General features: G+C 32.8%; 3 protein-coding genes and 1 long non-coding RNA gene across 4 annotated transcripts; 1 reads left to right on the forward strand and 3 right to left on the reverse strand.

Moving 5' to 3' along the window:
• The first annotated feature begins 28,379 nt into the window (after positions 1-28,379).
• On the forward strand, positions 28,380-41,923 carry LOC127722248 (endoglucanase F-like). Its single transcript, XM_052229144.1, has 10 exons — positions 28,380-28,419; positions 29,309-29,479; positions 31,332-31,516; positions 33,470-33,629; positions 34,599-34,710; positions 35,441-35,591; positions 36,600-36,756; positions 37,490-37,655; positions 39,352-39,542; positions 41,886-41,923. The coding sequence occupies exons 1-10, from the start codon at positions 28,380-28,382 to the stop codon at positions 41,921-41,923; spliced, it is 1,371 nt and encodes a 456-aa protein (XP_052085104.1).
• Positions 41,924-43,288: 1,365 nt separating this feature from the next.
• Positions 43,289-48,243, reverse strand: LOC127722356 (uncharacterized). The gene is made up of 3 exons (XR_007991708.1): positions 48,072-48,243; positions 46,225-46,297; positions 43,289-43,455 (listed from the first exon to the last, which is right to left on the reverse strand). It is a non-coding gene; the product is annotated as an uncharacterized LOC127722356 (long non-coding RNA).
• Positions 48,244-72,377: 24,134 nt separating this feature from the next.
• LOC127722249 (WAP four-disulfide core domain protein 3-like) lies at positions 72,378-106,398 on the reverse strand. Its single transcript, XM_052229145.1, has 6 exons — positions 106,245-106,398; positions 77,506-77,652; positions 76,933-77,073; positions 76,498-76,638; positions 73,883-74,052; positions 72,378-72,491 (listed from the first exon to the last, which is right to left on the reverse strand). The coding sequence occupies exons 1-6, from the start codon at positions 106,396-106,398 to the stop codon at positions 72,378-72,380; spliced, it is 867 nt and encodes a 288-aa protein (XP_052085105.1).
• A 27,313-nt stretch (positions 106,399-133,711) lies between these two features.
• On the reverse strand, positions 133,712-137,713 carry LOC127721238 (toll-like receptor 4). The gene is made up of 2 exons (XM_052227917.1): positions 137,651-137,713; positions 133,712-136,094 (listed from the first exon to the last, which is right to left on the reverse strand). The coding sequence occupies exon 2, from the start codon at positions 136,077-136,079 to the stop codon at positions 133,923-133,925; it is 2,157 nt and encodes a 718-aa protein (XP_052083877.1). The 5' UTR covers positions 136,080-136,094; positions 137,651-137,713; the 3' UTR covers positions 133,712-133,922.
• Between the last annotated feature and the right edge of the window lie 6,466 nt (positions 137,714-144,179).

The raw sequence follows: 144,179 nt of genomic DNA on the forward strand, positions 1-144,179 counted from the left end.
ATTCAATCCTAATGAAACTTTTAAGGAAAAAAGTTATTATTTCAAATGCTTGCAGATGGTTCGGACAAAATGATGAGTTGACTAGAATTCATTTTTTTATTTTTTGAAGACGGAATTAGCACGGTCTTTTTATATTAATTTCATCGGTGGCAATACCTACAGGTATTAGCAGTGCATAGTTCGAAACGATAAATATGTTTTTATGAATATCTATTTCTAACTTAACTTAATAATTGTAAAGCATCACTTATAACAAGTTACTTTTTATTTGAGTAGAAATTATGATGAAAGTCATTGATGTTTACACAAATAACACCAATATATACTGTACAATAAGGAGAAGATCATATCATTTAAAAGATGACATTATAAAAAAAGGAAATGTGGTATGGTTGCCAATGAGACAACTATTAGCAAATGTAGTGGATGTAAGCAATTATAAGGAACCGTACGGCCTTGTATGTTTTACTGTTTATATTATAGGGTAGGAAACCATTTCAAGCAGCTCCGAATGAAAGAAGAAAAGGTGTTAACTTGCAAGTAAGACAAACAAGGACAACAGATTTTCATTTTTAATTTGCAATGGTTCGGGCGCTGAAATCCGAAAACTTTTTTTTGTACTTTTTTAAAATTGTAACTAAATTGATTTGGACATCTAGTATATGAGAACTCAAAAGGACTGACAGATACTTATTGTACCTTTTTGCGTTATGATAAACATAGCCACAACTCTACATTTGTAAAGATGATTAAGAAATTTATTATTTTTCTTAATGTAAGAAATGTTATCATGACACTGATGTGCGAAAATAACGAATTCAGATCGATCATTTCAAGTAATATACATATCATATCTATTTACTAACATATAGAATGATCCTTTAGAATGATACACTATCCTGCTTACATGCATATTTCAACCTAAATGTACAGTGTTATTTTAAACAATTCAAAAGTGTGTAATTAGAAGTTTCAGTAAAGGTTAAACTAATAATCCGAGAGAAGATCGTACTTCAAATGGTTTACAATGATTATTTAACATTTTTACGTTGTTTCCTTTGCAGAATATTTTTGATGAGGAGAAAAGGAAATGTATTGTCATAGAGGTGAGGCAATGAATGACAATAATGTTATCCTTGTGTCAGACATATTATTACTTGATGTTAAATTAAGGCAAAATTTAAACAATTGCTCATGCAATGTTAGAGTTACGATAGAAGTTGGTTTACTTTCCAAAACATGGTGATTTGGAGAATGAAATATATGCAGATGTGTCCGTCAATTGTTACAAAATAGTAAATGACTGATCGGAGATAAACTAAGATGTTTGAATAGTCAAATTTTAAAAATTTCAATATATACATATAACTTTACTTAAGCAACAGTTGTGTTATGTCGTTGGCGAACGTATCCGTTTTAACACGAGTTTAAACAAAAACTTTGCTAATATATTTAACAGAGTGTACATCTGTATACCAAAGTTAATCGTACATTTGAACGTAAATGAATAAAAGATTGTAGAATGGCAAAACTGACGAAACACATCGATGAAATTTGTTTGAATCGTTTTTTTGTTTGTTTTTTTTTTGTTTTGTTTTTTTTTTGTTAATGTGTCGATAATGTTTGTATAAGATCAGTCACTTGATGTGGAAGCATTGACATAAATAACACAGCTTCAAGGCAAGGACTACATACCTGATTTCGATAATCAATCCATACTGTTTAATGCATTTCTGTTTAATACACGTCCATTTTATTTTAGCCAGACTTACTGTATTACTGTCTGACTGTCAATTTGTCAAAGGGACATTAATCTTGTGTATTCATGTTTTTGGTCTATATCCAAAATAATGGTAACAATTTATTGACAATGTCCACAATTTTTCCTTCAAATTTTAAATTCTTGAATAAGAAGACATAAACCAATAAAGAAGAAGAGTATAAAGAAGCTTTAGTCTACCAAAACTTTCCACTAAGTTATGCTTTTTTCAGCAATTTTGTTTGCAACGTGTGATAGCACCTAATATCATCAATCCTAAATACTATTTCCCCAACACAAGATATATTTATAGTAACACTTGAAATTTAAGTAGGCTTGACATGGTAGACAGTAATTGGCCATTATACTACCTTTTTTTATTTTAATGTTTAACCATGTGCATAGACAAAAGCAATAATGTAAATGCCAAACAAATGTTCGTTATATTGGTCCAATATTCTAATAGAATAGTTCTGTCAAATCTTAACAGGGCAAAAAAAAAATAAAGACAACAATAGTATATCACTGTTCAAAAGTCAAAAATCGATTACGCAAAAACAAATCTGGGTCACAAACCATTAACCGATGGAAACATATCAAAACAAAACTAGTTTATCAAAAAGGATGGTCACATTTAACCTTTTGATGAGGTAAACTTAACTCTTTCAATAATCATCAAATGAGTCTGTTATATATTAGGGTAACAATAAATAGACCATTTACAGCAGATTTGACATTCTGTTTGTGTAAAAAAGATTCAGATCTATAGTGTGTGATAACAATTCGATGTTTGCTATACCACTATTTATTTCAACGCACTTTATTACAATACCACTATACCAATCAGAATGAAATTGTTTGCACTGTTTTAAGAAATGATTTAACTTTGTAGTCACGTGTTATTTGGGAAACATTTAATGTTTTAAAAGGGCGAAGGTTCTGTATAAAGTCCATAATTATGTAGACTTTTAAAGCCCAAACTTTGTATTGCCTTCAATACGCAAATGGAAGATTCAAAAACTATACCAATACAGAACGACATGTTTATGAAATAAAAGCAAAACTTTTGGCTGACAAATTTTTATTCGTTATTGCAAACAATGACCTTAAAATATCTGCCATTTTCTCCCTACCCAGTTTACCCCTATTACTTATTATGATGTTGACCAGTCACATTGTTATTGAATCTTACGCAATTTGATTGGATTAAGTTATTATTAGTTTACCTTCAAACTGTTTATGCTTTTCATACATGACTATTGATTAAATCAGAATGTGCATGAATGTTTGACCTTCAAACTGAACACTGGACAGGTCCATATTATGTTTTATCAATGAAAATAAAGGTATGAAAGGTAAGAATTGCCAATTCTTCTATTTTTACAAAATTTTCTGAATTCACAGTAAATAAATTATTTTTAATAGCCTATTGCGGAGAAAAAAGAGAATGTTTACAAATAAGACGTTGTATTTCATTTAACAAGTCATTTTTTCGAAGAGAGATGCCGAAATACATTTTACGCACGGCTACGCCAGGTAAAATTATTGTGTGTCTTAACAAAAAGAAATATTTTTCAGTCTCATTGAAATAAATTCATTACAGTTAAGTCCAATCTAAAATAGTCATTAAATAATGTCAAAATATGTCCGATCTGCCTATTTGTTGAGGTCAAAAGTCAATACAATCGTTTTAAGGTCAATTTCGTCTACCTCACAAAATCTTATTAGGCACCATAGACACTTGACTTGAGGTAATTTCAATTCAGTCGAGAATTTGAAAATTTATTATGTTCAATTAAAAAAAGTTGGCTTAACACCATGCTGACATGCATACATGGTTTTCCATGATTGATAATAATGTGCATTCGGCTTTTTGACATGTAATTTCATCAGCAATTTTGGCGCATAATTTTCAAGTTTACTATATTTTGCTAGAACCCTTTTTATCATTTTGACTATAAGATCTGACTTTAAATAACAATAAAAGATACCCATTATCCTTTCAGTGATTACTCATAGAAAATACATGCCATTCGATGTGTTGTGTCCTGTGTTTATGATCATTGTTTGGATCATAATAGTATTTAGCTATGTATTCTTTATCAGAATAAAATGAATACGTCTGTTAAGTCCCGTCTTTTTGTAAGATCGATATAATATGTCCTTCCGTTTTTACATATTGGAGAATATATGTGAAATATTCTGTTCTTTAGCAGTGTTGAACCACATGTTTATGAGATTTCATAGCCTGTTAAAAAAAATGTCAAATAAATTCTAGGATTGACATGAACATTTAGGGTAGATAGGGAAACAGACCTTCAAGATATGACCTGTTCAAAATGACCAACCTTTGAATCGTGAATAGCCTATATCATATTCCATTATCAAACAGTCTACGGAATGTGATTTTTACAAACATACGATGTTATTCGGGGCTTCATTTGAGAAACAATAACACATTTGTTATATAGATAAGACTAGTATTTTCCAATAATTTTGTCTTTGGTGATAAATGTAGCTCGAGTGTTCATAGGAAAAAAATATATATCAAAATACCGAACTCCATGGTAATTGAAAAAGAGGAAGTCCAAAAAATACTGACAAATCAAACGTTATCAGGCAAGGGAATGAATGAAATACAACTGTCATATTCCTGAAGAAAATGTTTTGTTAAACCTAGTTGTATGGCTAACTAAACATCACACTTGTATAACAATTGTTATAATTGTTCCGTTATGTTGACAAAAATGGATTAGCAACCTAAGCAGACATAATTGGTAAATATGACAATATTTGGGATCCAGCCAACAAAACTTAGTAACCATACATCACAGACATATAACAAACCTGATTTGGAAATGGAAAAAAGACATAAACATAAATTTAAAGAAAACGCCAACACAAACGTTGATAATTATCTGCTAAGAGACAAATGACGTTTTATAAAGTCAAAACATTTTTTTTTCCAATATCTAGCAATCTCACCCCTCTGTAAATGATTAAAAAAGCACCTCCACCTTTCTGTAATTTCGATTATATATTCTTTCAAGAAAGGAATGTTTGTAAACAGTACGATTGTAATTGTACCTTATACATGTTATATATGCATCCTTAAATATGAATTATGTCATATATTATGTTAAAAAACTAGTGATATGTTTCTTTTCAAAAAAGACAAAATCATGTTTGTATGATATTCATTATGGATGACGTCATTTTGGAATACGTTAATACAGTACTAGTACGCACTTTCATCGGAAGAGACTAAAGGTTTCAAATTGAACTGTGAAAATGCACTAAGGGAAAAAAATGTGCATGTTTCCGCCGATTACTTTAACAATTGTTTATATGGCTAACAAGGTCGATTTGCGCAGGAATTATAAGAAAGTTCCAAGAACCAACGGTTTCGTTTGGATGTTGGTTTCAAGCTTGTTTATAAACTGTATCAAACTAAATGTATTGTGATAGAAACCATATACCTTTAGGCGCATACACATGTCTTATTAAAAGCGAGCTCCGTCTATCCGGGGTTTTGTGTATATTTTTTTTTTCTTTCTTAAGGGCCGACATTTAACTATTATTTGTAAGTTCAACATGATCAAATAGTCTTATTTTATTTTGATGTATATTCATAGAACTGTTGTTGATAAGTAACAATTTCATATCGCAGTGCTTATCAGAAACACGTTTTGGGTTTTAAATAACAAAACCGGCTGTATGGACAGGAGAACATCTCATATTTAAGTCTTTTCAATGAGTACAATATTGTTTATTTTGTTTCTTTTTACAGAAAGAGATACCCGTTGAAGACGCTCTTGATGGTAACAAAAGTTTCTATAGGAAAAATATTATATATATCAGACAAGTAAGTGAAGAAGGAAAGATGATGTGTTTGTTTACATTTAACAACTCGGAGTAACATCTGTTTTCAACCCTTCCCTATTTGCACTAAACAAAATTAGATAATAACGCTATTTATAGCACAAATATGTCTGCACCATACTTCCCGCTTGATATTGAAACAGTTGAATAACTGCAATCTAAGATATATGTCAGACGTGACGATTTGTCATACATCAAATAAGATGATAGTTTGTGTGTTTTCAAATTATATAAACTTCCATTGCACGGACATACGTGACACAAAACCTGATCTAGCAAAGTTATGTGAAAGAAAGACTGAGATCGACACACGTTTTACATCTCAACTAACAAGTAACATGATTTCTACCTTCATAACATTATGAAATTTTCGCGTTACAGATGATGCAGGGGCGGCTTTGACTATTTACTTAAATTATGATATTACGTTATGATTTTATTATTGAATAAAATTGAGAATGGAAATGGGGAATGTGTCAAAGAGACAACAACCCGACCAAAGAGCAGAAAACAGTTTGCCCAACTTCAAATGGCAATTATTGCATGCAGGTTTCGGACGCGAACGAACCCTTTAGGATTGCAACCAACCACTGGTGAATTACCTTTTGGGCTTTTTGTTTTGTACGCAAGTTGTGTCTAATCACATCGTCGCAGACATATGTAAACAAAATGGCAAGATTTGCTTCTGCTATTGAACCAATGGGTAATGTACGTATTTGTTTGTCCTCCTGGTTAATTGAATTCGAAGTCATGCATTTGAAAGTTCACGGGTGCCATCTTAATGGAATATCTATGTCTCAGACATTAAATCTAGTCCAGAATTACTTACTATTAGTTGCTATGAGCAACCTGACAGGTCCACTGGTCGATATTGGTGTTTGATCTATTCACCCTTCCATATTACCTAAGATACGTACTGATGTTTTGGAAAGGTTCGTTTTTCTCAGTCTAGTTTTTGTGAATGATTTGTTAACTGCTGTTTGTCTTTTTATGTTCATTGTTTTTTTTCTTTTTTGCCAAATTATTATCAGTAATCACTCGACTAATAGTTGTTGCAAAGCAGGCTCAACATAGGCTTACTACGATATGAATGTAGGGAGGACCAGTTTTACAAAAACAAATGCATTTAATGTTTATATTTTGAACTATTTTCAGTCGAACTCAGAACTTAAAGAGCGCAGTAAGTTTATTGTACAAAATACATTGGTACATGCAAATACTGAGAAATTTTGTACCAGAGCAGTTTTATTTGAATCAACAGCTATCCGCATACATTGTATTTCTTTCGAACAAACCTTCATTGATAAATCCTTCAATTTCGATGACGAGCTCCTATACACTAGCAATACATTTACATCAAAAAGTATGATCAAAGTTAACACATGAAAATATCATACAAAATATTATTATATATGTATGTCTATACATAACACTGGTATCATGTTCTTTTGATACTACCAAAATTGGAGAGAAGATCTGTAATTCTTCAATGAAAGTATTTTTTTTTTGGTATTGGGAGCCTAAAACATCACTCATATTAAAAAAGAATAGAATAACAGATGTATACCTTCATCTGCTGTGAAACTATTGGTGCAATTTTATTGCAATTCTTTCAAACGGTTTTCATGGACAGAAGAGGCAAAAAAGATAAACATAAAAATTGATACCTGTACACCAACACTATTTAAATTAAACATTGAAAATCAAGCGAATAATGTCATTGCATATTATAGACTGCGCTGGATTGTTTAAATTCTGTAAAACCCTGTCCAAAGTGAAGAAGTTGTTGAGAAACAATCGATATCAACAGAATCGTGTATGTCCGAGTTAGGTTAGGTAAGCTCCACAAATCTTTAATTCGTAACAAATGAAGATATTAGCAAATACAGAATCGTTATATAATGTTTATGTTTAATACACGTTCTATATTATTTGCATTTTCAATGTCACAGTTTGTGTTTGTTAACGTACCGGCGATTTCCTCAAATCGTTCTAAACAATTGTCCGATGACAATTGCCATCGCAATTAATCTACTTTCTCGCGGTACAGCATTCGTGGTCAAATATAAAAATCTCAAACGTTGAAGATTTAATGTACATATTGCTGTTATTACAATTAAAAGAATAAAATTGTTATTCTGTCGCATTTGCTAACGCTATTACCTCACAATTATCCGTACGATTGTATCCCTTCACAAATTCTTTGTCCTATATTTGACAGCACATAAATTATGTTATGAAAATGAATGTCTCGTCTGGCGTTTTTTTTTAAGAAGTTTGAAAACAAACGCCCTTTTTTATAAGACAAAGAAACGAAGCGCATTCACTTTCTTGTATTTCTGCATTCATTTTAAAATGTCAAATCGCATACGTTTCAAAAGTATTACATTACATTTCAATATATTACAAAAAGCTTAAATCAACTCCCAATTACACATAATAAGGCGACGACGGTATAATATTGAGAAGAAAAGTTTACAACTATAGGTCACCATTGGGTCGTCCACAATTAGAAAAGCTATAAAGGGCCCCGAAATAATAAATGCAAAACAATCTAAACGATGGAATTCCACAAAATATCATCCAAATGATAAAACTGCTATACGACCAATTTTCCTGTCAAGTTATACACGGAGGAACTATGACTGAACCATCCCCGTAACAACTGGGGTACGTCAAGGTTGTCTTTTCTCTCCGCTCCTTTTCCTAATGGTAGTTGACTGGGTTGGTAAATCAGCATACAAAGATCCCAAAAGCATTGGATAGACTTTCACAACACGTCTTGAAGACTTAAAATTTGCTGATGACATTTGTACACTATCCTATCGCTTCCAAGATGCACAACATCAGATCAAAAGTCTTGAAGCAGTAGCAAAACAAACAGGCCTATACATCAACCCACAGACAACTAAATCAATGAGGCGTAATACAAACCAGCAAGATTGTCTTAAGATCGACGACTCTACTGTTGAAGATGTACAACACTTCACTTACCTTGGAAGTATTGTCAGTACATCAGGAGGCACAGACGAAGACAAATCGGCAAGAAAAAAGAAAGCACAGCAGGTGTTTTCCATGCTTTAACCTGTTTGGAGGAGTAATGCTTTAAGAACTAGCACAAAGTTAAGGATATTTACCACGAATGTTAAATCTGTACTCCTATACGGATCAGAAACCTGGAGAGAAACAGCTGCATCTGTCAAATCAGTCCAAACTTTTGTCAATAAATGTTTGAGAAACATCCTTAACATCAGATGGCCAAACAAAATATTCAACAATGAGTTATGGAGGAGAACCAAACAACAGCCAACAACTCAGATAATAAGAACAAGAAAGTGGAGGTGGATCGGGCATACCCTCAGAAAAAAAGATACAAACATTACCAAGCAAGCCCTAGAATGGAACCCACAAGGACATCGAAAAAGGGGGAGGCCCAAAAACACCTGGCGCAGGGGACTAACAACTGAGCTGAGAAAAATTGGAAGACCTTAAAAAGAAACAAAACGAACAGCCATGGACAGGAAGAAATGGAGAGAACTGTAGTTGCCCTATGCCCCCCTTGGGACGAAGTGGATTAAGTCAAGTAAGTCAATCTAAACGAGAAACCTAACGACCTGTACCAAATGATGAACTAAAACAAATATGATATACAGCAACAAACAACAACCATTGAATTACAGGCACCTGACAGGGAACAGGCACATACAGAATATGGCGGGGTTAAACTAGTTTGAATGCCCACTAACCCTCTCCTCACCTAGGACAGAGATGTTACAGTACAACATAGGAACAAACTATTGATCAGTTGAAATGGGCTTAACTCATCAGAACGATATAAAGCAGAAATACATCTAACAAAAACACAGAATGGATGTGGCAGGTTACTTCCCAACAACAAAAAGACACCACGTACATATCTTAGAGAACTTGTTTTAGTTACTGATAACAAAATCAATATTAATACAAATAAAAGCAATATTCAAAGATCTTATTATAGTGTTGAATTGGTATCCTTTTGTATTAAGTTGATTTAAAGGATCGATAAGTTTACCCAGATCGTATCTAAATTTCTGGGCTCGGTAAACAATATCTCCGTAAAAATTTGGGTTATCTCGTTAAAAACAAGTTTTCTACAGGTAACGACAAACTTTCAAACTAAATATGTATGGAAGATTTTAGGTAATTGGTGGTAACGAAATCCCTGACTTAATCATTCACCAGTAATACATAGATTACGTTCATTGAAATCCACAACGTCATAACAGATACGGGCATTCATGTATCAAACAACTTGTTATATATAAACACCATGAACGATGGTGCCAAACGTAAACTGGATCCCTGTTGTGTTTACTTATCGCTACACTAACAACAGGTACGGCCTAAATCCCGCGGTCAGCTTTCTGTCTACGTGATTGAATAATTTAGACGAGACTTATGCATCATGTCATGTGTTTATTATGTATTATATTGATACGAAATCAAACGAAAATTAACACATTTATATCCCTACTGAGGTCTAAAGGAAATGAAAGATACCGGCTCAGTTTGTCAGGAATATGATTATACGTTCGTGGGGCATTTATCTGCGCTGCCACCATGGGGTTAATTAACAGATACTTATTTATTTTGCGGCATCGCAGTATTAACATTTGAGGTCAAGTTCCTGTTAATATACTAGTAATTGGTCAATTTCGTAGCGAATTGTAAAACTTGTAAGACTCGTCTAATTAATGTCAATGTGACAATGGCTCTAACCCATTCCTTCGGTGCGGAGATTTAGATGGAATGGCGACCAGTTTAGTGCCAAAGGAACATCATTACAAACACAAATGGAAGAATTAACAATCGGGAACGCAAAATCGTCCATGTAGTCGTTAAGTTTAGTGTAAAGTTGTTCGTGTAAAACTGAAATATCTCAATCTAGGAACAGACAGCTATTATCGTTTATATTTAATTAAATTAAAGTTAGTTCCTTTTGTTAAATTTCGCCTGTATATTTAGATAAATCTTGATTATTTAACAAAATCATCATTAAGATAACGATAAGAGTTGTTAAATTTATCAATTAAATGCAATGTAGACGGGTCTTTACTGAGTTTGGTCATTAACTGTGATTCATAACAGTACAAGAACAAATCGGTTATTCAACATTCAAGGGGGCGCAATTGGTGCCAATAAGAATACCTACAACCTGTAGATAAACGTTATTGCTGAAACGTACATGTATTATCATAAAGAATAAAATTAACAGCTTCAATCATCTCATCACATCTCATCACATCTCCAGTAAGTATGTTGAGCATATTTACCTTTCTCATTAGAGAAGAGGGTTTTAAATGAGTTAAAGCAAATACATTTGCATTCAGATTTACCAAACGACCATTTAATAAAATAGGACAACTTTTGTTTGATATGATGGTTTGAACGTGTAGTGTTAATCGTTAATTCTTGTGTAAAGGGTTAATTCAAAACTGTCAACAGAATCAAATGGCGCGTAATTTATCTAAAACTTACACACATGTTTGTATATTCTAAATAGAGTTAATTCCCCTATCTTATTACAAAAGTAAGTGATAAGTTTTCTAATAGTAGTTAAGGAACCCCTTCTGAAATTGAAAAAAAAAACCTATTACGTTCCATAAGGGGTCACCACGTGACAGCGTTAAACCAATCACAACGTGATAATTTACTCGCGGTGCAATAAATAAATACATATAGACAAAGCAAGTGTATCAAATGATTGAAAAAGGAGATCTTTAAATGTGTTTGTAAATAAGGAACGGTTAGATAAGAAACATTGTTGGAAGATGTCATAAATATTAAATTATGATAAAAAATGTGCATTTAAGTATCTGGGAGCTACACATGATCTATAGAATGTGCATTATCAAACAGTATTGTTGCAAATGTGTATTTTCATCAAAAAAAGGTGTTGTCTAAAATTAAATTGCAGCAAGATATCTTGTTTTCAGAGTATCAAGATATAAGGAAGAGTATTGTTGTTTCCGAATCAAATCCATGTGAGTACAAAATTGAATATGAATGTCAGAAAAGTATAAATGCATGTACTAGATTTTGTCACATTGTAGTCGAATTGCATTGGGCAAGTGCCCTTCAACATTTGATTCATTCCAGCAAATATACAAAAAGCTATGATTTTGTCAGTGAGGACACTCTTACTTGCAGCAACATAAACCAGCAGCCTTTTGATTTAATGAAATTCAACTATAAGAAACATTTAAAAATCAGTAGACGATCACTAATAAAAATCAAACCAATAACGAAGTCCTGCAGCATTGAAAATCAAATACAAAACTATTTGATTAAGACTATTACGAACTAATTGATATTGAACATGTAATTGTATCATTACACTACTCTGATATGGGTGTTTGTTTATTCATTTATTGGAAATATCGGTCTTTCTTTATTTAGAGAAAAAAAATGTTTTAAAAAATCATGGTGTCAAAACTGTCAAAAACCATTTTGTTCGTTTTGTAACAAGATATTGTATTATCAATGAGAATATTAATTACGTGCATCCGAACCGCTTTATTGAAATTATCTTTATCGGGAACGTCATACCTAAATATTTCATGTATTCGAATTAATATTGGTACTAACTGTACAGCTCTTACTGTAGCTCTCTATCCTTCCATGAATCATTACAGAAATAGGAACGGACGATAATATTCTTCCCAAGGAATAAACTTTCCTTAGTTTTGTGTTCTCAATGCTCTTTAACATCGTACTTTATTTCATCTCCTATTTTATTTTTTTTTTCATATTTGAGCGTCACTGATACGTCTTTTGTAGACAAGACGCGCGTCTGCCATACACATGTTCTTGAATATATTTAAAGAACAAGGGACCATACATTTGTATAAAGTCCAAGCCGCATATTCAGATAATCTTCACTATAAAACATATACTATTCTGTTTACATCTATTTGCTGGTAAGTAGTATATTTTCATTCAGTTGTGTGTTTATTTCAATTTTCAGCGAATGAGACTTTAGTGAGTAACATGTTATTATCAGGAATAGGATGTCATACATGTGTCAGGTTGAAATTACGTATCATATAAAACTGTGCTCAATCCAATATTAGCATGAAGCAGGATACCATTGAATTGTACAAGTTATTAAAATCTAAACATGCGCTACTCGAACTTTTTACCAGTCCTTAGATATGTAGGTTGTTTAAGTAAATCATCTATAGTAAAATCTGCTCAACTATATAAGAAGTCCATTTTCAGCATTACTAGTCATAACAGTCACGTTGTAGTTGGTCAAAATACAAATACGATCGTACATGAATAGACCAATATAGATGCTACAAGCAAACGTTATTTTTCAAAGCAAAACTTAATTCCAATGACTGTTGTTTGAAATGCAAATACTACTTAATCAGTCAGAATCACACAAAATAAGCAACAAGTCTATTCAACTCCTTGGAATAAGAGCAAAAAATATTGAGATTGTCGTGGATGGCGTTAACTGCCACTGGACAAAACATGAACAGTTTGGCAGGAACACGTAATATATCCTTTTCTAGCCGCGTATTATGTTTCCCTCATGGACACCCTCTTATACACTACGTCTACTTTGTAAGACACAACGACGTCGGAAACATAGCTCTTTTGAAACAAAATTACCAATAGATTGATGAATGTCTGATGTTCAAATTACGGTCGCAAAGATTAATGCACATGTAACAGGTGAACAAGTTTATAAGGGGCTCTTAAACTTTTGGTAATATGGAAAATGAAGTGATTGGTATAAAAGGAAAATTTAGATTTCCGTAGCTGACCTTTTCATTTTCGTAATCTTCAGAGTTTTTTTTACGTACGATGGAGCATGCTTCATACGGGACCACAGACAGGCTTTCCGTTAAAGGATATTACGGTAAATAAAGGCAACAGTAGTATACCGCTGTTCGAAATTCATAAATCGATTGAGAAAAAAACAAATCTGGGTTACAAACTAAAACTAAGGGAAACACAACAAATATAAGAGGAGAACTACGACACAACGGAAACACAACATTAAAATGTAACACACACAGAAACGAACTATAATATAACAATGGCCATTTTCCTGACTTGGTACAGGACATTTTAAGACAAAAATGGTGGGTTGAACCTGGTTTTGTGGCTAGCCAAACCTCCCGTTTTATGGCAATGTTAAATATAACATTAAAATGACAACATTACATGACAGGACTTTAATATAAATAAATGGGAGAACATATAGGACAGAGAAACATACGAATAATAGTTAACAAAAGGTACTAGGTTTTAAATTTAATACGTAAGACGCGCGTTTCGTCCACACAAGACTAACCAGTGACGCTCAGATCAAAAACGTTTGAAAGCCAAAACAAGTACAAAGTTGAAGAGCGAAAAGTTCAAAAAAGTTGTGCCAAACACGCCTAAGTTTATATGTCTGGGATGAGAAAATCCTTAGTATTTAGAATAATTCATACTTTAGCAAACAGTAAATTTATAAAAATGACTATAAAATAGATATACATGATAACACCGAAGTGGTGACTAACTACAGAATAAAAACGGATACATAAAACAACATAAACCAGCACATAAAAATTCACAGCCGAGTTAGCCAAAGATCAACGCAAAAAAAGTGACGTCACATTTGAATTTCTGAAATTTCTGGTAAACGTGGAACTAATGAATAAATTATAATGTAAATACTATAATAGAATTATGACAACATGCCGCAAAGTTAGAGAGGATGATCTCTTATTTAGTATGAAACTGTTGCTAGGGACATACTAAACTATGAAATATTTATGCTTTCGTGGTACTCAGTACCCCTAACGATTCCATATATAATATATTATTGCAATTCAAGCAGTCAGCAAGGTTAGAGGAATAAGATTGAAATAGTGTTAAACCCAATATAGGGATCGTAACGGTGTCACGCTAACATTTTTCTTTATTTTTACAAGAGATTAATCGCCTAAATAACAGTTTATTCATTGAATGTTGGTTGCTTAATTGTTCGATAGCAAAAATGTTATGCATGTTCATGACAAGAAATCAGCAATACTTTGAATAAGTAGGTCCTGTAGTAGAGGCCGTCCACGATGAAGGTCAATAAATTTTCGATTGCCACTGGAAAATGAGGGCCTACTTGATAGGGACAGTAATTTGACCTTACAACAGAATATCTACGACCCTTATGAGTATTGTTTCAACGGATCTCAACGTGCAGAGAGCATGACACTCTCTTTACACAAGGCATCTTATTAAACATCCCCATATTTTGACCGGACATGGCTGCAAACTTATACATCCCGCACAACAAAACGGACTTCCCACTTAGGCAAGGGTTTATTCCCGTTTGGGAGAAGACACACAGGGGCTATACTTCTGTTCCCCAGTCACCTTTTGGGCTTAATCAAAGTGAAGGAATAGATGAAACACTAATAAAGGCTGGTTTCTTACAAATGATATTCACATAATCATAATTTATATTGTACACAGGCTTTATGGATGGTAATTGTGTTTTTTTCATTTTCCAAAAGAAAAGACTTTATTGTATTTCTTCTGAATATTAATTTCTTTACCACCAAACTTTGACAAAATTTCCCTCCGTAACCGTAAGACATGTTCGCTTTCAGGTTCACACTTTGTAACTGTGTCACAAATACCTATCCGGAAATCACCATGCGAAACCTTTTGTTGGTCCGGAGTTATCTGCCCAAAACCTAAACACCTATTATCATTCAAACTCCGTAATCGTAATTGGTAGAAAAAAAACAAAAGGTAAAATTTGTTCAGGACCATACCCTGGTTCTTCGTTACATTTTGATCAAAAAGAATTGAAGACTTTAGTCGGTAGGGTTATGCGCCTATGGAAATTAACTGATGTCAGTTGGCCACTTAACCTCAAAATCCAATATTCTTCACTTATGATCATCAATCTATGTAACATTAAAAATATCCAACAATCTGATTTTTACGTTGACCTTGACTTTGACCTTTTACCTTTTTAATGGGATAATCTCAGTAAACCATGATAATTACAGAATTCATGAATAGTGGAAAATGTTAAAGTCATTAAGGCGCACATTTGTTGCATTTGATTGAAGAGAATTGACCTTTCTGTAAGGGGCATAACCCTCGTTAACGGTTTCTGAAAAGACAAAATTAGCTTTAACTATTTACCTAAATGTCTTAAACCTATTTAGGGGAGGGGGGGTTGTCATTAGCAAAGATATTGGAGACCACTAACCTTGATACCGGTCACAAGGTTAAAGGTCAAGGTCATGTCCCAGTTAAAAAAAAATAGGTGTTTTGATATATTTCAAACTTTTTGAGTGTGTTTTAAAGGTTAATTTACGTGGACCTTGACCTTTGAACTGATTACTTGTTTTGTGATATCTTAGAAACCCTAATACGTACAGGAATCGTCAATAGTGTTATTGTTTGCGTAATCCAGGCGCAGCTTTGGTTAATTTGACCTATGATATTTGACTTATCTGTAAGGAAGGTAACCCTGTTTACGGTATCTGAAAAGACAAGTTTAGCTTTAACTCCTAAATCAAAGTTCATACACCCATAGTGTCTTAAGCGAGGACACCGGGAAACAATGACATTGACAAAGGTCATATGGTCAATGGTCAAGGTCATGACTAAGATCACGAATTGTATGTTTAATACCATATTTAGGAGTGATATGAGTGTTTAATTCTCCTCAATGCATTTTACGTCTATTTAAACATATATTTTACATAGCAAAACGGTAAGACCTTGTTATTGGTCACGAACAAATGCCATTTTAATTATTATTTTTATTGTTATTATACTTTTTTTCCACAAATTTCCCTCTGTATCCGTAAGACGTGTCGATTGCAGGTTCACACTTTATATCTCAAATACCTATTCGGAACTTACCGAGAGTTACCTGCCAAAAACCTAAAAACTTTGATATCACTAAATAGACGCACACGTAATACGGTAGAAAACGCTAAGAACATATATGTGGCAATTTATTTGCTATTGAGAAAGTAAGCAAGAAATAATACAAAAATGAAACCTTATTAAAACCAATAGAAGTATCGTTTATGTGTCACGCTAAATGTTGTTTTCATAGTTTTATTGAATTAAGTCGAGTTGCCTGATATTTCCTTATATTTACAGTCTTGTATGATGACCATTGAAATCGACCATTTTTCTTTTAATATTATAAGAAATGTTAGGTATGCATACTATTATCATTCTTTGCTCTTTTACTTCATCTCCAATTTTGGCCTCCGGCTGTTTCTATATTCGAGTCCCAGATGATAAAAGTATCTAGCGTAACGCATTATAAGCCAGGTATCATTGATCAGATTTTACAGCCACAAAGTTAATATCACTGCTGATGAATGTATCGTCCTTAGGGCTGGGAAGTCAGTACTTCGTGTTGACATTATATTGTAATATCTAGTAAATGTTCTGTTCGTACAAACATGCATTCGAAACAATAAGGTTTTGCGTAACGCATTATAAGCCAGGTATCATTGATCAGATTTTACAGTCACAAAGTTAATATCACTGCTGATGAATGTATCGTCCTTAGGGCTGGGAAGTCAGTACTTCGTGTTGACATTATATTGTAATATCTAGTAAATGTTCTGTTCGTACAAACATGCATTCGAAACAATAAGGTTCCCTTTATGTGTTTCGGTTTTCCTTTTCCAAATTAACAAGACTGATAGTAATTTTTTTGAAAAAAACATTTCATCGCGTTTTTTGGGAGGAAAATCTAGTTTTGTAAATGAGGAAGTACGGCGGAAAGTTGTTTTGATGTTGGTGGCTGCCAGCAGTTTTCGTGCAATTATTTATGAAATCACTCAATCGCTTTTGATGATTTTTAACATTGTCTTTTATGAGTTATGACCTTAAACATATTTTAAATTGAACTGCTTGTCTTTTTCCTTCAATAAATTATAAACCATTGAACCAATGATTTTTTCAAATTTCAATATGTGTTTACTGATGGCTAAACGCATGTCAAAGAATTTGATTTCTACTATTCTCACGTTTACCAATCAGAACATATGATCCTTGCTAGATTATTATAGAAGCACTGATCAGATGGGAGGTCAAATAGACATGAAATCCCCATACATTAGATCACATCAAATTAAGTTGTAATAGCTTTCCTCGGAAGTTAAACAATACTTTAACAATACAGAAAACTTGGTTTACTGTCAATTTTATATTTAATTTATTGCACTAATCTAAAAAGTTAGCGAAACAACTTGTTTCTTATTCAGCAACATATATTTTGAGTAAACGAAACGGTAATGTTACAAGTTGGTATGTATACTTTCACAATTACTTTTATATTGTGTTGTTTGTGTAGGGTTATAATCACATCAAATGCATCTGACGACAGACTATTTTATAACGAATAGATAAAAACTAAGCCTTTAAAAGATTTATTATAGTCCACCTTTCATTTTTTGTAATATTTGGCTATATAATGTAAAAAAGAAGCGGAAGATACCTATGTGAAATTCTATCTCATACGTTAATGATATAATGAAAACGACATGGCAATAAAAAGTCCACAAAACGCTTAGGTACATAAAACACTAAAGATCGAGCAATGCAGAACCTGCGCAACATTAGGCATCCACCACTTGAAGTTTTAAAATTATGCTAGATTTTTTTTACATCTTCCTTAATTAAGGCCTGTATTAAGTTTGTTCCATATGAATAAGGACACAAATATACGAGAGGAGAAACATAATTAGTTCCCACAGGAAGGCCAATTCTTCGTTCCTTAAAGTTAACGCGATAATTAGGTCAACTTTATCAATATAAAAATGAAGCTAGTGTCTTTATTTTCCTTGAGTTTTAGAGAATTGTTTATTGTCTAGAAACAGCAGAATGTGTAGGTATTTTTGCCAAACGGTGCTTTCAATCCTAAACACAGAGCTTATATAAACTTTATGTTACTGTACCTAGATTATTTACGAAGTAAAATTACAAGATGAAATAAATAATATCATCTTAAATTACTAGTTGTTTGCAGATTGAAAACAAAAGAGAAGGACGACTGGTTGTTTTCGAAGATTTGAAGATTGGACTTGAAGTTGCATTTGGAAGATTGAAAATTCCTGGCAGCAATCGCTATATGTACAAGCATCATGGTATTATAATTGATATTCCTGAGCACAGCACGAAATTTGAAATCGTCGAATTAACGGCTACAAATTCATATGGCAATATTTCTGCAGCAGTACTAAGTAAAAATATTAAGCCTAAAATAGAAAAAAAGATGATACAATTTAAAGATAATCTTTTCTATTATGATTACACAGATAAAGCATTTTCGGGTGAAGTTACAAAGGACAGGGCCGAAATACTGTATTATGAGTTTGACAGATCTGACGTTGAGTATAACCTGTCAAAATTTAATTGTGAACATTTCGCATGTTACTGTGCAACAGGACTGGCTTTCAGTGGACAAACATCTTATGTAAACAAAAACGCAACGGATTCACTAGATGAAATGTAAGTTATGAAAAGTTAACAGTTACTTCTTCTTGTAATGACTTATCAGGCAACTATTAGCCATCGATGATATTTTTATATAGTATTTGCACATGTGCGCTTATGTACACGTAGTTGCGGAACCATATCACTTAGGTCGTTGTGCTATTTTTAAAAAATTGCGGACAGTAGATCTTCGGATTATTCTTTTTGTAAAACGTTAAGAAATGCGAGCCAAGTTCAGGTCATACTAGTTTCTAATAAAGCATTGCTTATTGCTAAGCGCAAATCTTGTCAGTGTATATAGTTTGTATCGTTAGATATTCTCCTATATGATGTACCTTTAAGTTTGAATATCCATTTATTTAACACTATTATTTAAATATTCACTTTTGTATATGACTCCGCCTATCTTGTTCAGCGGTAGAGTGGTTTGTGAAACAACTGTATTTACAAAGTGCAACCTATACTGTTAATAGAAAATTATTGATGGCTTTCATTGGTCATGTGATATAATGAACATATGTGTCCAAGATACTATGACAAACTGCATTAATGCGCGCTCAGCACAGGAAGTAAACGTCCATTAACTTTGAAAAAAATTAGGAAACGCGACTTTTTCCCGATATCGTGCAGGTAAATGAGAAAGTGAACTCGCATTTACTTTTTATTTCTACTTGATTATTTTGGTTAACTTTTCCGTCCGTAAACATGTTATATTTGGTCTGCACACAACTGTTCTAAAATGCATTTATTAGTTAATATTAATCATTATGTTATCGATTCCACTTTTTCATTGTAAAGTCAAATACCGTACATTTTGTTAATCGGTATATATATATTTGCAGCATTGTTTTTGGAATCTTAACGATGTCGTTGTAAAATATACCCAAATTAATTTTTCTACAATAAAATGACATATGAAAAAGAAATGTTGACCTAGATTAATTCATAGATGGAAAGCTATTACATTTTTTTCCATACGTTATCCAAATTGCAGATTAAATCATAATATGTAGGTTTGCTTCTAAGTTTCAAAATAACAAGCTTTTTATAACACTAGTTTATATTGATAGGGGATTAATAAAGGAACCAAAAAAGCAAAAAAAAATTTATAGGTCAATGTGCTTGTTTTCGAAATATTAGCCATTGAAATTTTGGCGGGAAAATGTTCTCTCTTGATTTTTCATAGTTTTATCATTGACAAGTTTAAGTTCCTAATAACCATTAAAAATAACAAAGGTTTTATAAGACTTTTACAGATGGCTCATAATTATACATGTAGAAGATTTATAAAAAGAAAAATGGGGGTCAATGGGCAAAAATTATCAAGGCATTCAAATGGATAAAACTAGAGGATTCCGAAAATCTGACAAAAATACAAAAAACATGACAAGCGAACATCCTTAAGTTAGGATGAAAAACTACTCTAAACAAACCAGTCAAAGGTTACAGAGAACTGATTATTTGTTTCGGCTATTTTGAGACTAACACACACACAACATTTCTCCTACTTTAGTATTGTGACCATTTGAAATAAACAAAAACAGTTTTATAGCATTACTGATTCTTACGGATGCTTCTGTTGTTGGAAATTACTGAGTTTGACATAAAAATGTTTAAATAAATACAGAAATCGTATGTTGTTTACTTATGTATCTTTTTAGTTTTGTTTGTACTTGTAGACTTGAATCATATATCACCCATCAATCGTAAGTATGTTATACTGAAATGGATACAATAACCTAACCTTAAATGATTACTGCCAGAGCATAACAAGAGATCAAAAACTGAGTTCCATACACATTTAGAAAGCATCTGCTACATTAACATTTTTTGAAGTTTAATACAGATATTCATTTAACCGTACAGCTAACATCACCAACAAATAAATACATATATAAACATTTAATCTGGAAACATTTCGTAAACAAACATGTTTTATTCAGCGTGTCAATTTTGTTAAGTGGACAATTGATCTGTTGATATCAAATTTGATAATAGGAACATTGATGTATCATTAAATTATCGATATGTTTAAAAATGTTTTGCCAAATTAAGAGTTCAATTTCAGGCCTCAAATGAAATACTCTCTCTCAACTGTCTAGTCAAACAGACATTTATGCAACCAATACTGTTGGACTGAACTGAACTGATTGCATAACCAAAGTTGAATAATAATCTCGTTTTCGATTATTGTATCCTCCTGCTTACTCCCCTAAACGCCTTTTGATTATTTTGTTAAGAATTTTAATGTTTTGGAACAGTATTCACAGATAATGTTAGAATATATCACATCAATTATTTTCCTACAGTCGGAATATAAATATTTTTTTGACGATCATACGATTAGAGTTTTACATATTAAAAACATACAGATAATCTCATTCAAAAGGTTGTTTTTAAAATAAAGCTACATTATAACATCGTTATCACATTTAGATAACAAATAAGCACTGATTTTTCAACACTTAAATGGTCATCTAATGAATGATTTAGAAATGTAAAACAGCTCCTTCCTTACCACCCCTGCCATTCAACGGCCAAAAACATGAGATATTTGTCAGTAGTTTTTACATAAGCAACCAGATGTAAGCAATGGAAGAATAATTCGATCAATTGTATAATTGATGTACAGTAGAGTAATTTTTCATGATTATCTTATATTTGCGAAAAGTTTCAAATCAAAACGTTCAACTCTTTTCAGATAACTAACATCGATGTCTTTTCAATAAATTTTATTTGGGTTACGTCATATTTGAAGAGCTGATGATGAACATACACTTCTGAAATCTTTGATGTAGATTATATATATGTTTTAGCAATGGTGGGCCTTTGGAAAACATACCGGATGAATCGAGAGACAGAAGGTATTGTTCGGTGATGTAGATGACATGTCATTGGTGTGTTTTTGTTGGCAAGTAATGCAACATAACTGTTCATGACTGTGCCTTCGTCAGTTGTTGATATATATTTTGAAGTACTTTAAGACCGTATTAATAAGTTTGAAATTGTTTTAAATTTGCGTTCTAATCTCTTTTATTTATAAACACCAGCTTTTTATGTTTTATCACTCAACTGCCATACTTTTATTAGCCGTCTGGTTACACATTATATGTATGTAGATTTAATATTTGAAACAACAAGTAATTTTACATTTGTGTCTTTCAAAACAATAAGACTTGTAATGTGTTTATTTTAACAGAAAATCAAACTTCTTTTTACCATGTATTCAAGTAGCACAAGCTAGTCCACATTATGATCACCCATTACTTCATACGCACACACAGATGTACGATTATCATCAAAATGCATGTTCAAATTAGCTTCAACATATATCACTTGACCATATCATGATGAATGTCATTGTTTTTAACTTCATTTGTCTTTATGCTATTCATTATAGTAAATATCAGTATATTTTCTTAGATTGTTTTTTAATTGTAGATTATATGCTATCATTTTCCGTGTACTGGTTCAAACACATAAATTGTGGTTGCCCTTGACATTTTATGTACATTGTTCATTTCGAAATAGTTGATACACCCTTTTTTAATTATTATAAATGATTTAAACAAAAATACTGGAAACTGCAATAAGTAACAACAAGATGAACATCGTATGTGCAGCATAAGTAGCGTTACAGAAAATTTCAAAAGATGTTGAAAAAATATGAAGTTAATTTCATTCAATTTTTGTTTTTTGTTTTTGCAATATGCATCTTAAGTCATTACACATTAGCAATATTCTACACTGTAAATTGTCTGTAGATTAAAACGAAGCATGTTATTTTATCTACCATTTGATTTTTTTTGTTTTTGTGTGACTTGAATAAAATAAAACAAAAACAAAACCTATTAAACATCATTGGTACATCAATGCAGCAACACAGTGCAACCAAAATGAAACCTAGAGGTAAATATTCGACATTTTATAAAGAACGTGTGTTCATAGATTCAAGATTACAACGAATGCATTCCAAATAAATCGATAAGTTTACCTTTAAAAATAAGTTAAATTGGCACTTTCAAAAAGGATAGACTGGAGCGTCCCTTTATTTGGTACAATGCTACCCAATCATAGTAGGTCACATCCGGTTGCATAATAAAAAGGGTACACAAAATATACTCCTTGAATTTGACAGTTGTAGGAAATTAATTCTACATTTCATTGCAGTAAAATATTTCTGAGTCATATACATATATCTTGGGTGTTTCATAGCAAAATTCTTTTTTGGTTATAGCACCATTCGTTTTTTGTTTGGTGTTTCTATAGAATATTTTGGAAACTTGAAGTTACATGGTTACTAAAGCTTGTACACAGGAAAAAAAGAGTGAAAATTTGATTGGTTAATTTCCAGTGATGGCTTTAATTCTTAAATGCAAAGAAATGTTAAGAGAAATTAAGATCTTATAAAAACAACTTGGTCTTACTGGATCTTTCACAAAATCGGAATATTTACTAATACACAGATCAATTATTATTCTGTTCATACTTTTTGATCTTATACTCAGATTTGGCCGTATAGTGCTACTGATCATGTTGCCTGCTATCCATGTTTTATCCGCTCAGCGAATCCACAATTAGTCAAAATATTACAATGAACAGTAATTAATGGTTTTGACCCATTATTAAGAGACGAGACAATAAAGCCGTTTCATGGTCCGTTTGCCAAATTATTTGTTTGACAATGGTACGTCCCCCACTTAATCTGTTTTGTGTTGAATTAATTATAATTTTGTATACTCATAATTGAATGTTCTGCTTGGAATTTGACGATCGCAAATATTTATTTTAATGTTTTCTTTATCCAAATTCAGGTATTCTGTGTTTTTTTTCTTGATGTAATCTACCCTAATGGTCATGTATTCTTATCATGATTATTGTATGATGTATTAACGCTGTAAGTTTGTTTTTCGTCAATACTTCATAACTACCAGTAACTGCCTCGGTAATCGCGTGCTCGCCTCGAGTACGGGAGGTCGTAGGTTCTACCCCTGCTGGGTCATATCAAGGACTTTAGAATTAATATGTGCTGTTTCTCCGCTAAGCACGCAACAGTTTAGGAGTGAGAGCAAAGACTCGTCGTTCAGGAGTCATAATAATGCGTCCGGTACATGCCTTTCTGTGGACTGTTACTTTATAAACTAGCACGTTACAAACCCGGATCACTGTGTCGGTCTAGAATAAAGCAGGATACATATCCAGATCGCATCACATTTTTTTTGTCCAGAATGTGCATTTAATGATGATATTCTATGGTGAGTTGTTTTGCAGACATGTTAAACATAACCATTCACATCATGCACTATTCACAACAATCTTTATTATAAAACAAAAACACATCACTTCATATTAAATGTGTATTGACCTAAACAAATGCATCTACATATGTTCTTAACCCATCGTAATGTTCTATCATGATTACTTTCGAATTACTGAATTACTTCAATTATTCAGATGAAACAAATGTAAGTAGCATTGGATATCAATGGGACATAGCTGCATATATATACACCCAATAAAACGGAAAACCCCATTTACTTCAAGAGCACAAGAGCGGTTGAGAATCATCAGTAAACCACTTTTGTAAAGTAAATCATTCTTTTTACTTTGACATATATATTTTTAATGCCCCGCCCCCTTTGTGTCTTCGGAAATGATCCATTAATATCTATGATTAAGGACATGTATCCTCGGTTATATTCTTGAGACGGTTAACATTGAACGGAATATTGGTCATGACCTACGTTCAAAATATGGATAATTGATAAGGCATTCGTATGATGTGTTATCTTAGTCAGTGTCTGGAATATCCCATGACAGGTAAGATCTGTGCTAAAAGTTTAGGCGTAGAAGATTTTACTGTTCAACAACTCTAGGGACTTAAAGTATGAAGTGGTTGACAGTACTTAATGGAAAAAAGGAAAAACTATTAATTTCTTTTTCAAAATTAAATTGTGTAAGTGAACATAATATGTCACTAAAAATTATCTCCCTGACTTTGCATAGGTATACTGACTTGCCGGCTTTTTGTTTAGTCATTTAAGGTTTAATCAGCATCATTGTCGGATTTGTCTTTATCAATTATCATTTTAGAATCAATCACCTTTACAACATTTGTATTTCCAACATCTTAGTGTAACTTATTCAATTATAAAGGGAAATGTTTTTTTTCTTTCCAAAGAAAATGACCTTTGCATGAGATTAGAATTAATTTTCAAATATTTATATATATATATAAATTATGTTAATTAAAATTTAATTTTATATTTTAAATAATACTTGAATAATTATCTTGTATGATTTTACCATTCATGTTTAATATTTATTAATGTACAGGCATGTTGGTTTAGTTGTTATCGTCTCTCATAAATCTGTACAGATTGGCTCATGTATACAAAATGTATCGTTTATAAATGTATTGTGTAGTTTGATACATAAGGTGAGACGTAAATGAAACATTGAATTGAATTGAATTGAATTAATCAAAGGTAATGGATAAAATCATCAGTGTGATCCAACACTGAGAAGGATCAGCTATGTGTTATGCACGCTATATTTTAAGTCAGTGATATATATCTTATAAGCAAGGAACAGACGTTTTTCGGAATGTTGGTGACGACTTTACACTAAATCCGTTGGATGCGTTCTGATTGCTATTTTGCCTGAAAATTGATTTATAAGTTGTAATTTACTTTGAACTAGCTTTCAGTATCTGCGAGTACTTCTAATTCGGTGCTTTGTGTATATTGTTTTAATATAAGTTTTTGTTTTGCCTTTTGTTTGAGCGCTCACAGACATGATTAACCCACACACACACATTCTGTATATGCTTGTCCCAAGAAAGACACATGTTGTTGGATCATGTTGGTCATATCTGTTTATCGTACTTTTTTGTAAGAAATTAGGCCATTTACTTTCTCGTTTGCCATGGTTCACATTTGCATGCTGATGCCTTATGTAGCCGACTATACGGTATGGGTTCGTTACATTGTTGTAGCCGTAAAATGGCCTATACTTGCATACATTCATTTTATTCGAACTTTGGTGGAAAGTCGTACCAATGGCAACAATACCACTTCTCCTCATTTTTATAACAATTATTGCAACTTTCAACTAATGCAAAAAGACTGGAATATATGTGTAGTTGTCTTATTGACAATCCCATCAAATCTCCTTATTTGTAACATAGTTAGACTGCATAAAGATACTACAAAAACGATTATGACAAATCAAATCGATGATTTCTGACTAACACTTAAGTTAAATTTCCATACAAGGTATATACAAATAAAAAAAACAATTATTTTATCTGTATATACAAGGTATATACAGATAAAATAACTGTTAGTCATTTGATACTGCCAAAATACTCAAGACTAAAGTTACTACATTCTAATGACGGCTATCAATAAAAATGTTCGTTGATGTAACTTCTGAAGCGAAAATATATAATATACTTAGACAGAGAGTTTGATTTTATACAATGTATCGTCATCACTGATTGTATCTATACTGAAGTAAAAAATGTATACAGACATTAACTTACACTAATCAATCATTAATTCAGATCTATTGACTGAAATAGAAAATGTTCCTCCTGCTGTATGTTTAATGAATTTTCTAATTTTAGATTGTAACAAAGTAATATAAGATGATGATTCGCTGGTTTTGTCTTCTGTCTGTCATAGTTGGTGCACTCGATGCAATTCCTATGGTTCAAGTAACGGATAAAGGTAACGGAGTATTCAAGGGTCACTTCATATTCAACCTGACTGAAGATTTAGTCGGATGGAAAATTCAGATCGACTTTTCCAAAGCAGTCACAGGACTTACGGTATTTTTATATCCATATATCTTGTTGAACTTAAGTTGTTGTATAAAGGAAGGCAAAAGTGGTATATCGCTGTAAAAAAGTCATATATTGATTAAGAGAAAACAAAGTCGGGTTACAAATTAAAACCGAGGAAAACATATCAACTATAAAAGGAAAACAACAGAACAACAGAAACACTAAACAGCAACAAAAAAAAAAAAACGCCAACATACATGGAAACGGACTATTTGATAACAACTGCCATATTCCTGACTTGATACATGACATGTTTAGAAAAAAATGGTGGGTAGATCCTGGTTTTATTGCTAGCAAAACCTCCCGCTTATATGCGATGTCAAAAGATATCGCTAAAGTGACAACATTACGTGACAGGAATACAGTACAAACAAACGCAACAACACTCATCACATAGTATTTTTTTGTCTTTTCACCAGTAAATGGGTTTAATTCTGATACGGTCATTGTGATCTTAACAGGATCTGAAAAGTCTGAATAATAAATTATTCAATTATTTTCAGATTTTCAGTCAGTTTTCAACTTATCCAATGCGGTAAATTCAGTAATGTTCATACAGTTCTCTCACGGTCAATTCAGTACTGTTCAGTAATATTTTATACAATCCAGTATGATGTTCATGTGTACAAGTAAATATCAGCTATTGAACAGTCTGAATACACACTGAACAGATCTTAATTGACTAAAAGCGAAATGTCTGAATTTACCGCAGTGGATAAATCTGAAAATTGAATAAAAAACTGAAGATGACGTAGTAATTTATTGTTCGGTTTTTTAAACGCTGTTCATGTCAAACTGATCGTTTCAGCTCAACAATGGGTTATTAGCGTAAGAGCTAATAAACGTTCTAAATGCTCTCATTATTTTACATGTTCTAAGAGTTACTTGCTAACCAATATACTTAATAGCCTAAAGAACATATAACCCAGATAAGTATAACGTCGAAAAAAACATTCTTTGAAGGTGAATAAACAAGATCATGACAAAACAAAAACCCACTTAACAAAACAAAAATTGATATCAACCCAAAGATGGAAACTATTTTCTTCTCCGTTTACGAACATCCGCTTCCTATAGAACGCACTTACTGGTGTCCGTTCCGAATAGCGTGATGTAAGCATCAGTAACGTCTGTCTGTGCATGTATGCTTTATAATTATACAATGACGTAACAAACTAGCTGTGTTTTACATTTTAGTCGCCAGTCGGCATGGAATATGTTAAAGATTCGAGCAATGAGACAGTTCATTATCTTGTTAACAAAGATCACACTGGCATTCAGACTACTAAACACCAGTTTGATGTTATGATCGAGGGAACAACAAAGGACAGAAGTGTTCCATCTGCGAAGGCGTTTTTGCAAAACATGGGGCACGACAATTATAATGTTCCAACACCACCGAACAGTAAGTTACTTTCCAAGAATGAATATTATCATAATGTGGTTTATATATATAAAGTTTCAAGTGATTCCAAAAAATCTCTTGATTTCGACGCTCATAATGAATGTGTGTGAACCAGTTACACAGCGAATCGATTTAATTTGAACTTATCTTCAAATGTCAATAGATTTACCGGTCTTTCAAGAAGATGGACTTTGGTATGTTAAATCGTTGACACAACAAAAAGTCTGCAATATACATAATATACTATGAGGAACATATCTGAACTATTAGCAAGTCATACCACTTTTATGTTCAGGCATTTTAGATGACGTTATGATCCTAATTGTTTTGAGTGGCCGTTTAAATTGTGTACCCTACATCCCACCCACTTTGCAATTCTTGCTGAATGGATAATATGTCAGATTTTCGAATTCTTTGCCCACTTGCATATCAGACATTGTATTTCAATAAGAGTAAACATTTCTGAACAATTCAAATTCAAATATTTATATTTATATGTTTCATAAACAAAATGTTCGCATATATCTCATTTATAAACCGCACTTACTAGTTGCTAATAGGTTAAAGTCATAACAATGCATGATCTAAATGCAATTGGATGTTAAGAATCGAGCAACCAATTAATTACTCATAATCAATTTAGTGATTCGAATCGAAAAATTACGGATGCCACTTTACAGATGCAGATCATACATCCGGGATATATGAATGTTAAGGAACTCCTGTAACTATTCGATGCAGTTTTTATTTCACCTTGTCCTTAATATGCAGGGGTTCTTCTGTCCGTGGTTTTGTATAATAGATCGTTTTTTCAACGTTTCAGGCAGTAATCCTGCACAAAAAAAGAAAGAAATCTCTATCATTATTTACTTTTAAATCATATTTGCAGACGACGGAACAAAGTATAATTACGACGAAGTCCTAATGAAATCTATAATGTTCTTTCGCGCTCAACGGTCTGGCAAACTTCCTGCTAATAATCAAATACCGTGGAGAGAAGACTCAGCACTGAACGACAGGGGACAAAATGGAGAGGATTTAACAGGTGGATGGTATGATGGTACGTTCAGAAACTTTTAACAATTTGATGAAAATAAATAACAGAGACACAAATCGTGTTAGCACATGGGTTCACTCTTGTCTGATTTACTCCCATGAGTAAGTCATGTTAGTTTGTAATTCGGTACGTGAGACGCGCTGTCGTCTACTTTGTTTAAGAATTTAATCAAACAGTTGAAAAATCAATTCAATGGCTAGGTATATCGGAAGCCATGTTCATTTTTTGTGAACCTCATAGTTATCTGGCAATGCTATTTACAACTACAAATGTCTGTTTTAAAAGGTTTATTTCTAACTTAAAGCAATAACGTGTGTTTTTAAGATTACTTGTAATTTGGTACGCGAGACGCGCTTTCGTTTACTTTGTTTAAGTGTTTAGTCAAACCGTCGAAAAATCAAAATCAATTCAATGGCAAAGTGTATCGGAAGTCATGTTCATTTTTGTGAATCCAATAGTTATCTGGCAATGCTATTAACAACTGCAAATGTCTGTTTTAAAACAGTTAATTTTAGCAAAAAGCAATGATGTTTTTTTTTTAAATGCCATTCATATTTCTTTTATTTTTGTGTTTAGTATTTTCATAACAAATAACCAATTGTAATGATACATACTTCTTTTTGCAGTCATCAATGTTTTGTATATACGTTCCATGATTTTTGAAATTTCTCGTATCAATTGAGTTTATATGTATTTTAAATTTTCGAGTTATGATATTGAGATATATTCTAGCCCAAAAATACTGAAAATGGAACGTCTTTGTTTATATTTCAAAATAGTCTTAACTATTTTGCGTCGGTAGATAAACTCGGTTTTTTACGGTACAACCTACGTTTTTTGTCAGACAAGGCTACAATAAAGTGCAAAATATCCATATTTCCTTGGGTTTATGTTTTACATTTTTTTACTAAGGCTTGAGTAACTTGTAAATTAAATAACATTCTTCAGAAAATAATAAAACCTTTAGGAAACAGATCTCTTGTTTTCAATGAAATTAATTATCATCTAAAGTTTCCAATAATTCTTCACTTTGTTCGTGTTTCTCAGTCAGTAGATTTCTACCTGTTTCATTATTATGCGTTGGATGCCAATTTTCGGGAACCACTAATTCCAAGCTCAAAAGAATTTCACATATTCTATAGTAATTTATGCAGATTTTAGCAACACCACTAAATCAAATATCGACGAAAATGCAAGTTATGCTTTATCCCCGAAAATTGGTACCCACGAAAATAAATGAATCCACAGTAATTGTCTGATAAACGTTTTTCGATTTTTTCATGTCATTGTCATTTTGTTTTCTATCTTTGAGTTTGAATCTCCTTTAAGTATCTGTCGTCTCTATTTGCAGTACTTTTCAACAGTTGAGAGTTGTTCTTATCTCAATACAGTATATTTTATATATCAATCATTAATATTATTTGATAACAGTGATTATTTAAATATGTAAGGTATTATCTAAAAAAACCTTTTATGAAAAAGAGGCGAAATATACCATGGAAATTTCAAACTCATAAGTCGAAAATAAACTGACAACGCAATGGCCAAAAAAGAAAAAAAGACAAACAATAACACACAAAACACAACACAGAAAACTAAAGACTGACAACACGAACCCCATAAAAAACCGAGGGTGAACTCAGGTGCTCTGGAAGGGTACGCATATCCTGCTCAACATGTGGCCACATGCAATCCCGACCATGCAAGGCTTAATAGCCAGTCAAGGTCGTAAAAAAACATAAGACATGCAATCTAATACTTTCACTACAGGATAACAGACACACCTTTCATCAAAGATGTACTATTTTTGTTGAATTGTTATTAATGATTTGATAGATTTTTATTGTATTTGTAGCTGGTGATCATGTTAAATTTGGATTTCCCCAAGCCAGTGCTGTAACTTTACTAACATGGAGTCTCCTTCAATACAAAGACGCCTACCAGGCCAGTGGACAATTGGATGACATGTATGACTGTATTCGTTGGCCACTAGAATGGTTACTCAAATGTCATACAGGACAAAATGAACTTTATTTTCAGGTACAGCTTTTTTTAATTATTTATCTTTAAATAAATGAAGACATTTTAACAAATGATTAATTTTATCTATAAATAAAAGAAGAAATAAAAAGTAATTATTTGTAAAAAGACAAATGATTGTAGTTAGGTATAATGCACTCACCTCTCTCATGAAGGGGAGAAAAGAAAATGTACATAAAGTATACGGAATCGAATCAACCAATGTTGAATATACTGTTTAAACAAGTACCATTTTCAAATCAACATGTTCCAATTTTCATGCAATTTAATGCTAGATAAATAAAAAAAAAGAAATATCTTTGCCTAAATATGTGAAAGTACAGTGTATTTTCCGAAATTATGTTAGTATACCGTGCATACAAGAGTATAAAGGTGTAAACATTAAAACGACCCAATCACAAACTTTTACGTATGAAATATGCAAATGTTTCAAGGTCAATAAATTAAGCCTTTTGGTGTACGACTAAAAGTCTACACAGAACGGAAGTCAATACAACAACATATCAAACATAACATGCATGATTGGATATTCTTAAACTTACCAAACAAAACACATCAACAAGTTAACTAAGGACTTGTGTCATAGTGCAAAGAAGTTATTCGGAAAGCTGTGCGAAATTTCTGCCATGGAAGTGATACGTGCCGTTACTTATTCAACTACATTTATCAAAGCATTCATGCTATCATCGTTGACTTATCATTTCTAGTTCCTCTTAAGGTGATCCTTATTAACGCGGCCGATACATGAAAAAAGCACGCCTATGTAATCAGCAAAGCTATATCTTTCAAACAGTTTGTTGTTTTGTATGATATATATAAGGGGATAACGTTATTGCCTGCATTTAACTTTATCAGATATATCTTTTATATCAACACATGTTTCGTGTTTACAAAGTCAATGTGACATTGCAAGTCACATTTCTGCATTGCAATAACTAGGCTGAAAAAAATGACAGATTTATATGTATTCGTATCTATTCTGTAGTTAGTCACCACTTCGGTGTTATACTTTTATAAATTTACTGTTTGCAAAAGTATGAATTATTCTAAATAATAAGGATGTTCTTATCCCGGGCAGAAAACCTTAACCGTATTAGGCACAAATTTTTGAAATTTTTGGACCTCACTGCTCTTTAATTTTGTACTTGTTTTGGCTTTCAAACTTTTTTGATCTGAGCGCCACTGGTCAGTCTTGTGTGGACGACACGCGCGTCTGGCGTACTAAATTATAAACCTGGTACCTTTTGATAGCTATCATGCGTGTGTTTCTCTGTCCTATATGTTCTCCCATTTATTTGATATAGTCCTGCCATGTAATGTTGTCATTTTAATGTTATATTTAACATTGCCATAAAAGCGGGAGGTTTGGCTAGCCACAAAACCAGGTTCAACCCACCATTTTTTTCTTAAAATGTCCTGTACCAAGTCAGGAAAATGGCCATTGTTATATTATAGTTCTTGTCTGTGTGTGTTACATTTTAGTGTTGTGTTCCTGTTGTGTCGTAGTTCTCCTCTTATATTTGATGTGTTTCCCTCAGTTTTAGTTTGTAACCCGGATTTGTTTTTTTCTCAATCGATTTATGAATTTCGAACAGCGGTAAACTACTGTTGCCTTTATTGAAAACAGAAAATGATATAACATCAGAAATTTTAACGTTTAAGTAGAAATGTTAATAGTTATCTATGTATGTGTGGTTGTTCTCTCCGTGAATATGTTTCACGGCTATTTAAGCATTTTATTTCTGATTTAAGGTCAAAATTAGACTAGAGGCACAAACTTAAGCTATTGACATTTATTGCCGTCACATATTATTTTTGTTATTCACAATTATTTCAAAGGTTCAAGGACGGGTAGCACACCCTTTTCGTTAATGAAAATAGTGTTGAATAACGGACAGAGGGAGCTGACCTTTTTTTACGGTCTTGTAATAATAAAAATCATGTTATATGAAGGTAGGAGATGGCAATCTAGATCACAATTTCTGGGGAAGACCAGAGGACATGAAGATGGCAAGACCATCATTTAAAGTTACATCTGATAAACCAGGAAGTGACATAGCTGGGGAATACGCAGCCGCAATGGCTGTTGCATCAATGGTGTTTAAAGATAAAGGTTGGTAATACTTAAGATCCTAAATGTTAACACTGTTGAAATTGATAGACACATACTAAACAATGTATTACAAAATATAAATACTATAAAAAGTGTTCCCATTTCACCAAAAAAAAACAAAGATAACTTTGATCAATGGGGAACGATCATAAAATTAACACTGGATATTCGAAATCAATGTGTATAAGATAATTAATGTTAGTTGTAACAACATGCAATGCTTACCGTCGTAAATTTTATCAACATGTTTAATACATTGAAGTTTGAACTTGAAGTTTATATAAACAGCAGTTTAACAAAGGAAAAATCGAAAGTAAACAAATGCAGTTTTTTTTCGTATGATACAATTTTGAAAAAATCTAACCCCTCTCCAAAGTATTCATTTTTTTATTCAAGAGTACATTTGATGTACCTGTAAAGATAAGTCGCCATGAAAATAAATACACATAGGCATATGAAAGTATACTGAAACTTGAGAAAGGTACACATAATACAGAAAAAGACATTTAATTTTCATGATTTGTTTATGTTAATGAATATTACTGTCTCATTGATGCATACTCTTTATCGCTGATGGTTAATTTTCATCTGACATTCTCACATTTTGACCAACACGAACTATGACCAATGTATAATATTGTCATCATTGCCCGTACAATTTACCTTAGTTATAATACCATAACATAACAAAATACTTGTTGTCTACCAAATTAAACCGTTTAAAGGAGGGGCAAAAGATACCAGAGGGACAGTCAAACTCATAGATCGAAAATAAACTCACAACGCCAGGACTAAAAAATAAAAAAAAGACAAACGGACAAATAACAGTACAAAAGACACAAGATAGAAAACTAATGACTAAGCAACACGTAATGCAAGTGCAAAAGTAAAAGGTTTCACTTTTTATATATTAGATTGTAATATGGCATACAGATTGGACATGCATGAGTTATATGTTCATGTTTTTAGATCCAGCGTTTTCTGCCAAGCTATTGAATCATTCAAAACAGATCTATACATTTGGAAAGACTTATCCAGGAATATATAGTCAAAGTGTTAAGGAAGCCGGCCCCTTCTACGGGTATGATACTTAAATGAAATTGATATTTTAAGAATATTTATGAAATTGACATAAGTCTTGTAGGTTTATTTGAGTCCCTTCTTACGTGTTTTCAAATTTGTGAGATGTAGAAAATTATTACACATGTCTTAATATGTTTTTATTCAAATGAGTTTGTGTTTTCTACTTATTAAGCTCTACTTATGTTTGCAGCTGGTTTTCTTAAAATATGTACCTCAAATCCTATTTGAAACCTGAAACTGTCACACAAAGTCCAATAACTTCATCCACATATCCTTCTTCAAATTTCTATTATGATTGCTTACTTGTTTGCTTTCTTTTGGTCCTAGCGTCAGCGATGTGTCTTATGCAGTCATAACATTCTATCCATGTTATGCATGTGCTAGTCTGCTATCATTTGTGTCTAAATAGTTCGTTCTTGTATACGCATGTTATAATTGATTTAATTTGTGAAGATTGTTTGGTTTTATGCAACTCGAGTCAAATTGATCAATCACGAATGCTATATTATATCAAACACAATATAAAAAACAGGATGTTCTACTTGCCATTGGATCTGCGTCTGCACTGAAGCTGAAAAATTGGAATGTTAATTGATGGTGTCATTACATTTAAGACAACGAAAACACGTCCCTGTAAGTACATATGCACCAATTCGTGACGGCATTCGAGAAAAAAAACCAAATTATTGGGGTAAAGTAGTGATAATAAAATTTAATGTGGTTTACAGATCAGATGAATATAAAGATGAAATGGCAGTTGCAGCAGCCATGTTATACTTATCAACAAATAACACCCAGTACTTGACCGATGCTGAATCTTTTCATCAACACGGAAATCAGTGGGGACAATCATGGGGAAGCAAATTTACTGCATCAATGGTAGGTTTAGACTCAGAATCAAATTGTAATGGAAAACAAATATGTTTTTGTTTCTACTTGTTTCATTAGGTACAGAACACTTAAGAAAGTTAAATCTTAAAAAAAATTAGCTGCACGTTTTAATCACATACTTACAGGTTGCAATTCTGTAAATATAGACAATGCAATTTCCAATAGGAACTCCCTTTGCAGCTAAAACTGTGACACTTTTACTATGAAGTTTCGTGAAAAATAATATCCCAGAACGGAAAGTTTATATGCACTACTATTTTATTCAAAGGTCAATTTATAGGGCTGTGCGGCATATTTTCAACATTTATATGCCCTGAACTTCTAAGAGTTTAAACTTATACTAAAATTCTATACTACCCTTACCTTCATATTTGGACCTCCTAAGAATTAAAATTTAGGCGCTACCATGTTTTTCTATACTGGTTACATTCCCAAGTGATGTCTCTATGAGATGAAACACAGAGATCATAAATGGGAACCAGTACATTAACAAATTAACATATCTATGAATATTATATATCTCCCCAAAAGAGGCGTGGTTTGAGAAACAGCTGTATTTACAAAGTGCAACCTATAAGTATTGATAAATCAAGCTTGTCGATGATAAAAATTAGTGTCTGTATAACAAGTATATATCCAATGAAATGTATCCAGTTATTGTGCGATTGTCAAGGCGCCCTTGCAAGTAGTGACAATATGTCTAAACTTAATTAATTATTTTTCAGCGGTCACATCTCTACACAACAGAGAAAAAAATAAAATTTCGTTGTTAACGCATTCTAAAATTAGTGATACAATAAGCTTTTCAATGATTCAAATTTGTGTTGTTTAAACTACAATATATCCAATTAATATTTTTTTCTGAAATTTTGTGGTTCAAATTTCTTGAAATTAAAAATATTTTTTTCAACAGTTAAAAGAGATTTCGCAGTCTGTTGACCCGAAACAATTGTCTTGAAGAAGCTAATATACCATTATTCGATTTTCCTTTGTAAGGTTTTGCTATACCAGATAACAAAGAAAGATGTTTATAAGCAAGACATTGAAACTACTTTTACAAATTGGTTACCTGGTGCGACAGGTCCAGATGCAGTTCCCTACACACCAAAAGGCCTGGCATTCCGAACTAAATGGGGTTCTCTCAGACATGCTGGTAATGTTTAATTATACATTTTATTTTCGCTAAAATATATTTAAAAGAGGGGCGAAATATATCAGACGTACAGTCAACCTCATAGATAGAAAATAACCTGACAACGTCATGGCTAAAAAATAAAAAGACAAACAGACACATAATGGTACACAAGACACAACACAGAAAACTAAAGACTAAGCAATGTTTATTCATATGATAATTAAGGCAATAAATTATCTTCACACAGATAACTTAATGTAAAGCGTAATTATACAATCATTGTTTTCAAATACTTTTGACATTGATCATTTCTGATGAAAGTAAACTTTAAAAAAAAGCGGGTTGAACGTAACTGATTTCTTATGTATGTGTTTTAGACCGTTGGTTTTTTCCGTTTGAATGGTTTTACACTAGTCATTTTGGGGACCCTGTATAGCTTGCTGTTCGGTGTGAGCCAAGGCTCATTGTTGAAGACCGTACTTTGACCAATAATGGTTTACTTTTACAATTTATGAATTTGATGGAGAGTTGTCTCATTGGCACTCATGCCACATCTTCTCATATCAATGTTCTCTTATTTTAATGTGCGTAAGTATTAAATCAAACATTTTAATGTAAAGATATGTGTATTCCTGGTGATATTATTATAAAAAATGTATTACCGAATTATAGTACATTTTATTTGGTTTTATTTTAAAAGGGCACATGCTTTTATGTTCAAAAACTAAAATAACTTTTATTTTCTTCGTAGCAAATAATGCTTTTATGGCACTTATTGCGGCTGAAGCTGGAATTAACCCTACACAATATCGAAACTGGGCTAAAGGTCAATTAGGTTATATCTTAGGCGATACTGGAAGGAGTTATGTTGTAGGATTTGGAGTTAACCCTCCATCACATGAACATCATAGAGCAGCGTGAGTTTATATCTGATTCTTCCTGATTCACTGGCTATATTTACCAGTCAGCTCGATCAACGTGTCCTTTAGTTAAAATAGAGGCGAACGATATCAGAAGGACATTCAAACTCATAAGTAAAGAAAAACTGACAACGTCTTGGCCAAAAAAGAAAAAAATACAAACAAACAAACGATAGCGCACATAGAAAACTGAGACTGAGGAACACGAACCTCCACGAAAACTTGAGGTAATTTCAGGTGCTCTGGAAGGGTAAGCAGATTCTACTCCATATGTGGCACCCGATTAAAGCAAGATTAAAAGATTGTAAGATTACGTAATAATTGAAAAGTTTTATGGTGGTACCAAACACCTTGACTAAAATTATTTTATGCTTGTTCAATTTTCATAAAACTTTGACAAAATGTTCACTGTGACCCTTTAACAAAGATAAAAAAGCCAAAAATACTTGAACCAAACACTTGTCATTGGATATACTAGTATAGCAGTATTAGATGATTTTTACAGAGCTATTTTCCTGTTGTGTTATGTACCAACTAAACATCAATCTAACCTTTGAACATTTTCTCTAATAACAATCGCATTGGAAGTAACCCTATATTAAGAAAATCATGTTTAAAAACACGAATCAAGAATATTTTTACGACTAAGAAATTCCTATTTTCTCTGCAGTGATGTATAAATGCTTCCCCATTAGGAAATAAATGACAAATGATTTGAACTCTTCAGTCCTTCTGTTTTTGATCAATCGACCTTCGATTTGAAAGATCACCTCGGTGTTCTCTTGAAAGCATTCACGGCACGAGAGTGGAAGTTTGTGGGGTTCGAGCCCGTCCTTTTAAAACCATAACAATTGTTGCTAAACATGCCGTATTAGGCAGGAGTAGGAGCTGATACTGGTTGGCACAAAGTGGGAACAATTTGTCCGGGTAGTGTGACCAGATTTTCCATACAGTGTGAACCAGCAAGTTCAAAATCCGACTCAAATTGTAGTACAGACAGGGATTATCATTCATATCGTATGAACACGTTATCGTTCTGATTTTTTTTTTATCTAACTCCCACTGTTCCATTAGTGAGCCATACATAACCATCACAATTAATTTCACGTTTTTAATCCTATTATGAAGAAGACATTATCTACCTAAATCTAAATACCACGGACGAAAAAACATCTTATTGAACAAATCAAATATTGAAGTATTTATTCACAATTAAAAGGATAATAGTAGTACATTCATTTGAAGATTTTCGAATATGGTGTAACATGATTAGAATAAAAGTAAAATCACAAAAATACTGAACTCCGGAGAAAAAATTTCCAAACAAAAAGTCTCTAATCATATTGCAAAAACGAAAGCTAAAACATATCATATGAATGAATAACAACTGTTATATTCCTGACTTGGTACAGGCATTGGTTTTATAGCTAGTTAAACCTTTCACTTGTATGACAATCACATCAAATTTCATTATATTGACAACGATATGTGAACAAGTAAACTGGAAGGTACACTTCAGTACCAATTAAAATGCTTACATGTATTATGCAACAACCGCATGTTCAAAATGAATATTTCAGAAAATATTCGTGTAACTAATGAATTAAGCAATTTTCACACTTTTGCATTTCTCGATATATCATTAAGTTTTGATATTGTAACAGCTCATACCGTAATAAAACATTTTTTGTAGCTCATGTCCGCTAATTCCAGCCTCATGTTCACATGATTTTTATGAAATGAAGTATTCGAATCCACACGTCTTGTACGGTGCCATAGTTGGAGGTCCGGGACCAAATGACGAATACGATGACGTACGTTCGGATTATGTCCGAAACGAAGTGGCTGTGGATTATAATGCTGGTTTTCAAGGCGCTGTTTCAGGTAATCACCATAACCCTAAAATAATATCACAGAAAATATTGCCCAGCTTTATCTCTGCAACACTGAGACTGATTTTTTTTTAACAACCTAATTTTATTCTCTGTTTTACAAAGCTATCATTGTTCAAAGTATGCGTAATGTATGTTAGGTTATAGAACATATTACCTGAAAGGTATACAGATTTCTGGAAAATAAGTCTCCTTAATGACCAAAAAAAAAACTGTAATGAAAACAAACCGAGAGCGTACAGAAAAAAAAAGATTACAAATGTGTTTATCTATAGAGTTAGACTGACACATGATATCTAATTATATTAAAGGATTATGTAATAATTATCTTAATATTGAACATGGTATTAATTTTTAGAAAACAGAGATTATGATCACCTCTTCAAAAGGGGAATGAAAATGAATAAAATTTTGCCCATTCAAGAAGAACAGAAAAGGCAAAAAATATTTCAGGAAGAAGAGAGTATAGGTCCATCACTCACCAACATGTCTGATAAGGAGAAATTTACATTATATGTTTACATTCATTGAGTTTTACATAACTGAAACTTTTCTTCAAATTTGCAAACGTTCCACCTCGTCCAAAATATCTAAATATATGATATAGACATTGATTGTCGAAATCCGGATATGATGAAAAAAAAATTTAGCACCTCATGTTGTGGTTTACAATCTTTGCCGCAAGTTTATTGTTGTCTACTTGGTATTAAACAAATATAGAGATCCATTTTGTTACACCTTGTGATCAATCATAGGTTTGAACGTTGTTTTCAATTTAGACTTGTTTATATTTATTTCGTTTGGGCTTGTATTATATTTTCCCTCCGGTTTATATAATTCGTTCATCCTATTTTGACTCTTTAAAATTCAATAGTCTATCCTAAATTGGGGTAAATTAATTGGCCTTCCAAATACTTTTCGATCCCTAACATAACCGAAGAGACATTAATTGTCGAAATCCGGATATGGTGTAAAAAATTTAGCACCTCATGTTGTGGTTTACCATCTTTGCCGCAAGTTTATTGTTTTCTACTTGGTATTAAATTAATATAGAGATCCATTTTGTTACACCTTGTAATCAATTTATTTGGCAATCGTCAATGGCAGTCAGCAGGGTTAAAGAACATCAGTTGTTCGACCTGTTAGTCAAATGCGTTTTGTTAAAATATATTTTTTCACTCTTATGGTCAATTGGAAAATGTTGTTTGTGCCGTATTTAGACCCTTCCACAACGAAATTTGTCACATGCACACGTATAAAAATTGCGGTTTGTATCCAACGCAATCATAGGTTTGAACGTTGTTTTCAATTTAGACTTGTAAATATATGATATATATATATATTATATATTGGTTAATTTGATTATTTTATATTCTAACATGACGTCCTTCAAACGCTTTGATTATTTGATTTGATTGATATCCCGTTCATATCCGTTCCCGCGGTAAATATTGTGCTTGCAATTTCGAATTGTTTGTGTCCCTTTCAATATACATATTGTTGAAAAAATGTGATTATTTTAGGAGATTTAAGTCCATGTGTTAAGGAAAAATCAAAACAGTTGTTTGATAATCTGTCGTTTCAGAATCTAATGAATGATGGGTAATATTTTCAAAATGTGCACAAATGCGTCGTGATTGGTAAAAAACGTCATTAACAATCAACGTTAGTTTTATTGTGGGGTACGAACAATACAATTACCCAAAGTCCATTGGACTGTGCAACGGCCTATTGTGCTCTGTAAACACGGGTTTTTTCTGCTGAATCACAATCAGTTTTTGACCGAACAATTTTCTTCTGCAAACCAAAATTACGTCCACTAGATTGTGATAAAACCAACTTTTAAAAACTTAGACAAAAAACAAGTAGAGTAAAAATAAAGATCAACGAAAGTAGTCAAGACAAAAAAAAAACCCAGCAAAACGAGACATCAACAATTAATCGTTCTTGAAACAATTGTTTTCGTGTGGCAATAGTGAATACACACACCCAGAAATTATCATTTGCCTTAAAAGTATATAAACTATTACAAATATAACCAATTTGAACATCGACTTGACCTTTATTATACATCAACTGACTGTCGTTATGATTTAGCCACCAACATATTTTGGATATGATTTTTAAAGTCGATAAACCGATACTCTGCATTACAACATGCTTTCAGAGATTATGCAATTTGCTATGCTTTATACATTATTAATTATGTTACTTATTTGTTCAAATACTTTAGTTTTCTTTTATAAAAAAGAATATTACTTTTTCATACAAATTTCAATAAATTCAAAATGTATTATCTCAATAGAAAACGATAACGAAACTTATTATTTTACAGGTTTGAAGTCACTACACCTTAGAAACATTCTGGATTGAAAATTGTGTTGTCTTGAAAATAAAGAAAACAAGTTGTCATATACTTGACTTATTTTTAACCTTATCGAATTAAACTTATAGCAAACACACAAGCCTGATCTAAATTGAGTTTAACCTGGTCTCAGAATTTGACAAATTTCTTTAACCTAAATAATAAAAAAGTAAAGGAGTGTCTTCTAATCACACTATATGGAATAAAACATAAGAACTACGAAAATTATACAACCGCTGAACAATTTTGTTTTATTAAAAGCTGGCTCATAAGTTGCTTTTGGAATAAAAAGTAAAATCACAAAAATACTGAACTCCAAGGAAATTTCAAAACGGAAAGACCCTAATCAAATGGCAAAATCAAAAAATAAAACACATCAAACGAATGGACAACACCTGTCATATTCCTGACTTGGTACTTGCATTTTTAAATGTAGAAAATTGTGGATTGAACCAGGTTTTATAGTACTAAACCTCTTACTTGTATGAATTGGAATAAATTATAGTAAAAACGAAGCTGCTGCATACTTCCATCATCATACACAAAAAAACTAAATGAAAACATTTTCCTGAAAACATATATTCCTTGTCAAACGATATACGCAGTTTTTCAACTCGTGCCTGGTTATTATAAACTATTGATTTTAAGACAGAAACTGTAATAGTCAAAACGATCAATAATATACTAGACCAAAATGAATTAGCCATTGCTTGAAACCTTAGATCCTTTATTTAATCTACAAAAATCAGAATTGATGAATTAAACTGAGACCTATAGAAAATTGTATTGGCCATTAATTGTTTCCATGACTAACTAGGAGAGAGCCATTCGTTTTGTCCAGCAGACGGCTGATTTCGAACATGATTAATTACTTTTCAAAATGACAGCCGTTTATACAGTTTCTGAGTGACTTTTATCTTAAGCATGTTTGGATGGCCCGTAAATGGGATCAACAGTTGTTTGATACTTTTTGAATAATAAAAGCTGCACAAATAAGGAAACATACATTGCACAGTGTATTACAGTTGTTTATTTTCAAAAGATTAAATCAATAAAAAGTAAAACCACAAAAATACTGAAATCCGAGAAAAATTCAAAACGGAAAGTGCCTAATCAAATAGCAAAATCAAAAGGTCAAACACATCAAACGAATGGATAACAACTGTCATATTCCTGACTTGGAACAGGCATTTTTATTATGTAGAAAATGGTGGATTGAACCCGGTTTCATAGCTCGCTAGAACTCTCACTTGTATGACAGTCGCATCAAATTTCATTATAAATGGGATCAACTGCTGTTTGTTACTTTTTGAACAATAAAAGCTGCACAAATAATAAAACATACATTTTACAGTGTATTACCGTTGTTTAATTTTAAAAGATATAATCAATGAAAGTTAAACAGCATCTACACATTTGTAGGAGCATCCCTGCTTACAACACTTTGTCCTTTTAGGGCACGATGAATCATCCTTACAGTATCTGTGGTAATGTCCATAACATTTGGCATTAGAACCTGAATCAACTGGACAACGGCTTTCTGAAAAAGAATACATATCAATTCAATGATTCAAAACAATTCACCAAAAAACACGGATTTACACGGTATAAGAAACCTGATAAACTTGTACACGAGGTAGTCCATCAAATAAGCGATCACAGCATATCTGTGCGACACAGAGGAATGACTTTAATTAATAAATAAAATCATAATCAATTTGAAACAGTAGCTGTCATTTAAATTTGATTAGTCAGACTAACTCAGGCTCTGTGAGATACGGAGATACAACCAGTTTCAATATAAGTTGTCGAGTAGAAAATGCAATGCCAAACGACCTCAATTAGATATAATTACAAACCATTGATATCTCCGAACAAAGAAAACGAACTCATTATCCAATTTAAAATCACAATCAGATATTTTAAAACCTAATTCAAAATTGTTAAATTATATACATTCACCATATGTATATACCAGAGTACAATATGTGTACAGGAGACGCGTCAACAATAGACTGCACAGTGATGCCCGAATAACAAATGAAGGTCAGAAATTCCGAAAGTTTTTTTTTTTTTTAAATGCAGTTAAGGTAATATATTCTTGAATTATAAAGTCCTTAGTATTTCAAACAATACTTTTATTTGTGAACAGGCAATGAATAATAAGAACCATAGTATAATTATGTTAAACTGAATGTAGACTTGCATGGTTGGTGATGCATGCTTTATACACATAACTGAATCTTTAAATCAGTGATAAAGTAATAAGGTCTCTGTGCAAGACAATAACATTATATTCGTATATTTGTTTGGATGGCGTTAGAATAGGATTTCAGATTTTGTAAAAAAGAAAACCGGATCGTTACAGAGAAAAAAATGTGTACTTGTTTCCGTCATTATTGATTAAACTTTACGTGTAAGATAAGGAGGCAGGTTGAGTCCTCACACACATGTTTAACCCGCCACATTGTTTCTGTCCCTATCCCAATTACAAGTCCGGAGCCTGTAATTCAGTAGTTCATGTTTGTAATATTTGTTTTTCGTAAATTGTTTTGTTATAAATTAGGCCGTTATTTTTCTGAATTGAATTGTTTCATATTTTTCATATTGGAGCCTTTTATAACCGACCATATGTTATGGGTTTCTCTCACTGTTGACGGCTGTAAGATCGCTTATAATTGCTTACATCCACTTCATTCCAACTAAAGTGGATAGTTGTCTCTTTTGCAATAATACCACATCTCCTTATCTTAATAAATAATAAAGAATTAATCTCGTTTTCCTGAACCTCATTAGTAACATATGTTACATGTTGTTTTAAAGTTTACATATTGGTAACACACTTGGTTATTAATGCTGAAAGCATTGCTATTAGAATAATCCAATAAAGCTTACAGTGATGGGACTATGCCGATACGGGCAAACAAAAACGAAGAACGTATTTAGGTTGATCACATCATTTGGTATAATTTAATATTGATATAACACACTTTGTAGTATGAATGTTTTGGATAATAAACATCGTTTCAACTGATAAAATATTCCACGTTCCGATGGACCGTATTCAACTTATAGAATTCGTAGTTAAAAAAGGGAATACTTTGTTATAAACGGTCCAATGCTATGTTTATCCACATTACAATTTAAAATACACCAAGTGTTTTAAAATACAAAAACTCCCGGACAGAAAGTATTACCAATACATAACGACCATCAAATTCCAAAAACAAACACAAAATCAAGCAACACAATTCTGATATCTGTTTTACGCCAAATGGTCAGGAAGCAGAAGACAGAGACAAAGAAACGAACGGACATCTATTCAACATACTTTGTTTACAATATATCCATTCATATACAGATATAAAAGAGAAACGAAGGATACATATGAATTAATTGAATTTATCAAAAAAAATGCTCGTAAGACACGCTCTATAGAAAAAAAAATAGGTAAAGAGTAAAATAACAAAAATACTGAACTCCGAGAAAAATTCAAAACGGAATGCCCCTAATTTATGAATAAACTTTATTCACAATATAGTAGCACCTTATTTTCTGTAGAATACACACGATAGATTCCCTGATTTTGGTGATATATGTTTTTTCTATTGAAGTGTTATTTAATATCTATTTGTAAATTCGAATGCTATATTATTTCCATTGCATTCAAGGAAAACGTCACCTACTCAGGCAGCATACACCAAATCTATCCATTGGGTCGACGTTACAGAAAGATCCTGATGGACATTTGTCGGAGTTTGGTACAAGTCCACAGTTAAATCCTGGTAATGGATTTCCTACTGGACAATCTGGAACGGAAAATTATATTGATAAATAAAAAAACAATTCTGGTTCATTGAATTAGTTGGAATTTCAGCATTGCAGTGTTGTGTTGAATAACACGATCCTTATTGTTTTAGATTGACATACATATATAATGCTTGTGAACGCTAAACTATTACTTAACCAAACTAACTTAAAGACAAATATAATTCATAAAGGTTGTTTTTACAGACTTAAGTATAAAACCGTTCATTTCAATCTTAAACATTGCCTCAAAAACACGACCTTGTACATACATGTACATAGTATAAGTACAATATATGTTTTTTTTTCTTTCTAAATGGGATTTTTGAATACATTCATACTTAGCTCTTTAGTTGAAAAATAGATATAAGTTATGCTTTCACTAGAAGATGGCTTTCAATATTATCGTTAGCAATATCATTACATTTTTGACACGATTTGACCCTGTATTTGTGTAAATAATACACAGTTTACCGAAGTAAATGCTGCTATATAAACTTACTTCCCGGGGGTGTTCCTGGAGGATTTCGGGGGAAATCTTGTTGAACTGCTGTTCCAGTTGGTTTGCCTGGACACTACAAGATTATTTTGCAATTAAAAGTTACATAGGGTAAATGATTTTTCAGTCTATTTATGACTTCTATATCATAAGTCTTATCCCGGAGTGCTGTATGAAATTTTGATTGAAAGAACATTTGGTTTATTTTTGTTGGTTGATGTATTGTTGTTTGCTTAACACGTTTAGTGACAAGTGTGTATGCATGATCAGGGCGAGAACATATAAACAATATAAACGACACGGGCAGTTGGTGGAAATCTGGAATGACTGTTTTTTTTAATATTGACAAAAACTATACCTTATAATACAAATTTGTTGTAAAGGTTCTTAACGCAATTACACGTGGCATCATTTAAAGTCCCCATTCTAAACAGACTTGACTTTGAGTTTACACACCCAGCAAAGCAAAACAGACGTCCCACTTAAGGAAGATGTTTACTGTCGATAGAAGGAGGACCAATGAATTACCATATTTCTACATGCTAGTGAATCCTTTGGATTATAATTGAAATATTCTGTTAACCTTTTTATGATATGAGAGACTAAAACATTAGTTTTGTATGCATAAAAAATAAAGTAAAAATAAAAAATCTTCAAATAAAATTTGCATCAAATCAATAAAAGATTCCTTAATTGCATGTATAGAGAGGAACTGAGTATAAGGAATTTTGGTCCATTTGGTGTCTTGTGGAGAGTTGCCTCATTGGCAATCATACCACATCTTCTTTCTCATATAATGACACAAATAAAGGCAACAGTAGTATACCGCTGTTCGAAATTCATAAATCGAATGAGAAAAAACAAATTCGGGTTACAAACTAAAACTGAGGGAAACACATCGATACTAGTATAAGAGGAGAACAAAGACACAACAGAAACACTAAAATGCAACACACACACAGAAACGAACTATAAGATAACAACAGCCATTTTCCTGACTTGGTACAGGACATGTTAAGAAAAAAATGGTGGGTTGAACCTGGTTTTGAGGCTAGCCAAACCTCCCACTTTAATGGCAATGTTAAATATAACACTAAAATGACAACATTACACGAAGGACTACAATACACATAAATGGAAGAACATACAGGACAGAATAACACACAAATAAGCAATACAATAGAACATTACGACAAGCTAATACAAAACGTACGTGCTGACGGACAAAACATTTGCAGTATTCCATATGGTCAGTAGTTGGAGATACAATATAACTATACTAGACTAACCATGAAGAACAAAAGACAATCACAACATAACAGCGAAAGATACCGAAGCGATACACACAAAATTCGAAAACTTATTGACACTGAAATGGCAAAAAAAAATATAAGAAGAAAAACGGCGAAAGGACAAGCTAAAGTACACAAAACCGAACATGTTAAACAAACGACTGGGTAACACGACCCCACAGGTGCCCTGGAAGTGTTATTAGCTCCGAATTTTGTTAACTAAAGATTACAAAGTCTCAGATGATGTATTTATCATGCCCTTTTTAGGTCCATTTTAATTTATTTACCATTGCTGTAACATGTATCTATTAAGGGAAAAACAATTTAACTTCAAAATAGGGGGGGGGGGTAATTTTTTCCTTATAAAATATCCTGATCCCCAATTTGATGACAAACAATATTTAGGACAAGCAGATGACAAAAAAAAATATTCTGAATCCAATTTTTTCCCAAGATAGCGTCTAAAAACTAAAACAAAAATTCTGAATCAGACAAAAAAACCATAACCCCCCCCCCCCCTTTTTTTGGAGTTCAATGGTTGCTCTCTAATTTTCATACCCCCGTTGGTGGACACGGATCGCCTGGTCTACCAGGGGGTGGTTGAAGTCCACGAAAACAGTTGACTCTACACGTTATGCCATCTAAAATTCTATTTTGGTATATACACGGTCCAGGACAAAATGGATGCGGTGAATTTGGTGGAGGACAACTAGGCTCAGGAGGACAAGGTATTCCTGAAATGTCAAGAACATAAAGATCTTTTTTAATGTTGTCAATCAGATACATTTGGTCAAACAAAGATATAATTATCTGAAAAGTCATACTTGATAAAGTAGTTCAGTGTAATCGTTTATCAAAAAGAATTAATAACAATATAAAAATTCAGCTAAACTTTTTGCAAATTCCCGCCTTTCATCGCGTTCGTTCTTCTTTATTGTATAAATGTAAATTTGGTCTCGTCTTGAATTTACATTTAATAATTGCAACAATCAATCCATGAATTAATCATTTACTTCGAAGTAAGGCAAATATTGTTGAAACATAACAGAAAACCGACAAAAAGTCTAACTGAGTGCCTATTTTTTTTTTTTTTTTTTTTTTGCCGATAGTGTACGACTTAAATAACTTTTGAGCGGAACCATTGACATTATGATAAAGTTTTAATTGGGCATTTAAATTCTTAACCAAAGCGACGAAGATAAAAGATATCCAACTGAGAGATTACATTAAACATACTTTAATAGGTTACTATGAAATAAATTCTTCCTTGGCTTATATTCCGAAATAATATATAATGGTATTTGATAAAAATGGGTTCGGTACATATGAAAATTGAAGCGAAAAATCTACGAATGGACGAAACTGAATACGATTTTATTAAATTAACAGCAATATTATTTCAAATAAATAAATAAAGTTGACAACTAGACACTATTAACTTGTCACTGCACTAAATGGAAATACTTGTATATTATGTTAATATGTCATGTTAATTACATACCCTTTCTGCAATCACATGTCTGACAGCTATCTTCGCCAAGTTTAAATCCTTTCGGACACGCATATATGCATAGCCTTGCAGGACAAGATACTATAAGAAAAATCAAATCTATCGTTTAAATCATAGCATAAGTATAACATCAGACTAGTAGACTAGTGGCTCAATTCCTACGTCTTGTAAACATCGTTCATTAAAAAAAAGGGTTCATTCCATCTGACAAAAGCTGTCATACTTTGAATTGTTTTCATTACTGAAATAAACGCAATACAAGGGTTATGTTGACTCGAAGTCATTATAATTAAACGTCGGAAAGACCATTTTATTACATTTTATAATGAAACAAAGGTTAAAATTTGGGTGTGTGCAAAAAGATGTTTTGGCTTGCTGTTCGGTGTGAGCCAATGCTCCGTATTGATGGCCGTACCTTGACCTATAATGGTTTACTTTTATAAATTGTAACTTGGATGGAGAGTTGTCTCATTGGCACTCATACCACATTTTCCTATATCTATTTGGGGTTATTTCGATAGAGATATGTAAACCTCTATTTTCTTATTTTTATAAATACTTATTTGTACCTGGTACATGACACACATGCTTTTCCTAAACAAATTTTAATTGATTAACTACACATACTTGTCACGCCAGACAATCAATCAATTAATCAAAATCGATGACCGAAAATTAGGGTGTTTACATATTTTTTTTTGTGTTGTTGAGGACTTAACAAATTTCACGAATTTTTTATTTTTGAAAAATGAGGTGGCAATTACCAGGGAAAATTACTCATCATTCTAGGAAGAACTGATAACGCTATGGCAAAAATGGAAAAACGACGAAAAGAAAAAAGAATAGCGAAGGTCTACTCGGGGGTGGGGGATAAAGTTCCTGCTCTGCATGTGACTTATGTCGAGTTTTTCATGCAAATACTAATTCGGTGACCAGTTTCAATCGGAGTTTTGCCAATCTAGAACAAAAGAGGACGACTGTTATTTCTATTCATCACTTTACGTTAACCCATCAACAAACTTCACGGAGATTTATTACTCCATCGTTACTCGACAAGAAGAATGTGATTAAAAATTTGGAATCGATCAAATAAATTTATGTAAACAGTTCCACAATTTTACAACACCAAATTGTGGTTAGTATGAAATACCATATGTTGAATTTACATTCTGCGCTAAATTTAATGCAATCGAACACCCTTAATAATGAAAGTATTATGACTTCATCTTAACGTTTAAAAAGATATTTTTGTGAAACATCATTCGTTTAAAATCACTTCAACGAAGTTTAAGTAGATTGAATTTGACAAATTCTAAAAGGTCTATGATAAAATATAAGTTTAAGAAACTTTAATATTTGCAGTCCGAAACTAAGATTAATTGTGAAGATTGCCGTCTACTTTCAATTGTTTCAATTTATTAAATGTACAATATAATTCACTCAGTTTATGATTCAAATTTTCATGTTCCTCTTCATTATATGTTTTTGATATATTTAAAGCTATATTGAAGTATTATCTTTTGTTTCCTTTTTTCTTTACAGTAAAAAACATTATTATCGTTTGAATAAAATTAAATGTACGATATAAATCACTCAGTTTATGATTCAAATTTTAATGTTCCGCTTCACTCTATTTTGTTATATTAAAAGCTTTATTGAAGTATTATCTTTTGTTTCCTTTTTTTCTTTACAGTAAAAACATTATTATCGTTTGAATTAAACATTTATACATTATAAAAGAAATCATAAAAAACGAAAAGTATAACAATCAAAAGAAACACCCATCTCTTTCGAAAAAAACGGACATACAAATAAAAACAAACAATACACTACATCACGTATTCCAGTTTGCCACAAAAAATGTTTTCATTCAAGCGCTGCTTATTAGTGATATGTAGACAAAACGCTCATATTACATTCTTAACATTTTTTCGCAAAGCAGATCCAATTCTAAGACACCCTTATTTTATATACCAGAAATGCCTGTACCAAGTCTGGAGTATGGCATTTGTTTTCCTTTCATCTGAAGTGTTAAAGATTTTGATTTTGTCATTTGATAAGAGACATTCAGTTTTCAATTTCCCTTGGAGATTGGTATTTTTGTTATTTTACTTTTGATCATACCTTTATACCTAGTTGTCTCTTTTGAAATTTTCACCTAGATAAAAAACAAAAAAAATAGGCGGAATGTTCCAAAGAGATAAAAGAACTCATCAACTTAAAAGCGACCAAAATTAAACTTCGACAAACAACGAAGACAATTCGCCAATTTGCAATGAAAACATTACAGGAATAATTCAAAAGTGCACTATTTCAAAGATTTTTTTTTTTAATTTTGATTGTTTTATGTCCAACAATTAAAACATATACATGACACACATACAATATAATGTCATTGTTATAAATAGTTGGAAATATTTGACATTTTCTATAGAATAGATCAAAGAAAAAAGTTCAAAAAATGTAAAATAAATAATAAATATATAAATATTAATAATTTTAAACAGATAGGAGTACAGGAATTGTAAATAAAAAAAAGAAAAAAAAAGGAGAAAAATAACAACAAACGAAAGCAAACAAAAAAAAAAAAAAAAAAACGAACAAAAGAATTATCCAGTGACATCCCTATCTACATTTTTTTTAATTTCTTAGTGTAACATATTCATGTTAAAACCTATTTGAAAAATTAACTATACATATTTCTTTTGTAACAGTCAGCAAGTTCCAACACAGATCAAGGCCATAACATGACAATACTATTTTCTTCAATAAAATAAATTATAAGGTAACAGTCATAAGTAATTATAACAGAAATAGGCACTATTTCAAAGATGTCTTAGTCATACATTTAGAGGTGAAAAGAGAATATTCATTGTGTTCCAAAATCAATTTAAAGAAGATCACAAACACAATGCAAATATCAAATCCGGATATTATGCACAACAACTTTGCTAAATATTATTAACAACCTACATTGATGTAAATGCATAGACGAGCGAACAACATTAAATGTTCTACTTAGAATATCTTCGATTGAATAATTTCGAAAGTTTTGAACCGGTAGTTTTATCATTAAACTAATATATTTTGAAAAAAATATCTGAGAAACAATTGTCAATCAATGAATCCCGAGGTACAAAAAAAAGAAGGTGTGGTATGCTGCTATAAAAACGTTTGGTCATAGCATTGAAACACATGGTTGATGAACGAATTATTCCTTAAAATTGTTTGTCACATCACAACAGATTACAAACATCAAAACTAATATAAAAAAGAATATGTGTTATGATTCATATTGCCAATGAGACAACTCTTCATGAGGGCCCAGCTGACACAGAAATTATAAGTAACCGTGCAGCCTTCAACAATGACTAAAGCTGAATTAAATAGATAGGAAACATTGAGAAATAAGTTGTGTAGAAAAAAAAAACAACAATAAACAAAAGTTATACTTACTACTTCTACAATCGCATGTCTGACAACCTATTGAATCATATTTGAAGCCATATTCACATGGTTTTGTACATATTGCTTTTGGACATGCTGAAAAAACAATGAAGACCGATTCACTGGACAAATTTCCATGTATCATATTGCATTTATCAACAAAAAATGTAAAAAAAGTATCACAAAATACCGAACTTTATAGTAAATCATGAAAAGGGAAAGTCCACATAAACTGACAAAATCAAACGTTATATCAAGCAATGAAACGAGTGAAAAACAATTCATAATTCCTACCTTGGAACAGTCATTTTCCGACGAATATGGTACTTTAAACCTGTTAAAAAATATTTAAAAAAACGAAATTGCTCTTCAAAAACATTACATTGTCTAACATTATAAGCATTCGCATGTCAGACAATCATTGTCGTCAAACTTAAATCCATATGTCCATGGCGTAAACCAATATCTAACCTAGTAAACATTCATATGTCTGGCAATCCTTGTCGTTTAACTTAAAGCCATATGGGCATGACGTAAAACAATATCTTACCTTGTAAACATTCACATGTCTGACAATCCTTGTCGTCAAACAAGAAGCCGTACGAGCATGACGTAAAACTATTTCTTACCTAGTAAACATTCACATGTCTGGCAATCCGTGTCGTTTAACTTAGAGCCATATTGGCATGACGTAAAACAATATTTCTCCTGGTAAACGTTCACATGTCTGACAATCATTGTTGTCAGACGTGAAGCCATATGGGCATGGCGTAAAGTAATAACTTACCTGGTAAACATTCACATGTCTGGCAATTCGTGTCGTCAAACTCAGAGTCGTATGGGCATTGCGTAAAACAATATCTAGCCTGGTTAACATTCACATGTCTGAACATCATTGTTTTCAGACGTTAAGCCATATGGGCAAGGCGTAAAGTGATACCTTACTTTGTAAACATTCACATGGCTTGCAATCCTTGTCGTTTAACTTAGAGCCATATGGGCATGGCGTAAAACAATGTCTACCCTGGTAAACATTCACATGTCTGACAATCCTTGTCGTCAAACTTAGAGCCATACGTGCATGACGTAAAAGAATTTCTTAAAACTAAGAGTCGTATGTGCATTGCGTAAAACAATATCTAGCCTGGTTAACATTCACATGTCTGGAAATCATTGTTTTCAGACAATAAGCCATATTAGCAAACTGAAAGCTATATAAGCATGACGTAAAACAATGTCTTACCTGGTAAACATTCACACGTCTGACTTTTATTGTCGTCAAAAGTAAAGCTATATGGGCATGACGTAAAGCTATATCTTTCCTAGTAAATATTCAAATGTCTGGCAAACCTTGTCGTCAAACTTAGAGCCATCTGAGCATGACGTAAAACAATATCTTACCTGGTAAACATTCACATGTCTGGCAATCCTTGTCGTTAAACTTGAAGCTGTACGAGCATGACGTAAAACAATTTCTTACCTAGTAAACATTCACATGTCTGGCAATCCGTGTCGTTTAACTTAGAGCCATATTGGCATGACGTAAAACAATATCTACCCTGGTAAACGTTCACATGTCTGACAATCATTGTTGTCAGACGTGAAGCCATATGGGCATGGCGTAAAGTAATAACTTACCTGGTGAACATTCACATGTCTGGCAATTCGTGTCGTCAAACTCAGAGTCGTATGGGCATTGCGTAAAACAATATCTAGCCTGGTTAACATTCACATGTCTGACAATCATTGTTTTCAGACGTTAAACCATATGGGCAAGGCGTAAAGTGATACCTTACTTGGTAAACTTTCACATGTCTTGCAATCCTTGTCGTTTAACTTAGAGCCATATGGGCATGGCGTAAAACAATGTCTACCCTGGTAAACAGTCACATGTCTGATAATCCTTGTTGTCAAACTTAGAGCCATACGTGCATGACGTAAAAGAATTTCTTAAAACTCAGAGTTGTACGTGCATTGCGTAAAACAATATCTAGACTGGTGAACATTCACATGTCTGGAAATCATTGTTTTCAGACATTAAGCCATATTAGCAAACTAAAAGCTATATAAGCATGACGTAAAACAATGTCTTACCTGGTAAACATTCACATGTCTGACAATCATTGTCGTCAAAAGTAAAGCTATATGGGCATGACGTAAAGCTATATCTTCCTAGTAAATATTCAAATGTCTGGCAATCCTTGTCGTCAAACTTAGAGCCATCTGAGCATGGGGTAAAACAATGTCTTACCTGGTAAACATTCACATGTCTGGCAATCCTTGTCGTTAAACTTAGAGCCATATTAGCATGACGTCAAACAATATCTACCCTGGTAAACGTTCACATGTCTGACAATCATTGTTGTCATACGTTTAGCCATATGGGCATGGCGAATAGTAATAACTTACCTGGTAAACATTCACATGTCTGGCAATCCGTGTCGTCAAACTCAGAGTCGTATGGGCATTGCGTAAAACAATATCTAGCCTGATTAACATTCACGTGTCTGAAAATCATTGTTTTTAGACGTTGAGCCATATTGGCATGGCGTAAAGTAATACCTTACTTGGTAAACATTCACATGTCTTGCAATCCTTGTCGTTTAACTTAGAGCCATATGGGAATGGTGTAAAACAATGTCAACCCTGGTAAACATTCACATGTCTGAAAATCCTTGGCGTCAAACTTAGAGCCATACGTGCATGACGTAAAAGAATGTTTTACCTGATAACATTCACATGTCTTACAATCCTTGTCGTCAAACTTAAAACAATATGGGCATGACGTAAAGCAATATCTACCCTGGTAAAAATTCACATGTCTGACAATCCTTGTCGTCAAACTCAGAGCCATATGGACATGACATAAAACAATATCTTTTCTGGTGAACATTCACATGTCTGACAATCCTTGTCGTCAAACTTAAAATGATTTGGCGATGACGTAAATCGATATCTACCATGCTTAACAATCACATGTCTGACAATCCTTGTCGTCAAACTTAAAGCCATACGGGCATGACGTAAAACAATATCTACCCTGGTAAACATTCACATGTCTGACAATCTGTGTCGTCAAACTAAGAGCCATATTGCCATGACGTAAAACTATTTCTTACCTTGTAAACATTCACATGTCTGAAAATCCTTGTCGTCAAACTAAGAGCCATACGGGCATGACGAAAAAACAATTTCTTACCTTGTAAACATTCACATGTCTGGCAATCCGTGTCGTCGAATTGAAAGCTATATTGGCATGACGCAAAGCAATGTCTTACCTGGTACAGCCCTTGGATGGTGTAAACTTCCCCCAAAAAACGTGTATGGTGTAATGGTGTATGGCATATAGTGCAATGGTAGAAGGGATATGGTGCTATGGTGTTTGGTGTAAGGGGAATGGTGTAATGGTGTATGAGAAATAGTGTGATTGTGTAACGTGCGTCCGGGAATGGTGTGAATGAATGGTGTACGACATTTCATTGGTTGAAACCGAAGTTCGTTTTATTTTAAGTTTTCGGATTGTAAACATAAACAATAATAATAATCCTATTGTTCTTTTTTCCCAGTATAGCAAATTTCTCTACTCGTTAGACTCTATGTTATAGATATTATACACATTAAAAAAAACAAATTTTCATATTCTTATTTACATTAAACAATGGCTATAAAATTACACACTTGTGATCACATGCAACTATTATAAAAGAAAGGATTTTTCGTTTAACTAGAAGGCGGATAGAAAGGTTATCCACGCATCGGAACAATATTTTTATATCATGGGATATCAAAATCATTTTTAACGTTGCTTTGCTTCCCATTTTTGACAGTCTCTTTATAAATTTAACTCCTTGATATTTCATTGTAGTTCACCTTGTTTGCCTTGGATTTACGATTCTGCTTTCGATAAAATGTTCAAAGGAAAATTGTACAGTGTTATTGCACATAAGGTGTTGTATAATTAGGAACGATCTCGTCAATTTCGTCAGATTTGTCTTTACGGATTATAAACGATATCTTGGACGTCCGAAAAAAATATACTCATGTGAACAGGAATGAAATATTTGCCACTTGCTATTTAACTACCAACAAAATCAACCAACCGACATAATATACTAACAGTATACATTTCCTTGAAGAGAACATCTCATACTTTTTATCACAAAGTACAAATGAAATCTGTCATGTCAGTGTTTAATGATGTGGTCGAACAGTTTTATTATACAAACAGAGGCGGATTTAGAGGGGGTCCAGCATGAACGCCTCCCCCTTTTCTGGAAAAAAATTGGTTGATTCTATAGGGAATCACTGAAGCATAACCAAAGTGGGCCTCCTCTTAGGCAGTTAGTGGGCCCCAACTTATGAAAATTTCTGGATCCGCCACTGGAAAACCATCCTGAACTACTGACTTTAGTGACAGTTTAATACTACGAATATAAAGATGAAATGCTGGCACTCTAAATTGAAGCAGACAAAATTTTGTAGTCATTGTTTTCCAATATTTCTGTCATTTGTTTTATACAATCCATCCTGACATTAAAAAAAACACTTCTGATGTATAATGCAGCTACATTTGTATATAGATATACATCTAAAGTACAAATATGGTCAGTTTTGGTAGATGCTGTCAAATGATTTTGTTGTACAAGTCAGCCTGAGGTAATGTAACAAAACTACTGAAATTTTGTTGCTAAATATTTGTTTCAATAAAAAGAGGATATGCTGGCAATCTAATTGATGCGGATAAAATTTTGTAGTGATTTTGTTCCAATATTGCTGTCATTTGTATTATACAAGCCATCCTGACATATAATGTTGCTATATAAATTTACATAATAAAGTGCAAATATGGTTGGTTTTGGTGGACGCAGTCGAATAACTTTTTACATTATTTATATGAGTCAATCTGAGGTATCAAAATTACTGAAATTTTGTTGCGAGACAATATTTTGAATAAAAAGAGGACATGCTGGCTATCTAGAATGATGGGGACACATTTTTGTTGTCATTGTATTGCAATGTTGCTGTCATTTGTATTATACAATCCATTCTGAAATCAAAATATTGCTGATTTACTATGTGGCTATATAGAATTTACATAATAAACTGCAAATATGGTCAGTTTAGGTTGATGCGTCAAATAATTTTGTAATACGGGTCAGCCTGAAGTATCAAAACTACTAAAACTTTGTTGCGAGACAATGTTTTGAATACAAAAAGGACATGCTGGCTATCTAGATTGATGGGGACACATTTTTGTTTTCATTGTATTGCAATGTTGCTGTCATTTGTATTATACAACCAATTCTGACATTCACATGTCTGACAATCATTGTCGTCAATTTTAAAGCTATACAGGCATGACGTAAAATAATACCTTACCTTGTAAACATTCACATGTCTGACAATCCTTGTCTTCAAACTTAGAGCCATATGGGCATGACGTAAAACAATATCTTACCTGGTAAACATTCACATGTCTGACAATCCGTGTCGTCAAACTAAGAACCATATAGGCATGAGGTAAAAGAATGTCTTACCTGGTAAACAATCACATGTCTGACAATCCTTGTCGTCAAACTTAAAATGATATGGCCACGACGTAAATCGATATTTATTATGCTTAGCAATCACATTTCTGACAATCCTTGTCGTTAAACTTAAAATGATATGGCCACGACGTAAATCTATATCTACCATGCTTAGCAATCACATGTCTGACAATCCTTGTCGTCAAACTTAGAGCCATATGCGCATGGATTAAAACAATATTTTACCTGGTGAACATTCACATGTCTTACAATCCTTGTCGTCAAACTCAGAGCCATATAGGCATGACGTAAAACAATGTCTTTCCTGGTGAACATTCACATGTCTGACATTCTTTGTCGTCAAACTTAAAACAATATGGGCATCGCGTAAAACAATATCTACCCTGGTAAACATTCACATGTCTGACAATCCTTGTCGTCAAATTGAAAATGATATGACTATGACGTAAATCGATATCTTCCATGCTTAACAATCACATGTCTGACAATCCTTGTCGTCAAACTAAGAGTCATATGGGCATGATGTAAACAATGTCTTACCTGGTAAACAATCACATGTCTGACAATAATTGTCGTCAAAATTAAAGCTATATGGACATGACGTAAAACTATATCTTTTCTGGTAAACATTCACATGTTTGGCAATCCTTGTCGTTTAACTTAGAGCCATATGGGAATGGTGTAAAACAATGTCAACCCTGGTAAACATTCATATGTCTGAAAATCCTTGGCGTCAAACTTAGAGCCATACGTGCATGACGTAAAAGAATGTCTTACCTGATAACATTCACATGTCTTACAATCCTTGTCGTCAAACTCAGAGCCATATGGGCATGACATAAAACAATATCTTTCCTGGTGAACATTCACATGTCTTACAATCCTATTCGTCAAACTTAAAACAATATGGGCATGACGTAAAGCAATATCTACCCTGGTAAAAATTCACATGTCTGACAATCCTTGTCGTCAAACTCAGAGCCATACGGGCATGACATAAAACAATATCTTTTCTGGTGAACATTCACATGTCTGACAATCCTTGTCGTCAAACTTAAAATGATTTGGCGATGACGTAAATCGATATCTACCATGCTTAACAATCACATGTCTGACAATCCTTGTCGTCAAACTTAAAGCCATACGGGCATGACGTAAAACAATATCTACCCTGGTAAACATTCACATGTCTGACAATCTGTGTCGTCAAACTAAGAGCCATATTGCCATGACGTAAAACTATTTCTTACCTTGTAAACATTCACATGTCTGACAATCCTTGTCGTCAAACTTAGAGCCATTTGGGCATGACGTAAAGCAATTTCTTACCTTGTAAACTTTCACATGTCTGAAAATCCTTGTCGTCAAACTAAGAGCCATACGGGCATGACGTAAAAACAATTTCTTACCTTGTAAACATTCACATGTCTGGCAATACGTGTCGTCAAACTGAAAGCTATATAGGCATGACGCAAAGCAATGTCTTACCTGGTACAGCCCTTGGATGGTGTAAACTTCCCCCAAAAAACGTGTATGGTGTAATGGTGTATGGCATATGGTGCAATGGTAGAAGGGGTATGGTGCTATGGTGTATGGTGTATGGTGTAAGGGGAATGGTGTAATGGTGTATGAGAAATAGTGTGATTGTGTAACGTGCGGCCGGGAATGGTGTGAATGAATGGTGTACGACATTTCATTGGTTGAAACCGAAGTTCGTTTTATTTTAAGTTTTCGGATTGTAAACATAAACAATAATAATAATCCTATTGTTCGTTTTTCCCAGTATAGCAAATTTCTCTACTCGTTAGACTCTATGTTATAGATATTATACACATTAAAAAAACAAATTTTCATATTCTTATTTACATTAAACAATGGCTATAAAATTACACACTTGTGATCACATGCAACTATTATAAAAGAAAGGATTTTTCTTTTAACTAGAAGGCGGATAGAAAGGTTATCCACGCATCGGAACAATATTTTTATATCATGGGATATCAAAATCATTTTTAACGTTGCTTCGCTTCCCATTTTTGACAGTCTCTTTATAAATTTAACTCCTTGATATTTCATTGTAGTTCACCTTGTTTGCCTTGGATTTACGATTCTGCTTTCGACAAAATGTTCAAAGGAAAATTGTACAGTGTTATTGCACATAAGGTGTTGTATAATTAGGAACGATCTCGTCAATTTCGTCAGATTTGTCTTTACGGATTATAAACGATATCTTGGACGTCCGAAAAAAATATACTCATGTGAACAGGAATGAAATATTTGCCACTTGCTATTTAACTACCAACAAAATCAACCAACCGACATAATATACTAACAGTATACATTTCCTTGAAGAGAACATCTCATACTTTTTATCACAAAGTACAAATGAAATCTGTCATGTCAGTGTTTAATGATGTGGTCGAATAGTTTTATTATACAAACAGAGGCGGATTTAGAGGGGGTCCAGCATGACCGCCTCCCCCTTTTCTGGAAAAAAAATGGTTGATTCTATAGGGAATCACTGAAGCATAACCAAAGTGGGCCTCCTCTTAGGCAGTTAGTGGGCCCCAACTTATGAAAATTTCTGGATCCGCCACTGGAAAACAATCCTGAACTACTGACTTTAGTGACAGTTTAATACTACGAATATAAAGATGAAATGCTGGCACTCTAAATTGAAGCAGACAAAATTTTGTAGTCATTGTTTTCCAATATTTCTGTCATTTGTACTATACAATCCATCCTGACATTAAAAACAACACTTCTGATGTATAATGCAGCTACATTTGTATATAGATATACATCTAAAGTACAAATATGGTCAGTTTTGGTAGATGCTGTCAAATGATTTTGTTGTACAAGTCAGCCTGAGGTATTGTAACAAAACTACTGAAATTTTGTTGCTAAACATTTGTTTCAATAAAAAGAGGATATGCTGGCACTCAATTGATGCGGATAAAATTTTGTAGTGATTTTGTTCCAATATTGCTGTCACATGTATTATACAAGCCATCCTGACATAAAAATATTACTGCGTTATAATGTTGCTATATAAATTTACATAATAAAGTGCAAATATGGTTGGTTTTGGTGGACGCAGTCGAATAACTTTTTTACATTGTTTATATGAGTCAATCTGAGGTATCAAAATTACTGAAATTTTTTTGCGAGACAATATTTTGAATAAAAAGAGGACATGCTGGCTATCTAGATTGATGGGGACACATTTTTGTTGTCATTGTATTGCAATGTTGCTGTCATTTGTATTATACAATCCATTCTGAAATCAAAATATTGCTGATTTACTATGTGGCTATATAGAATTTACATAATAAACTGCAAATATGGTCAGTTTAGGTTGATGCGTCACATAATTTTGTAATACGGGTCAGCCTGAGGTATCAAAACTACTAAAACTTTGTTGCGAGACAATGTTTTGAATAAAAAAGGACATGCTGGCTATCTAGATTGATGGGGACACATTTTTGTTTTCATTGTATTGCAATGTTGCTGTCATTTGTATTATACAACCAATTCTGACATTCACATGTCTGACAATCATTGTCGTCAATTTTAAAGCTATACAGGCATGACGTAAAATAATACCTTACCTTGTAAACATTCACATGTCTGACAATCCTTGTCTTCAAACTTAGAGCCATATGGGCATGACGTAAAACAATATCTTACCTGGTAAACATTCACATGTCTGACAATCCGTGTCGTCAAACTAAGAACCATATAGGCATGAGGTAAAATAATGTCTTACCTGGTAAACATTCACATGTCTGACAATCTTTGTCGTCAAACTTAAAATGATATGGCCACGACGTAAATCGATATCTATTATGCTTAGCAATCACATGTCTGACAATCCTTGTCGTCAAACTTAAAATGATATGGCCACGACGTAAATCTATATCTACCATGCTTAGCAATCACATGTCTGACAATCCTTGTCGTCAAACTTAGAGCTATATGCGCATGGCGTAAATCAATATTTTACCTGGTGAACATTCACATGTCTTACAATCCTTGTCGTCAAACTCAGAGCCATATAGGCATGACGTAAAACAATGTCTTTCCTGGTGAACATTCACATGTCTGACATTCTTTGTCGTCAAACTAAAAACAATATGGGCATCGCGTAAAACAATATCTACCCTGGTAAACATTCACATGTCAGACAATCCTTGTCGTCAAATTGAAAATGATATGACTATGACGTAAATCGATATCTTCCATGCTTAACAATCACATGTCTGACAATCCTTGTCGTCAAACTAAGAGTCATATGGGCATGATGTAATCAATGTCTTACCTGGTAAACATTCACATGTCTGACAATCATTGTCGTCAAAATTAAAGCTATATGGACATGACGTAAAACTATATCTTTTCTGGTAAACATTCACATGTTTGGCAATCCTTGTCGTCAAACTTAGAGCCATCTGAGCATGGGGTAAAACAATGTAATACCCAGTAAACATTCACATGTCCGGCAATCCTTGTCGTTTAACTTAGATCCATATTGGCATGACGTAAAACAATATCTACCCTGGTAAACATTCACATGTCTGACAACCATTGTTGTCAGACGTTAAGCCATATTGGCATGGCGTAAAGTAATACCTTACCTGATAAACATTCACATGTCTAGCTGTCCGAGTCGTCAAACTCAGAGTCGTATGGGCATTGCGTAAAACAATATCTAGCCTGGTTAACATTCACATGTCTGAAAAACATTGTCTTTAGACGTTTAGCCATTTGGGCATGGCGTAAAGTAATACCTCACTTGGTAAACATTCACATGTCTGGCAACCCTTGTCGTCAAACTTATAGCCATACGTGTATGACGTAAAACAATGTCTTACCTACTAACATTCACATGTTTGACAATCCTTGTCGTCAAACTTATAGCCATACGTGTATGACGTAAAACAATGTCTTACCTGGTAAACATTCACATGTCTGACAATCCTTGTCGTCAAACTCATAACCATGTGGGCATGACGTAAAACAATATCTTACCTTGTAAACATTCACATGTCTGATAATCTGTGTCGTCCAACTTAGAGCCATACGGGCATGACGTAAAACAAAATATTACCTAGTTAACATTCACATGTCTGACAGTCCTTGTCGTCAAACTTAAAATGATATGGCCATGACGTAAATTGATATCAACCATGCTTAGCAATCACATGTCTGACAATCCTTGTCGTCAAACTTAGAGCCATATGCGCATGGCGTAAAACAATATCTGACCTGGTGAACATTCACATGTCTTACAATCATTGTCGTCAAACTCAGAGCCATATGGGCATGACGTAAAACTATATCTTTCCTGGTGAACATTCACATGTCTGACAATCTTTGTCGTCAAACTTAAAACAATATGGGCATCGCGTAAAACAATATATACCCTGGTAGACATTCACATGTCTGACAATCCTTGTCGTCAAACTTAAAATCATATGACTATGACGTAAATCGGTATCTTCCCTGCTTAACAATCACATGTCTGACAATCTTGTCGTCAAAAATAGAGTCATATAGGCATGACGTAAAACAATGTCTTACCTGGTAAACATTCACATGTCTGACAATCATTGTCGTCAAAATTAAAGCTATATGGACATGACGTCAAACTATATCTTTTCTGGTAAATATTCACATGTTTGGCAATCCTTGTCGTCAAACTTAGAGCCATCTGAGCATGGGGTAAAACAATGTTATACCTGGTAAACATTCACATGTCTGGCAATCATTGTTGTCAGACGTTAAGCCATATTGGCATGGCGTAAAGTAATACCTTACCTGATAAACATTCACATGTCTGGCAATCCGTGTCGTCAAACTCAGAGTCGTATGGGCATTGCGTAAAACAATATCTAGCCTGGTTAACATTCACATGTCTGAAAAACATTGTCTTTAGACGTTGAGCCATTTGGGCATGGCGTAAAGTAATACCTCACTTGGTAAACATTCACATGTCTGGTAACCCTTGTCATTTAACTTAGAGCCTTATTGGCATGGCATAAAACAATGTCTACCCTGGTAAACATTCACATGTCTGACAATCCTTGTCGTCAAACGTATAGCCATACGTGCATGACGTAAAACAATGTCTTACCTGGTAAACATTCACATGTCTTACAATCCTTGTCGTCAAACTTAAAATGATATGGCCATGACGTGAATCGATATCTATCATGCTTAGCAATCATATGTCTGACAATCCCTGCCGTCAAACTCATAACCATGTGGGCATGACGTAAAACAATATCTTACCTTTTAAACATTCACATGTCTGATAATCTGTGTCGTTCAACTTAGAGCCATATGGGCATGACGTAAAACAATATATTACCTGGTAAACATTCACATGTCTGACAATCCTTGTCGTCAAACTTAAAATGATATGGCCATGACGTAAATTGATATCCACCATGCTTAGCAATCACATGTCTGACAATCCTTGTCGTGAAACTTAGAGCCATATGCGCATGGCGTAAAACAATATCTGACCTGGTGAACATTCACATGTCTTACAATCCTTGTCGTCAAACTTAAAATGATATGACTATGACGTAAATCGGTATCTTCCCTGCTTAACAATAACATGTCTGACAATCCTTGTCGTCAAACTTAGAGTCATATAGGCATGACGTAAAACAATGTCTTACCTGTTAAACATTCACATGTCTGACAATCATTGTCGTCAAAATTAAAGTTATATGGGCATGACAAAAAACTATAATTTTTCTGGTAAGCATTCACATGTCTGGCAATCCTTGTCGTCAAACTTAGAGCCATCTGAGCATGGGGTAAAACGATGTTATACCTGGTAAACATTCACATGTCCGGCAATCCTTGTCGTTTAACTTAGATCCATATTGGCATGACGTAAAACAATATCTACCCTGGTAAACATTCACATGTCTGAAAATCATTGTTTTTTGACGTTAAGCCATTTGGGCATGGCGTGAAGTAATACCTAACTTGGTAAACATTCACATGTCTGGTAATCCTTGTCGTTTAACTTAGAGCCATATGGGAATGACGTAAACTAATATCTTTCCTAGTGAACATTCACATGTCTGACAATCCTATTCGTCAAACTTAAAACAATATGGGCATGACGTAAAGCAATATCTACCCTGGTAAACATTCACCTGTCTGACAATCCTTGTCGTCAAACTCAGAGCCATATGGGCATGAAGTAAAACAATAACTTTTCTGGTGAACATTCACATGTCTGACAATCCTTGTTGTCAAACTTAAAGCCATACGGGCTTTACGTAAAACAATATCTAACCTGGTAAACATTCACATGTCTCAAAATCATTGCCTTCAAACATAGAGCCACACGGGCATGACGTTAAACAATATCTACCCTGGTAAACATTCACATGTCTGACAATCCTTGTCGTCAAATTTAAAACTATATGGGCATGACGTAAAACAATATCTTACCTGGTAAACATTTACATGTCTGACAATCCTTGTCGTCAAACTTAAAACTATATGGGCATGGCGTAAAACAATATCTACCATAATTAACAATCACATATTTGACAATCCTTGTCGACAAACTTAGAGCAATACGGGCATGACGTAAAACAATTTCTTACCTGGTAAACATTCACATGTCTGACAATCCTTGTTATCAAACTTAGAGCCATACGGGCATGGCGTAAAACACTATTTTACCTGGTAAACATTCACATGTCTGACAATCCTTGTCGTCAAACCTTAAGCCATATTGGCATGACGTAAAACAATATCTACCCTGGTAAACATTCGCATGTCTGACAATCATTGTTGTCATACATTAAACTATATAGGCATGACGTAAAACAGTATCTACCATGCTTAACATCCACAAATCTGACAATCCTTGTCGTCAAACATAGAGCCATATGGGCATGACGTTATGCAATATCTTACTTGGTAAACATGCACATGTCTGACAATCCTTGTCGTCAAACTTAAAGCTATATCGGCATGAAGTAAGACCGTTCCTTGGAAGGAAGACCGTACCTTGACCTATAAGAGTTTACTTTTATAAATTGTGACTTGAATGGAGAGTTTTCTCATTGGCACTCATACCACATCTTCCTATATCTATGACATAAAACAATATATTACCTTGTAAACATTCACATGTCTGATGATCCGTGTCGTCAATCTCAGGGCCGTATGGGCATTGCGTTAAACAATATCTAGCTTGGTTAACATTCACATGTCTGACAATCATTGTTGTCAGACGTTAAGCCATGTGGGCATAGCATAAAGTAATACCTTACCCGGTAAAGATTCTCATGTCAGGCAATCCTTGTCGTTTAACTTAGGCCCATATAAGTATGACGTAAAACAATATCTTACCTGGTAAACATTCACATGTCTGACAATCTGTGCCTTCAAACTTAAAGCCATACAGGCATGACGTAAAACAATATCTTACCTTGTAAACATTCACATGTCTGACAATCCTTGTCGTCAAACTTATAGCCATGTGGGCAGGGCTTAGGACAGTGCACAAAGGGGCATGCTAAAACGAATAATGAAAGATTACGATTCTAGAAACTGCTCCAACAAAGTTATAAGGAGGACAGATTAAAAATGACTTTCCATAAATTTTACGGACACCATCACGAATTGGTCGATCCATACAATGTGTCTTTGTCCAAACTAACTAAGGACATTTTTACCCCGTGTTAGATTGTGGTTTGATATTACGTCGTCTGATCTTTTAATTACCAAACGTGACTTATTCCCGATTAAGACTGTTTTGCTGAGTGTGAATTCGCATTGCTATGAGACGTGTTACGGAACTTTTCTATCAAAAATTCATGTATTTAGTTTTGATGTTATATTTATTATTCTCATCGGATTTTGTCAAATATCTTATCGTTTGTAGTTGTAAATTTTATTATTTTCTGTTGTATTCGTGTGTTATGGTAAAGATAATTAATCACCCAGTTCATTAATTAGATTTTAGTTTTGGGTGAACTAAATTTATACGATATATTTGGTTTACCGTTTTATTTAGAAGAAACACCGACATAGCTAGATAATACTATTAATTATCTAATTACTACCACATTTTATATTAATTAGTTTTGTAATTTTCATTGTTATTAATAAATGTTATATGAGTATTATCAACCAAATCTTGAATTCTATCCTAATTCTATCCTATTTTGGGGAAATTTCAGAAATTCAAATGTGACGTCACCTTGCTTTTGCGTTGATCTCTTTGGCTAACTCGGCTGTGAATTTTTATGTGCTGGTTTATGTTGTTTTATGTATCCGTTTTTATTCTGTAGTTAGTCACCACTTCGATGTTATCATCTATGTATATCTATTATATAGTCATTTTTATAAATTTACTGTTTCCAAAAGTAAGAATTATTCTAAATACTAAGGATTTTCTTAACCCAGACTTATAACCTTAGCCGTATTTGACACAACTTTTTGGAACTTTTGGTCCTCAATGCTCTTCAACTTTGTACTTGTTTTTGGCTTTCGTACTTTTTTGATCTGAGCGTCACTGATTAGTCTTGTGTGGATGAAACGAGCGTCTTGCGTATTAAATTTTAAATCTGGTACCTTTTGTTAGCTATTATTCGTATGTTTCTCTGTCCTATATGTTCTCCCATTTATTTGTATTGTAGTCCTGTCATGTTATGTTGTCATTGTAATGTTATATTGAACATTGCCATAAAAGCGGGAGGTTTGCCTAGCCATAAAACCAGGTTCAACCCACCATTTATTTCTTAAAATGTCCTGTACCAAGTCAGAAAAAATGATCATTGTTATATTATAGTTCGTTTCTGAGTGTGTTACATTTTAATGTTGTGTTTCTGTTGTATCGTAGTTCTCCTCTTATATTTGATGTGTTTCCCTCAGTTTTAGTTTGTAAACGAGATTTGTTTTTTTCTCAATCGATTTATGAATTTCGAACAGCGGTATACTACTGTTGCCTTTATTTACATTAGCATTGAAATATTTTAATAAACAATAACAAACCTAATGCGATAAAGTTTTAATGGGTTGAGTGGGGTATAAACATATGTTCACAGACAACAATTTGAGGACAGCAAAAGGACAAGTTGAAGTTTGTAAAGAGGACATGAGCAGATTGGCACTAAATGTCAGATTTTATAAATAAGTCAAGTTATTCATATAGAACAATCCATAAAACACATTTAATTTTTTTTGTTGCGAAAAACGTGTTTCTGCGTTAATCGTTAACAGTGGTTAAGATAGCCAATTTTGCAAAATCAAACAACCAAAGTAAATTGGCCAAATTCCAATATCCAAAAGTTCATTGTGTCAAATTAAACTGCTGGCCTAGTCCATCGTACACTCGTACATATAAACAAATCCTTTTTTTTTTTTGAAATATCGAATATGCCTAGATATATGTTTTGTCTATTAACTGGTTCCCAGTTATGTTTCATCTCATAGAGGTACAACTCACCAGTATATACATACTGTTAGAAAACGGACAAAAAATATTCTGATCCACAATTTCATGAAATAAATATAATGGTCAAGCAGATAACAAAAAAAATATTCTGAATCCAGATTTCCCCCATACCTTATAAGGCCTATGTGCGAAAACCATAATTCTGATTTAGACAAAAACCTATATCCCCTCCCTCCCCCCGCACACAGACCTTGAAATTAAATGGTTGCCTCCTAGGATTTCTTTTTGTTGTGTATTGTTAGGTTACACACATTTTAGGCACATGACACTAATAACAGAAACACTGCATAGGTATTAAGGCATAATAATGAATCAACCACTACTTTATTTGGTTGATTTAAGCCAAAAAAGGAAGGATTTGAAATCTGATTTGTATGGAGGGAAAGGCCAGGTTAGACGTGGTGTCATACCACATAGGAGAGCTGTTGCACTATATTTTAAATAGGGTATAAGATTTAGTACTCGAAGCATATATTTACCATCTCAATCCTCTTAAGATGAGTATTTATATATCCACACTGCAAAACACACCTCTGCTTTTTGAGCTATTGTTTGCTTATGTCATTGTTCGTAGACCATAGTCTACCAAAGGCATTTGATTGGTCATTTTAATATCTTTTAACTTTTACCGCATTTATAGACCGAGTACATATTTAATTTCAAAAGACCTACCAATTGGACAACATACTCCAAAGGTCCCTTCAGGAGTATTAGCACAATGGTAACTAGATGGACAACGTGGTCCCTTAGCGCAGTTTAATGATGATGACAAAGGCTCTACATTTCCGTAACACCCTTGAAAAAAAAATACATACTTATTTTTAATATTCTATTCTAATTTGTTTATGCAAATTTCTACTACTGAACACTTGTCTTTAAAAGTAACCTTATCATTGTGTATCGAATTCTTGTTTTCAAATTTGTCGAAATGAACACTTTTCATTGTGTTTCGAATGGAAAATAAGTCTTTAAATTCTATAATCAGATGTGTATTTTCACACAGGCACATACAAAAACGATCAGGTGGGATGCACATTTGTACTCTTACAATGACAACCCTAGTAAATTAAGATTGCAGTCGAGTGCACCTACACGAGAGGGGATCGAACTCACAACCTTAGTGTTAACTGGCTAGTGATTACAGTAGTAACTACTTAGACCACTCGGCCAAAATTGAAGTTTCATTATTGATAGGTATAAATTACACATATAATGTGTTACCTGTTTTACATTCACAAATAGGGCAGTTGTTTTCATCTAGCACAAAACCAAATGGACATGGTTTTTCACAAATAGGCGCACAAGTAGGTGTCGTTGCTGAAAAATACATTAAAAACAGTGTGTTTACTAAATTATACACACAGTAATGTTCTGATGTTCTGTCATAAATAAAACCAAAGAAAACCCTGCTTAGCATTATTATGTGTAATTTTTCCGGGGTAGACGATTTTGAAAATTGGTAACTCATCTGTGTAATCAAATAATTCATCATTGAACCTAAATCCTTACACTTCTTGAAATTGTGCAAATACAATTAACTTTTGGGGATTTCTCGCGACTTGTGAACTTATTCGTTTTCATAAATGTTTACAAACCAGAAAATCAGTCTTTTTAGGACCAACTTCAAAAGCTTTAAGTGGCTGTGTACTTGATGCACCCCGCACAGCCAAACGGACACCCAACTTTTGCAATGGTTTTACTACCGGTCGAAAGAAGACCTTTGATTATCATAATTCTATTCCCCAGTCACGCTTGGGGGTTTCAGAATATTAAGTATATGTGTTGGTCTACTAATTTAATAAAAACCTTCAATGGACTGCATGGAAATGGTATGAAGAATACTAAATTCCCGCTATGGATGTCTAAAAGTTTTGTAATTATTTATGGTAAAGTCTTTAAAGAACTGCTCGGACCAATATGACCGTTCAGACTCAAATATTAATTGCATGTGAGTTTCGGGATTTTTGCATATTGAAACGGTACAACGCTGGACGGATAGACAAAGAAACATTTAAGAGAAACTGCAGTTTGCACGGAATTAAAATTGAGGCAATACTTTTACATATGATCAGATCTAATAACAACATGTTGAATATATGAGACAAAACAACAAAAAATAAGTAAGTCGCATGAGAAAAAACAAGAGAGAGAGATCGGATGTTCTTTATCTTTTAGTGTAAACATAAGTTCCATTATTTTTTTTATTTCTATTTTTTTTAACTATTGCACAAAATACACGTAAAGCCTAATTGTTCAGTTTCCTTTTTTAGCTTATTTCAAAGCTAAATTTAGTTTTACCGTCCATACAATGAATCCAATTGTAAAGATAACTTGTAATTTATAAGTATATCCATTTCAAATTTTTCAATAACACAGGGTGAATGTACCTTGTACAATGACTATCTGATAAGCATATACAATAAGGAGATTGGTGTGATTTCAAATAACACACTAAGCAACTGATCCTAAATGACTTGGAGCTTATCAACTAGTAGTCACCGTAGGGTTTTCTACAATAAGCAAACCCATACTGTGAAGTCAACAAAACAAGGCATGTTATGAATAAATAATATGACAATTAAAACTACCTGCATTGACAAACAACGAAATTCTTTTTCTCAGTACAATCATGTTTCATGCATGATTTTCGCTGACAAATAGACACGTAATTTAAAATGAAGAAATATATGTGGTGCTGATTTGTTGGATATTTTTCTTGTCTTGTCTGATCTGCGTATTCAAAGTTTTGAAAGTTGCAGTTTAATATAGGATACAAGTCCTTGTAAAATTACGTTTTATTTAAAACCTATAACTTACCCGGAATGTGACAAATATGTCCACAACCACTAGAACAGCATTTAAGTATCCAGGGACAATCTGAATCTGTACGGCACTTTTCAACACAAGTTCCTCCTGAACCTGGCGGGAACACTGGGCATGTACCCGGTTTCGGACGTTCTCCTTAATTACAAAATAAAATATGTTCAGTCATTTCAAAAAAAAAAATGATGCAGTTGTTTATTACTCGTTCAATAGAATGTTTATTAACGAATATCGGATGGCAGTAGTAATGTTTGGAAATATCAAATCGTAATTAAAAAAAAACACTGTCAATTTAAAAAGACGACATACGGTCGAAAAAAACTAACCACACGGAATAGTAAAAACTAAGAAACACGAGGCGGTTTACTTCTTAACTCTTAATCTAAAATCTCTAAAACTAATTAGTTTCTAGGCAAAATTTTCAGAAGATTGTTCAAATAATTTGTAAAAAAATATTGTAACTTTCTCCATAAATCCAAACAAATATGGAGAAATTTTATATTCTATATTGACACTTTTATTGTTAATCATTCTCATTGTTTATCAAAAAAAAAACTTCTGTGGTTCCTATTATATTAAATTCATATAGAGGTATTTACACTTAGAACTAAGTTTCTCTTGTCTATTTTTCTCTGGGTTTAAAGTATTTTTAAGTAAGTGAAGACATATAGCATTCAATGAAATCTGATACTTTTTCTTGCAAACTCGCTGAAACATAGACAAGCTCACGGAACGTGACTCCTATGAAAATGAAATTAACAGGAAACAAGTACGTATTGTATTTAGAAAGAAAAGTGCGGAATAAAGATATGAGAAAAAGTGTTGGTTTGACTGAAATGTCAACTGCATGTGTCAACTGTTAAATTAATAAAAGGTACTACAACATATACAACACATCTTTTTTTTGTTTTACTATATTGGTACCTTTTTTATTTTACTTTTTTCTAGTACAACACTAATTATATTGTTAATCTTTTTTCGTCTCAATGACTTTTCGATTTGTATTTTTGTATGATGACACCTTTCAAATTTGTTTAAGTAATTTGACCTTGAATACATTGTTTTACTGGTTTATAAATCTTACCTCCTAATAGTGTTCCAGAGGAACCTTGTTGAGCTGCCGGCTCTGGTTGTCCTACACTGGGACACTACAATTATTGTATACAAGTACATATAAAGTTAAATAAGACTGAGATTACACATGTATGTCTGCAGCGAAGAACAGATTTGATAGAATTTAAATGATTCATTGTATATATAAATGTCGATCATCAAAATCATTTTTAGATTCATTTAACCATGAACTACGGCAAATATTTTGAAATTAGTGTATATACTGAAAACAAATTTTATCGATTATTTGATGTCGTATGTTTTATTTCAAGTCTTGAAACATTACCTAGCTAAGTCTACCGTAATGCATATTGTTGTTTACAAAAAAAAACTTATATTTGATATTTTTGCAGTATTTACTAAATAATAATTTCTGTAAATACTTTTTACCGATACTTCATTCGTTTATCATTTAGTATTGAAGAGTAAGGCAGAACAAAATTTGATTTATAATTTTTCCACAAAAGGTTGACGGGAATAGTAAAAGCTTGTTTTCTTAGTGAACGGACAGGTAAAGATGTAAAACATGTAGTAAACACCCGTTTACTTTTGGCTAAACAGACACATAGTAAACGTGCGTTTATTCGGTTATACATTTATAATTTTCTTTTTGACCACGTTAACGCAATTGCAGCGAAATTTGGGGTAAACAAATCAAAGATATACACGAAGTGTTAACGTGCGTTTACTTCATGTTATGCTTGGTCAACACCAAACTGTACACTAATACCATCAATAATTATATATTGGAATGATCTGGAAAATGATACAGTGCTATTATCAATATGTCACGGTCTCTAAAAGTAGCATATTAGTTTGTCTTATATGATTGCTGCATGGATATTTTAAATATTTAATTTTGAAGACTTATTTCACTCTATTGTTGCAAGAATATATGAATGTTGTTCTATCCTATGTGATTTAGCGGATTTAATAATAAAATGTGTACTTATAAATAATGATTTCGAATTTTTCATTGTAATAGACACTATGAACGAACTAAATCAATCCTTAAAACAAAAATAATATTCAATTTATGATATTTGAAGACTAGTCCAAAATCATTTTTCAATGGTCCAAGGAAGGAAGCCAACAGTGACAAACACAATTGTAAAAGCAAAGTTTCATACCAAGTGTCATACATTTTTACTATTAAATTTGTATCACCACAATATTGTACGTTTTCATTTCTGTGTGAGTAATTGATGACAATGTTTCGATAAGTTATAATTTAAAAATTCAGAACTACTATTCTTCCATGAACAACTTTAATTCAAAGGAGAATAATACACCACCATGGATATTCTAACCATACAGAATTGATACTCATCTTACGACTGAATTATCTAATTCTAGTGGTTTAAGTGATTAAGGTACCATAGTTACATGGTCAAATATGAAATATGAAATCATAGTAGAATCTTACCCCGGTTGGCGGACAAGGTGGTCCTCGTGGCCCCGGGGGACCAAGAAAACACTTTACTCTACATCGAAGTCCATTGATAACCTTGTACTCAAATATGCACGGCGGTTTGCATGTTCCTGGAGGACCTCTTGGTGGTATTGGACATTTTGGTTCAGGCGGACAGGAACTTACTAAAATGATAAGTTATTGTTGGAATACCCTAAAATATTCACTAGTAGTAAACTTATGATGGAGATTTGCACTTATTGAAAGATGACAGAAACAAAATACGCATGAAATATTTTATCAAATTATATTTCATGAATAAAAAGATGATTCAAACTACAAAATAAGATAAATAAGGGCAACAGTAGTATACCGCTGTTCAAAAGTCATAAATCGATTGAGAGAAAACAAACTGGGTTACAAACTGTAACCGAGGGAAACAGATCAACCATAAGAGGAAAACAAAGGAACAGAGGAACACTAACGTGCAACAAAAACAAACGCCAAAATATATAGAAACGAACTATTTGATAACAACTGCCATATTCCTAACTTGGTACAGAATATTTTAAGAAAGAAGTGTGGGTTGAACCTGTTATTTAGTCTAGCCAAACCTCCCGCTTGTATGGCAATGTTAAAAAATATATCTAAAATGACACCACTACGTGACAAAAAATAAATTCTACGTCCGACACCAAATATCATAGGTCGAGACATACGTTTCACTTTTAATGTAGTAAAATGTCTTTAAAAAGAACATGCGTAGAGACTTAATGGTATGTTCTTTGTGTAAATAGTGAGGCATTGTTTTCCATATGAAAAAGGGGGGTTTACTTTTAACGTTGTTCTAGACAGATTTCGTACAGAAGGAAGATTGTAGGTTACTTGTGAAAAGTTCAACTGTGTTGAATGAAAAAGAAGAGGTACCCACGTTGCGTGCTTTAATTAAGTCTTGCTCCGTGTTGAAGACCGTACTTTGACCTATAATTGTTTACTTTTATAAATTTTGACTTGGATGGAGAGTTGTCTCATTGGCACTCATACCACATCTTCTTATATCTATTTGTTACTATTGATGTATCGTTCACTATTTTTTTTTCTCACTTAAGCCTATTTACATACGGATAAACAACACAGTTAAGATGCCAAGTGAACAATACAAAAGCATGACTTCAAATTTTGTAAAGGAGATATACAAGCCACACTTTCAACATTAGCAGTCATATCAACAATCGTGTTAAAGTGACTCGAGTGTCTTCTTCCATCTTGGATTTTGAAGTAGCAGATATCAATTGGGCTAGATGTTCAATGAAATGAACATATTTTGAGAATAGTATGTAATTCATGTGTAAGACTTTTCATATTAATACAGAAAATTAGTCTCACATTTTATCTTAAAATTCTATGGTGTGGTTTTCTTTTTATCACACAAAATTAGATATTACATGCACAATCTGACAAATTTTCACAACCTGTAGTGTGCAAAAAAGTCCAGTGCCCTATACTTTTTATTATATTTTAAAACAAAGCATGATAAACACTTCATTTTGACAAATTATCCACCATGCAATTTCCCTTAGGAACTCCTTTTACGGCTAAAACTGTACCACTTTTACTATGAAGTTTTGAAAAATTATATCCTAGAATAGAAAGTTCATATGCACTACTATTTTTTTCAAAGGTCAAAATATAGAGCTGTGCGGCATATTTACAACGTGTATATGCCCCGAACTTCTAAGAGTTTAAACTTACACTAAAATTCTGTACTAGCCCTACCTTGACTTGAGGATTTCCACAGATTTCAATATGACTGATATACATATGCATATTTACTGGTAATATTCCCATGTGTTATCTCTACGAAAGGAATCATAGGGATCATAACTGGGAACCAGTACGTTAACAAAATTAATTATCTATGAATATTATATATCTCCCCAAAAGGGCGTGGTTTGAGAAACAGCTGTATTTACAAAGTGTAACCTAAAGGACTGATTGCAATACGGAATTATGGTTCCTTTGCTTAAGTGTAGTGTGGGGTTATCTGTACGTGATCGTGATCGTTAAAAGCGCAGCCGATGGAATCTGCTGCCTTGTGTTGTGGAAGTGTCATTAGCCTTGTATGTGGCACTCTGTTTTTACAAGGCATCATATTTAACGTCCTTATAAAGTGGATACGAACTTGTACATCTCAAACGATAACACGGACTCCAAACTTTGGCGAGGGTTTTAATGTCGGTAGGAGGAATATCATTGGTGACCATATTGCCATTCTCTTTGGAGCGACACACTCATATCATCAAAATATCAAAAGTTTGTCACCATTTTCTCCTCCATAATGTTTAAAACAAATATATTTAAAATATACAACTATGATATGATCATAAGGTTCATAATCTGTGTTCTTTTCCAAATCAAACACTCTCTTTGTATTAAAGCATAAGACAGTATTATTGAAACATCAATATGTCTACAAAATTATTGAAACAACAATGTGTCTACAATATTAAAGATCAAAGCCTAATCAGAGTACCTTCAATCTGGTTGTGTTACAACATCAGTATCATCAGCATACCTTTATAATTTGACAATGCTTTGGGTCACTGCTTTTGTTCATATACGTGTCTTACCTGGGGAGGAACAACTGTGTCCACAACCATGAGAACAACACTTCTGGTCACCTAAACAATCGCTGTCCACACTGCAAAGATCAACACATGTCCCAGCAGTATCAGATGGAAGTGTTGGACAGGTACCAGGCTTACCAGTGACTAAGAAAGAAATATTGATTCAGGAAACAATTGTGTAATATTTGAATCGTAAAACGTGTTAAACGTTACTCTGATCTTGGGACACATTTTAAAAAAGATGAATTGTTGTTAAACGTCACAACGAAATTATTCCTTGCACATCAGGAGAAAAAGTGGCAGAAATGAATAGAAAAAAAGAAAAACCTGTGCTCAGAATCAAATCAATGGACAAGGATCCGTATTTTAAAAAGTCGAAAGAGATGGAATTAGACACATATAGTATCTAGTTATTTTGTTATCATATGTATGACGTACCTGGGAAGAAACAATCATGTCCACAACCGTTAGAACAACACTTCTGTACATCCCGACAATCACTGTCTACACTGCAGTGCTCAGCACACGTACCGCCGCTACCAGGTGGAAGAACAGGACAGGTACCAGGCTTTGGATCGACTAAGAATTTAATAAATTGGACAGATGCATTAAGATCACTATTGATTTCAAATTAATAACTTAAATACAATTTTGATTAGTGTCAAATAACTTTATATCGAGAGGTTTAGCTAGCTATGAAACCAGGTTTAATCCACCATTTTCTACTTGCGAAAATGCATGTACCAAGTCAGGAATATGACAGTTTGTGTCCGTTCGTTTGAAGTGTTTGAGCAAATGATTTTGCTATTTGATTGAGGACTTCCCGAATTTTCCTCGGAGTTCAGTATTTTTGTGATTTTACTTTTCATATTCATTTACATGTTCACAATATAGTTTTCTTATATTTCTGTAAGATTCACAATTTGTTTTACAATTTGCCTTTTGGTAAATTGTATTTTTACATCGAAATGAACAACGGTGATAATGATAAAACTAAAATGTATACCTTACCTGGAAAAAAGCATTCATGTCCACAACCATTTGGACAACACTTCTGAACACCGTAACAATCACTATCTACATTACATATTGGTAAGTCAACACACGGACCGATGGAATCCGGTGGAACGACTGGACACCGTCCAGGTTTTCTATTGCCTAAGATAGAAACATTACCAAGTGTATTGCTGATTCATTTAGATACTTTGGCTCACACCGAACAGCAAGCTATAAAGGGCCCCGAAAAATTACTAGTGTAAAACCATTCAAACGGAAAAACCAACGGTCTAATCTATATAAAAACGAGAAACGAGAAACACGTATGAACTACATAAACAGACGACAACTACTGTGATCAGATTCCTGACTTAGCACAGGTACAAACATTTGCAGCGGGATTAAACGTTTTAATGGTACCAAACCTTCTCCCTTTTCTGAAACAATAGTATAACATCACAACATAGAAAAACACACTATAAAATATCAATTGGAAGGCTTAACTCAATCAAAAAACGTAAATTAACACACAATGAACAAATAAATTTGACCTGTGACACCTGAATGCAAATACACAGTTAATAAAAAATTACAAGGGATAAATAATAAAGTCAAAAGTAAATAAACAGGTTTAAACAAAGTTAGAGTATGTTATCACTGTGAAATTTCAAACAATTTATAGAAAATCATCACTTTTGAAGAAACCTGCGTCATATTATACACAGGTAAATGAAAATAATGTTGTTGTTATATATACTTCTTCTTCTGTGTGTATAAAATCTTCCGTTTAGGAATACCAAGAAATTTCTTTAATATCAATAAAACTAATCTAACACTTGGTACATATGGGGTGAATATCAACAATCAAAAAATACAATTAGTGCTAGATAAAACTTTCTGTACAGTGTATATTTTATTATTTTACTTCCGGACCACCTGTAGTAGATTGGTTTAAACATATTTCTCAGTAGTGTTATTTATTTACATCTGCGCCGACCCTTTTTACCTCTGTCAATGTAAATCGTTTTAATGAACATCCTAATCATATGGTGATAATACTTATATTCCCCAGACACCCTTTGAAGGGAGGAAGATAAAACCATAATAACATGAATAAGTAAGACTCACACTGACATAAAAATCGAGCGATAAGGAGCTCATGTGCTACCGACATGATGCTAATGTATATTTACCTCATATATATAAAGTCTCATTAATCAGGGATAAGACTTTCTTGATCACGAATAGAAACGATTTTTTTTTACATAACATACATTATATGCCTAATAAACAAACAAAAAAATGATTGATTGTTGTTTGCTTTACGCCGCATTAGCACAGAAAGGCTATATCGCGGCGAGAGCTAATTCGAATATTATAACAATTTAAGGTATATTTTTAAAATCAGACAAAAGGTCTTTCAATAAACTAAAATTCTAGACTAAAGCAAATTGATTATTTACAAATAAAAATCAACACTAAGATAACGTGATAAAAATTAAAATCGTTTTAAATATAACAACATTTTTATATTTTATAATATATTCCAATTTCTTTAAGGTGTAATACCACCATTGATTTTCCCCTATTAGTCTTTGTTAAATTTGCACTTTTCAAAAAATTGTGCAGAATTTATCTTTGTTTCAAATAAAGAAATACTTGGCATGAGTAAAGTTTTATCCTGTCCAGTACCATAGAAAAAATTTCACATAACATTTCATTGCATATAAGAAAATAACCATCACTGGAAGTTAACCAATCAAATTTTCCCCCTTTTTTAACCTGTGTACAAGCTTTAGTAACCATGTAACCTCAAGTTTCCAAAATATTCTATAGAAACCCCAAATAAAAAAATAATTGTGCTTTGAAATACCCAAGATATATGTTTATGACCCAGAAATGTTTTACTGCAATGAAATGTAGGATCAATAACCTACAACTGTCAAATGCAAGGGAATATTTTTTTTCGACCTATTTTTGTATGCAACCGGATGTTACGTACTATGATTTGGTGGTATTACACCTAAAGAAGACTGTTTTGTTAAATAAACTGAATGTGACTTTTTTCCTTTGTAATACTGGTTATTTCAAGCATTCCTGTCAAGTTTTGTCATAATCAGTTCAACAGTTTGAGAAAAATCTAGTATAATGTAAGACGACATCTACAGCGATTCGAGCAAAATTTCTTCGAAAAATCCAAACCAAGCCGCATCATGATAGAATATAGTGTGGACCAATAAATGATCAAATATTTATCTCATCTGCCTACAAACAGTTGAATATGATACAATAGAAGACTTTAGGATGATAAATACTACTAATGGACCTCTTTTTCTGCCTTATAAGGTCTCTTTTGGTCCATTTATACCTCTCATTTCCTCAAAATTTCTACTTTTTAGGCCAATAAATAAAAAAATTTGGGGTAACTTTCACTCATTTATGATAGAAATGTTATAATAAATGATTAATTGAAGTATTTAAGCTGAATGAACTATCCGTATAAAAGTTTACTGTCTCCAAGGAGGTTTCAATAAGTCCTTACGTAAAACTTAAATTTACGCCGTGTTCCAGAGTGGGACATAAAAAGCTTCTCTTTTGGTGAATAATTTGTTGTTACTGCTTTAAAAATAATTTCATTTACTTAAAACTATATATTTATTAAAGTATTTCTTAGGAAAAATTTTCTAGTATAGCAGAATATAAGAAATAAGGAGAAAAAGCTCCCCAAAACTCTAAGTATGGCTTGTTCTGTCAACTAATATTCATGGTAAAGTCCTATTTCAAGGAAATTTTCTCATAAAATGTGTTTTGGAGACTCAATCCACTCAGAATATTTCATTATTTGTAATATTTCACTTAAATAGCAAGAAATTTTAACACATGAGAGTACTCACAAGGTCAAAGGTGCATGTACAGCTTCCCATATTAGGTGTAATACCACCATTGATTTTCCCCTATTAGTCTTTGTTAAATTTGCACTTTTCAAAAAATTGTGCAGAATTTATCTTTGTTTCAAATAAAGAAATACTTGGCATGAGTAAAGTTTTATCCTGTCCAGTACTATAGAAAAAATTTCACATATCATTTCATTGCATATAAGAAAATAACCATCACTGGAAGTTAACCAATCAAATTTTCCCCCTTTTTTAACCTGTGTACAAGCTTTAGTAACCATGTAACCTCAAGTTTCCAAAATATTCTATAGAAACCCCAAATAAAAAAATAACTGTGCTTTGAAATACCCAAGATATATGTTTATGACCCAGAAATGTTTTACTGCAATGAAATGTAGGATCAATTACCTACAACTGTCAAATGCAAGGGAATATTTTTTTTCGACCTATTTTTGTATGCAACCGGATGTTACGTACTATGATTTGGTGGTATTACACCTAACAGAATGAAACAATATTTGTAAATGGAATATTATTAAATAAATCATACATATTATTGACATTGAAATGCTTCTTCCGAATATCAGCAAAGTCAATACAATTGATTAAAACATGTTTAATAGTATACTTGCAGTTACAAGGTATACATTGTGGTTCTACTTCATTTTTTAAAAGATATTCGTGTGTTATTCTAGTATGACCAATACGACATCTAGAAATAACACACTGATCTTTTCTGCACATAAAATTATTGAAAGGTTTACATAAATTAGGTTTAATTTCATGCAATTTATTACCATCTTTTTTACTCCATTCATTTTTCAATATATTAAAAACATATTCTCTAATATTAGATTTAAAATCGGTATATGGTATATCACAGTTAGATAAAGGGTCACCCAGGGCATTCTTTGCCTCAAGGTCTACAGCTGTGTTTCCAAGGATTCCAACATGACTCGGCACCCATAGAAATAATATTTCTTTAAGAAGAATTTTTAAATTCCTCATTACATATAAAATTTTGAGAATTGTTGGGTTTTTAATTTTTAGTATTTTGTATAGCTTGTAAGCATGAAAGTGAATCAGAACATATAATAAATTTGGATTTATCTGAAGAAGCAATAAATTTCAAAGCCAAAATTATTGCTTCTGCTTCAGCAGTAAAGATCGATGCATCAGATGGCAAACGGAGAGTTGCAGCTCTGTCCCTGAAGACAGCAGCAGATGCAACTCTGTCACCATCGTTTGATCCATCAGTATAGACAGTTGAAAAATCTGAATAATTGGCTTTGATTTCAGCATAGTGTTGCTGAATTAAAAGAGGATTTGTTTTATTTTTATTGTGTTCACGGAGATCAAATATCATTTTTGGTTTGGGAAGTTCCCATGGAGGACATTTGCAAGTTTCAACTTGAGCAACAGATTTTAAATCAAAAGAAGCTAAATGTGATTTTAAACGTATACCTAACGGAGGAATTTTATTTTCATGTTTTGCAAAAATATCTTCATAAATTGGATTAAAAACACAGCTGTAGGCAGGATTATCTGAGTAGGCTTTTAGTTTGACAGCATATTGAAGTCCAAGCTTCAAACGTCTGTTAGAGAGTGAGTGCTCATCAGCCTCTACATACAGACTCTCAACTGGTGAGGTTTTAAATGCGCCAAGACAGAGACGCAAACCCTGATGATGCACAGCATCGAGAATCTGTATGTAGGACTTCCTTGCAGAGCTATACACTATAGAGCCATAATCTAGTTTAGATCTAACTAGAGATCTATATAAATTAAGTAAAATGTTGCGATCAGCACCCCAGTCGGTGCTGCCGACAACTTTTAAAATATCTAATGCTTTTAAACATTTCGATTTTAACATTTTGATATGGGGTAGAAAGGTTAACTTTTTATCGAAAATTAACCCAAGAAATTTGGTTTCATCAACCATTTTAATTGGGTTGCCGTACAAAGTGAGTTCTGGATCAAGATGCAATTGCCTTTTGTTACAAAAATGCACCCCGACCGTTTTTGAAGTGGAAAATTTAAACCCATTTTCCGAGGCCCATTTTTCAATTCTTCCAAGACATAACTGTAATTGTCTTTCTATGTTATTCATATTTTTGCCTCTATAACATATTAAAAAGTCATCAACATACAATGAACCTTCAATATTACTTTTTAAAACTTCAACAAGGCTGTTGATTTTAAGACTAAATAATGTAACAGATAAAATACTGCCCTGAGGGACACCCATCTCTTGATCATACAGATCAGACATGGTTGAATTTACTCTAACATTAAATTGTCTGTTAGATAGAAAATTCGAAATAAAATTTGGCATATTGCCTTTTAACCCAATATCAAAGAGATCTTTTAAAATACCATACTTCCATGCAGTATCATAGGCTTTTTCTAGATCGAAAAAGACCGACACTACATGTTCATTTTTCGCAAAACCATTACGGACAAATGATTCGAATCGAACAAGATGGTCAAGAGTACTGCGACCTTGGCGGAATCCACACTGGATATTGGCTAAAAGCCCATTGGATTCCAGGAACCAAACAAGGCGATCATTGACCATCCGTTCTAGTGTTTTACAGACACAACTGGTAAGAGCAATTGGCCGATAATTAATAGGATCCGTGTGATCTTTACTTGGTTTTGGAATAGGCACGACGGTTGCAAGCTTCCAGATTGATGGTAAATCACCAGATTCCCAGATGTTATTCATAAGTTGCAAAAGAGCTTCCAGCGAGGAATCTGGCAAGTGTTTTAACAGTTGGTAGTGAATATTATCAGGCCCACAAGCTGTATCATGGGCTTTTGACAGAGATTTTTTAAATTCTTCAAGAGAAAAGAGTTTATTATAATTTTCACCATTTTTTGATTTAAAGTTTAATTTAATTTTTTCTTTTTGTTTTTTAACTTTTTTAAAATCTTCCCTCTAGTTGTTAGAAGAAGAAGATTTCGCAAAAGTTTCACCAAGCTTGTTGGCAATATCCTTTTCAGATGTTAATAAATCATTGCCATTTTTTAAATGTTTAACTGTGGCTTGAGAATTTTTACCTTTTATCTTTTGTATCATGTTCCATACTTTTGTCATCGGAGTGCGAGATGTTATCTCCGAGACAAATTTCTTCCAAGACGTTCGTCGTGCTTGCCTGCAAGTCCGCCGTGCCTTAGCGCGAAAAACACGGAAATTACTCAAGTTTTCCGTCGTTGGTTGTTGATTGAACCGTCTTTCAGATTTTTTACGGTCACCTATTGCTTGATCACAAGCATCATCAAACCATGGTTTGCTGGGATGTTTCGGATTTGTCGAGGTCTTAGGAATAGTTCTGTCAGCAATTGACGTTAAAACTGTATTAAAAGTTAAAATTGGATCTTGTACAGTCTCAAACATCTTTGACTGAAGTTCCGCATGACAGAGATTCTCAAACAAGGACCAGTCCGCCTTGTCAAGTTTCCAACGTGGTACTCTCTGTTGGGCAGAAGTAAAAAGATGTTCAAGTACTATTGGAAAGTGATCACTTCCACATAGATCATCATGAACACGCCATGAATAATCCAGAAGAAGAGAGGGATCGCAAATAGTGATATCAATAGCAGAATAAGACCCGTTTCCAGGATGAAGATAAGTATTAGATCCATCATTAAAAATGCATAATCCTTCTTGAGAGACAAAGTCCTCAATGATCTTACCTTTGATATTATGAGACTTGCTTCCCCACAAGGGGTTGTGTGCATTGAAGTCGCCCATAAGTATAAATGGTGAGGGTAATTGATCAGTGAGGTTTTTGAGTTTAGCTTTATCGATAATTGAATTGGGTGGAATATATATAGAACATAATGTAATTGTTTTATCTAATGATAAACGAATTGCAACTGCCTGCAGATCCGTGGTGAGTTGGACTGTGTGCTCTGAATGATGTTGTCCTTCACAAAAATAGATGATCCGCCTGCAGCACGTTCATCTACCTTAGAAAATGTGCTATACATGTTGTATCCTTTTAAAGATACATTGTCACTTTCTTTTAAATGAGTTTCTTGAAGACAAAATGCAGTAGGTAAAAAAGACTGAACTAGAAGCGTTAACTCGAGAAGATTTATTTTAAGACCTCGGCAATTCCATTGGATGATATTAGTCATGATTTGTTAATAAACGGGCGAATGCTATCGAGTTTGCCAGCATTCTTATTTCGCTCACCCTGAGATTGTAATCTTTCGGGTGGCGGAACACTTTCGATTTCCATTTCTGATTCGTCGTTAAGTGTTGAAAATCTGTTGTGTGAGGAGAGTCGTCGATCTCCAGGACCATGCGCAGCTGGTTTTACTCCGCCTCGACCCCTACCCCGCGACCTCGAATCAGAAGACTTCTGAGAGGATGTATTTGCTGGCTTCTTTGGGACATCCTTCTGTTCTGGAGAACGAAGAGGATACGGGGCTTTAGAAGACTTTGTACTAGATGCAAAAAGATAAACTAGTTTTATTAGATGCAGATGAAGGAGGACTATTGGAGATGGAAGAATCATCTATGTCACTGGGAAGATCCCAGACAGATTCACCGACCCAACTGTCTGATTTAACTGTATCTTGTTTATTTGATTTATTTTTTCATTTTTTTTAGATGATGACATTGAGCTCTGTAAGGAAGATTGAGTTGACTGAGTACTGGTTTTAGAAGGTGTTGTTTTTCTTGGAATTAATATTTTATCGTTAGGTTCTGTTTCAACAGGCAGCATTTTAAATGTCTCAGCATCAATTGGCCAGGTCATGCGAGTTTGTGTATGCTCGTAACTGAAAGAGCGGACAACTTTGCTGGCGTACGATGGTCTGTTCGAAACAAGGAGATCATTCGAAACAGAAGCTATCTGTTTAGCTTCTGGGTAACTGATGTTTCTTTCTGTTTTAATTTTGATAATATTTTTTTCTTTAAGGTAAACAGGGCAGTCCCTAGATGATGAAAAATGGGATTCACCACAGTTTACGCATTTATAAGATTCAGAGCTACAGGTTGTTCCCTCGTGTCCTTCGTCAGAACACTTGAAGCATCTCTGCGTACCACGACATTGTTTGCTTCCATGACCAAACTTTTGACAAGTAAAGCATCGAATTGGGTTAGGGATAAACCTGTCAACTCTGATTCCGAAGCAACCTAAAGTAATAGATGGAGGAGGAGTTGGAGTTCTAAATGTCAAAAGATATGTATTTAATTTGATTATATTTCCATTTCTTTTTTATTTGAAATCTAACAACATCAGTTACACCTTGGCTTGAAAGTTCCTCACAGATTTCTTCCACGGTAAGGTCACCAAGGTATTGACTTCTGTCTCGAATGATCCCCTTACAGCTGTTCAAACTGTTTTGAGGAGAGGCAGAAACAGGAAAGTTTGTAATTGTTGTCAGTGTAAGCAAATTTGTTGATTGACTTTTGTTGGAACATTCAACCAACAAATTGCCTGATCTCATTTTTGAAACTTTTTTTACAGTACCAGCAACGCTTTGAATTTGTTTGTGAATCACAAAGGGAGATATTTTGGAAATTGGTTTTTCATCTGTTCCTTTTATTACAATAAATCTGGGCCAACTGTCATCTTCCCGACAGGGCACTGAATCATCACATTTTCTTTTTTTATGTATTAAAGCTGATTTAGAGGGTTGGTTTTGTTGTGCCATAGGAAATGAGAAAGATTCACCATTCTTGTCATCCACCCACCTCGGAGTGCCTACAAGGGCGATGCTGTGTTTCCGTGGCGAGCCGGGTTCAAGTGCTAATGCTGAAAACGAGCTCCAAGTATAACATGTATAACGTAGCTGGTCCCCAAAATTAGCACCTAAGATCCACTGCGGAAAGCACCAGATGTTCCAAGAATGGTATACTCAAGCAGAGCGTATCCATCAAGCGAAATAGAAAGCGTACCACTTGATAGACCCATGAGCCATCGCCTTCTTCAGTTATCCGAAATATAAATAGCTTTATTTAAAACACATGTGTATATCATGAAAATTGTTACAAGAAAGCTTATTGTTGAGGATTAACTGAAGGGCTCGACATGACCAGCCGATTGATCGAACCGGGTCCATCCGACCTCCCGTTTAGATGATATTGGAGCCAAAGCAGCTTATTGAACTAAAGTCTTGTCCGTCCGGGTATTTTCTGACCGTAAGGAGTCTGGCTGGATGTTCGGATCACTTTAGTCTGGTCTCTACCCTTCGACCTGTCCAGCATGGGTAACCCTACCAGGAAACGAAGCTACAACTGGCATAGCTCTTGGGGTCACTGAGACACGCAAGCCCCCCGACCACGGCAAGGATAGCGATCCACCGGGGGGAACAAAAAAAAAAAAAAAAAAAAAAAAAAAAAAAAAAAAAAATGATACTGAAGTTCAAGATTTGTTATCATATCGACATCAAAAAGATAAATACAATCATTTCAGTAATCATATTCCGTAAGACACATAACGAAATGGACGTATTGAATTAAACTTGTAGCATTCATTGATCCCTTAGTGTCATAATTTGTATAAACCTTATCGCTATTTATTCAAACTGGAAAAGTTCTACAATTTCACAACTCTTTTAAAACAGTTAAAGCTATCTGCGGTCCTGTTTAAACAATATAACTGTTCATAAAAAATTCAAAAGATTATGTTTAAATCAGTGCTAATGCTTCAAACAAATCATTTTTTTACTTTAATCTGTGTTTAAAAAAATTGGATAATTTTGTATTCAAATTTTTGTGTAAAAGAAAAAGACTCGGCTTGGACTAAATAGAGATAAGATGTATTGATTAATTCACGTAATACAGAATACTAGTAATTACAACAAATAGTTTAATTCGTAATAGGATTAAGGTTCAAGCTGTTACCATATATATCAGTCATTTTCAAAGTACAAATATGCATTTCATATGCTAAATTCACAATTAGATATCATTCAATACTTCTGCATTTAAAAACACGACAAAATGAATATTATAAAGACAAATAATAAAACGAAAATAGTAAATATCATCCGTTTTCAGGTTTGCATTCATCGGAATCGCAGTTTGTATTATATGTTCACTCACATTATACATCTCTGTTGTTTGTGTGTAGAAATAAGAAGATGTGGTATGAGTGTCAATGCGACAACTCTCCATCCAATTATAGGTCAAAGTACGGGCATGCATGATTAATTGATTACTTTTTTATCATTGTAAACTAATTAAGTAATCGTATCAACGTTTGCAAATATGCATCAAATGAAGGCATGACACATATACATGTTGAATTTATATACTTACCACCGTAAATGACTTTACTTGTTGATTCCTGAATTAAAAAAAAAAGATTAATCTAGTTGTATATAAAATAAAATATAAAGATGATTAAGATGTGGTATGATTTCAAAAGAAACAACTTTCCAACAGAGACCACATTAAGTATAGTGTAGCAAATGATGGGCCATCGTACGGCCTTTAACAAACACCCATAATGTGTTGTCAGCTATGTTAGACTCCATCATCAAAAATATATATCTATTCAAACGAGAGAACCAGAGGCCTGGTTTATGTATAAACCAATAAACAACAATGAAAAACAAAATATAGCAGACGGGAACCTAAGACGAACACTGAATTGCAGACTTGTTCAGGCGTGACTGATATATATTCAAATATTTTGCTTGTCTTTAAAATAATGTTTGATAATGATTTTATTTTTTTACCAATAACACGAAATTACATATTTCTCATAAAAGGTTTTATTTCAGATTCCTTTTTAAAGTTACAGAATTACATACACTTTGCCAGTTCCAAATAATGTTTTTGATATGTCATGTAGGAATATTTCAAATTTCTCAAATTGATAATTGTGGTTGTCTTATCGCTCAGTGTGATACATTGCATTGATATACAAGTTGAAACTTGTTCACAATAATTTGAGTAAAAGGTAGGATAACCCAAATACAAAACTAACTGCAAGGAAAATTCAAAGTCCATCACCAAATTGCGAAATCAAACGAAAGGCAAACAACTGTTATATTCCTGACCTGAACAGGCATTTCCTTATGTATAAATTGGTAGATAAAACCTGGTTTTATAGCTAGCCAAACCTGTCACTTGTTTCCGTTTTGATTTTGCCTCGGAGTTCAGTATTGTTGTGATTTTACTTTGTATGACATGTTCTGTGTCGAATGCATACGTTTAAACCATCTTATATCGAACTACGTATACTTTTATTCTGAAATTAAACATCTCTTGCACCGAAAAATATACCCTCCCTTATTATTGACTTCACTATTAAACAGGTTTAGTTCAGATGAACGTATTATAATACCAAATGCTCACTAAGGTAATTAATACATAAATACAACTAACAGAACGTAACAGATGATTATAAGTGAAAAGTAGTTGTTATGTCTCTAAGACGTGTTCTTTTGTATTCTTTATTCAAGCTTTACTACTTTTGTGTGAAAATGATCAGACTTACTTGAAAAAATTGTATAACTATTGTTACATATATCCATATATACATTATGGTCAGCTTCCAATGACAAATGAATGATGTACTGGTTCTAGAACTAATTATGTGTGGTAACTTCTATAGAAACTACCGCTTAAATATATTTGTTGATTTTGTTGATTGTATGAATATTTATGTAATAATAATCACAAATAGAAAAATCATATCGTGATAGATTACACATATTTATATAAGTCAGCATGTTTTAATTCGCACAAAATACAGTTTTTAGTATTTAATTTATAATCATTCATATATTAAAAACCTATTATTCTAGACAAAATTAATCTAGATACTTAGCAAAATGACGTAACATATTGCATTTCTATTACAAAAAAATAATAAGGAGTCTTTGCTATATATATATCATATGAAACAATAGTGCAAACTATGGAACGCCACAGCTGTCTTATGTGGAACTCTGATATAACGTTATGTTGTTTTATTATTACTTGATGATATTTTGTCTTTACATAATATGGACATTACGTAATGATGGTTTGATATAACTCAATATGGAATAGTCATTACTTAATGATATTTCGATATTACACAATATGGTTTCGTATTGACTTGATATAGTTTTGTCATTACGTAATATGGTTTTGTCATTACTCGATGTGGTTTCACCATTATTTAATGTGGTTGTGTCATTAGGCAATGTGGTTTTAACATTACTTGATGTGTATGTGACTTAACGTAATGTAGTTCTTTCTTTACATGATGTGGTTTTGTTATTTCGTAATGATGATTTGCCAACTCTTTACATGGTTTTAACATTAATTAATGATGTTTCCAAATTTGACGATTTTACACTACATGATGTGTTTGTTTCAGTATTTGATGTGGTCCTGTCATTCTTTGATGTGGTCATCACATTACTTAATGAGGTAAAACCACGTGACCATTTCGGAAAAATATGTTCTATTTTTCAACCGATTTCCATATGTCGTTTGTTTTATGTGCTTTGGATGAGTATCCATTGAGTTAAAGTTCAAATTAAAGTTCGAGTTGTTGTTCACTGTTATTTGGTACGAAAAAGGGGAACGGCCGACAAAAAATAAGAAAAAAATACTAAAAAATTAACAGTTTTTCAGACATAAAGGGTATATCCCCAAATCACTTGGTCCTACCGTTTTTTTCCTTAGTTCTCAAGAGGAAGCAATATTATAATGAATTTGTAAAATATTCCAAGAAACCCTGTGTCTCGCCTGATATTGCTGCTGTCAGTGTAAAAGCGTAGTGTTGACTGTACATTTATCGGTAAAAACAAAATTTTAAAAAAAATTGTTTTTCTGTAAATGCTTTATCTTGATCTTGAAGAATAACTCCTATACAAGTTTTATATCAATTTATCGAGGTTTACAAATTAATCATGTCAAAACAGTTTAATTCGGTAATATTTTATGCAAAAATAAAACCATATAAAAATAAGAATATGTGGTATGATTGCCAATGAGACAACTCTCAACCACATACCAAATGACGTTGAAGTTAACAACTATATGTGACTGTACGGTATTCAACAATGAGCAAAACCCATACCACATAGTAAGCTATAAAAGGTCCCGAAATGAAAAATGTAAAAACAATTCAAAGGAGAAAACTAACGGTTTAATGTATAACTAAACAATCTACGAAAAACAAATATGACAGACATGAAACAACGACAATAGAAAATAAAAGGATATGGAGTAAATGTACATGGGACAAAATCGCTCACAATACATAGGAAAAATAGAAATTATCAATGAACAGGGCTTTTATTCCTGTTCTTCATCTTGACAGTTAATGTAGGGTCTTCAACAATGAACGAATTATTCATACCCTACAACAAGGTCAAGACCGCCCCCCTCGCGTCGACTTAAGAGGTACTATTGATAAAGATAAACCACAGTTTACTTTCTTGCTCCCCATTCGCCTCGGAGTGCCAACTTGTGCGATGCTTGTGTACGACGGTTCTTCAGTCGAAAGCACCAGGGATACAAGAAAAGTGCAGTAATTTTGAAAGACATCGATCGCCTCTAAAATATGCTTTGAAGTTACATATGTCGGCAGCGGTCAATGAATTACATAATTTTGAATTACGGGCGAGGTTTTTCAACATATGTTTGTCAAACATTGCCCAACAAAAGACCAATACATTAGAAACAACAAATGACAGACAAAACATATAAAACTAAACAACAAATGAAAGACAGCACTGGGCACATCGAAATATATGTAAGAAAACCTAGCAGTTTAAAAAAGTATGAAAGGGCAAAATGCAAAACAGATGACCAGACCATTATTTTGAAGAAATTAAGAAAATATTAAATAGCCAAACATGAAATTTTGACGGTGTATAAATATGAGAAGTTCTCACATGAACAAGTACACCATAACTGTAAATATTATAAGAGCATACACCTCAACCACGGGGAAACGTTCTACTGCCTCCACACAGCACTAGAGACAAACAACCATTGAACTACAGGCTCCTGACTTGGGGCAGGCACATAAAGAAAGTGCACGTGGCGGAGTTTAACATACATGTGAGCGCTAAACCCGTTACCTCCTCGGACTGAATGGGTGACAGCACAACATAAGAAATAAATGTAAAAAACAGTTTCAATTGGCTTTACTCAATAGATCGGTATGACTGGGTAATATAAATCTATGGGGGGTGATCGCGGGAGCTCCGGAAGGGTAAGCAGATTCTGCTCAACGTGTGGCATCCGTCGTGTTATTCGTACAAACCCAGTGATTTGGTTTTATTTGGTAGTTCACATTCGAGGAAAAGATGACGGGATTGTGGTTACGACAACTGGAACATATCCGTCGTCACCTGTGAAATAGATATTCCAAAAAGTTTTTTTTTCAATTAGTGAGAGCTGTATCAGAGAATGCAATTTATAAAGATAAAAGATTGATATTCGTATATGTTCAAATGATCATACACGCTAAAAAAAACCGGAAAATTCTTATTTTTTAGAATTGATGCTTTGTCACTAAGTCCGATCCCCCCATTTTCCTGTTACCTTAGTGTGAGCTGATTTAAAGAGTCTCATTTGTTGACAATAAAGTACCAGTCACCCAACAAACCTATATTCCGTCGTCGGCGTCATCATCATTTAGATCGTTAGGTTTCTCGTTTGAATTGTTTTTACATTTTTCATTTCGGGACCTTTCATAGCTTACTATGTGGTATGGGTTTTGCTCATTGTTGAAGACCATACAGTCACATATAGTTGCTAACTTCTACGTCATTTGGTATGTGGTTGAGAGTTGTTTCATTGGCAATCATACCACATTTTCTTATTTTTATATGTTTTGTTTTTTTTTTTGCATTAAATATTACCGAATTAAACTGTTTTGACATGATTATTTGTAAACCTCCATGAATTGTTATAAAACTTGTATAGGAGTTATTCTTCAAGATCAAGATAAAGCATCTACAGAAAAACATATTTTAAAAAAAACCGATAAATGTACAGTCAACATTGCGCTCATACACTGACAGCAGCAATATAAGGCGAGACACAGGGTTCCGTGGAATCTTTTACAAATTTATTATCATACTGCTTCCATTTGAGAACTAAGGAAAAAAAACGGCAGGACCAAGTGGTTTGGGGATATCCCCCCTTATGTCCGAAATACTGTAAATGTTTTAGTACTTTTTTCTTATTTTTGTCTGCCGTTCCCCTTTTTCATACCAAATAACTGAACAACAACTCGAACTTTAATTTGAACTTTAACTCAATGGATACTCATCCAAAGCATATTAAACAAACGACATATGGAAATCGTTTTAAAAATAGAACATATTTATTTCCGAAATGGTCACGTGGTTTTACCTCATCAAGTAATGTGATAACCACATCAAAGAATGACAGGACCACATCAAATACTGAAACAAACACATGCAGTGAAAAATCGTCAAATTTTGAAACATTATTACGTTATGTTAAAGCCTTATAAAGAATTGGCAAATCATCATTACGAAATGTCAAAACCACATAATGTAATGAAAAAACTACATTACGTTAAGTCACATACACATCAAGTAATGTTAAAACCACATTGCCTAATGACACAACCACATTAAATAATGGTGAAACCACATCGAGTAATGACAAAACCATATTACGTAATGACAAAACTATATCAAGTCAATACGAAACCATATCGTGTAATATCGAAATATCATTAAGTAATGACTATTCCATATTGAGTTATATCAAAACATCATTACGTAATGTCAAAACCATATTATGTAAAGACAAAATATCATCAAGTAATAATAAAACAACATAACGTTATATCAGAGTTCCACATAAGACAGCTGTTGCGTTCCACAGCAAACAGTGGAATTAACTGTTACTACTGAAAAAAAAACTCGAATATTATTCAATGAGATTACTTGTTCCTTCGATTATACTTCCGGTTGTTACAAATATCTACGCGTGTTTAAATAAAGTGCCTCTTACAGCACAACATATAAAATTATTTGTTAATTGTTGAAATAATTCTTTTTCTACAGGTCTGATGTCATCTCATATATAAAAAAAAAAGAACATTTCGGATTGAAAATTGTCCTTTAATTCAAAATAACACAAAACACAAATTGTCTTACAGTTGATGTTTTGTCAAAGTTTACAGCGTGCACGAATATCAATGCATTAAAGACAAATACAAACCTAGGGGTCGCTGAGAAGTTTTGTACTGGTACTGGTTAAGTATTACACAACGAGTCTAGAAGGTTCAACGTCCGTTTATCAATGAATAAATTCCACAGTATCCAGGTTTTTTTTTATGATTTTCTTACAGAACAGTCGGTCATTCTTTCGAAGAATCAAACCGGACAATTACCAATTTCGATAAAATATGCTTCAAGGCATAAAATAATGACCTCCCTAAGGTCATTATTGTTCTTGATATAAATGCAAACTATAATTTACTTAAACATTTAATTCGTTTGATAATTATCATGTGTTGTTGCCAATAGGAGGTTTTATTTCTTAAGAATGATCCATCTTCGTTAAGATTAAGACAGAAATATTCCTTTATCTCTGTTTATTCGACTGAAATACCCAAAAATGTTGTTGACGCACATTTCAAATTTCGAAACTTATAATGTGAAATTTTGTAAACTTATCGCTTCAATAAAGGAACATGATGTGAGATGAATTTAATAATGCAAAACTTTTCATAATTCTTTTAAAACACGACAAATTTAACACATTCGTGTGTAGGATTTTAAAAATCTTATTGATTCACACTGCATTGGTAATAATATATGTATGCGTTGACCTATATGTAAGAATATTCGTTTTTCGTGTTACATGCACATGTTTTACAAAACCGTGCTCTCTTCGTGATACTTCTCATTTTTCGACATCTATTTATTCTATAAATGACTAAATATTCATATTTTCCATAGAATAACAGCCACGTAATGGGGTGGGGGAGTGTAAAAATAATCCTGTTTCTCAGGTTAAATTAGTTTTATTTCCATTCGAAAGAAAATTATTCTGAATAGTTAATTGTTGAAAATGTAATCTGCTTCTCCGCGATTTAAATGTTAGGAAAAAGGGCAAACAAACCAACACAGCACGCCCGTTCATTTACTAAGTTATAACAATAAATTACTCATAAATTGACTCGCATTTTTCATACACTGTTAAGTAATAGTAAAAGCTCAATGATAAGTTAATATTGATATTAAAAGACCTCCAAACAAAAAGGGATGTTCAGATCCATGAGCCCGAAGGGCGAGGGGATTTGAACAGCCTTTGTTGTGAGGAGGTCTTTTAATGTCAATATTAACTTAATCATTGAACTTTTACTGACTTACAAACCGTCAAAAACATAAGAAAAGTACGCAATAAAACACTTGCAGAAGCCTTAATCCCTTGAATTGGACCAGTCTAAATAGATCTAACTTAAATAGTACTCACACTGGTATATACAAATAACCGTTACCGAATTGCATTTGAAACGGACCGATTAAATGGCAGCACATCATTTAGTTGTCTATTTATTATCATATTTAAGCATTTACATAACACCATATGATAGTTTTATAAAACATTAAAGTGTAAATTTGCATTTTTGGATTCCAACTTTTTTAAATTACGATTTTTCAGTTTTTAAATAAACAAATCAAACCCTATACAGACTTCATTTACAACTGACCAATGAATGTTCTCTACAAAAATGTCTTGTTATATATTTTTGATATTTTTAATCTGTCAGTAATCATGAAACAGATTCGTAAAGACCAGACCAAAAGAAAACAGTAAGTAAACTCTTCCAACAATAAGTTATTAAACAGCTTGTTTCTCAACTTCTAATCGAACTGACCTAGATGAATAAGGTCCTTCACAATATTCAGGTAAATGTTTAATTTGGTTTTGATTCTGTATTTTTCTTACACTACGTTACAAGCAAATGCGAAATAATTAGTGTTAAAATGTTTCAGTCCAATAAATTTATAAATATTATCTTATTTTTTTTAATAAAAACTACACATGTAAACTTCAATGAATACAATTGTATTTAATAGCCTAAATGTAACACATTTAGCAGCAAGATATGTAGTTTGAGTGGCTTGATCAAAACGTGTATAGTAAGAAATGTTCATCATTCTTAAATTGAATAACAAAGTATTATATGAGAACAAACACTTTTATTTTAGTCGTCCGTCATTCCCTTTTCACGGCTATAGATGAAGCATAAACACGTTGAAAAAAGCTTTTACCTTTCTTCGTTTTATAATCGCCTGACTTTATCATATATTATAAATAATAACCATGATAACAAAACGGTAGATATAAAAAGAACCATAGTAAAGAAGTATTTAAAAAAATATAATTGTTCAGTTTAGTGGTAAATTGCACAAAATATCATCAACATGTTTTAACTATTATTCAGTGATTTAAATGGGTTTACAGCATTTTACAAGATCGTGTCTTCGTGTACTATTCACATGGAATCATTTTTGAAGTTGATTCATTGTTGTTTGCCTCACCTCCAGTGGCAAATATTTCAATGATATCTATACGTTAAAGAACCATTTAAATAAATCGTTGATGGGATATACGATCTACGATTTAAATCTCTAAACAACAACAAAGGCCATTCAAATAAGTCGAATGGCTGATTTTAACACATCTTTTGCGCCTATTGCAAGGACAATTGTAGATGAAAAAATAGCTCTTAATAACAAAACCGATCAGTAAGACAATAACTATAGAATAAACGAAAAGGCCACAAAAGGTTGAATCTTATTATAAATTGTTGCCAACCTTTTTTCGTCCGTTTTTGCTTTTATGACAACTATACCAGATATATATATAAAAAAATTGACACAACAAATTTTGCCACCTATACGAGACTGTCGTTGTTTTACGCTTCAATATATGAGTTATTGCATAAACTCAATGGACATTGTTTTCTGTTCTACTCCCCTCCTCCTAGTTTGGCTGGATACAATGTAACCCCTGATGTGGACTACTTTACTAAATGTTAACAAAAAAAGAAATTCAAAGAGAAAGATGCAGAAAGAAATTCTTAAAGTTACGCTTAAAAAAATGGAAAACTGTTTTAGACTATTATCAACTGAGAACTAATGATTATGCATCACTAAATGAAGCTGATAAATTGACTGTTCCCGTAATGTCCAGTGGCAAATATATCACGCATATTCGCGAAGAGGTGCAAAGTGGATCAACCTGAAGCAGAGTTTGTTAGAAGTTAAACATATGCCGTACTAGTATAAAGTTGAATAATGATAAAAAATCGAAATTTAAGCTATTAGCCCCCTTTTTTCTCCACAGAAGACGCACGCCAAAAAGAAAACGAAATGAATCTACGATCACTAAAGCTTACTAAATTTTAATGAGATATGGACCAATTTTGTAAATAAATTTCTATTGCAGCCAGCATTTCCCTGTTTCGGAAAGGTTTGTGTTTCCACTAAAATACCGTCTGATTATTGATCGAAGATATTAAATCAACCAAAAGCACTTTGATTCTCTGAAATTGTGAGTTATGGTATTTCGCTGGCTGTTGTTTTTCCTACCCTATTATGGACACCCCGATTTTAAAAGGGCGTGCCTAATTAGTCATGCACGACTGACTTTTAGTAAATTGAACCTGCAACTTAAAGACCTACGCCGGGTTAATAAGTTCGAGGTACAATAAGTAAACAATAGAAATCCTTTGTGAAATGGGATCGTCCCAGGTATCTTAATTAATTATTTTGCGTTGAATAACAATGAAATATGCACGAACAGGTTTGTAAAGGGCGGTAACACAATCCGCTTGTCTTTTGCTTCATGCGGTTAAGTACAGTAATATTTGCATTGTGTCATGATAATGATTTCTAAAGTTTCCATGTATATCTAGATTGATTTCTGATTTTTATTTCACGTTATAAATAAGCCGTAGAGCATATTTAAACTTAGACGATTCAGAAAAGAATATCCCATTTTAGTTTAGTCGGTAAAAATAGGATGCATATCTTTACAAAAAATAATATTTGTTGACCGTATATCAGGTCAGATAATGTATATATTAAGGTGTTTCTTGTCGTATAACACAACTCGGTTGTCACTATTTCCCAACGGAAAAACCTCCCTACGGTCAGTCTTTCATTTGATGAATCAAGACACCCCTCGGTTTGTTCTACTACCAGAAACACCTTTCCACCAGAAGACCTTAAAATATGCATAATCTATAACATATTTCGTATGAGTAGGGAGCAATCAATTTAAGTTGATCAAATTTCAAAATAATCTCTTTTAATTTTGTCTCACATAAAACAATTGTCAACAAAAGTGAGACATGGTAAGCAACACGTCGTCATAAGTTTTTTTAACAAAGAGCTTAATGTTCTAGCAGACAATACATCTAGATATAATTATCTGATTCAAAATAGCTATCTGAAGTGTTTGTGTATTGTTATAGACCTTCTAAAAATATGTTTAATGAAGCATTGAAAGGTAAATAAATAAGGAGATGTGATGTGAGCAACTCTACATCCAAGTCACCAAGTGTATAAAGTAAACCATTATAGGCCAAAGAACGGCCGTCAACACGGAGCCTTTGCTTACACCCAACAGCAAGCTATTAAGGGCCCCAAAATGACTAGTGTGAAACAATTCTAATAGGTAAACCAACGATCTTATCTATAAATAAAAAAAACGAGAAACAAGAAAATTAAGGAACCTCATCAATAAACAAAAACCGTTGAACAACACATGCAGCAGGTTTAAACGTTTTAACAGGCGCCAAACTTTACCCTTAACTGAAACAGTAGTAAAACATTACAACATGAATACATGTCTTACTGACAAATTGCACAGGACCTAAACGTTATTTTACGCCCCCCCCCCCCCTCCCCCCCCCAAAAAATACGTTTCATGCTCTTTTTTTTTTTAGATAATATCAGTAAAACGTTTATTTTATTGTTCTCGTCCAGAACATGCATGACATATTCTTCACTTAAACGTTATTTCTTCGATAGAAAAAGGAACGTTTCGTGATATTCTCATTTCTTATTTACAACAATTTATCAGTAATAATTCAATTATATTGTTCCCGCCCGGAACATACATGACATATTTTTCACTGGAGGTAAAGCAGAAAACGATCAATCCTTCCCAGTCAAGCTATTCTTTAAAAGTTTTTTTTATTACAAAAGTCCAGTTTAAGCTATCTGTTTAACTATGAGTTAGCTTGTGTTTAGAAATATGGCTATCAATTGGTCTTCTTTCGATCCTTGTCAAAGTGGAGCATTCGAATGGTTGTGCGGGATGTATCAATTTATTTCAAGAACCGGTCAGAAGAGGGACGTGTAATCCAATAACATGGTCTCTGCGCGATAAGAACTATTGAAGCTTGCATCAACTATTTGAGTGGTCAGTACAAATTCTGACCCTATCCCATACATGCACTAAGAAACAACTTTTTCTAGTGGCAATATACATTTTCCTTTCTTCTACTTTGTCGATCCCTTTAGGTAAAGCAATCACATAATAAATGAATGTAACTATCTTAAAAGGACAACAGAAACAGATAAACCAAAACTAGATCGATGGGCGGGAAATTTTGACTGTCATCTGAATACTTTATATTTATGGGATATAAACTGAGTTCTTCGATTGTAATTTTGATGAATTATGTGAAGCCGTACGGTTGTTATCGTGAGTACAATAATAGCACAAAACTACAAAAATCAGAGTAGATGAATTGAATTGAGACATACAGAACATCGTTTTGCTCATAAATAATTTAATGACTAACAAAGAGAAAGTTATTTGATGTCGCGCGAAAAGAACATTTGAAAATATATGTGTTGTTAGCAGCCTTTTAAACAAGATTTGTCTGATTTGAATGACTTTCATCGTTATCAAACGTAAACGGTGTTCAAATCGGATTAACTGTCATTTACTACTTGTTTTGCAAAACTGCACAAATAATATTTGGCATTTAATTGCAATGAATCGTACAGTTGAATGCATTTGTATAATTTCAAAAAATAAAACAACTGATCAATTAAACAGCACCGACACATTTGTAGGAGCATCCCTACTTACAACACTTTGTCTTTTGAGGGCATGATGAATCATCGTTACAGTATATGTGATGATGTCCATAACAGTTGGAATTAGGAGCTAAATCAACTGGACAATGGGGAACTGAAAAAGAAGACTTATAAATTCAAGGATTTAAACATTTCACAAACAAACATTGGTTATTACTGTACGCTATACACGGTAGTCAAAATCAAGTGGCAGGCTTTGTCCGTTACAGTGTTTTAACCAGCTTCAATACATATATTGCAAAGTATTCTAATGAAAATAAAAGACCAAACGAACGAGAACACATTATCTTTTTGCCATCTCCCAAAAAATGGCAATAACTAATAGTTTACTTCTTGAATAACGATTACCGTAAATTTATAAAATTAATACGTGTATTTATTATTGCGATTTTTGAAGAATTAACAAAACTGAGAGTTTAGATATTGCAATTTTGTGGAAAGCTATATGTACAATTAACTTGATAACAGAATGCGGGTGCTTATTATTACGATACTTCAGTAGTTGCAATATTCACATTAATAAAAACCTCACAATAACTTATTTACAATAGATATTTTAGAATACAAATCAATTATGGTATAGTATACAAACTCTTCAAATATACCAGGATAAAATTTGTATACCCCAGATGTGCGTTTCGTTTACACAAGTCTCACCAGTGACGTTCCAATCGAACTTCATTCCTTAGATTGTTTAATTAAGGATGAGTATGATTAATGATTACATAAATGTTCCAAAATTATCTTAGATATTATATAAATATTTCTCTAATTTTTGTGCTATTTTCACATTTGTTGAACGATGTCAGAAAAATGTTTCTCCACACTAGTGAAATATCTGTTCTCGGCAAATGGTCGATCGAAATTTAATTATGACATCAAATTTTCTTGCTCTTTTCTACATTTTCCTACTGTAACATCATAAAAAAAAGGCGATCATGACTGATAACGTCACACAACTTTCTTCAAACACTTGAAAACGAAAGATACAAATCATAAGAAAAACATCTTCCACCACTATAAATCGTGTATTACGATACTTCTCAAATCTCAACAGTTACATTTTAATTGGTAAAACCGCTCGGCAAGTCTCGCACTTTAAATAATAAAATTGTACTGTCCCGGGTGTAAAAATGTCGTAACACACTTGTTGCATTAATACATTAGATATGATTGATAATTAGTTGAAGTTGATAAATAAACGGTACCTTTACAACAGACTCCAAAGTCTTCGTTAGGGGAAAATATCTTACAGTAGTAACTCCTAGCACAAACTAATTGGTTACTACTATTGCAGTACACATTCGGTTGAGGTTCTCCTATTTCACAAGCTGTAAAATGAAACAAAGTACAATGTATAAAAGAGGGCCAAAGATGCCAGAGAGAAAGTCAAACTCATAGATCGAAAAATAAACTGACAACGCCATGGCTAAATATGAAAAAGACAAACAGACAAATAATAGTACACAAGACACAACATAGAAAACTATAGACTAAGCAACACGAACCCCACCAAAACTGGGGGTGATCTCATGTGCTCCGGGAGGGTAAGCAGATCCTGCTCCACATGTGGCACCCGTCGTGTTGCTCATGTTATAAGTTGCATATATGAAACTCTATAAGACGATTCCGTATAGACATTGTTTTATATATAGAAGGATGTAGTGGACACATTACCATTCAAAACAAGAAAGTTAAAATTTGCTGCTTTGCTAAATTCAAATGTAAAAATATCTTAAACTCACACATGACAATAACAAATAAACTATTAATCAGCATGTATTCTAAAGAGATAGATTTGGTAATAACAATTTGACTGTCATTGAATACTCGAGGTTCCGGGTTAATGCAAGAATTTTGCCTTGTAAAATTACCGCTATCAACTCATCTCTATGGAGAATCAAGAGTAGACCTGATTACAAACCTGACTGTAGATAATTCTTAAATATAACCTTTCCGAATAAACATGGGTATGTGTCTGTACATCCCACACGACTCAAATGGCCTTATCAGACACATTTGAAAAATTGATAATCATTCGCAAAATGAAATGTGTAAATACAATAAATGTTATTAAAGTATTCAATTTTAAAATAACATATCCAACTTTTTGTAATTTTCTTTGGCTGGAATTTAAAATATTTTTTAAAATATATATTTCAAGTTCAAGCAAGGAATAAATAAACAAATCAACAAACTCTAAGGAAAATTCAAATCGAAATGTTTCCCTTATCACATGGTATAATCAAAAACCCAACACACCAAACGTATGGAAAACAACTGTCACAATCCCTACTTGGCATAGGAACTTCCTTATGTAGAAAATGGTGCATTCAATAACTTAATAAATGTGGTGTAATTTCCATAACATTACAGAAATATTCAATAATCAAAATAAATGGACAAAATTGGTAAATATAAACCTTACACAAGTATTTATACAATGTGATTTTACTCGTAAAGTGTCGTCTCTACCAGAGACCTAACAACGTAGGGGTTACCAGGTTGGCCTTCAACAAGTAGCAAAACCAGAACTTATAAACTCGTAGTCTAATAGTTAGTCAGTGTCATCTTTTATTTTTAATATTTCTGTCAAAGAGAGGGAGGGGAACACAAGTTAATTTTAAAAACAGAGACGAGGAGATCCGAACAATATTTAATTCCACTAGCGGTGTTTCTTATAGCCTATTTTAAAGCTGCTATTATTGGGGCATACATTTGATCTGTTGTAGTATATATAACAAAGTATATATTATATTTTGTAGTGTACTGTATCATAATTATATGATCCATCGCCCCGTAAGATTTATCGTTGGCTATTATTCAGTCATTTAACAAAGTATATGTATATTGTTGCAATTATTGAAAATGTTAATGTGTGTTTCAAACGTCCTATTTGTAATATTTGCGAAAATTACGGGAAACTTGAACTATGACGTCAGATTTGGTATTTTATAGAAAGACAACTCTTTTCATAAAAACAAATGAGAAAAAAATAAATGAAAATTACTTAAAACTTTATTAAAAGGTTGGTGACATCTAGTGTTTTTGGCTTTATTTAAAAGAGTACACAAAACAGTTATTTTTTTTAAATTGTAAAGAAGAAATTACTTGAAGATACTTTTTTAATACTAAAAACTTGCTTCATGCTTATGTATTTATTTTTGGCGGGAATGAAATAAATCCTACTATTATGATCAAAACACCATGAATGATTAACTCAGGAATCTTAAATTATAGACATAAATCTATTGTTAATGAAAAAAAAAGTTATGCACCTAGTTTCAGTAATATTTGATTATTTAAAATTTTAAATAAGAACCAAATTATGTTGATATTGCGGCAAAACGTTACCTGAGGATTCTTTAGTGACGAAACGAAGTCGATGGTCCCTAATTTGTTTAATCATGATTTAATCCAAAACTCAAGAAATACTTGCAGTCAAAATTTTATAAAAACATGACTTGTAGACATTGATATGAATAAGAAGATGTGTTATGAGCCCAAACGAGACAACTAATCATCAAAGTCACTATGTTTTAAAAGTTAACAATAATAGGTCAAAATACGACTTTTTGGTCTTTAAGTAAGTGGTGACTAAATGATTCACAAAAACTGTTTAACACAATGCTACAATATAACGACACTTTATCGATCGCTACTAAAATGACTAATGATAACTTATTTAATAAGTGATATAGTATATTACTCAAGAGATGACAGTAGGGACCATAAAAACAGCCACACATACTGAGAAACTAAAACACAAAGTAAGTCTTTTAAATGGCTGATATTTTTCTGGTAACTGGGAAGTTACACACAAACGCATCGATTTTAGCTACCTACCTGTACAATTGTCAGTATACTACTTACTTATGCATGTACTACAGCAAGGAGGTGGTCCACAGCACGTTGGACAGAATTTCGGTTCTACAACATGAAATTATTCAGAAAATGATGTTGGTCTCTGTGCTAGGCGATGCAATTAAATTCTAAACTTCCGTGATAAGTGCGCTCTAGTATGCAGTTAAAGGTATGTTAAAGATGTCATAAGAAGTCAGGAGAAGGTATTGTTTTGGCATGAAATAGCTGCCATTTTGCTTGAACTTAAAGACACAGTAGCAATTAATGACATACTTTGGATTCATTTTTTTCGTGGGTTACAATTTTAGTGGATTAAAGAAATATTACAATTTCATGAATATTTGAGTTCGTGGTTTGGTCAAAGTCTGCATTAACGCTTGTAGAAAAATTTGTATTTCGTTGAACATTTAATTTAGTGGCTTACTTGTATCCATGAATTCAACGAAAACTGGTGTCCAACGAATAATAATGAATCCACAATAGAAAGCAATGGGGCTATGAATTAGTTGCTTTCTTATCTTTAACGTAGGTCAAAATTATTTCATGCATATCAGGAGAAGAGAAACCAGAACTAGGCGGGCATGAACCAGGTCTTCTTTTTTCTAAGATAGATGATTTGATTTGATTTTTGCTGTTTTAACGCCACTTTTAAGCACCGCTTTTGGGCTATTTCGTGGCGGCCAGTTGTTATTGGTGAAGGAAGCCGGAGCGCCCGGAGAAAACCACCGACCTGTCTAAGATAGAAACATAACAAATGTATTGCTGTTTAAATATATAATATTGCGAATAAATTATAGTATAATGAGATGTTAATGTTTTCGAATTGCCCTTTTCTCTTTATTGTGAATTTCTATATCCTTTTTCTTCCGGACACCTGAGATATTGTTAAATCTGGTTTCTAAGTGGTGTTATCAACTCCTCCGGAGCAACTGAGCTACATTTAAGCGGTATTACCGAGTCAGGAGTTGTTATCAAATAGTCCTTGTATATGTATGTTGGCGTTTGTTTTGTTGCAGTTCAGTTTTACTGTTGTTCCTTTGTTTTCCTGTTATAATTGATGTGTTTCCCTCGGTTTTAGTTTGTAACCTGGATGTTTTGTGTGTGTGTTTTTGCTTAATCGATTTATCACTATTGAACAGCGGTATACTACTGATGCCTATATTAATCTTGTTTGTCAGTAGTTTTTCTTTGGTCATGTTAATCGTGTTAATGGTTGTTCTTATTTTACTTATAGATTGGTTTATTGAGAATTTGTTGCAAAGTCGTAAATTATATAAAATGAACGTGTAATTCGTAGGCAAAGGAATAAAAAGATAAACAATTTAAAAAAACAAAATCTATTTAAAAAAATGGCCGACACATAAAAGTAGCAATGAGGGGCTAAGGTTCTCCCGCCATGATGTACATCTACTTCATATCTATAGTGTCTCATCCCTGATGGATTAAAAAAGTAACGAATTTAACATAACTTAAACATGGTGTATCTAGTTGTTCTGTAATTATATGTGTGACTTACCTGGGAAGGTGCATACATGTGCACAATTATTAGAACAACACTTCTTTACTCCTGGACAATCGCTGTCGAAACCACATTCTGTAGCACACGTACCGACGGTATCAGGGGGAAGAACCGGACAAGCACCAGGCTTTTGGTTGACTAGGAAAGAGATTTATAGAATAACTTTTCGAAGAATTCAAACATAGTAAATATCCAACAAGTGACCGAACAACAGGTTTATTCACAAATGCGTGTAGCGCATGAGTTAATTATCAGTGTTGTTAGGTCACGAGTTGAATAATAATCGGTATTCAAATTTTTTAATTGATTATTCTTTTTATTACATTAACAATGGGCTTTTATTACAAATTAAAGTAGAAAATGGCAGGAACTATATCTTTTTTATGCATTCACCATTTGCTCTAATGCAATGGGGCTATGAATTAGTTCCTTTCTTATCTTTAACGTAGGTCAAAATTTTTTCATGCATATCAGGAGAAGAGAAACCGGAACTATGCGGACATGAACCAGGTCTTCTTTTGTCTAAGATAGAAACATAACAAATGTATTGCTGTTTAAATATATAATATTGCGAATAAATTATAGTATAATGAGATGTTAATGTTTTCGAATTGCCCTTTTCTCTTTCTTGTGAATTTCTATATCCTTTTTCTTCCGGACACCTGAGATATTGTTAAATCTGGTTTCTTAGTGGTGTTATCAACTCCTCCGGAGCAACTGAGCTACATTTAAGCGGTATTAAATCATTGTCATATAAGCGGGAGTTTTGGCAAGCCATAAAACGAGATTAGACCACCATGTTTACAAAACATGTGCTTTACCGAGTCAGGAGTTGTTATCAAATAGTCCTTGTATATGTATGTTGGCGTTTGTTTTGTTACAGTTCAGTTTTACTGTTGTTCCTTTGTTTTCCTGTTATAATTGATGTGTTTCCCTCGGTTTTAGTTTGTAACCTGGATTTTTTGTGTGTGTGTGTTTTTGCTTAATCGATTTATCACTATTGAACAGCGGTATACTACTGATGCCTATATTAATCTTGTTTGTCAGTAGTTTTTCTTTGGCCATGTTAATCGTGTCAATGGTTGTTCTTATCTTACGTATAGATTGGTTTATTGATAATTTGTTGCAAAGTCGTAAATTATATAAAATGAACGTGTAATTCGTAGGCAAAGGAATAAAAAGATAAACAATTTAAAAAAACAAAATCTATTTAAAAAAATGGCCGACACATAAAAGTAGCAATGAGGGGCTAAGGTTCTCCCGCCATGATGTACATCTACTTCATATCTATAGTGTCTCATCCCTGATGGATTAAAAAAGTAACGAATTTAACATAACTTAAACATGGTGTATCTAGTTGTTCTGTAATCATATGTGTGACTTACCTGGGAAGGTGCATATATGTGCACAATTATTAGAACAACACTTCTTTACTCCTGGACAATCGCTGTCGAAACCACATGTTGTAGCACATGTACCGACGGTATCAGGTGGAAGAACCGGACAAGCACCAGGCTTTTGATTGACTAGGAAAGACATTGATAGAATAACTTATCGAAGAATTCAAACATAGAAAATATCCAACAAGTGACCGAACAACAGGTTTATTCACAAATGCGTGTAGCGCATGAGTTAATTATCAGTGTTGTTAGGTCACGATTTGAATAATAATCGATATTCAAATTTTTTAATTGATTATTCTTTTTATTACACTAACAATGGGCTTTTATTACAAATTAAAGTAGAAAATGGCAGGAACTATATCTTTTTTATGCATTCACCATTTGCTCTAATGCGATGTTATTGATATCTTCTTGACAACACACATTGTAGTATGACGTCAGAGGAGTGAAAAATCCGAGTTTATTTAACATGTGAATAACCAGTTGTCATTTCACTGGGTAATCACGGTAATTTATTGCAACCAATGTAATAAATTTATTATATAAATTGAAAAAATTCATTAATATCACTATTGATGTGAGATTGATTAGTTACATACAGTTTTTAAAGTGTCAGTTTACTTTACTTTATTTATAGATTCTTACATTGATACCAGTGGATTATCGGATTTATCCAATCGAGATAGTTAAATTATCAGTTTTAAAGGCCGAACCTCGGAGAGGACTTTAAAATTAATAATTTAACTATCGAGATTGGATAAATCCGATAATCCACGAATAACTAAGTAAGAATATGTTTCTCTAATGAATAAAAAATAAGTTTTAATTTTTTGTTAAACGAAAATCCCCTTCGAGTGCCTTCCACATTTCACAAAGTTGTCAATTTCATTAACACCTGTCAGCATATTTTGATTCATTCAGTTAGCTGATTAAGGTTATGACCCTTTAACTCATCCAATCATCTTCTGAGATCACCGGCGACCACACGTTGATTAATTTTTGTTATACAATGATCGAGTGCCGAAAGGTATTAATTGTCAAAGAATGAGAGAAACTCAATTACATGATCACAATATAATTTTTAAATACTTCTGTAATATTGAGCATTTTTTTACACTTCACCTTTCGTTAGATTATATCATTTACTTCTGTAATAAACTATGGTGATAATAATCGTATTGTGAGATGTAAACGTTTTCGAAATGTCCCTACCTCTTTATTGTGTATTTGTCTTTATTGTCTTTCCGGCGCACCGGAGGTAGTTTGGTTTAATATGGTTTCTTAGTAGTTTTTAATGATTCCTTCTTGAGCACCTGAGGTAATTTGCTTTAATCTTGTTTATCAGTAGTGTTTTTTTTTGGACATCTTCGACAACCCATTTTTCCTTTGGCCATTTTAATTCTGTTTTTATTACTTATAGTTTGTGATTAACGTTTGGTCTAGTTTCCGCCTATTTATAATGTTCATACCTATATCGATAATTTTTCTATAACGACGACATGTTCCGTAAGGCATATCAAGAACTGAACGTATTAAATTATATGTGTAGCATAAATTGATCCGTTTGTGTCATAAATTGTATCAATGAATTCATGTAGTACAGAATACTAGTTATACAACTATATCATAACAGCATAATTCTTAATAGGATTAGGGATCAAGATGTTAAATTTTACTAGTCAGTTTCAAGTACAAATAAGACTTTCATATCTATATTACTAAATGAATAGAGTTGAAATTGGGTGTCGCGTTTTCTTCTTTCACATAAAATCCAAAAATATTGTTTGATATCACAAAGGAGTAATGACCAGCGTAGTTTATTATGTGTTCATTTCAATATCTTTTGGGGTTATTTGGGGTTTAAAATCGGAACAAAAGCCAGTTCGGATCAACCGTGCTTCACGACGTTCGGCTCTGAAATTTACGTGCCCTCATCCGGTCTCACTAATTAGCGACAAGAAGAATTGTAGCGACAAGAAGCGACAAGAAGAACAAATTAGCGACAAGAAGCGACAAGAAGAATATTTAGCGACAAGAAAACAAATTTAGCGACAAGAAAGTGAATATCAATTTAAAGAGTCAATATTTCCGTCAATGCACGTCTGCCCGGCAAAATTAAATTGTATTTAATGTAAGGGGAGAGGCTCTATATTACTGAATGAATAGAGTTGAAATTGGGTGTTGCGTTTTCTTCTTTCACATAAAATCAAAAAAATTTGTTTTATATCACAAAGGAGTAATGACCAGCGCAGTTTAGTATATGTTCATTTCTATATCTTTTGGGGGGTATTTGGGGGTAAAAATCGGAAAAAAGCCAGTTTGGATCCACCGTCCTTCACGACGTTCGGCTCTGAAATTTATCCGCTCTCACTAATTAGCGAAAGAAGAATTGTAGCGACAAGAAGCGACAAGAAGAACAATTTAGCTACAAGAAGCGACAAGAAGACTATTTAGCGACAAGAATATCAATTTAAAGAGTCAATATATCCGTCAATGCACGTCTGCCCGGCAAAATTAAATTTTATTTAATGTTAGGGGGGGGGGGGAAACATTGTTTTGCGGAGCGGAGCATGTTGCGAATTATTTTTGAGTAAATAAGCAAAAGTATATTTCGCGGGTATTTTCTAGTGTTAAATAAATAAATAAATAAAAGTCAATACGTCATGTGTCTTTGAAAACTAAACAATTTTAATATTGTGAAGGCACATAATTGTTGTTTACATGTGTGTGGTTAATTTTTTGTTACATTGTTGTTTGTCCAAATAAAGTTTCTTATGATGAATTATTTTATTTAGTAATCGTATCAACGTTAGAAAATTTGCATCTAATGAAAAATATAATTTCAATCGGTTGATTTTAAGAATTAGAATGCAATTATTTTTTTTCTGAATTGTCTGCCCATAGGTGGCGTTTAAGTCATGTGATTTGGCGGTTAAATCGTTCGGCACGACAGGGTCTAATCGATCGTTAATTTTCTAAATACTACTTGTTATTTAAGATTTTGTATCATGCATTAAGAGATTGGTTCGCTTTACATAAATGTGTGTGTTCATTGAACTATTTATATATTTATAGAGATGTTTTGTAGTCTGTATATGAAACATATTAATAAATGGTAATTAAACCAGCCATCAGCTCTGTCGTGTGGTATTGCACTTTACTATTTCTTATTATTGTTATGATGAGAATAATATGAGATGCTGATATATAGGTATTAACGGAAGAAGAACGCATTAGATGTTGGACATTTGATTCATATGTTCTAGGTATGATACATGTGAATGTTGTTTTAATTCTTTTACTTACCATCGATCATGCCTTGAGAAGTCGCATCCTGATAAATAAAAACGAATAATCTAGTTGAATACATAAAATAAGAACATGTGGTTTAACTGCAAATGGAATAAAAAACAATCCAACAGAGTCCAAATGAAACATAGTTTAGCAATTATGCACCACCGTATGGCCAGAGAGCAAAACCGATAATGTGTAGTCAGCGATGTAAGATTTCATATAATGACAAAATGTTATTCAATTAAACGCGGAAAGAAAAGGCCTGATTGATGTATAAAATAACAAACAACAAAGAAACCACAAATACAACAGACAGGAACGAATGATAAATACCGACAGATTTGTTTAGCTGTGCCCATCATCAAAAGTAAATTCACAAAAATACCGAACTCCGAGGAGAATTCTAATGTGCTTTGTCGATATGCTTTGTTTGGTTTCTTTATTGACATATTTGTTTGTTTTATAGCGAATAAGATTATAACACAATGATGACTGCTGTAGCCCTATTTTTTATATTTACTTTTTTTAACCTACATTGATCTTTATTAGATATGTCAACTCCGTAAAGTTTTACTTATCGTGTTCTCGTTGCTTTTATCGACAGATATTCAAGTACTCGCACGGTAATATACCTTTAATACGGAAACACAAAAATACGTATGCGTTGTCCAACAAACGAAAAACCATTTACATAGGTATCTTGGAAAAAACATTACACACCATAATTAATACCTCATTATATTTCAAGTACCAAGTAAGAAAAAACAAAAATTATCAATAGAATTTAAATACACCTAGTTAAATCTTATAACAAGGTATCCATTTTCAAACAATAGTATTTAAAAATCGTTAAGAAAACACATCGAATGTTTAAGAAGGATTAAGGATTAGAAGTTTAACTGTTCACTGGGGTTCGACAGATGGTGCAACGAATTTGTTTTATTTGGAAATATTTTCTTGTCCACTATTATTTGGGACAGTAGTTTTTGCAGCTTTTAAAATTTTGGTCTTCCAGAGGAATATATATGTGTTGACGGTACCGATGTGACAAAGTACCTAAGACGTGTTCAGACTAAAGTGTTAGAGTAAATACAGCCAACCTATTTTATGAGGCATTTTAACTGAAAATTTAGGACAAACATTCGAAACAAAAAGAATTAGACTTACGAATGTACTATTATGAGTAACCAGTAAAGCCCATTTAATTTTACGAAAGAGGCAACCGGTTCAAAAGTATTTCACTCTTGTATTAAGAAAGCAGCAATGTTAAAACTGGAAACCGATTGGTCGAGTATAATTTTGTAAAAGCAACAAATTGTTCATTGTTTTTTCACCCAGTTGCAAATTGAAAAATTGCAGGTAATCGGTGCAATACGTTTTGCACACTGAAATAAGTATTACGTTACTAAACACCCCAATAAGCAGAAATTAACAGACACTCGGAATGGGGAATCTGGTGGTTTCAAAGATTTATCAGTTGTTAAATTATAAGTTTGCTATCAGCAACAGGTCCTCATTCATTTGTTTTATAGTAATAATGGGGGAGTTCAGCTCATATAGAATCAACAGCGTTGCGAGAAAATACAACTTAAGGATACGAAATTTCATTGTTCTATAAGGTTATTATTATGCGATCGTTATGGCTTTTGTATGTAAATAATCAAACTTACTTGAGTATAGTATATACCTATCGTTACATATATCCAAATATACATCATCTTGATCAGCTTTAAATATTATACTGCTTCTAGAGCTCAGTAAATGTAGTTACTTTTATATGGTCTATAGCTTATAGATATTCGTTTATTTTTAGAAAAGTTATGTAACAATAATTAAAAAATGGAAAAATCCTATCGTCCAAGATTTATAAAATTTATAATAGTGAGCGTGTTTAATTCGCATACAATACAGTTTAAGTATTAACTGAAAGAAATCATACATCAAAAACCAATTATTCCACGTAACACGTAACATATTGCATTTCTAGCATTTTTATATATTGATAATAAGAAATCCTATGATATAATAGCGCAAACCTTAAAATTAACTAAAACTACAGAAAACGACTAAATGTTTATTCATGGCTTGTTTGTTTCCTCGAATATTTCTCCAGATATTACTAGTCTCCGTTGCTGTTTAAAAAACACCTCTTAAAGTAACTTGGCATGTCTATGGAACATTAAATCATTAAGTCGAAACAAAGCGTTGGTCTATATGACACTTTTAACAGGTTTGGATTTTTAAATAGTGTTATCTTAAGCATGAATGAAGAGAGCTTAATTGTCAAAATGAAGTGCCGTTTAACGTGGCTTTAAAATATAACATATATTATAAACCATCAACCGATTTCCCAGCATCGTCTCTCTCACTAGTTATATAGTAATTGAATATAATTTTGTCACATGATTTATTTTATTAAATGTTTAAATATTTTGGATGTTCTTAATCACATTTTGTAAATAATTTAGTAATTTACTTCAAAATAAATAATTTTACCCATTAATAGGATTAAAGAAAGTTCAAGTACTCGCAAAAGTTTGTTTTATATCACCGTTCCGCGAATCAGCCTACAATGTTGTAGATGTATGACGTTAAAGGGGTATTAGCTGTCAAATTCATGATTACCGATTTGACTTAAATTATAATACTTGATTCATAACATACTGAATCGTATATCCAAATGATGAAAAAGTCTAAAATAAATAATTTACAATGCATTGGTTCGATTATGGGTTTCACAATTTCGTTGGTATTTTAGTCTAGACGCCATCTAATTAATCATCAAAGAGACCCCAAATAGTGCCGACGGTTATTTAATCCGATAAAAAGATATAAGAAGATGTGGCATGAGTGGATACGGGACAAGAAAATACAAAATATATAAATAAAGAGAGAACTAGTGCAATTGGATTTTTCTAGGTCTGCTTGTTTTCATATTATAGGTTAAAAATATATGTTAATTCATGTTTACCTATATAAGTATGAGTTTGTGTTGATCTAATCCGTCAATCAAATAGTTTATCCTTGTTTTACTTTCAATATTGACATTCGTTTCCTTTAAATAACTGAAAACGCCTATTTCATGTGTAATCCATATCTAGCTAAGGTGTTACATTATACTGTTTCATTGAGGTCGAATTTTGTACTTGCAATAGAATAATTCATTAGCGATGTTTTTTTTTTATCTTATTTTGACAAAATTGAACCTACTGGCTAAACATAAATTATCGTTTCACAATTTCACTTTCATTAATAATAACAGATACAATATATTTTATGTTTTTTATATCTCGGAGCTAATGCCCCTTTAATTAACAAGACGTTCTTAAGAATAAAAAAAAAGACGTTAAGCATTCTAGGGAATGCCCTTCACAGGAAAAAACCCTTCACATTCACTTCCATTAGTTTGATCTTGTGATTTTCTCATTTGATAAGTGACTTTCGGTTTTGAATTTTCCTTGGAGTTCGGTATATATGTCATTCCACTTTTAACAGCATAACAACTTTGCTCCAGGCCGCCTCTGAACGTCTAAGTGTCATTTTTTAAATATTAAATCACCCAATGAGATGCATCATCGAATGTGTAATAACATGACCAACTTGACTGATGCAGCACGTGAAGCAGGATCTGCTTACCCTTCCAGAATACCCAAGACCATCGACGGGTTTTTGTTAGACTCATGTTGCTCAATCTTTATTTTGTAAATTGTATTTTGTAGACTGTTATTTTTTTTTTTGTCATGGCGTTGCAGTTTTTCTTCGTCTTTTTTTATTTTATATTCCGTTGGTAGCTTTCTCTTCTGTTTTTCTCCACTAGTTTTTGCTACCTTAACTACATATACGAAACATTCAAATATCGATTCATCAGCCTGTATAAAAAAGTTCTATAAATAACTTATTTGTCTTATAAACGAGATCTCTGACTACAATTGCAGAAACTAATACAAAATTTTGTAATAAATGATATTAAAAAGGAAATGTATAGCTTTTATCAGAGTAAACACATTTTAAAATAATTTCTTTATCAATACTTCAAATAATTATAGTTATGAATGCACCGACTTTAGATATTCAATCCGTTATCATTCACTTTTCCAACGTAGCTGAAAGTACATTTACTTCCTTAAAGCGGGAAAATATCTTGTTTTCTTCCTTGTAAGTTACCCTTCAATAATCTTTTCTATATGAATATTTTATTAAAAAAAAAAACACATTTTAAAATAAAATTGAAAATAGCATAATCAATATGTTCTTTTGATTGACAAAATAAAATAAGGTGCTTTTTTTAAAAGACGAATGTATGTATTTAGACGTCTAATTTAAATATTTACTGTTATTTTGTTAAACAGATTGCTATTAGACAAACATTTCTAATGAATAATTTGACATATATATTATCAATAATTAGCTGTAGTTATGTACGTTCTTGCAATAACGACCTGCCATGACCTTTATATAAATGTAATACAATTTTTAATAAATATTGAAAAAAAATACATGCTTTATTAAGTCAGGGATTTCGTTACCACAAATTACTAAAAACGTTTACTAAATTCTCCATAGATATACAGATTTTGATTTGAAGTTTGGTTGTACCATAGAAAACTTATTTCAAACGGGAAAGCACATTTCTACGATTTCTGTATCTTGGCAATGCACGAGATCATGTTTTTCTCTGACTGTTTATGACGTCTTTACACTAAATCCATTGGATGTTTGATTGTACTGATTGATAATTTAGTCTTAGATGCATGCATTACAATAGTTGTTATTGGCTTTGAACTAGCTGTCAGTAACTGTGAGTACTCTCAGATCTGTACTTAGTGTCTTTTTGTTGTTGGGATGTACAAGTACCCGGTCAAGTCCACTCTGTGTTTTTTTTGTATGTACTGTAAATTCAGAAATTATTGCGATGTTTTTATTATTGCGAAACATGCATCAGGTTTATAATCGCAATAATTTAAATTCGCATTTTTAAATTTTGTATATGAATTAAACAGGATGTTTCTAAATATCGCAAAAATTAGTCAAATAAGTCTAAAATGACGAAATCGCAATTATAAATGCATGCAATAATTTCTGAATTAACAGTATTATTATTTGTATCCATATGATGAGGTTATCCGTGTTGAAATGATTTTTGTATTTCGTTCATATATTGTACTTTTACACCACTGTCCCAGGTTAGAGGGAGGGTTTTGAACCCAATAACATGTTTAACCCCGCCATATTCTGTATGTACGTGCCTGTCCCAAGTCAGGAGCCTGTAAATCAGTAGTTGTCGTTTGTTGCTACGTTACATATTTGTTTTTCATTCATTTTTGTTACATTAATTAGGCCGTTAGTTTTCTCGTTTGTATTGTTTTACATTTGTGACTTCGGAGTCCTGTCAAGCTGACTATGTAAACTTCGGTATGGGCTTTGCTCCTTGTTGAAGGCCATACAGTGACACATACCTGTTTATTTCTGTTTCATTAGGTCTCTTGTGGAGAGTTGTCTCATTGGCAATCATACCACCTCTTCTTATTTTCATATTTGTCATCTCATATCAAAGAGAATGAGGCAAAACCGAAGGCCAGTGCAGCTGGCAGAGGACAAGTAACAAGGTCTACAGAGAAATACGCATGCTATGATATCTTCATTAATCAACTACTGTGTTAATATTTTTTTTTTTCAATTTCTATTGACAAGATTTTATTATGCTTAACCTTTGACATGAAACTATCCATTCTGATTTTAGGTATAAATGCTACAATGTCAAATGATCTGGTGCTGTATCGAGATATCCTTCATTTTCTGATGATTTGTGAATGATCACCCTTTTCAGTCCTTATAAAGTGTCAACATTCATATCTAAAGCAACACAAAAATAGAAATTAGAAAGTTACTGCATTTGCAAGAGATGCAGAAACAAACGAATTAGATGAAACTAGGTGTTGCCAATGGGAGAACTGTCCATGGATCAAATGACAAAACGAAGACATGAACAATTACAGGTCAAACTTCAAGTATTCACCTGGTTGGGGTTAAAATATAAACGATACCTAATTACAAAAACTTGAGACCCGAGAGTTAACAGTAAATTGATCCATAAAACTGATAAAATGTTTTAAATGTGGTTAAGATGAAATGAACCGTGTTATAATCTAGTTACATAAACCTGAAAATAATTAATTTTTCTGCTTACAAAACTGTCAAAAGGCATTTTTAAATGTATGTGACCGTCTTCAGCCACACTGAATATTTCGGCACTTTTATGGCGTGTAAAAGACTATATGTCGGTGAGGGCTAAGTTGAATAGTATAACACAATGTTTATTTTTAAAAATCGACAAAAAATTGTTCAATTTACTAAAACTTTATTTTAAAGCAAAAACACCCATTTACAAATAACAAATCATCAATAAGAAAACATGATAAAAACTTAAATCATTTTAAACTAATATAACAAAATCAAATAGTGTCATATGTTCACAATTTCTTCAGCTACATCGGCATGATCGCTTTAGCATATATATGTTTATTGCAGTTTCTAAATCTTGTATAGAGGAGAAAGTTACGTCAATTTAACAACTCTTCTTTCAAATTACGAATGAATATAAAAAAAACATCTTCCACACCAAAAAAATACGTTATTTAGAGTTTTTTTCTTAAAATGAGATAAATAGAGAATATCATATGGCTTAAATATCACATCTATCCTTAGCAACCCGAGACAGCAGAGCTCTGGGAATTGTATTGGTTGAGGATTGACACTGTGTGTGATATTAAAAACGCCATATTGTATACACCTTATTATATACCTCAAGAAGATGTTTTATGTGACGTTATACAGATTATTGGTTTGTAACAGTGACTAATATCGATGACGTGATGTCATAAAGATTAAAGGTGTGATAAAGCCTTTACAATCGTAACTTATATCGATTTCATCACGGACGGCTGGTACAGCACGATTGCCGTTGACCGTATTACAAATACAATTTATCTGTATTTGCTGCTAAATAGTAAAGTAATATTGTCTTTTGAGCTAAGTTTACAAACAGTCAAAATATATAAAAGAACTTTCGTATCAAGCTTAAATAACAACATACAAAAATAATGTTATTTATGCTCTTACGGTGGTATGGGAGTATAAATTAAAAATGATAGAATTTGTTCAAACTTCGCCAAAACGTAGAATATATTGATATATTTCAAAAATAAAATTAAAATGATAGGTCACCGCGCATTTTGTCAAGCTATAGGTTGTGACAAAATGAAACATTTTGTATGGATTAAACAAGAAAAAAACATCATTATGTGATTAGAAGCTAAACTAAAAGATAGAATTGTAAAATAAAGTACGAGAAGATAGCTTTTTGAAAATGTTTTGAGAATATCAAAAGAAAAGATAGGGTCACTGTACGTTTTTTTCCGGCTAAAATACAAAATAGGAAATCTCAATGTAGATTCCTTCACAAAATGCACTGTTTTAGAGTTACCTCCCCTTAAAATGCCAATTTATAAACATTAAAAATCAAAGCAAAAATAATCTACACTTGTAAAAATATTAATATCTATAAGGTATAATCTGTTAAATTTGTTCTTTTAAATGAAAATTCACATTAGTTATCCGCATTCCTGCATCACTTTGCTAACTTAATTGAAAATATTGACCTCAGGTTCTCTGTTTTTCACAACCCAAGACGGCGAAAGACAACCACACCACCTCCATATGCTTAAGTTAGTGCGAAACGTATCTGCTTGCTGAAATTTTTGTAAATTTTTTTTTATCTTTCTTTGTTATTTCAAAATTGAAAATAAACTATAAATCAGATGCTCAAAGTTTACAGAAAAAAATCATCATATAACATATGAATTTAAAAGACATGTCCTTTTCAAAACATCAATTGACAGGTATTTGAATTAGTACACTTTAAACGACATGGAAAGGGTACCACAATAATTCTGCAGTAGTTTATCTTTCCAGTTTCATTTCTTTTTTGCTATGAATATGTCTATCAATGTTTATTGACCCAATGCTTCGTCTATTTTCTCCCAGAAAACAACATTCCCTTGTTCATCATATGGAAACTCAATATACGAGTCTTTTTGTACAAGTTCTAACAACATCAGAGGCATATCTTGCGGTAGAATTTGTTCTAGAAAGATCAGAAAAATAATGTTCCTTTTGTCCCTTGAATAGATACTTTCCATTCGGGCCATATTAAACTCGAACATACAATAATAGGAATCAAAAAATTGTTTCGTTACAATGCATATAGTCTTTCTGCTTTCATGTATTGCATTTGTAATATTAGTCGTAATTTCGGCTCCTGGTAAAAAGTCGCGTTGATGTAAACATAGTTTGAAGTTTCTTTCCATTTCCAAATTTTTAATGCAATCATTTATGACAAATGAAGTGTCATTTTCACAGTAAGAAATAAAAGCATCATATACATAATGATTAGAATCAATGCTTGCCTTATGTCTATGATGTTTGCTTTTAGCAAGGTAAAACATATATCGAAGTTTCCATCTGTATTTATAAACAACGGCAACAGCGATACAAATCAGAGTAGCCACCAGAACAATTGAAGCAATGATGATAAAACTGCCATATGATATGCACTCTTTTTCTAACTCTTGAATTCTTTTGTTTGTAGAAACGAATCGAATGACAACTCCATCCTCCGATGAACATTGTCGATCATAGAATACATTCACACGAGTTACGACTACCCATTTCCAAAATATCAATGTTTTGCATGTGCATTGTAATGAATTATTCAATAAATAAATCGTAAGGTTAGAAGTTAGAGAAATATAATCAAACATTCTCATTGAATTCTGATCAAAAGCTGAGATGAAATTGTTGGATAAATCTAATAAATTTAGATTATTTGACCGTGATACGTCAAATAAGACTTCTTGTAAATGGTTGTGACTTAAATTAATATATCTTAGTTCTGCTTGTCCCTGGAATATTGAGTGTTTTAATTTGTAAATATTATTTATAGATATATCAACATATTCTAGTTTGGAATTTCTTCCCATATGTTTGTTATCAGTTTTCAAACACAATTGATCCCCAAGATGGTTGTCTCGTAGTATTAGTTTCTGCACATTCGTCAATTCTAATACAAACTGGTCAAGTTTGTTACTTGAAAGGTTTAATGTTAGTATTGATGGTGGAACAGGGTCTATTCGCGATACTGGAAAAAGACCAACTGGGTTGTTTTCCGTAATTTGCAAATGTCGAACTGACGAATCGTTTAAACCAGAGGCAAGTATGTTCCATACGTCGACATTTTCTTTTGTTCCATGCAAAAATGTATTTCTAAAGATTATCGTCTGAACAGGTGTCATGCTTAATTCTTTTATTGCATCGGCAATTGAAAGAACATCATAATTATAGAAATAATGCATTTCTATTTTGTGCAGTTTTTGCAAACTATGGTGTGCTCCAGTTAAAATTGAAATCTCACACAATCTGTCAAAGTAAATGTTCTTCAAGTGAGCCAGATGAAAGAACGTGTATTTTTGAATCTCTAGCAAGAAACATGTACCAACTTTAAGGGTTTCAAGATGTAGCAAAGAGTCAAAACTTTTACTGAAAACTACTTTGAGTCGCGTTATCATTGGAATATCTATTTCTAATGATTCGAGTAATTTCAAGTTTGATAGCGCTACTTCTGGTAACAAACTCTTATACGGACCAGTATGTCTTATACATATTTGTTTCAGGGAAATTAACGATTTAAAAACTTCAATAGGAATTGCACGCTCATTGTACGGTAGGGGATTGTAATTAAGATTTAAGATAAGAAGATTCGACAATCCGTTGAAAGATAATCTATTTAGACGTTTAATTTTATTATACGATATATCCAATTCAGAAAGATTTTTTAAAAGACTAAACTGGTAATCGTTTATCACTTTAATTCTGTTCTTCTTCAAACTCAAAGTATACACATTTGATGGTAAATCAGGTATATTTTGCATTCCCGTATTCGAACAGTCGACCTCCAACATCATCTCTCTAACAGTTTTATCATGTATTGGAATACTGTTGCAGCGACATTTCTCATTGAAAAGACACGGAAACGGAATTCCAAGGACAACATTCTGGCAAATACCAACCACAATTGCCAAATGCTTTAACATATTTTTGGATAGTTTCATGTTTCATACAGAGTTCTTCAAACTGAAAAAAAGAAATAAAGGATATCATATCATATACAAATGTAATTTTTATATGGGTTTATAAAACGTTCACTAATAGAAGGCAACTATTATTTTAAATATTCCGAACAAGAGGGAGTACAAGCTACGGTTAATGATATGGTTTTGATCAATTTCGGTCAAGTTAAATGATAAAAAAGATAAAATTGAATTTATATCTTCTATTTTAAACTTTCAATTTTGAAAGCCAAACAAACAACTGAATATATACGTTGCGCAACTGGACTAGGGCGGTGATGGATTACTGTATCGTCAATATTTAAGCCATTTTGAAAATAATATTTAGCTAATAAGAAATCTTTTTTTTTTCGTGGAAAGTAAAGAAAAAAACACTTCGAGAGATACGTTAATACGTGAACCGCGGTTTAAAAAAACGTTTCAAATACGTAAATTCTTAGATCTCTGCTTGCACAATAAAAAAATAATTATGCATTCATTGAAAGTGTTTTGAATTGTCAAACTCCTCAATTGGTCATTTTCGGAAAAAGTGTGCATTTGAAACTTCGAATATCAGGGTGGACAAAGCCTTCTTAATATTAGTTTTATATATCATAATTATTTGTTAGAATTTTACCAGGTTTTTGAAGCCCTTTGGTGTGCACTTGATTGAAGGTTATTTTCCCTATTCACGACATAAAACAAGGCCACCAGAAAACTCTCAATATAAAAACAGCCTTGTGATATTTGCAGCTCAAGCTGGAACCCAAGGTTAAAACAATGATACACTTTACTCGACTGATATTTGTACATCCCACATACCATAACGAACACCCCTTCTTTGCATTGACTTTGCCTGATTTGAGATTTTGGTGACAATATTTATATACCCAGGCCGCCAATATAGAAGCACTGATATAATGACTTTTTTAACCATACATTTTATGAAAGATGTTAACCATAATACATGTTATTTAGAGCCAGTGAACAATAGACGAATTGAAATTGTGAACCGTACAAAAACTTGTGCATGGAAAACTCCCTGTTTAGAATACTTCTTCAACTCTTCTCCTTATTTATATTTGAAAAAATAAGTTTTTTTTAAATTATTGAAGTAACAAATATCTTACCATGCGTGGTCCATATGTTAGTAAATACAGAGAGGAAATGAACATCTTGATTTGATCATGTTTGTATTTATAAAAAAATCAACGATCGTAAAAAACGTGACCAGATTGCACAAATGTGTTATTTTATAAGATAAATTACAGTAGAGCCGATAAAACTGTCAAAATACTTCCTCATTGATGTCATTTTTGCGATGATACATAACTTTCATAATGAAAAGTTAAAACATCAAACTACAATGAAAAGCGATTTAGCTTTGAATTCTTTTTCAGTGAGGTGTGCCGTTAGTGTTACTAGGCTTTAACAGTTATACTCTAGTTATGAATGTCCATATTTGTATGTCGCTCAATTAACAATATAAGTCCAGACATTATTGTGTTTCGATCGTTAGGCTTGAGAGTGTAAGATATCTATTTTTCAACTATCTTAACTTCAATTTGAAATGAACTTGTTTTCTCAAAAGATATTCAGAAATACTGTGAAATTGTTTACTTGCTTATTCGAATATTAATTTATGAATTATAAAATTCTCTAAAGAACTTGTAGATAATTTTAAATATCGATCTTTCTCTGAAAATAATTCTTTCAAAACCTTTGATTTTTCAACCCTTGATACCACCATTCCCTATGTGAAATCTAAAAATAGTCTAAAAGAAATAATTTACAATGTTTTTTAATACAAAATGGTAGCATACGCTTTAAATCTATTGCTGTGTGTGTAAACATGCTACACCGAAGAACAAGAAAATATTATGCCTGGTTATCTAATTAACCGCTATTTTTTTATTATTTTGAGGCAGACTTATTCAAAAAATTGTCAGAATACTTATGTTATTTCTTCTTTCTTAAATTTAATATGATTCGGAGTTCCATCATATACTTGAAAAGAACAAGAAGTTCAAAAAGGCCAGGTCATTCAATTTCACATTGAGATATATAAGCATGAAAAGGCTATATCGAAGCGAGATTTATTTTAGATACTATAACAATATGTTTTTATTCTTTTTTTAAAGACAAAAAGTCTTTCAATTCATTCAATTTACTTAAACATGTTTACCAAAAGGTATAGTATAATTATGAATACAAATTATCAAAAAGATATAGTATCTATGAGAAAGACTTTAATTGGTCGGTTCGTTGACTAATAGTGTGTCTAAGTAGGATTGCGCGATTGATTTGTGATTGCTTTACGCCGCATCAGCACAAACAGGCTATATCGCGGCGTAAGCCTTGTAACAAATAACAAGACGGGTTCAAGTGGAGCAAGAACTGCATTCCCTTCCTGATATCACTACCTTTTATTAGTGTTGTTCGTATTTCTCGATCTTTAGTTTTCCTAGTTGTGTTTTGTAGACTTTTGTTTCTTTTTTAACCTCGTTTACTTTTAACATGGTGGTGACAATTTGCCTTTGACGTATGAGTGATAATATTCCTTTGCAATTTTTTGCCTATCTTCCTTGTTGTTATCGTTAACAACACTATACGTGATAAAATATTAAATATTAAGTTATTTCTCATTTTAAATGACTTTTTGACTACAATTATAGCAATGATTATTCAATTTTGTAATAAAGCATGTAAAATACATGTTTGATTGATTGATTGTTGTTTGCTTTACGCCGCATTAGCACACAAAGGCTATATCTCGGCGAAAACTTATTCGAATATGTTTACAATTTAAAGCATATTTTAAAATCAGACAAAAGGTCCTTCAATAAAATAAAATTCTCGACTAAAGCAAATTGATTATTTACAAATGAAAATCAACAGTAAGATAACGTGATAACAATTAAAATCGTTTTAAATATAATATCATTTTCATATTTTATAATATATTCCAATTTCTTTTAAGAATGAAACAATATTTGTAAATGGAACACTTTTAAATAAATCATACATATTATTGACATTGAAATGCTTCCTACGAATATCAGCAAAGTAAATGCAATTAATTAAAACATGTTTAATAGTATACTTCAATTGCAAGGTATACATTGTGGTTCATAAATAAATGAAATTGATTATGTATTATGCATGTGAAATAAATAAAATTAAAGATTTATGAAGTGTAAACAACTCGTGTGGTATTTTCTTTAACGGTATGTGTAATGATTATGGTTTATTATTAACCAACGTTAAATTTTCAATTCATAATCATTTCCTCTCTAACGTAATTGAAAGTATATTTACTTTCTTAAAGCGGGTAAACATGTTATTTCTTCCTTGTGATCCGACCTTGATCTTCCTGTTTGTCTGAATATTTCATTTTCCAAAACCACATTTAAAAAATGTCTAAAGATATTGATAGGTCATGGAGCTCCTTTTTGAGATATTTAATGCATAAAATATGGCGAGAAAAGGCTGCTCGGACTTTTACCTTATATTTGCATTGGTAATATTTCTCAAATCAAAAGAAAGAAAATCAAGAATCTGCTTAAATTTTGTTAAATGACCTTTTATGAGCTATTAAGTCTTATATGAAAAGATAAATGGGTGTTATTGGGCAAAATATTTTACCTTGTATCGTACGGAAAAACACCATGGAGTCCGAACATTTAACACAAAGTCTTAAACCTCACCTGATTACACCCTTGAGCTCTCTTTCTGGATGCAATTGCGAACAAAACTATATGTCATAAAACATTAAATATCGAGTCATTGTGACCTCTAGTAAGTGTTTTTCATGAAACTTATTTTTCCTTTTAAGTTACTTTCTGAGTAGAATTATAGCAATTATTATTCAATTATGTATTGAAGCATTTAAAAAAAAGATATTGATTATTTATTATGCATGTTAAATAAATGAAATTAATGATTGATGAAGTGTAAACAGTTTGTGTGGAATTTACTTTAACTGTGCTGTATTAATTATGATTTATTATTAACCGACTTTAAATATTCAATCCATAATCATCTTCTTTCTAACGTAATTGAAATTATATTTACTTTCTTAATACGGAAAAACTTGTTATTTCTTCCTTGTGATCCGACCTTGATCTTCCTGTTTGTCTGAATATTTCATTTTCCAAAACCACATTTAAAAAAAACTTAAGATACCAAGGAGATGTTTAAAAATTTAAACGGAATGAATATGGCAACGCCATTGCAAAAGGGTAAAAGGCAACACGCTTTGCAATATACTACATAGAAAGCCTAAGACTGAAAAAACGCGAACCCCTACAATAACTCGGGTAATGACAGGTGCTCAGAAATGGTTAAAAGATTATTCTCTAATTAAATCCTAAATTCGATATTCATCTCATACATCATTTGAAAACCATGTTTTAGACTTGTGTAAGTAGTTTACTCTAATTCAAAAACCACATTGATGAATGGAAACAAAAATAACTGACCATTCTTGATTGGGTCAGATTGGAGCTTGAATGTCGTTTTAAACAAAATAACTTGAAAATAAATACCATAAAAAAAATCAATTTTAAAAATAAAACAAATATTGAACAAGTATATGGGTCCAATAGACATCGTCCTCTTATGCATCAGAATGGCGAAATATAGATCATTATCAGCAAAAGAAATTAATCAACACCAGAGCAAGTGTATAGTATTTGTCTATTCGTTAGCATTTGTGTGAGAGAGCAAGCATTAGAAACATTTTTAAAAATTGATCTATTGATTTCAAACTTTTATAATTCAAAATTGCATCATTATTAAATATCTACCAGCATTGACACATAATAAACTAAACTGTAGTTATATACACGACTATATGTATAAAGTGTTAGAAGTTTTATTAAAATGTTCCTACTAATGTGTTTACCAGGAGGTTACATAATCAGATAACAAAATATCAATGTTCTGTTTCCTTTATTTTTGTTTAATTTTAACAAGAACCATTGAAATAAAGCAGTTCTACATTTCACAGACAAATCTTATGAATACATTGCTAATTATTATCATCTATCAGTTTTAGTCCTATATGTTTGTGAAACAGCGACCTCTATTGATCTTCATATTATACAATTATTAATGAATATTTTAACAAGAGGCTATCAGAATAACAGCAAACCGGATTTTCATACAATGTCGAGTCCTGAACACACAATTGAGCAAGTATGGACACAACGTTTTTTGCTTAAAAAAGCTCTGAATTTGGATTGTGATTGAATACTTGACACAGTTTGTGACTCAAAATGAATGTAATCAAAGAACTGAAAATTTTGAAAATGGACATTTAACTATTATGTTCCAATTCTTAATCAAAGTACATTGTTAGAATTAGCCTATCAAAGAACCCCAAGAATTTGATTTTTGATGAACTACTCATTTCTGTTCAAAGGGAAATAACTTAAATGCATATAAGAACAACAACCACTGATGACTTAATTCTTTAAAATTGGATATGATGAATTTAAATACATGTTTAGATTCATCATTTCTAAGAACCCTATTCAAGCTATGTTGAAAACAAACACAGTTTTATTGTGGACCCTGATTTGAACCAACTTGATTGATTGATTGATTGATTGTTGGTTGCTTTACGCCGCATTAGCACAACAAGGCTATATCGCGGCGAGAGCTAATTCGAATACTTTTTACAATTTAAAGCATATTCTTAAAATCAGACAAAAGGTCCTTCAATAAACTAAAATTCTAGATTAAAGCAAATTGATTATTTACAAATAAAAATGAACATTAAGATAACGTGATAAAATTTTTAAATCGTTTTAAATATAATAACATTTTTATATTTTAGAATATATTCCAACTTCTTTTAAAAATGAAACAATATTTGTAAATGAAACATTATTAAATAAATCATACATATTATTGACATTGAAATGCTTCTTACGAATATCAGCAAAGTCAATACAATTGATTAAAACATGTTTAATAGTATACTTGCAGTTGCAAGGTATACATTGTGGTTCTACTTCATTTTTTAAAAGATATTCGTGTGTTATTCTAGTATGACCAATACGACATCTAGAAATAACACACTGATCTTTTCTGCACATAAAATTATTGAAAGGTTTACATAAATTAGGTTTAATTTCATGTAATTTATTACCATCTTTTTTACTCCATTCATTTTTCAATATATTAAAAACATATTCTCTAATATTAGATTTAAAATCGGTATATCACAGTTAGATAAAGGGTCACCCAGGGCATTCTTTGCCTCAAGGTCTACAGCTGTGTTTCCAAGGATTCCAACATGACTCGGCACCCATAGAAATAATATTTCTTTAAGAAGAATTTTTAAATTCCTCATTACATATAAAATTTTGAGAATTGTTGGGTTTTTAATTTTAGTATTTTGTATAGCTTGTAAGCATGAAAGTGAATCAGAACATATAATAAATTTGGATTTATCTGAAGAAGCAATAAATTTCAAAGCCAAAATTATTGCTTCTGCTTCAGCAGTAAAGATCGATGCATCAGATGGCAAACGGAGAGTTGCAGCTCTGTCCCTGAAGACAGCAGCAGATGCAACTCTGTCACCATCTTTTGATCCATCAGTATAGACAGTTGAAAAATCGGAATAATTGGCTTTGATTTCAGCATAGTGTTGCTGAATTAAAAGAGGATTTGTTTTATTTTTATTGTGTTCACGGAGATCAAATATCATTTTTGGTTTGGGAAGTTCCCATGGAGGACATTTGCAAGTTTCAACTTGAGCAACAGATTTTAAATCAAAAGAAGCTAAATGTGGTTTTAAACGTATACCTAACGGGGGAATTTTATTTTCATGTTTTGCAAAAATATCTTCATAAATTGGATTAAAAACACAGCTGTAGGCAGGATTATCTGAGTAGGCTTTTAGTTTGACAGCATATTGAAGTCCAAGCTTCAAACGTCTGTTAGAGAGTGAGTGCTCATCAGCCTCTACATACAGACTCTCAACTGGTGAGGTTTTAAATGCGCCAAGACAGAGACGCAAACCCTGATGATGCACAGCATCGAGAATCTGTATGTAGGACTTCCTTGCAGAGCCATACACTATAGAGCCATAATCTAGTTTAGATCTAACTAGAGATCTATATAAATTAAGTAAAATGTTGCGATCAGCACCCCAGTCGGTGCTGCCGACAACTTTTAAAATATCTAATGCTTTTAAACATTTCGATTTTAACATTTTGATATGGGGTAGAAAGGTTAACTTTTTATCGAAAATTAACCCAAGAAATTTGGTTTCATCAACCATTTTAATTGGGTTGCCGTACAAAGTGAGTTCTGGATCAAGATGCAATTTCCTTTTGTTACAAAAATGCATCCCGACCGTTTTTGAAGTGGAAAATTTAAACCCATTTTCCGAGGCCCATTTTTCAATTCTTCCAAGACATAACTGTAATTGTCTTTCTATGTTATTCATATTTTTGCCTCTATAACATATTAAAAAGTCATCAACATACAATGAACCTTCAATATTACTTTTTAAAACTTCAACAAGGCTGTTGATTTTAAGACTAAATAATGTAACAGATAAAATACTGCCCTGAGGGACACCCATCTCTTGATCATACAGATCAGGCATGGTTGAATTTACTCTAACATTAAATTGTCTGTTAGATAAAAAATTCAAAATAAAATTTGGCATATTGCCTTTCAACCCCATATCAAACAGATCTTTTAAAATACCATACTTCCATGTAGTATCATAGGCTTTTTCTAGATCGAAAAAGACCGACACTACATGTTCATTTTTCGCAAAACCATTACGGACAAATGATTCGAATCGAACAAGATGGTCAAGAGTACTGCGACCTTGGCGGAATCCACACTGGATATTGGCTAAAAGCCCATTGGATTCCAGGAACCAAACAAGGCGATCATTAACCATCCGTTCTAGTGTTTTACAGACACAACTGGTAAGAGCAATTGGCCGATAATTAATAGGATCCGTGTGATCTTTACTTGGTTTTGGAATAGGCACGACGGTTGCAAGCTTCCAGATTGATGGTAAATCACCAGATTCCCAGATGTTATTCATAAGCTGCAAAAGAGCTTCCAGCGAGGAATCTGGCAAGTGTTTTAACAGTTGGTAGTGAATATTATCAGGCCCACAAGCTGTATCATGGGCTTTTGATAGAGATGTTTTAAGTTCTTCAAGAGAAAAGAGTTTATTATAATTTTCACCATTTTTTGATTTAAAGTTTAATTTAATTTTTTCTTTTTGTTTTTTAACTTTTTTAAAATCTTCCCTGTAGTTGTTAGAAGAAGAAGATTTCGCAAAAGTTTCACCAAGCTTGTTGGCAATATCCTTTTCAGATGTTAATAAATCATTGCCATTTTTTAAATGTTTAACTGTGGCTTTAGAATTTTTACCTTTTATCTTTTGTATCATGTTCCATACTTTTGTCATCGGAGTGCGAGATGTTATCTCCGAGACAAATTTCTTCCAAGACGTTCGTCGTGCTTGCCTGCAAGTCCGCCGTGCCTTAGCGCGAAAAACACGGAAATTACTCAAGTTTTCTGTCGTTGGTTGTTGGTTGAACCGTCTTTCAGATTTTTTACGGTCACCTATTGCTTGATCACAAGCATCATCAAACCATGGTTTGCTGGGATGTTTCGGATTTGCCGAGGTCTTAGGAATAGTTCTGTCAGCAATTGACGTTAACACTGTATTAAAGGTTAAAATTGGATCTTGTACAGTCTCAAACATCTTTGACTGAAGTTCCGCTTGACAGAGATTCTCAAACAAGGACCAATCCACCTTGTCAAGTTTCCAACGTGGTACTCTCTGTTGGGCAGAAGTAAAAAGATGTTCAAGTACTATTGGAAAGTGATCACTTCCACATAGATCATCATGAACACGCCATGAATAATCCAGAAGAAGAGAGGGATCGCAAATAGTGATATCAATAGCAGAATAAGACCCGTTTCCAGGATGAAGATAAGTATTAGATCCATTATTAAAAATGCATAATCCTTCTTGAGAGACAAAGTCCTCAATGATCTTACCTTTGATATTATGAGACTTGCTTCCCCACAAGGGGTTGTGTGCATTGAAGTCGCCCATAAGTATAAATGGTGAGGGTAATTGATCAGTGAGGTTTTTGAGTTTAGCTTTATCTATAATTGAATTGGGTGGAATATATATAGAACATAATGTAATTGTTTTATCTAATGATAAACGAATTGCAACTGCCTGCAGATCCGTGGTGAGTTGGACTGTGCTATGAATGACGTTGTCCTTCACAAAAATGGATGATCCGCCTGCAGCACGTTCATCTACCTTAGAAAATGTGCTATACATGTTGTATCCTTTCAAAGATACATTGTCACTTTCTTTTAAATGAGTTTCTTGAAGACAAAATGCAGTAGGTAAAAATGACTGAACTAGAAGCGTTAACTCGAGAAGATTTATTTTAAGACCTCGGCAATTCCATTGGATGATATTAGTCATGATTTGTTAATAGACGGGCGAATGCTATCGAGTTTGCCAGCATTCTTATTTCGCTCACCCTGAGATTGTAAACTTTCGGGTGGCGGAACACTTTCGATTTCCATTTCTGATTCGTCGTTAAGTGTTGAAAATCTGTTGTGTGAGGAGAGTCGTCGATCTCCAGGACCATGCGCAGCTGGTTTTACTCCGCCTCGACCCCTACCCCGCGACCTCGAATCAGAAGACTTCTGAGAGGATGTAGTTGCTGGCTTCTTTGGGACATCCTTCTGTTCTGGAGAACGAAGAGGAGACGGGGCTTTAGAAGACTTTGTACTAGATGCAGAAGATAAACTAGTTTTATTAGATGCAGATGAAGGAGGACTATTGGAGATGGAAGAATCATCTATGTCACTGGGAAGATCCCAGACAGATTCACCGCCCCAACTGTCTGATTTAACTGTATCTTTTTTATTTGATTTCTTTTTTTCATTATTTTTAGATGATGACATTGAGCTCTGTAAGGAAGATTGAGTTGACTGAGTACTGGTTTTAGAAGGTGTTGGTTTTCTTGGAACTAATATTTTATCGTTAGGTTCTGTTTCAACAGGCAGCATTGTAAATGTCTCAGCATCAATTGGCCAGGTCATGCGAGTTTGTGTATGCTCGTGACTGAATGAGCGGACAACTTTGCTGGCGTACGATGGTCTGTTCGAAACAAGGAGATCATTCGAAAAAGAAGCTATCTGTTTAGCTTCTGGGTAACTGATGTTTCTTTCTGTTTTAATTTTGATAATATTTTTTTCTTTAAGGTAAACAGGGCAGTCCCTATATGATGAAAAATGGGATTCACCACAGTTTACGCATTTAGAAGATTCAGAGCTACAAGTTGTTCCCTCGTGTCCTTCGTCAGAACACTTGAAGCATCTCTGCGTACCACGACATTGTTTGCTTCCATGACCAAACTTTTGACAAGTGAAGCATCGAATTGGGTTAGGGATAAACCTGTCAACTCTGATTCCGAAGCAACCTAAAGTAATAGATGGAGGAGGAGTTGGAGTTCTAAATGTCAAAAGATATGTATTTAATTTGATTATATTTCCATTCTTTTTTATTTGAAATCTAACAACATCAGTTACACCTTGGCTTGAAAGTTCCTCACAGATTTCTTCCACGGTAAGGTCACCAAGGTATTGACTTCTGTCTCGAATGATCCCCTTACAGCTGTTCAAACTGTTGTGAGGAGAGGCAGAAACAGGAAAGTTTGTAATTGTTGTCAGTGTAAGCAAATTTGTTGACTGACTTTTGTTGGAACATTCAACCAACAAATTGCCTGATCTTATTTTTGAAACTTTTTTTACAGTACCAGCAACGCTTTGAATTTGTTTGTGAATCACAAAGGGAGATATTTTGGAAATTGGTTTTTCATCTGTTCCTTTTATTACAATAAATCTGGGCCAACTGTCATCTTCCTGACAGGGCACTGAATCATCACATTTTCTTTTTTTATGTATTAAAGCTGATTTAGAGGGTTGGTTTTGTTGTGCCATAGGAAATGAGAAAGATTCACCATTCTTGTCATCCACCCACCTCGGAGTGCCTACAAGGGCGATGCTGTGTTTCCGTGGCGAGCCGGGGTCAAGTGCTAATGCTGAAAACGAGCTCCAAGTATAACATGTATAACGTAGCTGGTCCCCAAAATTAGCACCCAAGATCCACTGCGGAAAGCACCAGATGTTCCAAGAATAGTATACTCAAGCAGAGCGTATCCATCAAGCGAAATAGAAAGCGTACCACTTGATTGACCCATGAGCCATCGCCTTCTTCAGTTATCCGAAATATAAATAGCTTAATTTAAAACACATGTGTATATAATGAAAATTGTTACAAGAAAGCTTATTGTTGAGGATTAACTGAAGGGCTCGACATGACCAGCCGATTGATCGAACCGGGTCCATCCGACCTCCCGTTTAGATGATATTGGAGCCAAAGCAGCTTATTGAACTATAGTCTCGTCCGTCCGGGTATTTTTCTGACCGTAAGAAGTCTGGCTACAGCCCTCATCCGCAAGGATCTCGTCAACCACCGACACGGGTAGCAACCCACGGCCAACGGGTTGGAGAGCCTATTTTATTTAAAACATCGGGCAACTCATACGATGTTCGGATCACTTTAGTCTGGTCTCTACCCTTCGACCTGTCCAGCATGGGTAACCCTACCAGGAGACGAAGCTCCAACTGGCATAGCTCTTGGGGTCACTGAGACACGCAAGCCCCCCGACCACGGCAAGGATAGCGATCCACCGGGGGGTGAACCAACTTGAAAACTGGGCCGAAAATCTGCAATATATGTGTATTACATATATATGGACAGTATCAGCTTAGTTGTTTTACGGTTTTCTCTTTGTCATTTTTTTAATCTATATAGCATCCAGAAAATTCGTTTTTACAGAATAGCAAACAAATCTACAACAAAATTCTACAAACAATTTACCAATTAAAAGAGAAAAAATGTTATTTATCATTAATACAATGTCTTTTAAAAATCTGTAAATCTTATCTGTATTTATCTTCAAAATGTCTAACAGTACATTTCTAATTGCTAGTATATTTATACAGTCCTATATAGCGTATAATCATCAACACTTAAAGACCAGGCTGTAATTAAATAAAAGTCGACACACCGTTATCAACATGGAAGAAAACAGTATAGAAAACATCGCGCACTATAGAAAGCTATGCAAACCAACATCACAATGAACTAGTGTAATAAGTCTCCAATTGATATGTATGAACACGAAAGTTTACTTTGGAAGACATTTATTTAGAAACATGGTAATTTCCACGGTAATTCTTTCATGTTCATTTAAAAGATATATAAGCGGAATTTATTTTTGAAATTTAACATCAGAATTAACAAGCGTATTACGTTTTCTGTTAATGGACATCAAAATTCAAAACTTTTACTGTTTTGTTAAGGGACGGACACCAACGCTAGAAAACATAATGTCACTAAATATAGTAGACGGTGTATTCAAAGTGAAGACATCGACAAGTATATATTGAAGATAAGAGACGAAAATACAACGAGAAATAAATGAAAAAAAAAACCAATAATATTAATATTAATATTTACATATACGTTAATAAATTTTGATAATGACTATATAAATATCTACTCTTTGTTTGGGTTGTTGTCTCTTTGACATATTCTCGATTTCCGTTCTCAATTTTATTTCAAAATAGACAAAGACGTTTATCTCAACGACGCTTATGTCTCATACACATTAAGGAGGGACAAACATGAACCAAAAATAAATATGATGGATTTGCAAAATTGGGTCAAACGGGATAAATTCAAATTGTCACTGGAAAAATATGTTATGTTGTATACCAGCAGAATGTGAGTGCCCTTCAGCAGGCATGGTGTACATCACACAATGTTTTAGCAATATATAGACCACAATGAGTTCACATATACCTTATGATATTATATCGTCTACTGGAACGGATCAAATGAAGCATATTTGATTGAATGCTAGAACATCGACAATTAAAATCATTGATATATGTTTTACTTTCCAAATGGCATTCAACTAATAAATGATATATAAGAAAACTTTCACACACAGATTTATTTCTGTATGTAGTAATATAAATATGTTGTTGCTTCTTGTTGCAAGGCAAACACTAATCCTAAACGCAAGAAATGAGGAAATGAGGAAAAAATATGATCGAAATGTATAATCGGTGAAACACATTCAAAAAAAAAATTTAGCTGTCAAAGAACTTTTGCCATTAACCGTATATTAAAAATTCAAAATTTAATTATGATTTTTTTCTGCTTCTGAACCTTTGAAAAAATGTTGACGAAAGTGAATGACAGAATACAGTAGTCACATAAAAGGAAGACGAATTATAAGCAGATCATCAAAGTTCACAGAAAAAAATCAGGATAAATGTATCTCTTAAGGATGTTCGCTACTTTGTTTCAAAGCGAAAAGCTTTTTAAAAGACTGTTATAAATTGATTGTATATAGATAAAGGAAATAAAAAAAAAAAAAAACAGAAAAAAGAAGGCATGTTTTTGAGATATAAGACATTGAAAAATTGGCGGGAAATAATCCTCTATATTCTTTTCATACATTTTACATGAAAAATTATGAATAAATAGCAAGGTTAATTGCTACATGGATAAATCCAGAGGATTCCGAATATCTGGCAAAAATCCGAAAACAAGAGGTGCCAACATCCTTAGCATACGAAATCATTAGTCATATCCTTTTCTGGTCAACTTCAAATTAAAGGTATACAAACCAAATGGGAATGGATGATTTCATTTGCATTAGTTTTATGTTCCAACTTTTTTTTCCGTTTCTGATCAAATTCAGGTGTTTCAATGACCATATATTAAACAATTTGGAAAGAATGCTATACTTGTATATAAGTTTTATGTTCGAAATGTCTTTGTTTTTAATTTTTGTAATAATTATTCGTATTAAGGATGTACAATCAAATTGATTAAAACTAATTTGACTATTTTAATTTTCATAATATTTTTGTTGTCTCTTTAACACATTTTATTTTTTTCATTGGATAAATAGCAGTTTGACAAACACTTATTTTGAACATTAAGAAGCGTAATATTTCCTTAACAATAGAACGTGAGTAAAACGTCATGCCGATTTTTTCAGAGTTATCTACGTGTAATTTCTTTGTACCACATTAAATGTTATTGACGCAATGCTTCGTCTATTTTCTCCCAGAATACAATATCTCCTTGTTCATCATTTGGATACTCAATATACGAGTCTTTTTGTACAAGTTCTAACAACATCAGGGGCATATTTTGAGGTAGAATTTGCTCTAAAAATATCAGAAAAATAATGTTCCTTTTATCTCTTGAATAAATGCTTTCCATTCGGGCCATATTAAACTCAAACATACAATAATAAGAATCGAAAAAGTGTTTCGTTACAATGCATATAGTCTTTCTGCTTTCATGTATTGCATTTGTTATATTAGTCGTAATTTCTTCACCTGGTATAAAGTCGCGTTGATGTAAACATAGTTTGAAGTTTCTTTCCATTTCTAAGTTTTTAATGCAATCATTTATGACAAATGAATTGTCATGCTCACAGTAAGAAATAAAAGCATCATATACATAATGTTTACAATCAGTGCTTGCCTTATGTCTATGTTGTTTGCTTTTAGCAAGGTAAAACATATATCGAAGTTTCCATCTGTATTTATAAACAACGGCAAAAGCGATACAAATCAGAGTAGCCACCAGAACAATTGAAGCAATGATGATGAAACTGACATATGATATGCACTCTTTTTCTAACTCTTGAATTCTTTTATTTGTAGAAACGAATCGAATGACAACTCCATCCTCAGATGAACATCTTCGATCAAAGAATACTTTCACACGAGTTACGACTACCCATTTCCAAAATATCAATGTTTTGCATGTGCATTGTAATGAATTATTTAATAAATAAATCGTAAGGTTAGAAGTTAGAGAAATATTATCAAACATTCTCATTGAATTCTGATCAAAAGCTGAGATGGAATTGTTGGATAAATCTAATAAACTTAGATTATTTGACCGTGACAAGTCAAATAAGACTTCTTGTAAATGGTTGTGACTTAAATTGATATATCTTAGTTCTACGTGTCCCTGGAATATTGAGTGTTTTAATTTGTAAATATTATTTGTAGATATATCAACGTATTCTAGTTTGGAATTTCTTCCCCTGTGTTTGTTATCAATTTTCAAACACAAAAGATCCCCAAGATGGTTGTCTCGTAGTATTAGTTTCTGTACATTCGTCAATTCCAATACAAAATGGTCAAGTTTGTTACTTGAAAGGTTTAATGTTAGTATTGATGGTGGAACAGGGTCTATTCGCGATACTGGAAAAAGACCATCTGGGTTGTTTTCCGTAATTTGCAAATGTCGTACTGACGAATCGTGTAAACCAGAGGCAAGTATGTTCCATACGTGAATATTATCTACTGTTCCATGCACAAATGTATTTCTAAAGATAATCGTCTGAACAGGTGTCATGCTCAATTCTTTAATTGCATCGCCAAGTGAAAAAACATCATAATTATAGAAATAATGCATTTCTATTTTGTGCAGATTTTGCAAACCATGGTGTGATTCAGGTAGAATTGAGATCTCACACAATATGTCAAAGTATATTTTCTTCAAGTGAACCAAATGAGAGAAAGTGTCGTTTTTTATCCGAAAATAGAAGCATGTACCAACTTTAACAGTTTCAAGATGTAATAAAGAGTCAAAACATTTCCCGAAAATTACTTTGTATGAAGTAAATAATGGAAGATCTATTTCTAATGTTTTTAGCAATTTCAAGCTTGATAGCGCTACTTCTGGTAATGAATAAATATAATGGACAGAAGATCTAATACTTATATGTATCAAATATACCAACGATTTAAACACTTCATTTGGAATTGCACTTTCATTGTACGGTAAAGGATTGTTGTTAAGATTTAAGATCAGAAGATTTGACAATCCGTTGAAGGAGAATATATTTAGACGTGTGATTTTATTGTACGATATATCCAATTCAGAAAGATGTCTCAAATGACTAAACGTGTAATCGTTTATCCGTTTAATATTGTTCTTCTTCAAACTCAAAGTATACACATTTGCTGGTAAATCTGGTATATCCTGTAATTTTCTGTTTGAACAATCGACCTTCAGCATCACCTCTCTACCCATTTCAGTATGTTGTTGAAGACTTGTGCAGCGACATTTTTCATTGAAATAACAGGGTAACGAAATCGCCAAGACAACATATTTGCATATACAAAGAACAATTATCAAATGTATTAAAGTAATTTTTGAAGCCATCATGGTCCGTGCGGAATTCTACAAACATAAATTAAGAAATAAATTGTATCATGTCATATAAAAATGTAGTTTTAAAATTTAGAATGGAAATTGGTAATGTGTCAAATAGATAACAACATTACCAAAGAGCAGAAAACAGCCAAAGGCCACTATTAGGTAATCAACACAGCGAGAAAATCCCGCGTTCATGCATTTAAGTGTGTATTACACTCGTTCAATAGTATGTAACTAGATTTTGTAAGACAGTTTTTTTTTTAAATGAGTGTTTGTTATAGCAAAACAATCTATGATTGGATGTTTTGAACGAAAAAGGGGCACAAGCTAGAAAATATCACACCTTAAAAAAGTCTTTCGCAGTTATTGCACATATCGTCCATTCGTACGTATACAACTCTGATCCGCAAAATATTATGATAACGGAAATTTGTATAGATGTGTTAAATATTCCATTTTTCGTAAAATTAAGAGCTCAAATTTGGGTTATCTCATTAACTTTAAACACTCTATTGTAATTGTCAAACACATAAACAACATAAATTTAATTCCAAAATATGTTAAAAAAAAATTGCTGTATTAAGGAACTCGTATTATATGAAGCCTACGACGATTGCAGCTTTGTCATCTTGTATGGAAATAAAGAACATCATCATAATTGTTTTTTTTTTTTGTCCTTATTTTAATCTTTTCCAAGTGATTCATTGACTGATGTTTTGTTTATACATTTTTAGAAAAAAATACGATTATTTAGTAGCGGAATTGTAATGAGTATGTAAAACACTCCCTTTTTATTGTCCAAAGGCAAATATATCATGCATTTTCAGAAATCTATTTTTGTCAAAGTAGTTCTAATAGGTAGGTTTGTGACGTTAGGTTTAAAAGTTATTTCAACGGGAAGAGAAACAGAAAATTCAGAATGCCTTCTGAAAAAGAGAGCAAGTTGGATATCGGCAGAATTGAATTACAACAAGCACCTTATCGAATTCTCAGACAATTATTGTAATGATTCTATTACGTGAAGAAACTTGACACTCTTTCAGCTTACGGTTTCGAGTTAATCACCAAGTTCAAACAGATGTGGAGAAGAATCCGCTTACCCTTGCACCTGAGATCATCCAAAAATTTTGTTGAGGATCGTGTTGCTCATTCTTTAGTTTTCTATGCTGCGTTTTGTGTACTGTTTCTTGTCTATCGGTCTTTTTTTTCTTTTTATCCAGGGTCTTGTCAGTTTATTTTTTAATTATGAGTTTCAATTGCCCCTCTTTTGCGAATAATCAAATGTACATCCAGCATACAATAACGGAAATTATTACAGGACCTGTCAATTGTATTTCAATTTAATTTGATTTCGTTTTGAACATGCATAAAATATTTGCCACTGAACGTTAATCAACCAACAATCAATCAAAGATTTAAATGGTTTGGCTTCGAGCATCATTTAACAGATATTCACTGTCGTAATTTGATTCGGGTATAGAAAATAGGTACTGTGAATGCCATTTACCATCTGAAATTAAAGTTACTAATAATTAAGTTCAATTAATTAATAGTGAATTATTACTTTAAATTAATCTTACCTGGTGTAGTCCAACTTATAGAAAATACAGACAGGAAATTAATAAGACAATGGAGATGTGTTGATATGTAAACTTGTCGCAAAATCAATGATCGGATATAACGTGATCATATTGTATAGAATATAGTCATAAACACTTAAGACATAGACGTTTAAGGAGATGATTCATAATTGTATATCGAATTTGATGATACCTTTCTTATACATATATTAAAAAGTCAACCATCAAATTTATTGAAATTATAATTTTGATTCGCCTTTTAGCTCACCTGGCCCGAAGGGGCAAATACGTTTTTCTCATCACTTGGCGTCCGTTGTCGTCGTCGTTATTTTTTTACATTTTGAACTTCTCTTAGAGAACCACTGGATGGAATGATAGCAAACATGGTCTGAATATTCCCCATTAGGTGCTGACCAAGTGTTGTAAATTTGAAGCCGATCAAAAATCAAAAATAGCCACCAGCGGGGGGACTTCGTTAAACAATAGGCCAAACGGACAATACATACAAATGTCTTCTTTTAGAGAACCACTAAATGGAATGACACCAAACATGGCATGAATGTTCCTTATGAAGTCCTGACCAAGTGTTGTAACTTTAAAGCCAATCAGTCGTCCAAGATGGCTGCCAGCGGGGAACTCAATTTAACATAAGACTATATCGACAATACATACAAATGACTTCTTTTAGGGACATTCAAACTTATTAAGGGAAAATAAACCAAGAACGGCCGTGGCGAAAAAAAAAAACAAAACAAAACACAAAGCACATTAAAGAAAACAAAAGACTGAGCAACACAAAACACACAACACAAATGGGCGTAAAACAAGGTGCCCCGGAAGGTTAAGCAGATGTTTTATAGTAATATTTGTGCTGAAGGATAAATGCTACATGAATCTATATTGACCTTGAAGCAATACTTCTTCGGAAAGAGTGATCATCTATTTTTACATGCCACAAACCGTTTTCTGGAATAACTCGTCAATTTTGTAATTTATATTGTACTAGTTGTACTCGCAATAGTTTGAACGGTTAAAACATTCAATGTAAAGGTCAAATCAGTCAGTAAAGACATGAAGATGTCAATTTTTGGATCCTGCAACGCGTGAGTATAATTGAAAATTGTAGTCGCACTAGGTGTTATGTTACTTCATGATAGTATATGAAAAGACTGTTCTTTATTGTACTTAAACGTTATCTATACAGTCTTTACAATATTTTTCAGATGTAACTTATTGTGTTAATACATTTTACTATTCATTTCTGTATTAGTTGTGTTTGTTTGCACAGATACAAGACTTTCTTAATCTAAAATTGTTTGGATAAAGGTGCCATTTCAACGACATGTAAAGAAATAGAAAGCTTTGAAATCATATTACTGAATATAGTTATAAAAGTTACCAGGTTTATAATTTCATACGCCAGATGCGCGTTTTGTCTACATGAGACTCATCAGTGACGCTCCACAAAAAAAAAACGACTCCTTTGCATTCAAAATATTTTCGGCCAGAGGAGTGGCATCCTGTCTGTCTGAGATTCGCCCGAGTCGGTTACACTTTAATACAGATATCAACTCTTAACCGGGAAGAAGAAGAAGACAATTTTTTATATAATAATTATAATGAATTGATAATTGTGCTGAACATAAATCAAGTTGCTTACAATTGACGATTAGAAAAAAGATTACAAATAAACATAACAATTTAGTTGCAATAATCCGGAAGAAGACAACTAGTCATACCTTTAAGTTTGAAATCAACCTAAAACCACTTTTTTATATTTGACAGGAAAAGATTTACGACAAGGTAACAAATGAAAATTTTGAAGCGTCTTTATATTAAGAGTTTTCATTTCAAATTTTACATTAACAAGCAACCGTTTTAAGGGGTGTTAAGTTCGGTTTGCAAATTTGCAGACTCTTTTGTAATTTTTTGTCTTAATTCGTTCTTTTTTAGAGCAATTTATCTCTTCTTTTTCTCAAGTAGTTATTCTTTTTGTATAGCAGCTTCAATTTTGAATCACACTCATGAGTATCGTTCTTTGCCTTTAGTTCAAGCTCTTTCTTTTGCTGTTCAATTGAACAGCATTGATTAATTACACGTTCATGGTTTGCTATGATATCTTCGAGTTCTCTCCTTTTCTTTGCTAATTCTATATCGATTTCATTTATAGCCATCTCACTTATTTCGTGCAGTTCTTTTTTACTTTTCTCTTCGGTAGCAATTTCCAACGTGGTTTTGTCGATTCGGTCGTAAAGATCGGACACAGTAGGATGGAATTCAGCATATATTTCATCATAAATAGGTTGACATAGTATGGAAATTACGGAATCATGGCTTCCTACGGAATTATTGTAGCCTTCATTATCGTTCTCGTCTACGTCTGAGTTGAACACCATTGCATCTAAATGGTTTAAATTCTCTGTTTCATTCAATTCAACAAGTGCTTCTGCAGCTTCATCAATAATCGTATTTGTAAAATGACTACCGTTGTCATCATTGACCATATCTCTTATTACCTTCAATAACTCCTTGACCATTAGTTATTGTCTTGTCCTATTGTACTGTTGTTGATTGCAATATAACGATCATTGCATTTCTTTATGAAATCAGTTATAGGTGAACCAGTTTCAGCAATAAAAGACTCGATACTTTTTCCTTCCCTTTTTAATTCATCTGATCTTGTGAAAACTATCATGACATATTTACCCATAGACGTGCCAAAAAGTTCGAATAATTGCTGTAAATCCTCAGTTTCCTCTTTTGGTAATCGTGTTATCTGAAGCACAATCAAAAATACATGGGGCCCTGGTAAGGATAAATAAGCGCAGTGAATGATTTCATCAGTTATTGTGTTTTGTGAATAAGAAGTGTCAAACAATCCGGGCGTATCAATTAATACAATTTTTTTGCCTTTACATTGTCCTTCAAATTTCTGACATTCTTTCGTTACCGACTTGCCACTGAGATTAGATTTAAAGAAGTTGTCTCCAATTATGGCATTGCCAGTGGCGCTCTTGCCTGATCCAGTTTTTCCTAGCAGTATGATTCGAGTTTCTTCCTTGGGTTCTACAAAAAGATAGAAAAACAAAATAATGAATAGGGTAACATATCAGGTTAACAATTTGTGTGCATGCTTCTGATGAGTTTGTTTAATGAGTAACATCAACTGTTAACATAAACTTCGAATTACTATCAAACTTATGGAACGTCTGCTACCATACACTACTTTTTAATCTAAGGCTACGTACGGACCCTTTAAAATGTATTTTCATTTGGTTTTTATAACGTGAAAACGTAGAAGACATTTCTCAAGGCAACTGAAATTGTCAACGAAATTTATGTTTCAATAAAAAGGGAAAATGTTAGTTTTTGAATGTTCTAAAGTGGCACTGCACACTAATCAATCAAATGAGAATAAAATAAATAACAACACATTGGACTTTGTATTACGAATACGAGTTTCTAGTTTACCTTTTAAAATATCGACCTTCGTGATGTGAAACGAAACACTTTTTTAATATGTTTTTGACGAAAAACAAAACGAAATTATGACGATGACAAAAACACAATTATGGCGATGACAAATAAAAAGATCTCCGTGGTACATATTCCTATTAATAGTCAATAAAACTGCAATAGTCGTCTTTGAACTTTCAACATACCATCTCTGTGAGGTTGATCATACTTCTCAGGCGAACGGTGTACGTAGGTATCTGTAAAGGGAAGAGATAATTATTTGATTTTGGATTCCTATACAATTGGCCATTGATACAGATAAAAACTACACTGATTCACTTTAGATTGATTTAAGTCAAAGATGGATGTTTTGAATTAATATTGAACCGGTCGTAAAATATCAAGAATATAATTTAGTTTGATTTGATATAAAGTGAACTAATATGACTTTAAATGTGAACGCAGAGATCGATCTTTACTCGCACGATTTAATCGAAAATAATTCATTACAAAATGAAAAACATATAAAAGTAAATGAACCTTCTGAACAAACAGAAAAAAAGATGCCTACACCGAAGTATAAAAATTCGAAATTTGTGTCCTATTTTCTTCTTCTGTTGTTGATAATCAGCAAATGCAGTATTTCACGAGCTAAAGTGTTTGCTTTGAAATTAAAAAAAAACCTGTATGCACATCAGTATTAACATTTTAATTGAAATGCAAGTGAATGAATAACTCAGCCATTTAGATTTTGCACAATTTATTCCTTAATTCGTCCACTTCCATATAAAATAAAATGCATTACCACGGTATGAAACGATTATTCTCATCAGCAAACTAATATATATACATAGAGGAGTTACTAACTTTTAATAAGTTAAGTGAAATGATCAACCAACACCTTTCCAAAATCCAGGATATGTTTATGTTATCATAATAAAAGAAAGACGACGAAATAAAAGATCAATCTGACCCTAAAGGTCATGTTTTTATATAACTTGATATAGTGTGGGAGCAACATAATGGTCATTACAAGTGCATCAGGGACGAAGAGAGTGATTACCACTTTTTTTTTTTTTTTTGGGGGGGGGGGATTTTTGCGATTTATTTGCGACCTGTGAGTTTGAATATCCCTTCGGTATCTTTCGCCTCACATTTAGGAAAATGCTTATCGATATTAACTAATAGCTTACCTTCTCTTTCTGTGGGTTTTGGTCGAACTGGAGGTTTAACATCAGCTAGTAAAAATATACAAAACCAGACCGATAACATTAAGTTCATCTTATTATATGTGCGTTTACAGTGTTTTGTTGTGTATATATTCAGATCAAAGTCTCCAACTATAACTCTACTATTGCTGAAAATGAATCCTTGTGCATGTACCTTTTTAAAAATGCCATTATCAGCTTGCAATGGTGTCCGATGTGGTTTTGTTTATAGATTGAAGGCAGGAGGACTACGTATAGTCGCCAATATATATTTAATTTGAATAGTAGTCTCAATTGCAATAATATCACATAAAAACCCAATGAAAATGTTTAGCAAACGAAATTGAATTGCTTTACTTACTTTTTTTTGCCAAGCACATTCAAAAAATAATTTTGTATCGTCTATGCATTGTTTGAATATGTTTTTTTTTGATACTACATACGGTCAATAATGAAACATTCAATTATGCACGTAAACGTTTTTTCTTGAAAGCCACAAGTTTAGTGACGACTGTCAATCATGAGTCTATTCTATATGGTGATGTAGTGTAAACGTTTGCTTTAAATTTTAGAACCATTCCTTTCAAATAACCTCTGTGTGTGTTTGTTGCTTTATAGGCAATGCTTTATGTTGACTTCATATAACCTCAGTGTTCTTTATATTTGTACCTTCAATTGTTTGTTCAATACATACACAAGAACAAGGAATCCAACCTTCTTTTCCTTTAGATTCAACCCAAAAGTATTCTGAATATTTATTTTTAAGTGTAACTATATTTCCAGACTGGGCTTCTAGTGAGCCCTCGTAAACCGTATCAGGGGTTGTGGAAATGTGAAGTGACTTTTCTGAAATTGACAGAAATTAAGTTGTTGAAACGTTTCAAATAGGATTATGCTAATAATTGATATAAGGTACATTTAACTGTCATATGATTGCATTTTCAGATAAATGCATTTATGTATACATAATTTATATTGTAGTTAGTACAGTACATTTTTCTGTTGCAAAAGTGTCTTTACATGGGATTGCTAGCATCTCTGGTGAGTCATTTGCAGACAAAAATAAGCCTGGTATGATTTAACTTTTATCAAATTTCAGTAACACAATATCTTTAAGAAACTTCTTATTCAGTTATGACGACTCATCACATAGGAATTTAGTTCATGATTGTGTGAACTTTGAATTTAGGTATATGAACATGAGGTTTTGAAAAAAAAAAATTATGGAATCTTAGTGAGATGAAATACCATGTTTTCGTTTTAAAATCTCAAGAAAGACAGAGCTTACAAACATGTTTTACCCTTGCGACATTCTTGTTGTGCCGTTTCTAAGTCAGGATCATGCAGAGTAGTGGTCGTCGTTGATTCATGTCGGTCATTTTTGTTTTTCGTAAACTGTTATAAATCGGCCGTTATTTTCGCAATTGAATTGTTTCATATTTTGTATGCTAGTGCCATTTATAGCCATCATCGTTACGGTATAGTTTTTTTTTTCTCTCTGTTGAAAGCCGAAGGATAGCTTGTAATTGTTTACATCCACTTCATTTGAACTGTCCTTGATTTTTTTAAAGCAGTGGACTCGAGCACTCTTCAATCATCATGATGCGACAGTTACTCATCGTAAATATTTGTTAATACTGTCGACGGCATTAGTTTTGCAGATTTATCCTTTAAATTATGATTGTACCTGGATTTTTGTACGGTTTTACAACAGTTTCAGAGAATGTTACTTGCAGATATCCGATTTTTCCGTCAATAAGACCATCACTTCTTCTATTTGTTACAGCAATTACATCTCCTCTTTTAATTTGTAAAACGTCAATCCCATTTGTATCATAATCACATTTTGTTTCAACATACTCATC

The sequence above is a fragment of the Mytilus californianus genome, unplaced genomic scaffold (genome assembly GCF_021869535.1).
Source record: "Mytilus californianus isolate M0D057914Y unplaced genomic scaffold, xbMytCali1.0.p SCAF_12, whole genome shotgun sequence".
Lineage (NCBI taxonomy): Eukaryota > Metazoa > Mollusca > Bivalvia > Mytilida > Mytilidae > Mytilus > Mytilus californianus.

Coding starts and splice junctions, on each gene's coding strand:
- LOC127722248 (XM_052229144.1), top strand. CDS start 28,380: ATGGGGCACGACAATTATAATGTTCCAACACCACCGAACA. Junction 31,517..33,469: donor AAAATGAACTTTATTTTCAG/GTACAGCTTTTT, acceptor TGTTATATGAAG/GTAGGAGATGGCAATCTAGA. Junction 37,656..39,351: donor CATGAACATCATAGAGCAGC/GTGAGTTTATAT, acceptor CATTTTTTGTAG/CTCATGTCCGCTAATTCCAG.
- LOC127722249 (XM_052229145.1), bottom strand. CDS start 106,398: ATGTCTTTCCTAGTCAATCAAAAGCCTGGTGCTTGTCCGGTTCTTCCA. Junction 77,074..77,505: donor ACATGAATGCTTTTTTCCAG/GTAAGGTATACA, acceptor TTAAATTCTTAG/TCGATCCAAAGCCTGGTACC. Junction 72,492..73,882: donor CACCTTGTCCGCCAACCGGG/GTAAGATTCTAC, acceptor CAATAATTGTAG/TGTCCCAGTGTAGGACAACC.
- LOC127721238 (XM_052227917.1), bottom strand. CDS start 136,079: ATGATGGCTTCAAAAATTACTTTAATACATTTGATAATTGTTCTTTGT.